Source organism: Poecilia mexicana, unplaced genomic scaffold (assembly GCF_051168715.1).
Source record: "Poecilia mexicana isolate PSO_F unplaced genomic scaffold, ASM5116871v1 scaffold_1, whole genome shotgun sequence".
Classification (NCBI taxonomy): Eukaryota; Metazoa; Chordata; class Actinopteri; order Cyprinodontiformes; family Poeciliidae; genus Poecilia; species Poecilia mexicana.
Window position 1 is genome coordinate 14425654 of NW_028263370.1, and position 116905 is coordinate 14542558.

General features: G+C 39.0%; 3 protein-coding genes across 7 annotated transcripts; 1 reads left to right on the forward strand and 2 right to left on the reverse strand.

Moving 5' to 3' along the window:
- Nucleotides 1-300: 300 nt before the first annotated feature.
- LOC106914941 (uncharacterized) lies at nt 301-5171 on the reverse strand. Its single transcript, XM_088005038.1, has 2 exons — nt 4550-5171; nt 301-3801 (listed from the first exon to the last, which is right to left on the reverse strand). The coding sequence occupies exons 1-2, from the start codon at nt 5151-5153 to the stop codon at nt 3797-3799; spliced, it is 609 nt and encodes a 202-aa protein (XP_087861164.1). The 5' UTR covers nt 5154-5171; the 3' UTR covers nt 301-3796.
- A 5251-nt stretch (nt 5172-10422) lies between these two features.
- Nucleotides 10423-47391, reverse strand: palm3 (paralemmin 3). Of its 3 annotated transcripts, none has more exons than XM_088005054.1 (8): nt 47282-47391; nt 22124-22176; nt 20976-21056; nt 17151-17278; nt 16187-16235; nt 15154-15184; nt 13814-13864; nt 10423-12391 (listed from the first exon to the last, which is right to left on the reverse strand). In XM_088005054.1, exons 2-8 carry the CDS (start codon nt 22166-22168, stop codon nt 11298-11300), a joined length of 1479 nt encoding a protein of 492 aa, XP_087861180.1. In that variant the 5' UTR covers nt 22169-22176; nt 47282-47391; the 3' UTR covers nt 10423-11297. The 3 variants fall into 3 exon arrangements, with proteins under 3 accessions (XP_087861180.1, XP_087861178.1, XP_014837561.2); XM_088005052.1 differs by lacking the exon at nt 47282-47391 and adding an exon at nt 47056-47275; XM_014982075.2 differs by lacking the exon at nt 47282-47391 and adding an exon at nt 46904-47275.
- plppr2b (phospholipid phosphatase related 2b) lies at nt 47116-105979 on the forward strand. Of its 3 annotated transcripts, XM_014982149.2 has the most exons (10): nt 47116-47201; nt 48684-48881; nt 54258-54711; nt 59763-59873; nt 74259-74447; nt 95631-95751; nt 96319-96569; nt 99433-99609; nt 101853-101986; nt 102183-105979. In XM_014982149.2, exons 4-10 carry the CDS (start codon nt 59763-59765, stop codon nt 102289-102291), a joined length of 1092 nt encoding a protein of 363 aa, XP_014837635.1. In that variant the 5' UTR covers nt 47116-47201; nt 48684-48881; nt 54258-54711; the 3' UTR covers nt 102292-105979. The 3 variants fall into 3 exon arrangements, with proteins under 3 accessions (XP_014837635.1, XP_014837608.2, XP_014837617.2); XM_014982122.2 differs by lacking the exons at nt 47116-47201; nt 48684-48881; nt 54258-54711; nt 59763-59873 and having other exon boundaries at nt 72988-74447; XM_014982131.2 differs by lacking the exons at nt 47116-47201; nt 48684-48881; nt 54258-54711; nt 59763-59873 and having other exon boundaries at nt 72989-74447; nt 101853-102002; nt 102183-102297.
- Nucleotides 105980-116905: the final 10926 nt, after the last annotated feature.

Consider the following 116905-nt stretch of genomic DNA (forward strand, 5'->3'; position numbering starts at 1 on the left):
CTCGGCCTGGGCTTTGAACTCCTCCATCTCATTCGCCTCCACCTCCCTCCTTCTGCTGAACAGATACAGACGCAGTGGCTGGCCAGGGCTTTTGTCTAACCGCAACACTATGCAGTCCTGACAGGAGCTTTGGATCAGAGTCATGCTGATGTTTAAGTGAGGATCGCTGAAGCCACTCCCGTCCAGGGTGACGTTCGTCTGCATGTACTGGCAGCTGTCACTGACGCTCGAGATGCGCGTGAAGGATATCTTCGTGCTGTCGGTGTAATTGGCAAAGACGCCGCTTCCGCTGTCTGCGAGTTTCATTTTTTCCAGGTATTTTGGAACAGCAGCACTGACCGAAATTAAAGCCCATCTGCCCTCCACATGATGGAAACTCAGGCTCTCCACAGGTCGAAGCAGGTTCTCACAGGGGGCCGGAGCTGAGTGGCTCACAGACGCCCAGCAGAAGAGTACAAAGACACACAGAGCATACATTTCCTTGAATTATAGAATACGCTCTCTGCTATGCAAGTCGGTGTTGTGTCAAAGTGAGACTGAGATTGGTGAAGCAGCCGAGCTGGTTTTTATAGATGTTTCAGAGATCTTCTGTTTCACAACACTGGCAGATCTGAAGAGCAGAGTCCTCTTTCTGTCTATTTAATCTTTGATTGTGAAACACAGAATGCTCTGCGACTGTTGGACATGAATAACACGGCCTGCCTCTCCCACTCCTGAGGGATAGCTGCTGATCCACTGCTGGATGGAAGGAAAAATCCAAGGCTGAGACAAACTCCAATCTTCTGACAATATAACCCCATATTCGCTGGGCTCTCTGTAATTTACACACACAGACAAAATGCATGAAAATGCGACGATAGCTATGAAGCCTTTAAATTTTCATTTTACCCAATCGTACTTCTTTAGTATTCCACTCTTTGGCAACTTTCACATATACGCATGAGTTACTTCAACCTAGGTAACTTCATCATGAGTTAGATGACTTAAGAGTTTTCTCAGTTTACTACCTTTGTGTTTGGTCATGCTCTGATTAGTTGTTGTTTCATGAAACCCTCTGTTTACTTTGTGCTCTGTCATTTCCACTCCTTTCATTGCATTGTTTCCCCACAGCTGTTCCACTTTCAGTTAATTAGACCCACCTGTGCCTCGTCTTAGTGATCAACATTTTTCTAATATGTTACTCTTTGTTTCATTTCTGGGGGCGGGGGGCTCTTGGGCTGCATTAAATTTCTGACTTTGCCACCCATGAGTTCAATCTAACTCTAATTATAGTGCTCTGTCAATAAGAGGTGCTTCTCGCATGAATAGTTCCTTGGGCAAGCTCTCCTGTCTTTCTTGTCCACATCCACTGCTGTTTTCTCCCTTTCATATTTGTTTCCATAAGCATCAACAAAAATGGCACCAGTTCGAGAAGGCATAATTTCCTCAAATTCCCTGGTTGAGCACAGCTAAAGGTGGCAACGTCCTCTCCAGCAAAGGGAAACATGACACAGAATAATTTGCACGTCACCCCACGTGGGCACTGTGTGACTGTGTGACGGACAGCAAACACTCTGGTGTCCCTATTTTCAGCTGCAATCCAGGAACATTTTCTCAATACATGGATTTAAAGAACAACCACAAAAGCAACAGAGAACATATTCAGGGCACAAATGACAACCAAATAAGTACTTTTGAGCTAGACCTTGTCCTCCCCCTTCTAATGCCACTAGGGGCTAACATCCGTATTGGACATACCAGAATGCATCACTTTGGGGAGGACAATCTGACCACAGTTGAGAGGTTTTTGTTGTGTTTTTCTTGAAGAAAATCTGAGTCTTGACCAGTTTCCAGCCATCTGAAGCAGCTGTCTGAAGGTTTTCCTTCTTGGTGTGATGTAGAAATAAAAGTGCTTGTTAAAATTCTTATTGTTTTCTGACCTAAGCTTGAAGTTCTGTAAGTGCAAGACACATTTTTCTTATTACTGGAGCACTATTGCTTCTAATCCACTTCTCTATGATCACAACAAAGCTAATTTTGTGCATCATGTTTTGTTTTTTTAGGGAAATTAGTCTTTACTCACTGCAAAGTGGAGCAGTGAGTAAGTTATCTGCTCCCTGAGTACAAACTCAGGATTCGCAGAAGTAGGTGATGTAAAAATTGTTTATTCAAAGTTGGATATGTTAGATAAATAAAAAAAAATGATAATACTGCCTCAGACCGGAATTTGTTTCATTTTACAGAGCTTCCAAATATGATGGGATGTGAAGACCAAACAGTTTCTGCCAAATCTGAAAGAGAATGTGTGGATGGGAATGTCACAGAATCATTGTTCATGAGTGTTAATGAACTCATAGATTACGGAATGGAATATCTCCAGTCACACAAAATTGTAGCAAAAGTAAAAATCAATATTGCATATCAATTTAGTCCAGTTTTTTTCTGCGTACAGAGTTGGTTAAACCTAATTGTATGTCATGTTTCTCTGGATTTTGTTAGATTCTTTCCCATTGGTAACTCTTGGGCTTTAATAAAACTCACGTCTGTCTGAATTCTATATAAATTCAGATGTTTTAATGTATTTCTCTTCACATCTCAACCAAACCCATAACACAACCCTGCCGTGTAAAATCAACCCAGGACTGGATCTGTCCCCTCGAGTGAGTCGATAAAACTTTAAAAACAGTGCAATGCCAAAAATATTTTTATGATGAAATTGAGCTGTCCTAACACGTGTGGAAAATGTCCCAAATGACAAATCAGACAGATGCCACCAAAGATCCTGCAGCAGGGTATTAATATAACAAAGCATGTTGCTTTCTCCTAAAATATTTAGAGATGAGGCATGCTGATGGTTTGGGGCTCCAAGCCATTTGATCATATTCCGGATGATAAAGTTTTCTCTAGCGTCTGCTGCCCCACTATAAGCAAACTGACTAGTAAAATTAATCACTTATCAGAGGCAAGAAGGACATTGATTTGGGACCTTTAAGGATTCATTGCAGCAGTTTTTTAGGGGAATAAAATGAAGCTACAACAAACTTCAACAAATCTTAGAAAGTTCAACTCGGTGCAAAAGTCTGAATTTACAGTAATATTCAATAAATTTGAATACACCCACATGAGTCTTTTTCGTCAGATTCAAACTAACTTTTGAAAAAACAAAACAAAAGGTAAGTTTTTTCAATTAAAAATTTCAGTTTTTAGCACTAGTTTTTTATTGATCTGATGTAATATTCTAATCTTATATATTGTGTCTTCATTAGTTCTTAGAAAATCATCATGATTAAGAGGAATAAAGATGTTAAAACATTAAACTTTAATGTGTGTTTCACTTGGTGATGGAGTTACTGGTAACCAATTTTTCATTAATATTCTGATTTATTGAATCAGTCTGTACACACACACACACACACACACACATATATATATATATATATATATATATATATATATATATATATATATATATATTTTTTTTTTTTTTTTTCTAATCCTCACAGGTTCAAAAATATATGAACAGGCTCAAATATGTCCATAAAAGCCAACTAATATGATTAAATGTCCCTAAGCAAGTTACAGCTTACCCACGCACTTTCTGCTGCCAACAAAAGCTTCTGGCTTGACGCCAGTTGGATGTTCGACTGCTCCTTCTGGCAGCAGAGATAGAGTTCATTTAGACTTATTGGTTTCATGGTACAGTCCCAGCTTTTAAGCATAGTTCACAACTTTTTAACAAAGTTGACATCAGGACCAATCCAAAAGCTTGATGTTTGCTGACTTTATACAACCCAGTGTTGATGTGCGCTTTGGATCATCATACTGCAAAAAACACAGATCAGAGATAAAAACTGGTTAAGGAAGAAAAAAATCAGGTTGACATTAAGATTGTTGAATGGTAGGTCCAAAGACGTGAACATAACCCTTTAAAAAAGTTCTCTGTATTGTGTTTAAAAGCCTGGTCTATGCAAGGAAACCAATCAATTTTCTCTATTTCTTTCAAAAACTGGAATCAAACACAATCAAAATTATGCCAGAAGCTTTTTGATCACCTCTACTAAATCACCTCTTCGAGGTGCAGTTTGCAAATATGTTTTTCCCTGTTTTTGGCAGATGTTTGAGGATTTTAATTGGGTATCTATTATTATTCTTGACAGGAGTTTTGCATTTGTATGGAACGTGCTGTTTCATAATAATGATGATAATCAAAAGAGAAGGTTCCATTACATAGAAGCTGTTTATTGTATTTTTTAATAAGAACCTCTACAGTTACTTCAGTGACATTCTTTGCACAAAACATAATCCCAGAAATAAAGGTGGGGAGTGAAAGAGCATCATAACATATTCTTAAATGAGTCAAATACAGTTACAAAGCAAATTCATAACCACTGATAAATGCATTTTCCTCACTGAAAGTACTCTTAACTTGGAAATTGTGAATCCATAAGTGAAACGGATCCATTCATGGTAAAACTCTTTTACAGACTCTTTGAATGCCAACAACTTTGCAAACAGATGCTTACTACACAACAAAATGTTTTCGGCAATTAAAGATACGTTACTCAATTACTTTTTGCTTCTGTTTTGTCCTCTTTGTGATCGGTGGTGTGCTGTTCGGGGCACACCTCCTTGGTGGGATCCATCACGACAGGTGGAGGTATGTTCAGACACTTCGCCTGATCTCTGAACTCTTCAATCTCCATCTCCTCCAACTGTCTCCTCTTGCTGAACAGATAGAAGTGTTGTCGCTTTCCTGACTCCACATCAAATTTCAGCAGGATGCAGTCGTGACAGGAGGTGTGGACAAAGGTCGTGGTGATATTGATGTCATCCTGGGTGAAGCTGCTGCCCTCCAAGGTGACGTTGTAGGACGCGTAGTAGCAGTTGCCATCTGAACGGCCGCTGCGTCTGAAGAAGAGGCTGCTCTCGTTGCCGTTGCTGGAAAACTCAGCGGTGGCGCTGTCTCTGCTTCTCAGTAGCTCCATGAAGGGCAGGTGGCTAATGCTGCCGGCAACCATCGTCCTTCTGCCCTCTAAACCACGAAGGTGAGGCTGACCTAAAGGCCGGAGCAGATCTTCACAGGCCAGGGGAACAGAACGGCTCACAGATACCAAACTGAGGAGAAGAACAGCGGGAGCTACTGCCAACATGACCGTGTTGGATAAATTCCTCATTTCCTCAAAGCTCAGGAACAGTTTCTGACCATGGTGACCTTTTCGATTTTATACCTCAGAAACTTGCTGTTTCACAATTCTAAAAATACCAGCAAACAGAAACGGTTTACCTGCTGTGCTTTCTGTGATTATGAAATGATGAACTTTTAGCTACACAGTTAATTGTTTACACTGGAAATTTACTGGCTGCTTTTCCTCTCTGTGAGGAGGGGTCAGTGGGTGAGAGGTACGCCCCACACAGGTCAACAGTCAATCATGAAGCAGCACAAAGACACCATAGACAATCATGAAAGCACATGGAGCTGACATAGCTGAAAACCGCAGGTTTCACCTCCTGGTGAAATTTCTAAGTGTACTATCAGAGCTCAAAGTCGAAAAGTCAAGTTATTAGTTATTAATTAAAGTGTGAAACTGGAAATGCACTTTTGAAGAACAAATAACTGAAATGGGTAAACCAACACTTCACCAAATGGGGAAAATGTTGGATTTAGGCTGGGGCTTTGATTAAGAAATTTTATCATTAATATACTTCGCTATAAATTACACCCTCACACCCTTCTAGCTGTGTGCTTAATGTTGCAGTCCTGCTGGTGAGGCTGTGTCCCAGTATCAAGTCAACTGCTGCCTTCTTCAGCATTGCCCTGTGTTTAACTCCGTCCTTCATTCCAGCTCTGATCAGTTTCCATGTTAATAAAACGGGTGCAGAAATTGATCCCAAGGCATGATGCTTCTTCCACCATGATTCAAAGTAATAATTTTTAGAAATAATATTCAGTGTTAGAGTTTGCTACTAATCAGATCTTTTGCATAAAGGTATATTTTGTTGTCACATCTGATCGGAAAACATGGCTTTTGATAAACTACTAAGAATAATTTGCATAATGGGCAGACCAAATACTATTAGTTGTTCTATCAACAGATTTGTCTGTTTGAGCTGTGGATCTCTGCAGCTCCTCCAGGTTAACCATAAAATTCTTGGCTATCATTTGAGGTGGGCTGCCAGGCAATGGATCGGACTTGATGTTTTTAGGGGTTTCAGAGTACGGTGGACGTCCACCTACTTGGTTCAAATAGGAAGTTATAACTTTAGAGGGTGTCAAAAGTTTTTCAGCCACTCACGCGAGGATACAGTACAAATATCTGACATCCACTTTAAAGGAGGCAAACCACAAATGCACACCATGCTAGCAGCTTAGATTTTTTATTTATTAGTGTTGCCTAATAAATAGCCTGTTGCTTTTTGTTTGTCCGTCTCAAGATATTCTAATAAAACACATTAAAGTTTGTGGTTGTTTAAAATGTTAAGGGGTTGTATAATAGCAACAAAGTATCATAGCTAAATTCCTACAGGGACACTGAGTACTTGAGTGTGCATGCTTTTTGTGCCGCTGAAGTAGTTGAAATACTATATTCAGAAATGATTTATCTTTTTCAAACAGGTTCCAGTCACATCCTTCACACACTGTTGAAGTGTAGTCTTGGTTAAGAATGACTAAGCCTCTTTAGTGAAGGTCAATTTATCCAAATACCGAGAGGGAGGCAGAAAACCACTCATGTCTTTTATTGCTTTTGTCCCATTTATAAATGAACCAGTGCTTCTCAGACTTCCATCATAAAAGTCAACATTTATTTAAAGTTCAACAACAGATGAAGAATCTGCACTACAGTATTACACAAGTGTCGGGTTTTCAACTTTAACTTTCAAGGATTAAATCAAGAACAAGAAATCAAGTGGTTTTGTGTGTTTGTTACAGGTTGTTTTGAGAGTTTCTTTAGTGTTTAATTTTTCCGAGATTCTGTTTTCCGGCATCATCATTGGTCTGGACACAGCTGCTTAGTGGGGTCCATCATAGCAGGCGGAGGCATATTCAGACACTCCACCTGAGCTCTGAACTCCTCCAGCTCCTCCTGGTCCAGCTGCCTCCTCCTGCTGAACAGGTAGAAGTGAACCCTCTTCCCCGACTCGGCATCCATGCGCATCAGCAGGCAGTCACGACAGGATGTGTGGACGTAAGCGGCGCTCAGGTTGCTTTTGTCTGTCCCATCGAAGGTGAAGCTGCTGCCCTCCAGGGTGATGTTGATGGAGCTGTACGTGCAGTTGCCGTGCAACCGGATGCTGCGGGTGTAGGAAATGCTGGTGTCACTAGTGGTGCTGGCGAAGTTTATGGAGGCGCTGTCTCTCTGCTTGAAGCGCTCCAGAAACGGGGGGTGGCTCAGGCTGCCCGCCACCAAAGCCCACTTCCCCTCCAGACGGCGAGTGTCCAGTCGATCTAAGGGCCGCACCGACTCTTCGCAGGTCAAAGGAGCTGAACGGCTCACGGGTAACAAACAGAGAACAGCGATGGCACACACGACAGGAATCATGATGTTCTGTCTATGCAGTCGCTTATAGAGCCAGTGAGGCAGACAGTGAAATACGGCTGTTTTTATAGTTGTTCCAGAGATGTGCGATTTCACAATGCAGCCATTTTTCACCTGGGGAATTTTGTGATTATGAAATCACCTCTCGGTCTGTGAACTGTCTGTGACCGATTGCGACATTTGTGATCTTTCTCTCATCGGTTGTAAAGGCACTGAATTCTTGCACACAGAACGAAGCTGAATTCATTTGGGGATTAAATCCAAAAAGAAAAAAAAAATATGCATAGATTAGTAGTGGGTGAACAGAATGAAAGAAGCAACAGCATATTTTATGAGTTTAGACTAAAATCATTCTAATTGAAGTAGGCATGTTCCGTTAATGAAATTATTTGTGTCGTTATCAGCATCATGATTCATAAACTTTTAATCAGTTTTCCCTGTTAGTGTTTTTTGATTTGGAGAAAGTGATTTCTGTTACACTGACATGCCTGAGGGAGTGCTGTAGGAAATGATTTGATTCAAGATTCACAGACAGTTCAACTCACAACTTTATATACACTCTTTACAGGCATGGATCTCATGTTTACCTATTTGAATAATCCAGTTCTCCACGGTGGAATGACTATATAACACAAACAACAACTGAGAGTTGATGGTGGATGTTTTCCAGTCCACACAGGATCATGTTCTTGAGAGCGTAGAGACCAAGGTCAGTGTTGGTAGGGGGCTTGTGTGGTGTCGCTGTTTTCTGAGTGTTCAGTCAGCTCCTTTGTTTTTATCATTGTGCATAATAAGTAAGCTGTTCACCAGAAACTACATTGTAAAGTACTTTATTTCCTTCCTACTTCTTTTTCATATATAGTTTAAGATTGTCACCAGCAAACATTTCACAATACTGTTGAAGTTTTGAGTGGCTTTACACAGCTGGTGATTTAGTGAGTTTACAGAAGGAGGCTTAGAAGACATTTTTGTGGAGCTCCACTTTTCAGGATGATAACCCCAGATGTGTATTTGTGTAATAATAATAACAATAATAATAGCAACAACAACAACAACAACAACAATAATAATAATAATAATAATAATGATAAAGATAAAAAAAGACGAGTTGCGTAAATGCACAACATAATCGATCAAAATCTTTCTTGAATACTTTGTGTTTTGGACATTTCAAAAACTGAAAATGTTTTTTTTTTTTATGCACTTGTATATTTGGAAACAGATGTAAAAACGACATCAATGGGTAATGACTAATGGATTGTTTGCTCTGATGTTGGTGATGTTCTGTAGTCAAGGTTCGTCACTTTATCAAATACAATTAAACAGACACAGAGACACAGCTGGGTTGTTTGGGTTTGAACATTCTGGATTTTTTTTCTGTTTGCGTTGTTTAAACTTCCAGTTTGACAACAGATAAGAGATAACTCTTTAAGCGAATGTAAGTTTGATTAAAGGTAGGGATTGTGACAACATAATTGCACAACAACTCTGAATTCAGTAAAAAGGAACCTGTTAATGCTGATATGACATTTGTAATGTTCTCATACAGCTGTCATGATAAAAGAAAGGGAAACAATGTCCAAAATGAATTGTATTCCCTTTCCTTGGTCCAAAATCTTGAAGGCCAGCTGGACTTTGGGTAGTACTTATCGAAATGAGCTACTTAGTCTTTAAGTTCAGGAAATGTCCAAGTTAAATGTTATGATTTGATATGTTTATGACTTAGTTGTGCCCCTGGTGATGGCCAGGGACCCAGAGTTTACACTGGGCAGAAAGGGATGTCATATTTTGGGACCTTGGGAAACCATTTGAACTGTTGTTTCTAGGGAGAATAATTATACAATATACACTTTCAATGACTTTCCAAAGGAGGGATTTGTGCACAAATTGTAGGTTTTCTCTTATCCAAGCAAGGATAAAATTCTATCTTTGGTCTTAGGAAATTGTACATGAATATTTGGGTAAATGTGGCCAGGAGTTGTACTTCTACCACACACTTTTTCAAGCCTTGTGTCAGTTCTTGCCCTGAATCAGAATTTACTCAATGGTCACTGAGCTGTAAGTGGACATAATTCAAATTAAGACTTCTGAGACACAAGGAAACACAAAATAAGACTTTTGTTTTGTAGTTAGTTACGCATAACAAAGGCTAGTAACACCGGTGCGTCCTTTTGATCATTTTCTCACTGTGAGACCACCATCAACCTTCTGTTTGATTAGAAGAGGGAGTGTCTCTTTCTGCAACCACACTTTGATATATCTCCTCTGTTGCAGGATGGGATGCAGACATCTGTGCTCAACAGGAGCCGGAAGAGAGCGTCCGACTTTCCCACAAGAAAGCCGATGTTAACCACGAGCCGGCAGAGAAAAGAAACTACTCGGGCAGATTCCTCAGACGTTTCAGTACTTGCTTAAGTGAAGAATATGAGACCAGCTGGAAGAAAAGTACAGCCTCTAATGAGGTTCTCGATACTGCTTTCTTTACAGGGCATATTTTCTCTTTAGAAGAAAAAATTGTGTTTTCAACTGTTTTTATTAACATAAATCTAAAAAAAAGAAAACACATCCTCTAGCAATTGTAGTTGGAGGCTTAATGGGATATATCGCCACCAGCTTTCCACATCTAGACTGAAAATTCTGTAAAAAGCTGAAGCTGAACCTCTGCCTCCAGGCTCAGGCGCACTGCGACCTCTTAGACCTTACAGGTCTGCCTTATATTTAGCTTCTTCCATCTTCTCATCAGTTTGGACCAGATTTCCCGTCAGTGGTGAAGAATGCTGTTTTTTTTTTATCTAACATTCTCTAATAAATAAATCTATACCGGGATTAAATTACACACAGATGGACTTTTTTTTTTTTTTTACTAATTAGCTTCACTTTTATGAAAGGGAAACCAAGTAAAGACACGTTTCAGTTTCCTTTTTTATTTTTAAGAACAACAAAAAAAATACTCATGCAATTATTTTTCATTCCGCTTCACAGTTTTGGTTCATCAGAGAAGATCCCAATAATTCCTGGCTGAAATTTGTCACACTGTCAGGGTTCATCTGAAAACGATTCGAATGCGCCAAGACGAAAGACAAATTCTAACCAGGAGCTCAGATCCTGCGTATAGACATCGAGACGTGACACAGAGTAGCACAAACGTCGGTTTAATCATGAACCCGTCCAACAGTCGCATCAAAGCTCCAGAGATCCACAAGCAGTTTTGTTTACAGTATGTACACCAATTCACAGAAATACTATATTCACACTTTCAGGTATTCAAAAATAATTCTATCTTTTAAAATCGTCTGAGGTTCCTAAAATGCTAACTGGTGGTCCCAGTTTATAAATAAAATCAATACTGTGTATGACACTATAACAATGTTCCAGATTAATTAAAATTTTTACTTGGAATGTTAGTGTTGCCCATAAAATGCCTAAATGGACAGAAGTGTTAGAAATCAAAGACAAAAACAAGTTTCACCAGATATGTTCAAATATTTATTACTGCAAATAGCATTTCGTTTTTACTTGACTGCAACTTAGTTGTGGAGGTGCTTGTAGTCTAACTAGTTTATGTCTAAAACAATGAAGGTTCTCTCAAACTCAACAAAGTCCTCCATGTTTTAGTTTTGTTTGTACAAAGAGAATTTAATAAGGTTGTTCCAGGTAATGAGCTAATGAGGCTAAAAATCCGTAATGTCAAGCTGTTTCAGGTTTGAGTAGTAGGAAAAAAAAAAATAAAAAATGCAGCAAAAATGGAATGGATGCATAAAACCAAGGTGACCGGAGGAACGATTACATGACAGAGCAGCACTGGCAGGTTTGTTTTTTGGGCGTCTCAGATTTCTCCCCCTGGCTCGCTTTGCTTGGGCTCCGTGTCTCTGAACAGGGAAGGCTGTTCGGTCCTGCGAGTTCTACGTTCAGGTCGGGGGATGGGATTTTCTGCAGAAGGGCCTCCTGCTCTCCAGGCTCTGCCTCTGTGTTCTGGTTGTCCTGGGAATCAGTCAGAAGCACCTCCTGGAACTGGCCGAGATTACAGGCACGTTCCTCCACTTTTACTGCTTCTTCAGTCACGTCGGGCGCCGCTGGTGGTTCAGCTTTGGCCTCAGCCTCCGTCTCCGAAATGAGAGCAGAGGGAGATGCTTCGGCATAGACGGGCACCAAAGAAACGGCACCAGAGTCCAGGGCTGTGGGTGGCTGTGGGCAGTCTGGCCCTTCCTGTTTTTCATCACGGCCTTCAACTTCTGTCCCTTCATCTGGCTGGCCGCTTGGTTCTGTATCGCCTTTAATGTCTCCTCTGTCTTCAGGTGTTAGCTGGTCTTTGACTGGGAGCTCAGCTGCTTCCCCATTCTCAGTCACAGGTGAAGTTTCTGGAGCTCCTCCTGCTTCTGGACCTCCTTCTGTTTCTGGAGCTCCTCCTGCTTCTGGACCTTCTGTTTCTGGACCTCCTCCTGTTTCTAGACCTCCTCCTGTTTCTAGACCTCCTCCTGTTTCTGCTACCTGCTCCACAACCTCTACAATCTCCTGGACTCCCTCTGGATTCTGCGTGAACTCCTGCTGGTCCTTCAGGGAAGAAAGGTCCCCAGAGACATCATCCCCTTCATCTGTGATGTACACACACTCTGCTCTCATCACCAGAGTCCCGTCTTCTTCTCCCTCCTCCTCATTCGCGTCAGCCTTTGGAACCTGACTGAGAGCAGTGGCAGTTGTGCTCATCTCTGACTCCATCTCAGCATTACTGGCATCCTTGGTGGTTCCGGCTGGTTCTATTGTGCTCGTCTCACTCTGCCCTGAGACGTCTTCGCCGCTGCCCCCGCCGTTGGTCAAAACGACTGCGGTTTCACCTTGTGGTGTATTTTGGTTCACTTTGATTTCATCACCAGCTGGTTCTGAAAAACACAGAATTACATGTAAAAATAAAATAAATAAATTATTAATAATACACAAATATCTTAACTCATAAAAATGAAGGGAACTATCTGTTCATATTTCTCAACAAGCATTGCAATAACTAGAAAAACAGTTAAAAGTCAAAGAATTAAGTGACTTCTTCGACTATGTTAACTGGAACGGTGTTAGAGTTATGTTATATATTACATATTTATTTATTTGTTTGCACAAGCATGTGTGTGGGCACAGGAGCAGGAATCTCGAAGTTATTTGGAGCAACAAGTATTAGAGGATTTCCATATAAAAAGTGGTCGGAAACCTTTGAAGTACTGTAGTGCGTGGTGTGTCGCGAGTGAAAGTTGAGAGTTAGCAGCGTTGGACAGCTGAGTCATCAACTTTGAATGACTTTAATATAAAAAGACGTGCAGATTTTGTTTCAAGTTCTCTCCTGTTTCAGCGGCATCCCAACCGACACATCTGTGCACCCGCTGCCCTTTAAAAATGCAAGATTTGCGCTTTAGTGCCCATTGAGGTGAATTCAGATTCATCACATTGTGTTACCGTTTTGTGAACTTTGGCTACTCTTCGCCCTCTTTCTTTAGGATGCAAATGTCTTGAGTTTAGTTGATGCAATGCATTCTGACAGTTAGGGCGATGAGGGATCCCATGGTGTTACACAGCTTGGCATAAGATAGTGATGGAATAAAATTAACATAAAAAAATGAACAGAGAAAGGACGTATTTTCATCGGAGTTCCCCCTTCATGCTACATGTTATGGCTGCGTATGTGACTAAGCAGGATCTGTCTGCTAATCTGCTAATCTCAAACATAACACAAATAAAAAATGACATTTCCAAACTACCAAATGCAGCAGGCATTCTTGAATAAGTAGTGTTTCTTCCTGTTGATGAAAGTAGAGAGACTTGGAGGATACTCTAACCAAATATGCATAAATCAATTCTTCCCATTAAAAATAATGTTTCGGAAATATAAAAATGCATCCATCATACCCAACTCAAACATCTGTCAATGGAAAAATTTGACATCCTTAATTAAATTTTTTGCTGTGAATGTTATTTTGACTGCAAGGACGGACATTGCTATTGAAAACGGGAGTTTGAAATAGTTGCATTTTTTTCAGATGACGTCAAAATGGTTGCTAAGATCTGTAGAAGCGTAAAACCACAGCAAAAGAAAAAAAAAATCATCTCTACACTTCCATAAATGCCAGCTTGTTAGACTCACAACTTGTGACTGAAGTTGAAATTAATCATGTCTTGCTCGGGGTGCAAAGACTATACCAACAACACGTAAGCTAAGTTTCGTAATGGAGTGATTTCCGATTGAAATCCGGTTGAAATAAAGAAACTTGTCAAAGCCACAGAACCTAAATCGATGCAGAGACATTCTTTCTACTCACCGTGTCTTAAAACTGTAGAATCTCCATTCTCCGAAACGTTGTAGATGTTTTCTGAGGGCAAAACAAATAGAGATGAACGGGTTATTTAATAAATACAACTGTGGATCCTCTGATGGCCTAATATTAAGGGTATTACAAGAAGGTGACCAAATCCTGACTAAACTAAGCCATGTTATTTGTTTAAATAGCATCCACTTTGATTTTATTTCCTGCAAATTAAAAAAAAAACTGAAAACGAGCAAGCAGAGCAATAGAAGCACAGCTGCTGTGGTGAGTGACAGCAAAGTGCACTTAGTAAAAGGTCAGATGATTGGACAGATGAACATGCAAGCATTAAAAAACAGGTGTCCAGATGGATGACGGCTATGCTTCGCTTTTCACTGTTACATAAATACTTGATGTCTGATTATACAGAGATATCAAGCTTGGTATCACATAGCAAGGAATCTTAAAGTATCACTTTTTTCTGATGTGAAAAAAAAAAAAATCCACTGAAATTCACTTTTCAAAATACACACTGCTAGGGCAGCTTTCATGTTTCCTCTGCTTTTTCTAATTGTCACACTTCAATACTTTAGAAGAGAAAGCAGCTCTCTCTTACAAAGATGGCCTGGGCAAATGTAACAGAGCTGTCTTCAAAATGATGTTTTCATTTTGTAAGAAAGAGACGGGAAAGAGGCGCTGTGGGAGAATTCCACAGCCTGTCAGACATCTGGCATAAAAAAACATTTTTGTGATCTCCAAAACCCTTGAGAAGACATCCTGTGGACTGACGAGACCTTGGTGGAGTTTTTTGGGAGGTTATGCCCAACGTTAAATTTGGTGTAAAAACTAGCGCAGCATTCCAGAAAAACATTGTGGTGGTGTCATGACGGTCTGAGGATGGTTTATTTTCAACAAAACCGATGGAACCACAACTTGTGACTTTTACAAACGAATAGCCCGCAGGACAGTGATCCGAAGCGCACCAGCAAGGCTGAATTTAATCAATTATGCAAAGAAGAGTGGTTCAAAGTTCCTCCACGGTGACGTGAAAGAATCATTGTCGGGTATCGCTGCGTGGCAGCTGTTGCCGCAAAACGGTGACCTTTGTTCCCTTCTTACTTGTTGTTTGCTCAGATAATAACAGGATGGATTTTTTTTTTTTACACTTTCAAATATGCCAGCTGCATGAGTGAAATGGATTCGTGGCTCATCTCTCAGCTAAAACCGAATCAACACTGTGGAAGCAGGAGGGTTGCTGCTTCATGAGTGTTTTACCACTTGGCTCTGAATTGAATGCATACTTTTTATGCCACTGCAGTTCTGATTCAGCTTTATGTTCATTTCGTTCCACTTACCTGCTTTGGTTTCTGCCTCTTTTAATGCCTCCTGTGAGGAAGAGGGAGAAGCAGAGAACTTAAATTAGAATCGCATGAAAAGGTGAATCTGTCATGTCTCATCAGAAACTGCCTTAAAAAAAAAAAAAAAAAAAAAAAAAGAAATACATTGTTGTAACACACTTTCTTTGGTGACATTCCGAATCTGTGTCTGACGCCTTAACCAGCTAAAACCATGGTGATGGTTTAATTTTGGATCTCTGGCATTTGAACCAAGCTGAAACGTCTGCCTCGTCACCAGAGGGAGCGATTGAGCTGGAAAGGCTTGGTGTAGAAGTGTGCAAAGCTTCAATTACGAAAAAGAGAAGTTTACTTATCCTTGGGCCCCCTTTAACAGAAATGTGACCCTTTTTACTGCACCTTGTAAGATCAGATTTAAAACAACAAAAATAAATTAACCTTATGCAACAAATGCACTCTCTATTTGTGAAGTTGTCCAAAACTTGCCCCAAAGTGAATTTTTAAACTTACTTGCTTGCATATTAGAAGAATTATGTAACAATGTCACTTTCATCTGACCTTGATGAAAATTAATAATATGCATTTGTATATTCAAACATTTAATTTAAAAAAAATTAACTGGAATGTTGATCTAAGGAAAAGAAACTGAATCACACAGTAGACCCAGAGAAGCTGCACAACGCAACGTACAACTTAATTGCTTTTTTTTTTTTAATTAGCAACAGATGTGCTAATAAAATACATAACTGGTGGCAAAACAATTATTTAAGAGTGGATCAAGCTCTGTACTTTTTTATGTTAAAGTGCTGCTCACATTCATAAAGTTCCTGCTTTTCAACAGGAGGTGCTACATCAAAGGTACACTGAGCGAGCAAATGCATTATGCATGGCAGAGAGCCACAGAGAGGCGATGTGGGAAATTTCCTGCCTAATAGAAGATGATGTAGCAAACATGTTCGACACATATTCCAGCCCCTCTTTTGTGTGCACAATGCAAGCGTATACGTGTGCCTTCCACGAGAGATTTGCTCACCATTTCGTGATCTTTCTGTGCAGTCACCTGCTGATCCTCCGACTGCAACCTGAGACGGACACACAAGCGTGTAAGTACGCACATGGATGAAAGAGGCGATGCATTCAAACTCTGTGTGGCTTTCACAGAGCAGTAGACATTGTACCGTGGTGAAAGATAATTCAATTCAGCACGAACAACACTTTACAGCTCCCAAGGGGAAATTAAGCAAATCAGAGGAGGAAAAACCGATCAACAGTGGCATTTGTCATTTTTTTTAAACTAATATTGATGTTGTGCGTTAACAGTGTGTGTAAAATGTTTTGTTGAAAAGAGGATTTTTTTTTAAAAAAGTGTACTTCAGATCTTGAAGTACACTATTGAAGACTATAAATATGACATGAAAAAAAAAGTAAAAATACCAACCATGGGTTTTGTGGCTGAGCCCTAACGACCAGTTTCGTAAAGCTCAGACCTGCAGGTATCGGTTTTACCCGACCCCCATTTCTCTTTAGGAGCTTTAAACACCAAATTACTTTCTTCACTGACTAAACAAAACATTTCCACCAAAATAACACTTTTGTTTTTCAAAAACAGACTAGAGCTTTCTCTGTTTCTTACTGCTATTTACCTGTTAGTATAACCCTTCTGACAATTTTCTTTGATTCTTAAGAAATTGTTAAAATATACATATTTTTTGAGTCTCTAATGGCAGTCATTTCTCAATTTCTTGACATATCTACAGAGAAAAAAAAAATCTGTCGATAAAAACGAGAACATAATGTGCCAAAGTTAAAATCTCATCAAAACAAACAGAACGGAAAAGGTTGCATCCATGAATTTAAATTACCTGCTATGTACCAGCTGTACACATACAAAAAAAAAAAAAAAAGAAATTATGCTGCCAGCCTCTCCACCTGTTTTAACAATCCCAAACTCTTCCTCTTTCTCTGACTGGCATCCACATACACAAAACAGACAGTACCTGTCAGCATGCTTTTCCATATCCTGCTCTTGTGTTCCCCACAGAGAGGAAACGGTGTTCTGGGTGTTTGGTGACAAGGGAGACAAAGGATTTCCTTCCATCAGCCACTGATCTCTTAAAGACTTCCTCTGGAATTTAAGCAAGAGGGTGAGAGGGAAAAAAAAAAAAAAAAAAAAAAAAAGATTAGTGTTAATCAAGTTTTGCCTGACCTGAAGGGCTATGCAGAGCAGCTCTGTGTGGTTCTGAAGATACAACCTTAGTCTGACACAGAAGAACGTTCCACTGTTGTGGAAAATATCTTGCTCTGTTCCAGCACCAAATAAATCCTCATTGATGATCCCACTGATATCCCACATCATGAAGACACTCCTTTTGGCCCACGCGAGTCAGTAAATAAGCACCTTTCAGGATGCCCTATTGCCATGGAGTGGGATTTAAGATATCCTCATACACCTGCTTCAACAAACCCAGTCATCTGGACAAAGTGCGCTGTGAGGATATGTTTTCTTGTTTCTCCAGTGCATTTAACATAAATCAGCTTGATTTCCTTTGTCAGACACAATACGACACAGGTGGAAGCCTCAACAATCGCCTGGATCAATGACTTCCTGACAAACAGACCACAGTCTGTGAGACTGAAGTGTTGTGTGGCTAACCAGGTGGTCAACACCACATGAGCACCACAAAGTTGTGTCCTGTCATCTGCAGAGCTACTCAGAGGAGCAGCGGAGCAAGAGGGGAGCAGACTGTGCTTTCAGTGTTTGGAGCAGTGCAATCTTCTCTGCCTCATCTATTGTCAAACGTGTTGGGGTGGTAGCATCAGAGCTAGTTACTTAAAAAGGTAAACAAACTGACTGCGGACTGCTTTTGAATCGCTAGAGATGATGAGATTTCTTCAGAAAACACAGATCATCATCAGCAATCCTCTTCATGACTGTAGAAGCCTCTTTGCTGTAATACTGACCACCACAAGAGGTTGTTCTTCATGCCCAGCCCATAGCCGTCATCATCTACAAATCTTCTTGAAAAAACTTAACTATGGTTTACAGCATTTATTTATAATCTAATTTTTTTTTTAACTGAACTGAAAACACCTCATATATTGTCCACTTCTCCAAGGTCTCTCAAAAATGTTAGCTGCAGCGTTAGCATCTTTGTTATGTGTGTCACTATACATATTTTAGATCTTAAAGGATGTTACAAATAAAAATGCTGGTTGGTTAGCTGTTATTTACATGATTTTAATACATTTTAAACACCACATTAAGTCTATAGAAAACAAACTAGGCTACCAAGATTTCATTAAGATTATTAAATTAGCATCAACTGGCAGTTAGCTACCTAACTGTCATAACTTAGCCTTCAGGAAAATATTAAGCAAACACACATTTAAAAACAGTAAATTAATAAAACAAAGACATGACAAATAGTGTACCTTCAGCTAATATACCAGTCAAGGTAAATGTTGTCTTGTTATTCACCCACTTTTTCCTCATTCACAAACAAGTTAGCCACTTGCAACTGTCTGTTATGGTCCTGTTATTATCCGGTTGCTACGGGAAACAGAATGTTCAAATGAAAATAACTGCCTGTCATGTATCCAAGCAACAGTGAAAATACCTTGTTTGTTAATCTTTGGACTTTTATTTTGAGACACTGTATAATTCAATTCACATTTAATTCAAAAGTAATTTATTAATTCCAAAGGGAAATTAAATGTTGTTGTAACTCATATTATCCAAGGTTCTTTAAAACCCCTCAAGTGTCATGAGGACAGTGATGTCCCCATGGACTTTTTGACTTGCATGTAACTGTTTTTGGGGTTGACAGAGTTAAGTAGCTGTAGATAGATGCTAATGTGGGCAGGGACAATCTCCTGAAGCAGTCTGTATTACAGCGACACATTTGAAGCCTGACTGAAGATACTTTGTTGTAAAGCAGTCTCATAAAGCGGATGCTCATGGTTGTCTGTAACTTTGTTAATTTTATTAAGAATTCTTCACTGCACCATCAACTCCAATGGTTCTACGATAGTCTCCAAACGGAACTGTTGTCCAGGTAAACATGAGGTTATTTGTATTCCTCACCTACCTCCACCTCTGTTTCACCATGATGGAAATAGTGTTTGACCTAGTTCTGTTTCTTCTGAAATCTACAATCACATCCTTTGTTTTGTTCAAATTTGAACATCATATGATATGATGATTGTCTCCACACCAGCCCACAAAGCGCTCCGCCAGATCTCTACTCAGCTTCTTGTCCATCTCTGCTGCACCCAACATAAAATTAACATAAAATCATAAACTCAGCAGAACCATATCTACTGAGGTTAGATAATGACCGTGAACGTGTCAACCAGCTTATTTCTTATATTTAGCCAGTTAGGCTATTGATTGCTGCATGGTACAACTTAAATATGGTCTTTTGTTGTGAGAAAAATGATTTACGTTTTTGCCCAAGCTTCTCAATTGGATTTATGTCTTTACTTTGACTGAGCCATTTCAATTATGGATACTCCTAGCCTACTCTAGGTCATTCCATTGTAGTTTGGCCACTAATTATTATCTAACAATCATGTGAGGCGTTCATAGAACAGATGGACTCATGCAGAGGATACATTTCACACAGGCACAACATTAACTTATTATGTGGCTTCTCAAAGCAGTTGATTGCATTGGATTTTATTTAGGTAAATTAGACAGGTAATTCATGCTAAGTGCACTAAACAGAAGATATACATTTTTTAAAAACAAATAAGAAGAATGTATTATTTTCCTTTCATTTCATAGTTATGCACTGCTTAAGGTTAGTCTGTCACATAAAATACCAATAAAATATATTCAAGCTTTTCAGTTGAAAAGCAATAATATATATAAAGTTTAATATTTCTGTGAGACTGTAAACCTAAACCTTTAATGTACGATTCCCATCCACCAGAAAGGCCCAGATTTCCAACCTTTGGTAACCGTTAACCTGCAGCTACCTACTTATAGTAACTGAAGGCGGCACAATACCACCTCTGTCTCCTTGTGAAGAGCAGAACAAGTCTGGCTCTGTTCCTTTTCCCTGTACAGGGCGCTGCCTTCTCTACAGTTTCCTGCAGGCAAGGAGCTGCATGCAAGTTGATGCTTTCACGTATCGCTTATTTATATTTGCACTGAGGTCAGCTTCAATGCCAAAGCAAATGGATTCACTAAAGGCTGCGATGATAACACCTCCCGTAAAAGGGCACATATCTGGATTGAAATTCAAGGTCAATATTTAAAATCTGTAGCAATTTCTCTTCTTTTTTTTTTATCCAAAAATTGCTGTTCACTGTTGAAGCACGGTGCACAAACTCACAGCTAGACTGCAGGGTCGACGCTTTCCTACATGTTTCATACACGTACCTTCATGGACCACAAAAAAGAAAAACGTGTCCTTCTACTGGACAAACTTTGCACAATTTGAGGAATGTGCCTAAGGGCGGCAAAAGACCGTGGAGTAGGAAGTGGAAACGGCAGTTTGGAAATTATGTGAAAACAATGGAGCAGCGCTGTGACTGGCAGAGTGTGTGTAAACAGTCACATAAAAATGATTTTGGCAGAGGAAGGGGCTGCCTCTAGGATTCCAGGGAACAGGCAGATCCAGGAAACGTGACAGGTTATACTTACAGGTCATCTATGCGAGTGTGTGGAGAGAGAACGTGTGAAGAAAGTTGACATACAAACAAGCTGGAGTAAATACACAGATGATGTTTGCTGAGCAAAATGAAGGCAGGATGTAAATGAGTGTGTGTGTGTGTGCATGCGTGTGTGTAAGGTTAGATCGTCATGCGTGTCAGACCTTGAGCTGTTGTTGTCTAAGCCGCTCATCCTCCTTTTCTCTTCTGACTTTGTCCTGCTCTTCCTGTAGCCGGCGCTTCTCCTGGATAAGAACAAGAGACACAGCAGAGAAAGAGACTTAAGGGTTGAGTATGCAGACAGCACAGGAAGAGTCAGAACCACAATGCTTTAATTGCCATTGTACCGAAGCACAACAAAATTCATTTCATTTCAGAAGTAGGATCACGTAAAGTGCAGGAACAAATCATCATAAACACAGTTAATCTAAAATAAAACATAAACTGAACCAAAAATAATTAATTAAAATAGATTACTAGAAAAGACTCAAAGCATTTAATTTGTTCTGTTGCACCTGGAATTGAAACAGATTTTGGTTGGGCTTTAAATTCAATTGGACCAACACATTCACTATTTTGATGTTGCACAATATTTTAAATAGTTAAGCGAGGAGCATATGAAAAAAAGAAAAGCTTTTTTTGGTGTATTTATGTTTGGCACACCTTAGCAGATGGATGGTAATCTTTTCATCAGAGGGGGACAAAAAAAAAATAATGTTCCAGCTCCTTTCAAGCAGGTTGGCTTCTGCTGCTACACAGTGTTTGTAAGAGCCAGCTGGAGATGGAGGTCTGGGCTTTCACCACATCATTCAAACACATGAATAGAGCTGCTCCAATAGCAGCCTGTTGCTGTGGACTCAAAATGTGTTTTCGTTTGTTTGTCTTTTACTGTTTCCCCCCCCCATTTTCCATCAAGCTATTTTTCTATAATTTTAAGATGTTTGTCTAATGATTATATTCCTTTTCTAATGATGAGTCACCATGGCAATGGGGGACATTTATAAGCAATAGCAAATCAATCAATCAATCAAATTTTATTCGTACAGCACATTTCAGGAACAAGACATTTCAAAGTACTGTACATCAGATTAGACTTCATTTTGAATTTTATGCATTTAATTTTTATTCTTTAATTATATTCTTCAATTTCTTTAATAATTTGCAAAATCACATTTATTTGCCATCCGCTGACTGTTTCAGTCAAACTCGCTCGTCACGTTCACATTCAGTGAAATATTTAAAATGTCCAGATAGCAAAAAGAGAGCTGCTGAATCTCTTTATGCTGTGTGTTTTTTACGCATATGTACTCACAGCAATGGCCTCCAGTCGCTGTTTGTATTTCTCGGCCTCATCCATCCTGGCACCTGTCAGACACCAGGACACGATCAAAGTTTAGAGCTCTGTGGTTAACAAACACACAAACACTCAACTGGATCCATTCACTCCACAAGTTTTTATCACGGTAGGGGGTTTGGAAAGAGCAACCCCCCTCTGTACTTTCAAAAAAAAATAAACAAAAATCCACGGAATTCCTCTGAAATCCAACAGAGCATTTTCTTCTGTTGGTGTGTCAATTTTCCCAGCTTTTGTGCTGTAATTTTTTGTTTTTTTTGTTTTTTTTGTTTTCATCTTTGTAAGTGTAAATGTTGGCTGTCATCTGAAGAGAAGAATCAAAGAGCATTTCTGCACAAGTCCCCAAACTCCTGCAGTCTCATTCCTGCAACATCAGAGACTGAGTAGGCAAGCTGATGAGTGGGAGCAAGATCAGAGGCAGAGGCTCAGGTTCAGCCTTCACAGTTGGCAAAGTGTGTAATTTGGCAAGCATAAGGCAACATGTGCCCTTAACGACAGAGCTCCTCTGACCCACAGTCCCAAATAAAAACCGCAAGAACGTCCCCCTTCTGATCAATCTTCAAGTTTTGTCGTGACACGTTCTGTCTGAGAAAAGGAGCAGAGGAAATATTAGGTTTTCCCTGCAGCTAACACTAAATTGGAAAATATTTGAGTTCTACAAAACCCAAAGGTACACAAGAGAGCTTAAAGGGGAGTCATACATAGCAACCAGCTCCTCAGCACTCCATCATTCTTGTGCTCTCACAAACTACGACGACAACAACAACAAAAAAAAAAACAGCTCAGACATCTCTGGTTTTATCAATTAAAAGGACAAAGAAAAACAAATCTTACGAAAGCCAGAAATTTTACCCAAACAGTTATTTGTCAAACCCAAACAGTTCTTTTTTCAGGGTTTGATGATTATACCACCTGGATTTTACAAAAAAAAAAAAAAAAAAAAAAAAAAGTGGTATTGTGAATACTTGCCAGATGCACTGCACTCACTTCCATTCATCCCACTGTTATTTTCATTTTCAGTACAGTTCAGTTCAGGACCTTCCCAACCGCTTAATATTAACCTGCTTTGTCTCATCCAAAATTAATTGTGATGGGTCCTTGGGGTCGTGATCCTCTCATTTTCAACCATCTGTCAATCAGAAACGGCTGAGACACGGCCAAAGCTCAAACCTGATATGAACTGGAAACTGCTGGATCATCAATATCACTTTCCACTCCTTCGTGCTTGACTAAAACTTGCAGGAAATAAAGTTTTAATTTACTGTGCCAACTATCAGTGTTAATGGCAACATAATGCTCTGGGGTTGGTTTGTTGCCATGGATAATAGTGTTTTGTACGTGAGGATGACCTTTTGTTTACTGAAGTTGAGCCAGGTGAAGATACAAACTTTGAGGAGTTCTGGGTAGAATGTATTCACACACAAAAAAAAAAGAAAAAAAAGAAAAGAATTTTTCATCTTCATCTTAAATGTAAATTGTGTATTTTGTAAACTAGCTTTACTGCTGATGATGATTTCAATAATCAATTCATCACAATTAATTATTTCAGTCCAAGTTGATTATCTTAAAAAGTAAATAATTTTATTCAAGAGGAGGGAATCACACTTGGACTGAAAGCTAGGATGCTAGAGCCTTGATGATGGTTACAAAAAGAGTTTGGTAAAGGTTGTAACATTTACCCAAATATTATCGGTATGTATGGAAATATCTGAGCTGTGGGTTACAGACAATTCATAAAGTTGTGCAATTATTACTTGATAGTTTTCCCCCCCCCCCCCCCCCAAGTGCTTTACAGAGTGTGCTTTGTCATCATCCCACTCTGAAAAAAAGAGAAATTCAAATAAACCATTCACATCCCCAAAATACATCATTCATGGCCATGATGAGTGTATGCAAATTTCTGGCTGCAACTGTAGATTTCTAGTTATAAAAAAAACAAAAAAAAAAAAAAAAAAAAAAACAATCCTGTGCTGTGTGTGCAGATGCTATGCTGCACACACTTATAAAGCTCACACACTCTACAAATGAGGTCTCTCCTTTCTTCCCAGAGGGGAGCTCTGCACAGCACAGGCTATTGTTGCTCCCTCAGAATGGAAGATCTTCCAGGGCCTTAGAGGGTGTTAGTTATCATAGACAGAAACCTCATCTTCTTGATGCCAGAGGGATTCCTCCTGGCGCCCTCCAGGTGTAAGCGGGTGGATGGGGGTGAGGGTGGGGGTCACAAAAGAGGTCCCTCATGAACGCTGGCAAACGCATCCTTGTGCTCGAAGAGAGACAGGAATAAAAGAAAAAGAGAGAGGGAGGAAAACAATGCAACTGTGGAAAAAAAAAAGTCTAACCTGCTTTTCATCATGCAACTCTAAAAAAAGATGCGCACAGACACAATTCAGAAACATCCCATCGATGCAGAGCAACAGAAGTAGAAAAAGACTACATTTTCCCGTGGAAGGCTTTTGAATGACTGAAGGTGCAGTGACAGCTTACAGTATAAGCCTCCGTAGGGAGTGGAGGCTTGTATCTCATCAGGGCTTGAGGAGAACGCCTAGAATAGCAGTCTGAGATAAACAAGCAAACACAAACCGAGGCTTTGATGAGGAGGTATTGAGCAGCTCCCTGCAGACACACACACTGACTTCAATAATTAAGCATGATACAGGAGCAGCGCAGAGATGGGAGGGCTGACAAAGTCAAAAAGTTAGGAGATGGTAAGAAGATGGAAAGAAAGAAAAAGACGGGAAGGAAATGAGGCGACGCGAGGTTGCGGCACCTGGTTAGCTGGTTCGGGCTTCAGCTCCGTTAACGTCGGCATGCAGGGAATGAGCTGTGACAGGAAGGTAAATGTAAACATGAAAGAAGGCATCAGGAGGTGTCAGAAGCTTCTGAGCACTGTGAACCAGAGTGGTTCACAACTCTCTCTCTCTCTCCAAGTCAAGTCTTTAATGACTCAAATAATGCTCTTTCATCAGATGCATGCATACTCGTCTGCCTATAACACAGATGTAGGTTATGAATTCAAATCATTCTAATGGACAATGCGTCTTTTAGAGCATCTTATTCCAAAAAAATATAAAAAATCTGCTGTGAAAACAGCAGCCCCACACAGCATAACCCCTCCACCCACCACACAACAAAAAACAACAGCAAACAGCAGCAATTTAAAATAATAATTAAAAGGAACAAAAAAAAAAACAGGTTATATCTGCTTTTTACACAGACGTGCCATGTTTGCTGCATAATGAAGCTGCAGTCAATGTATAATTTAACTTGTTAGACTGTCAGAAACCTTTTCCCTGAACCAGGGCAGTTCAGAGCTAGGATTTATCCTCCCTCGCCCCCACCCAAAGATTATGTTTCAGTAACACTTCTTAAATATAGTTTATTAAAGATCATTAAATTTTACACTTTTCCTATAAGAGATCTTAATGCTGTTTCACAAAGTAAAACATAGCCCTGATAATCCTCCCCTTCATCTCACTTTTACTACAAATGCAAGTGAATGTAGAAGTCTGCATCTGTGATCTTTTAATATTTGCCACAGTTATACAGAGACTGGGATCTTGTTTATCCAAGTTATGGACCAAAGCTGTTAAAGTTTCATTGCTTATAGTTTTATTATAGAAAACCCATGTTTTTTTATTTTAGAGAAGGAGCCCTTTTTATTTTCCATTTCTCTTTTACACACTTGGCAGCAGTGTGGAGAAGAGAGCCAGACAACCCTCTCAGCGTCAGCAGATGTAATTTACATATCACAAACACAGCGCAGCAGCCAAACACACACAACAAACGGCCCAGGGGACGTTAAGGGTTCAGGGCAGGTAAGTCCCGGGGCATAAAGGTTCAGGGTAACGTAATGGAGACGCGCCTAAAGATAAACCGATGAGTCAAATCAGGAAAACTGGAATCCAGAAGGTGGAATAGAAGATGTGAATAGAAGCAGGACAATACACTAACATGTTGTATAATTTGTGCAGTATTTAATGGACAGTGCTCACATTTTGAGAACAGTCAGAAGTTGTTGGTTTTTTTTTTTTCTTCATTTGAATTCTTTGATCTGACCACAGATCTTCACACCTTAACTGTGAATGTTCACACGACTCCCACAATCATCACGAAGAATCAAGAAGGAAGAGCAGTTTACAAATTTGGTGTGGGACTGAACCTGCACCTCTGTTCAGTCAGATTAAATCAAGCGTACCTCAAAGAAATAACGATTCCAGACTCAGAATACAGAACACTATGGTAACAATTTAAAAAAAAAAAAAAAAAAAAAAAAAAAAATTATATATATATATATATATATATATATATATATATATATATATATATATATATATATATATATATATATATTAGCAAACTTAATCGTCATGACAAAGTCGTCAGAAAAAAAAACACGAAAAGAATCAGAGATTAGTAGGAAAAACCCAGCAAGGATGATTCTCCTACAACACCTCATAAAAAAGAAGCTCAGATTATTTACATCAGACAAAGTTTAGCCTTTAAAATGTATCCACTCACAGGATGATGGGCTACGTCGCTAAGCAGCCCCCTGGCACTTGTTCATGCAATGAACTGAGGTAAAACCACAAAGAAATTAGGCAGTCTGCAGATGTAGTACAGAATCAACATGCCGCAGATTTGTGTCATTTATGAGCTTTTGAAATGCATGAGAGCATATTAGTGAAGTTGGAGGACACAGGCTTCCACTCCCTACTGAGCTCAGTGATGCGAGTGCATCGGTCGTCACCATGAAGCTTAAAATGCTTTAAATTAAGACAGGCCTCCAGTGAGCTGTTGGCTGCTTTCTTTGTAAAATGCGATGCACACAAGGAAGCAAATTACCATTGTCTGTATTGATCTAAAAAGTTTTATGATGTGGGGACCACAGCTGACAGCAATTACAAAAGCTAAGCTGTTAAAAGCCTCTTGGTATGCCAGAAAAAAATGTCTCCACAATCCAATGTCTGTTTTTATGTGCTATATAAATTAAATTTATGCTGACATTTTACTAAGACCTGATTCTTGTCAGCTTTTTTCAGAAATATGCATTTTCAGCAAACTCAAGAGAGTGGAAATCTTTGGGGTAACTCCAAAGATTACATAGAGTTTTGTCATTTTGTCAAGTTGAGAGCCATTGCCATTCTCTGTCTGTCGATTAAAATTTTCAGGGGTTTTTGCTGAATCACAGTACAGATGGATAATTTAATGTCCAAGATCACATCATTTACATTGGTATTCCTGCAGAACGGATGTCCTAATGTCACAATTGATTCATTTATATTTGGTTGTTCATCAAGAAATTGTTTATTTCCCCTAGCCGGAACCAGTTGTGGCCAAGAAAGAACTAGAATATCAGGCCCTTAACCAGAGCTGGTATTAAGCAGGACAACTCGTTTACTACAGGTTGGCAGAAAACCCACATACAAAGGAAAGAAACTTAGTTCAGGTTTGACCAGGTTAACCATTTTAGCTTTTGAGCTAGTGCTAATTAAATGCAGTTGAGGTTCCTTAAACGCAGAAGCTGAAATGATGATTATACAAATTACATTGCATTTAAAAGGTATTCATAACACCTTTTTCAATTTTTTAGTTTTATTTCAAAATAGATTAACTTCTACCTCTGCATATGATACTCCAGAATGACAAGACGTGATTTCTTACATTTGCGCAAATACCTTTAAAAGAGCAGAAAAAAAAAAAGAAAAAAAAAATCACATATGCAACCTTTCCTCATTATTTCATTGATGCACCTTTGGCAACAATTACACTATCAAATCTTCTTGAGTGTGATGGCACAAGCTTGGCACACCTGTTTTGGGGCATTTCCATCCGTTCTCAATCTCCAATGAAGCTGAATCAAATCAGTGGTTCACTACCAGGCCTCTGTGGAGCTGAATGACATGCTGATGAGGGAATTCAAGCATTCAATTCAGGTGTGTTGCTGACGGGCTGCATCTAAAAGTTGCAGGATAGCAGTCTCACTACAAGCTAATGCATTTTGATGATTCAATCAGCTGGATGTGACCTTGCATTTTACCAGCTTGATGTGGTTTAGGTCTATAGAAAAGAGGCACTTTTGAAACAAAGTTAAAAAAAAAATCTACTGGGATACTTAAAAAAGAAAATGGACATAAAATCTTAACCAAAAGGCAGCTGCTTTAAAATTATATTTGAACTTATTCAAATATATATTGCATTATAAAGCAGTCGTTGTTAATGCAGGCAGACTTAAATCCTGTCTCCACAGACGTCCAGCTGCCTCTCAAGTCTCTGCAAACTTTTCAGCAGACCTTCCTCCCACCCAATTGCAAAAGAATGCGGTGTATATTTGCCAAGCAATGCGTGTGTGCATGTTTATATAACAATGTATATTTGCTTTGCGAGGTGTTAGGAGAGCTGCACACAAAGCACGAGTTTAGTGACATCAGCTCTGTGGAAACAGATGGCAGAGCAGAAGGAGGTCTGGAATGCAAACTAGAAGAATCGCCAAGTATTAACAGCTCCCATTTTGTGACACCCAAGAAGCACGTGATCGGATCAATGATCGAGAAAGGAATGTCTTCAAAATCAAAGTTTAGAGACATTTCTACAGTATCTGGTGGGATTGTCTTTGGACTGTATGACTTGGGTTACATGTTTTGGGTTTCCTTCCACAAGCTTCTCACAGCGGTTTGCTGGAGTTCTGGCCCGTTCGCCCTGACAGAACCAGTACAACTCAGTAAGGTTTGCAGGCCACTTCGCTTGTACATGCCTTTTCAAATCTGGCTACAAACTCTCTACAAAGTGAGATCAGGTCTTTATGAAGGCCACACCAAAACATTCACGTTCTTTGTCTGTAAACCACTTTATAGCCAGTTTGGCTGTATGCTTAGTGTCACTACTGGTTAACGTATTTAAATGTTGTTTCACAAATTTCCACATAATGTTCTTTCCTCATGATGTATTTTATGAAGTCTATCATTTCTTCCTGCAGAAAAACAGCCCCACAACATGATACTGCCACTCCTGTGCATCACAGTTAGGATGTTAGAAGCATACTCATTTTTCTCCAAATGTAACAATAGTTATTATGGGCAAACATTTCCACCTTAGCTTCATCAGATTACAGGACACATCTCCAAAAATGAAGGTCTTTCTCCCTGTGTGCATTGGTAAACTGCAATCTGACTTTTTTAGGTTTATTTTGGTGTAATGGCTTCCATACATTTCAAGGTGAATGTTGATTTTGAACCAAAACACGTTCAACTCTGGGACTAACCTGTTTCCTTCGTGAGACACCTGATGGTTAGATATCCCCATACTGTCATCATAATTATACTTCTGAATAATTATTCGAACAGATTAATGTGGCACCTTAAAGCATCTTGAAATTGCTCCCAAGGATGAACCAGACTTACTCTTCTTGTTTGACCCATTATGTCAAACAAGAAAAGCAGTGCGATCCAGGTGTGGCCTTACAATACAACCGCAGGTGTGCCATCAATGTGTCAGTCAAAATGTCAGAGGTTTCCACTGCTATGACATCATCATCTGGTCTTTCATTCCTTGTTTAAAGAGACAGCAATCACTCTGTATTTATCCTTGTGTTTTTCAAGAAATCAATAAATCTCTGAAATATTCCCTTTCTCATTCTTGTGGCATTGAGCGGATAGAGATCATTTTTGTAATTTTAGCAAACTAAAACAAGAAAAGTTTGGTCTGATTGAACTTGAGACAATGAGGAAAACAATGTGCTTTTTTCATTCAGTGCATGCAAACTTCTGGTCCAACTGCACAACACGTGGGTCGGCTGGATTTTGCCATCTAAACAGGTAGGGCTGTTGTAAACGAATATTTTAGTAATCAAGTAATCTATCGATTATTCTTACGATTAATCGAGTAATCGGATAAAAAAAATTATAAAATGAAATATTGGTAAATCTGCCATAATACCGGTGTTACTATCAGATATCAATATCAGTCCAATTTTTCATATTTGAGCATCCCTAACAGTTGCTTTTTTGTAGTTTAGAAAACTAACCTGTAACAATAATAGCTCACTTTCTAAGTTAACCAGAAGAAAAGTTATAGAAAAATCTGAAATTATATTGAATTTAATAACAAAGAGGCAGGCTCACAAATATGCTTATAAAAAATGTCTACAATCCAGCTTTTAGTTTATGTATTCATCTTCAGTGAGTTTAATAGATTAATTAAACTCACCTTGCTACCTAACCTGTCACGCTTTGGGTTTGAAAATACGGGAAATGCCGCCTGGAGTGGGAGGAGAGGGCGAATGAACGAACGTAAGATGGATGGAGGGGAGGAAATAGACCAGCGGACTGACGAACCGTTAGACCGGGGGACGAACACGGGGGGAAGCAATACGGGATATTTACGACACCTTCACTGGTCACACTCAGAAACTCATCTACCAGCCATGTACGATGCGCTCCGCCACCCGTTTCTTCAGACCGGGATATGAAATTTATTGTGCGGTTCGTCGGTAAAGCTACATTTACACGGTAAGCATCAGCTACTCAGCCGCCCGCCCTGTTCAGTCTATCCGCTCACCTCAGCGCTCTTCCCGCCGTTCGCTTTCAACCAGCAGCCCCGGAGGAGAAATGCTGCCGTACTCCAGGCATTCCCCCAGTCATTTTAAGGATGCTTATTGGTTCCCCAAAAACGATAAAAAGTCGGGCATTATCATCAATCAATAAAATCCCCACGGGCCAGTCTTGAAGATTGGACTTTATGCCGCTGAGACTTAGCTTTTGTCAACAACTCAGAGGCGGAAGTGAGAGCTCCGCGCAACGCAAATTAAGTCCCGGCCGGAACACGGTGCTAACTAATAAAACATCAATTAACGAAGCTTCGAGGCAGGTAAATTTTCCTCGAGGAATTTTAGTAATCGAGGTACTCGAATCATTCGAGGAATCGTTTCAGCCCTATAAACAGGGTGAGCGGTGGCTTTTTAATCACAGTCGACACTCAAAGGGAAGGTCTTAATTGCTTTTGGGAAGTGAAAATTGCACAAAGTCTGAAACCAGACAAAATTGTTTTTTTCCAACAGAATGATGATGCACATCAAAGTTGGTTTTGAAATGGATGAAGCAGGCTAACAACAGGGAAAACCAAACAATTTACCAGGAAACCAATCAATTTAAAAGAGCTCTGCTATGTCTGAAATGAAGCTTGGTAAAATAATAGTTTGCGAATGGACAAAAAAAGAGGAGTGTGGTTTCTCTGCAACTTGCTTAGTGACATTTAGTGACCAAATATGATCGGGCTGTATGTACATGTTTGGCACTATACACATGACTTTAAGCTTGTATGGATGGCAGAAAATTCACACTAAATTTAAACGTGTGCGTCCGATTGTTAAAATTTACTGAAGTTGGATCATCATTCCACTCTGGAAACGTGTGCATAAACACATCATTGCAAGCCCAAAAAATAATATGAGATACCTGTTCATGATGAGTGCTTACTTATGAACTTTTGACTGTAACTGTAAGCATTTAAATTTTGAGGATCTGCATACAGAAGGCAAAGAAAACTCTAAAAAAGAAAAAAAAAAAAAAAGAAAAAGCTCCACGCACAAAACAAATAAATGGTTCTGAATATAGTAGAGATGGTGTGGGGGCAGAGAGCGTCATTAAAAGGCCACCGTGTGACTTTCCCTATTGTACGATAATTATGCTGCTGCCTGCCCTGCTTTACAGAAAGCTGAGGTTTCTGCAGTGTTTTTCTGAGACGTTGCTGAATGGAGGTGGGAGATTACTGTAAAAGCAAAAATTGTGCAGGAGGTAAAAGCCAGGATGGTTTAGAGAATCAAAATTCCTTTTCTGGATCAGAATATCCATGATTTTGTTTTTAAAAAGTCTTATTACACAGCACATAGCGAATATTGCAGGGGTCCATTTAAGTACCTATAAGCTTGGGATAACAGAAGACTCACAAAAACAAAGCCTGTGCCATTTCGAGTGAAGATAAAAATTCAACACGAGTCGTTTCGAATTTCCTGTGAAACAGACAGAAACCAGGTCAAGGCCATTGGAAATTGAAAATATCCTCCCACCCGTGTGTTTAGGAACAGGAAGAGCACAAACAATGTTGAACAGACGACTACAGACGGAACATGGAGTCGCACGATCCCTGAACCCGAGCATCCTCCGCTGTCGGCGCCGGCCATCGCTCAGGACGAACCCGACTCAAACGGGCAGCAAGCCGTAAAGCAAATTCTACGATGAATTTGAACTTCAATTGCAGGGGGGAGAAATGAAAGAGGCAATCACTCTGTGGCTTGAGAGATGGACGGAGTGAATTGTTGTAAAAGTGCTTTTTCATCAGTTATTGATTTTTAGTTCCTTTACAGACTCTGCAGCAGGAATCACATTATTAGAGATGGATATCCTGTGTCTTGAGATAGAAATAAATCTGTCACACAGTGGAAGGCTGTGGGTCTGTGTGTGCCGTACACATGTGGGTGGTATGGGTGGAATTTGTGGAGCCTGGATGGCACTGCTGAAACAGCACAAGGTTCTTCTGATTGACAGTGCAGGTCAGCGGAATGAAAACAGTACATTCCAGCTCTGCGCGCGTCTGTCTGCAAAGTTCTGGACAGCTACATGTCACAGCTAATGGACAAGAGCATTTTGGAGCATGCAAGGTCTAACTGCTGTCTGACATGTACACCTCTTGAATCTGTTCACGTTTTGGCCGCGTACATCCACAAACACGGTGCATTATTGTCAAGTGGGAGAAAATTGACTGATGGTTTGCTTTTTTTTTTATTCCAAATAAACAAAAATGTGAAAAAGTCTGCATTGCATTTATGTTCAGCCCCTCTGACTCAATACTTTTAACACCTTTGTGTCGCTATCGTACGTGCATGTCTCTCTTTGCACTGAATGTTTTTTTTGTCTACTGATCTTTGCAAAATAGCTGAAGCTATGGCTGGGTTGGATGAAGACCATCTGGAAACAGCTATTTTTTTTTTCTAGTTTTATCAAATATTCCCATTTTGATTTCAGCATGGCCTTTGACTGGGCCTTTCTAAAACATAAATATGCTTTGATCTGAACCTCTGACGGCTGCAGTTACAGCCATGCCAATGTAGTAAAGTTACACCAAAAAACACAATACAGAATTATACATCACACTAAGTCTTATGTCTAAAGAATTCAAGACATAAGTGTAATTTATGGAGTAATACACAATTTGTTTTGGTTTAGATTTCATTTATTTACACAATCACATAAGACTGCGTTCTAAAATAAGTGTGCACTATTTAGTTTACACTGTTTTGTGTCTGACTTGATTTAATCTTTTTGTTTTCTGAGTTACCCTCATGGTGCACTAAGATGTGAAAAAGGAGCTGATCAGGAGAGTCTGGGAAGGGGATTTGGTGATGTCAGTTTCAGATAGGTGTTTGTGCATTTTGTGGGCTGATGAGCTTTTATTTACGTTTCCCCTCTGTCTCATTTTAGAAGGTCGGCTTGTTTGACTTAGTGTTGTTTTTTTATCTGTACTTTGAGTATGGGCTTATTATCTTATCATCGTTTACTCTAGTGTGTTTTATTTGCTGGACAGTTGATTGACTCCTAATCAACTGTCCAGCAACCCCATCTCTGTAGGAGAAAAGAATCCCCACAGTATGATGCTGACGCCACAAAGTGGGGATACTTTCCTCAGGGTGATCGGCAGTGTTTTCACACACACGCACACACACACACGCACACACACACGCACACACACACAGAGTGTTTCCTCTTGGTAAACACATTCAATCTGGGTCTCATCTGACCGCAGCACCTTCCCCACAGTGCAGGAAACTGCCAACACAACTTCTTATGGCTTCCAATCAGCAGTAACTTTCTTCTTTTCACTCTCCAATACAGGCCAAATTTGTGAAGTGCATGATTGATAGTTGCCTGGCAACAGATTGTCACAGCCAGGCTGTGAGAATCCTCCAGAGTTACGATGGCCCTCATGGCTGCTTTCCTGATTAATCCTCTCCTTGCCCAACCTGTTAGTCCAGGTGAACGGACATATCTTGGTCGGTTTGCATTTGTGCCAAACTCCTCTTTGTTTGCTCAGCGAAACTGCGTAAGTATAACTTTTATAGAACTTAATCATTTTTAGCTCCTTGACAAATTTCTGACCTATCTGCTGTGTTCTTTTGTTCACTAATGCTCCCTAACAAACATCTGAGATCTGCGCTTAACGGACACATTTATACCGACATTAAATTCTGTACAAACTGACTCCAATTGCCTATTAAGTGATTTCTGAAGAGCTCTATTTTCACCAGATTTCATTTGGAGGAATTATAGTAAAGGGAGAAAATGATGTATGATGTACCTTGCTCTTCACAAAATGCATTCCTGTGTTACATTAAACCCCAATAAAGAACAGGAGTTTGTGGCTGTAGCGCGATGAAGTGTGAAAAGGCTGTGAGTGACAGCGAGGTCCATATAATGTGTACATCTCTGAACACACAGGAAGTTAATCTGCCTGTCACATAAATACCTGTGGGTTAACTTTTGAGATACATGCGGTAAGCCTGCTCAAATGATCACAAGGGAGAACGTAAGCTTCAGAGCTTCAAAGGCATGACTGCAAGGGAAAAATCAAACGAAATCTTCTAACAGGTCCCACTGTTCAGTGGTTAGGAAGTTTAATGCACTGACAATCTGACTAAACAGTGTTGAGAGAAGAGACGGTGATAAAAAAAAGTACAAAAAAAAATAGCCCTCAAAGAAGCAAACTCCCTTTGCAATTATAAGAGTGATTGAGGGGGATCAACGGTGAACCATCAGGCTTCACACAAGCCTGATGGTTGTGTGACTGACACACACCGACATACAAAAAGACACACACATAAGACTAGTGTGTGTGCAGTGCAGAGTCTCTGTTGAGCAGGAGGTGGATAGATCTTCGCCTTTGCCTGCTGCTGCCCACTGCAGAGACAATTGTACACAAAACACACACCCACCGCTCTCCGTCTAAACTCTGCTGTGACTGCTCAGGAATGCAATGCGACAGATGTTTCCAGGTTTCACTGCTAAATCGGTAATGATTTCCTTTGGTCTCCCTCATACTTTTGCTCAGATTAATGCAGTCATAACAGAGAGAAGAAAAATCATATTTAGTTGCATGCGTTTCATTTGCACACAATCAGTTTGGTAAATGAACCAAGAAACTGCACAAATAAGCTGTGGCTACACCAAGCATGTGACAATTGACATTGGTGTCAACTGAAAACAAAACCCGTGACATGTAATCTTAGAAAATATAGGCTAGTCAACCCACATCTAATTGTAACTTCTTCCCATCAGAGTCAGTGTACATAGTGCATAAAGCTTCCAGTGCTGTGTCAGCACAATGTCTTATTCTTTACTTGAATTGTTAAGCAGTATAATTCCAAGAGTCAATTTTCAAACTGAAGCAACTGATAAGAGTCTTGTCTTTAAACTATTTCCCTTCCTTCCACTTAAATCTGAATGAGTTTTCTAAAAAGGTATTGTTAGGGCTTTTTTTAAAGAACTAAAGAAACCTAACAGTACTTCCTTCTGAATCCCTATAAAACTGCTGCCAGCTACCATGCGATAAAAATTCTGATAATTTAAATGAAATCATCATTAAAACTTATTTTAGTACAGACTGCAAAAATAAAAATAAAAAAATTAACATAAAAACATACTACATCCAAATGTTTTGTTCACAATGTAAAATAAAGGAAGATTTGTTCTAATTTTTTATTATGCTCTCTGAGAAAACATTATGAAGTTTATCAAAATCAGTGGAATAATTGCAAATAAGATCAGAAGTTTGAGATTGTGGTCAACATCGTCCAAATGTTGATTCAGCAATCCATTTCCTAAACAAACTAGGGGATTTAAATAATTCATGCAGACTAAAGATAGCTAATTATTGGTAAATTGGTTCAAGCTTCTTCCTGTATTCTCACCATGCTAGACATGGTTACCACAAGAAACACAAGAAACGTCTCTAATAACTCCTATTTAGCGAGCCTCGCGACAAGGTCAAGCAAGTTTGTTTACTTCTTATGCCTCCTGCCAAAAATACAGATGGCTGAAGTAAATCTAATTAGCGAAAAAGGCTACACGAAAGCTCTTTGAGTGGCACAGTTTTTGGTGGGGTTTTCTGATAAGTAATCTAGGCCAAAATCACCATCTGCCAGCTGCATCTGCACATTTGAAAGAACAGATCTGGAAGGATGTAGGACCATGAAAATTCTGACCAAAGTAGCAACTATAAATGATCCACTAGTTCCATCAACAGAAAGGGCTACAGAGATTAGCAGGAATATCCAGAAAAAGAAGTCTAAAATATTATACTTTTTTTTTTCTTCCTGGGAAAGCTAAAGAAAAACAACACGAGCCCCTATTCTGAACAGGAGTCCACATCGTTTCCACCAAAAACCAGAGCATGCGGCAAAGCATAGCTCCCTGAAACTGCAAACTTCCCAGTTTTGCTCCATTTTCAAAAATACTGTTACAGAAGAAACTTCCCTGAGATCAGGGCTGAGATCAGGTTCATCCTGGTGCGCTTCAGTGGAACTCATCCAATCTGTTTTAATGGCAAAGACTGATAAGGATCAAGCAATGTACCACAGCACTCACATCCAGCCGCTCACACAGATCTTCCATCACTTCAACCCACAAAACCAAATTACCCTTTTATAAGTCAACAATTACAACTCTGAGCGCACCTCACTAGTCGGCTCATAATATGTCAACCTTGTAACCACAGAAAAAAAACTGCACAGAGATGAGGACTTTTAATTCTCATTTGAAATTGCTGGGTGAAAGGAGCATAATGAAGTTGTGTTTTTCATTAAAAAGTAACATTTTAAAGCTTGTAAGCATCATAATACTGTCCCAACTTAGAAAATTTGCAGTGGCAGCATTTTGTTGTGAAGTGTTTCGGTCCAGGTGGAGCGGTGCACCTCTTAAAACGGATGGCATCATGTGGAAAGAACCTAATGTGAAAATAATGACACAACATCTCAGTATATTAGTCATGAAAAATGACCTTCAGAAGATTACCGTCACACAGTCCTGATCTCAGTCCAGTAGAACATTTGTTGGCACAGCTGAAAATGTGTATGTGAGCAAGGCTGCCAACAAACCTGCCTAAGTTACAGCAGTTTTGTTGGGACAAATGGACCAAAACTCCAGAAACCTATTGTGGGAAGTTTGTGACAAGACATCTCACCCAAGTTTTTCATTTTAGAAGGCAATTCTACCAAATACAACGTAAACCTCTGAACTCAAAGAGACTCTGAAAAGCTCTCTCTTGATGATCTGACTTAAACCACTTAGAAATAATTTGGGTAAATGAGAGAAAATGTCATGGTTTAGGTCATCCAGTGTATCTAAATATTTGGTTTTAACTGGATGATAAATCTCCAATGGCTTAAACTGAGCTTTACAACAAACATATAATTTAGTCTGAAATAATTCACAAGCTGAGACAGAACTCTCCATTGCCCCAATTTAAAAAAGAAATAAATAAAAAAGTAGTCAGTTTGGGCTGGATTTAAGTTCAGTGCAAAACCATTTGTTCTCAACTCCTCTGAGTGATGACCTTGTTCAGAGCAGGAGACAGCGGTTTATCAACTGCCCCCTTCCCCGCCTCCCTTTGCAGTAAGACAGTTAATCAGTGTTCCTTTACTGTTTTGGGACACACAAACTCTGTCTCTCAACAGCTTTATCTTAGAGACCCTGTGCAAAGGCAGCTGAGGGACATATTAGAATACATGGTAAGAGGGAAAGCAGCATTTTAATCTTGATGTGGAATGAACTGTGTTTATGTTTAACTCTGCAGATGGGTGATTATAGTTGAAGGTGAAGTTTCCTCGAGGCACTAACAGAACAGTAGTGAACTATATCAATCAAAGCTCTTTATCCTGAACATCGCACAAGATAGTGTGCGGATGACTCAGCTCTAAGAAGAACCGAACAGACGGATGAATCCCGCACACACACAAGGAGGAGAAATGGAAAATCCTGCAGGCAACCAGAAAGGTTCAAATGTGCAACAGAACAAGAAGCTGAAGAAGTGATGAGAATAGGGGGAAATCAGGTTGCGAGGCACCTGTTCTGACAAGTCCTAACAAGCAACTAAGGCTGTGAATTCTCAAATATGTTCTTCATCAAGTTCTCCCTGACACGTTGTGCTGTGCCTGTTTCCAGCCCGTCAGTGTCTCAAGTGTAGTCTTACTCAAGACCTGGGGCTTTTTCCAGAGCCAGAGTGCGATACCTGTGCTTTTGCACACTGATGATTAAGCATAGAATGTTCATAATTATGAAGTTAAACCAAAGTTTTAGGCATTTTTAGCAAGGACAACAAGAACGTCTACCAAGAAGTGGAAATGTGCTCGGTGTGCGGGACAATCAGTGGGCAGAAATTAAGCTTGAAAGACACACCAACTTCCTACAACAAAATACGAGTATCTAAAAACTGTGCAGCACGACTGTCACTTTTGCCAAACTTTGTTCAGCCATGATAAAGGCTGGACAGTAGTTACGGTACTATCTTAACTAACATTACACCATGAAAATCCCATGGCAGTTCATTCCTGCTGTTATGCAACATCTGAATAAATTCACAAAAGTGGACAAGGTCATTGTAAGAAAACTACATCTTAATTGTATTTTTATGCACAACAAATTGAATGATCATGAAAACACCAAGTAAGATTCATAGTGAAGCTGGTGCAGTTGTAGTAGCATAAACAAGGTTTGTCTTGTCTGCTTTCGGCTTTTTGAGAAAAGAAAAAGTCTTTCAACTGTTGGTTTTGAGCAACTTTAGAATCTTTAGGGACAAATCCGCAGAGTATCTGAACATTTTTTATCCGGAGACAGATGGTTGCAATTTATCTGTTCAAGCTTTGCTGTGGTTTAATCGCTCACCAAGCAATTTTACAAAGGCCAAACTACAGGAATGAGAAGCATGTTTTGACAGGTGGTTGTCCTAAAGAGAAACAGAATAACATTAGGCAAACGCGCTGAAATGAAAACCATCTTGTTTGGTGGGAATACTAATGCAGATTTGCTTCAGGCTATTTACTCACAAGCTAAACATAGAAGAGAAATGAAGCATTACCTAAACCAGTGTGAACACAGCCCGCTCAAACTCATCTAAGATTTAAGCTTTTTATTTATTTTTTATTTTATGAGGATTTTTTCCCCCTCCAACACAAATGCAGACACTGCTGTAGTTTTCGGACTTTAAACGGAAATATATATGGCATGTTTTGGCGTGGTCCAGTCCTTTGTCTCTGTGCGCAGGATTAATGCGTCTGTGTTTGCATTTCAAACAGGTTTGGAAAGGAATGCACGACTGGTATAATCCAGTCTCAGTTAATTTTGCCTATTGTCAAAGAGTCAAAAGACTGCGAGGCTGCTGGGCCTCAGAGACCTGGCCACAACGACACACATTTTTCCAGATAACAAACTGCAGGTTGAATCTAATCTTATTCATTAGGATGAAACAAAACAACATTACAGAAACAACTTTCAACACTGATTTCATATAGTGCCACTTAAGCTCCAATTCCCTGTATCTAAAAAAAACAAAACAACAACTTCAAAGTAAAATTACTAGTTGAGTAACCAGCTCTCAAGTTGATTCACCTTCCCATAATTTCATAAGTGAAACAAACAAATTTCCTTCTAACTATTGAGTTTGAAGAGCAAAAGTACTTTAAACTTCAATAGCTTAAAGTACACTTTGACCTCTCTTACAAGACAAGAAAGACAACTGCAAGTCACTAAAGACTCTGAGGTTGTTGATGTGATTAAATAGCAGAAATAAGGTGAGAAACTGATGCTACTTGGTGGCACATGCATCTTGATGTTGGTACCACAGATTTAGCCTAGAAAATCTAAATCTTTTAAACGTAATCTAACTTGGTGTTTCTGGCACAGTCCAAAAATAGCTATTCTTTGGTGAAAAACAACTTCTCTATGTTCATCACTAGATCACCATTTCTCATGGCACAAGTTGTCGTCAACGTCTCAGTGTTTCTCCTCTAAGCTAAAGTTTACATCATAAAGCTTTAACCAGTTGGTGTCAACGTGTGAAAGTGCCTGGAGAAGTTATTCTAAGCTGTTATGAGTCCCGGATACAGAGAGGTTATGTAAAGCCTCTCACCTGTAATAAAAACATGTCATATCTCTGTGAGAAAAGTAAATAAATCGTCACCATGGTAAAAGCTTGCAAGCTAGTGACTGCGTAGACCGACTGTTTCAGTCCGCTTCATAAGTTGATTTTTTTGGATCAGGTGAGTCTACTGGGATGACTTTCAAACAACTATGACACCTGGAAAGCATGATTTCTGTTTCACAACTACCAGTGATGCAAAATTCAAAGGTTTTTGGACTGAGCAGTAGATTGGTCACGTTGGTGACCTGATGTAACTCTATTTGGAAACCGATTTTGGGGTGAACAAAACAGCACCAAACATAACAGTTGCTTCAGATTCTAGATCCTTAATAACCACCATCAGAGTTATATAGCTGCTAAGATCAGCTCAAACAGATGGTGCGAATACCCGCTAAGATTCACAACTCTGAGGAGGCATTTGCTTTATCTACAAACTCAAGGTGAGATCACATATTGTGGAATAGGTAAGGGGACTTTAAAGAAGTTCAACAAATACTAAACTAACAATTTAAGCTTGACAGCTTATAACAGACTTTTTTTTATTTTGAAGAAGTTGACCTGCTGTTGTGCCAGAGTCGACTAATAAAGACTTATCTTCTACAGAAAAGCATCACATTTTGGACTGCAGGTGCCTTCTGAATTTTATCTTTAATGTTTAAATGGACAAAATGATTTACGATGTGAATAAATCCAGCACTGATGGAGCTAGACTTGCAGAGCTCCAGCAAAGCAGGGAGAATGACTCATTTGTTTAACTGTATGCCCAGGTAGAACAATGTCTGACAGCTGCAAGAGAAATGAAATCAAATGAATTCCACCTCCTCTGATGTAAAATGTCCATATTGCACATGGAAAACACATTTCTAGCAGTTTGCAGAACAGAAGCTCAGCCACCAAAGAAGCTGACTCATTTCAGCGTGGGACTTAGATCTTCCTTTGGCACTCTGCACAATTCAGCAGCAGGTGAGCTTCCTCTAAATTAGTTGTAAACTGGCAGAGATATAAAGACATGATTTACCACATAATTGACCACATAAACCACATCACAGATTAGTTCCAGCTTTGGAAGGATGTGCAACAGTAGACAGCTTCCTGGCACCACTTAGTGCTTGCTATATATTAGTTTCTCTCATCACCAGGACACCAACCCTGCCAAAAAATATATATCAAATCCTGCATTAACTGGCATTTTGCTGTCTTTCAGTTAATCCATAGCATGAAATGAAGAAATTAAATAAATAAATAAAAAAAATCCTGAACTTGGTCAGCTAATGTTGACTGAAGAGAGAGGTGGATCTTAATTAGTGGCTGCTAAAGCGATAATCAGTCCTGCTTGGCAGTAATCTCTTCCCTCTTCCTTTTGCACTGAACTCGCAATTACATTTAATATAAAAGCAGCATATCATTTGCCATTTTGCATCCTGACAGATTTACATTATTTTATTGTTGATAACTGAAAGCATTTGCCAACCTGAAAATTAATGCAAAGGCCTTTCTGAACAGTCTATAAAATTTATAAGATGTACAGTTAAGCCAAAAATGATTTCATTGTTCTCATTAAATGAAGAGATTTGTTTTTGAATGGAAAAGACACATCCATTTTCCAAAAGATACAAGGATGATGCACAAAGGGCATCATTAAGGGGCAAAAGAAAATATACATTTTATTTACCTTTGAGTTGCATTTTTCAAAATTTGTATACCCCTTTTCATTGTAGGGGTCCTCAAGATCTGCTGCCCTGGTGATTCATGCTCCAACACAGCTGAATCAAATGACTGAATTACCTATTCAGCATGTTTGGCAAACACCTACACGCCAGTGTAGAACATCGTGTATTGTTTAATAATACTTGCTGCTGTGGATTCTCAAACTTGAAGGTATTCATATGTGGTCTTGTAGTGGAGTTGTGAACCGCCACAATGCACAGCCGCCATTCTTCGCTGAGCGCAGTTTTTTGATGGAAAAAAATGTTAAGCACTTTGAACAAATGTTTGACCAGATTAGAATGAAAAAGTCCTCAAGGCAAGGTTACACCTGAGTTTTGCCTCAATTCCATCTTCAACAATATTCCAGTGTGACATTTTCTTTGCGATATATAGGCTCTAGAAAGTAGTGTCAACAATAACAACCAGAAACCTGAAGATTCAGAACAAAACGTCCACATAAGACCCACCGTTTCCCAGCAGAACTGTTGAAAGCCCATCAGCTCTTCTCTTTCCCACAGTACATTTGGGTCACATGACTTCTCTTTACATGTCTTATGAACCATCCTACATCATTACATTTAAGTAAACAACAACATTTATTTGACCTGCTATGGTAATTTTGCTGTTTGCTCTGCTCTGAGAAGCACTAAATCTTTGTTTGCTACTTCTTTTGCCAATTCACATTGACCAACACAAATGTTGTCAATAATTATCAGGTTTTCTATCGTTGGATACCATTTAAGTTCAGCTGTGGAAATACTAGCAATGAGCAACATAATTCTTACAACATCTTACAACTCTGTAGGGATTTCTAAAGAACTCTGTAAAATTCCCCCACCTCCTAAAACAGAAATAAATAGCAAGAGTAAAATGAAAGAGAACTGCACTAAGGTTCAACATTTGAGTGACGAGGCATGGCGGGTATCTCAGACATGCTTGGACAGATAAGATGACATCATGCAGAAATGTGCTGCAAGTCAAGTGAGCTCTGTGGGAAGCAATTTAGTCTATATTAGCACAGCAGACACAGGTTTAAGAGTGACACCTATACTTTTAAACTGAATGAGTGGGTGTATCCAACATTTTAACAACAGGTTTTAGTTTCTCTTTTATCGTAGTGAAAATTTATAGTCTGAAAAAATGCTTAGGATCCTGACAGTCACTAACTTTGGGCAAACAAGAATCCTACAACAAAAATGCAAAAATGCTGCTATTCAGAGTCTTTCTTCAAAACCACATGCAATTAAAATGATTTTACAACAGAACCAATAGCAATTTAATGAAGCTCAGCTCATTTTGGTAGCTTCTCCCGTTTGCTTTAACAAAATCACATGCAGAAAATGAAGGAGTATTGACTCCTTCATTTTCTGCATGAAGGAGTCAATACTCCTTCATGTGCCCTTCACTGTGCCCTTCCTAATAAAGTATAAAGACATAAACTTGTTTTGATTTACATTCCCAGCTCCATACCTAGTCTGCTAGGTCTTAAAAATGTCATGGGACTGTGCCCCCTATGCTTGTTTTCTTGCTTCTTTTTAATATGCGGAAAATTAAATTAAAGTCCAATTAAAAAAGTGTGTACTGTTTTGTGTATGGCCTCTCTGTTTTTGTTCCATTATTCTATGTATACTCTGTCACCTGAGGCCACATTTCTGCTTGCCCGTAACAGCAACCCTGAAGGGAAGTTTGTTTGTGTGCTGTGCACCTTAAGACAAAGAACAGCATGTATTTGAAAAGAAAAAACTCTTTACTCCCAAAAAACAAACAAACCTCCCCCCCCACGACCATTTCGTAATTTAAAACAAGCTAGTAACACACATAAGTTTGCTTCTGCTTATAACCACAGTGCAGAGGGACATCTATAAATGTAACACGTCTTATGGTGAAACTGTACATGATTGAGACGTATGCCGGAGGTGATGGGACAGTAAGGAATTTTCCTCTTGCTTAAAATTCAGCCTTGATCATGTTGGCCAGCAAAGAGGTGGAGGATTTAATCACTGTCAGCCACTCTTTTGTCTCCCTTCCTTTATCTTTCAGGTTTTTTTAAAATCTATGTGAGCCTTGTCAGACTCTCATTCTCCTCCTGTTCTTTTCAATGCCATTTGAAAAGATAAGACACTTGCTGATTGGTGGTGCTGACAAACACAGTTTCATCTTGCCCTTTTATCTGCCTTTAATAACTATCCCACCCAGCGCACTGCACCCCCCCCCACTGTGCCCTTTTTTTGTGCATTAGAGAAGATTTTCCAAAGACAGATCAAAAACTAGACTTTGCAAATGATGGCCTCATTGATTGGCTAAACGGTCAATAGTTTTAAAAGAACAGTGGCAGACATCTTGAGTGTTATGCAGTGTTTGATTTGTGCTCAGAGTGTTAAAATTTCCAATTCATAAAAAAACACGTCAGGGTTGAAAATCCGAGGTTAAACACTAAGCACAAGATCAAAGATCAATATGACTTACTCATACATAAAAAATATTCATAGTTGAACTTATAAACTGTTAGGATCTGAATTCTGTGTCAGATTTCTGATATCTAGGAGCAGAGGATACCGTACCATGTTTATGAGAGAAGATTCAATCGGGTTTTACTACCGTTTAAAAAAAAACAAAAAAAAACGAAATTCTTTTCATTTCACATTGAAAGAATTGGTTAACACAGCTATTAAACATGTTCCATGAATCCATGATAGACAGAGCTGGAAACTCAAAAGTATAAAACTGAGTCTTTGCAACAAAAAAATATTCAACCTTCCCGTTACAGGTTGACCACCAGCACGACTCGATATGCAAGTGTATACAGTCTCCTTTTAAGTAGCTTCTTACACATCTCTGCTTCTTCCGACTTAATTTTAAACGTCTATCTGATGCTGAAGGTATGCATTCTTCAGTCTTCTTCACTCACTAACAGCGTTCACACTGAAGAGTGTTCATTACCTCTGTTAGCATTCAGATATGGGAGGAATTTCCTGATTGTGAAAAGAATACCAGCCCCTGGTCAAGCTAAAAATCAACAGATTCCCCGTCACCAGTGCATTAATCAGTGCAACTCTAAGCAAAGTAACCAAAATCTCACAGGTTTTCCGACTTTCAACTGGAACTAGATTAAGTCTGGCGTGATGTCATTTTGTGATGAGAGCTCCAGGCTAATCAGAAGACCCTATTAAAATAATGTTAGGTGTCTTAAGAAAACATAATGAACAGGAAGGTAAGGCAAAAGGGTGAAAATATTTCTTTTGAACATGCTATAGAGAAGTGCTGACCAGTACCACCAGCCTGCTTTGGTCCTTTGATATTTGTCCTTTCTTCGTATCCTTTCACTATAGCTCCTTAACGAGATTTTTTTTTTCTTTGACAATGGAGAAGTGCACTTGTAAACAAACCTTCAAGAGACTAACTACCATGTGAGAGCCAAATTAAGCCGGCAGGTGAGTAACACCTCATGGCTGGGGGCTTTAAGTACCTCAGTTCTTCAGTTTGACAGAAAGAGGAGCCACCTCAGCAGCCCCTGCTGGTATCTCTTGCCTGTGAAGATCAGTATGCACAGCTGCATGCTAAGCAGCTCTGGCTGCATAAAGTCAAACAGATCTGGTACGGCTGTGTCTAAAAGTAAAGAGGCAGCTTTGTATTTTTTACAGGATTTTGTTGGGAAAAAAAAAAGTTATGTGGTTAAACTGACTGGCCTTACTTGACATCTAAATTTGAATGGAATGGATTTATTCTGGGGGGTGTTGCAAGATGCAGCTGCAGCTGTGGCTCTTCAGCCAATAACAACAGAGCAAATATGTCAAAGTATTGCTTAATACAATCTAAACTCCATGCAGATTTTGACTTGATAGAAAACTGATTTAAACCAGAGTCCTTAGAGACAGGTATATATAGTGATAAGTAATTGTAAATATAAAGTAAATATGCCATCCAGCAGAAGTGCTGTTTAAGTCTTCTAATTGTTAGTTTAGGTGCTGTGCGAAACTAACAATTGATACAGTTTGCCAACTACTGAACAACGTGCCAACGTGGTCAGTTTCTCTGTTTTCCTTTGTTTTATAAAGGTAATTTACAAGTTTATGGTAACATCTTGCCCCTCAAAAATTAGCTTTCACACACATCTGCCTTTGATAACATCAAATAAGGCATAAATCATCTGGTCAGTAATAAAAGCAATATATATATATTTTTTTTCTTTTCAATTTCACATTACTCTTGAGTGCTCAGAAATCCCACAATTATAGAGGTATAGCACATTTTATGTGAGGCAAATAAGCACGGAAACAAATCCGATTGAAAAATCTAAGCAGGAACATACACAGAAAACAATCAATGTCACTTTAATTATTCACAGCATTTATCATCATGGGTAAGAGGCCAGTGAGAGTCAAACACTTTCTCACACACAAGGATGAACTCATTCATCTCAATCACGTCATAAGCTATCAAAAGTTGCATGTCCTCCATACAGTTTACTAATGCCAGCTGAACTGCTCGCGCCTCTTGTGATGTCATGAGCCCAAATACACACGCAGCAGAATTTGCCATTCTTAACCCATTTTAAAACTTTGTGCAGGCTAATGTTAAATCCTACAATCGATATCCATACTTCACGACCCACATGCTGATGTTTTCTTGACAGGGCACTTTTACTTTTAATAATGACAGAACATACAATAGTGAATGGTATCTTTAACTGAGGTCAGACAAGTCAACAGCTGCTGGGGCGGTGCAGACCTGGCTCGGCTCACTTCCACCATCTGGCCCAGACTCAAAAGGTGTCAGTCGAGCACGTACGTCGAACTTACCAAGACAAATTCATGCTAAAATGTTTCCAAAGCCGAGCCAAAGTGCACTCACCTGTTGAAAGCTTTGCGTCTTGGAAAAAAATACACCAAGTTTTAAAATAATAATAGTAATAATAAAAAAACCCGCCAATCGTTAAAAAGTAAAGGGGATAATTATCCTGCGTCCCGCTCCAAAAGGAAGAGCAAAAACACGAGTCAAAACACCTGAGAAGGCTCGGCTTTCTTCGCTCCGCTGCGCAGCCACGCGTTCGTCACATTGACAACAGCGGGACGAGGCGACGTCAGAGGTTCAAACTTTAAAGTCCTCCGAAGTTAGCCTGAGGCGGGGAGCCACAGCCTGAGTGGAAAAGGTAATAATGCCCTCGGTCCTGCAGCGTCTTTATAGTCCGTGTGTGAGGAGGAACGAGGTCGGTGTGAGCTGCACGGTTACCTGACTCCTCTCATTACGGGGAGGCCAGCCCTCCTCACACGGCAGCGGCAGCCTCATGTTTCCTGTTATTTTCCCTCTTATTTTCCCTCTGAATGGCAGCGGAGTAGACAGACTCACACGGACTGGGCTTCCCTCTAGGAACAGGTTGAGATGCATCACCTAACACGAACTTTCATCCTGAGACTTACAGCCTTTTTACATAGCAGTTTAAATTAACGTGATATTCCTGAGACTTACAGCCTTTTTACATAGCAGTTTAAATTAACGTGATATTTACTCTCACCTGCATCTCTCACTTGGTGTGAAAACAGTTTAGTTTATTATTACATTAGCGCAGTAAGACCATAACAATTATGACCCTAAGTTCTTAGAAGTACTGAATTTACTGAATTTATATTTAAAGACAAACGTGCATCTTCACATTTTTAGCTGGAGCATAAGCAGATTAAAGCGGACAGAGAAAAACCGGTGCACGTTGTCATATTCAGAATGTCAGAATATTTTAAGGGTGTCTTAATGACACCCTTAAAATATTCACTGGTCTGTGTAAAACATCAGTAAGGAAGCTGAAAATGCAGCACATCCAAAATGCAGCTGCAAGAGTCCTGGCCAACACTGACACAAATGGACATCACACCACTTTATAAATCATTGGTCTAGCACTGCTTAAGGCCCAAAGAAGGTTTCTTACCTAGGACCTAACTCAGTGTTTCCATGACCAGAAGTAAACAAGCTGAGGAAAGTTTCTAGAGGCTCTTCAGCTTTGGAGCACATTACCTGAAAACCAGAGATGTTGCAGAAACTGTTGGCTCCTTTAAATCAGGACTGAAAATATAGTTTTACTAATTAGCTGACTTCTGTTCCCTAATTGTTGCAGGTGTCTGTTACATTAAATCCCAATAAAATGCAATAAAGTTTGTGAGTACAGCAAGAGATAAAGATAAAGGGATATGAACATTTTGCAATGCATAGTAAGTTTGTCTTCCATTTGTTTCACTTGGATTGAATAATAGTGGCGCTGAAAACAGTGGAACAACTGCCAGAGACAGTAAAGTGAAAGAGCATGCAGTAGTAGGATGATTAAGTGCCGGTCTGTAATAAAACTTTAGATTGTTGTTATGATGATGTGTGCTATCAATGCATGTTTGGCTTATTATTTTATAAGATGAGATTAAGCAACAGACTTTGAATAACCCTCCAAGGAAACACTGCCGTATAAGTGATTTTACTTTTATGACTTCGTGAAGCAATGCATCTGTTTAATATACGTATTTAGAAAACTCTTAAACTCTTAATTGTATGAGAGATTTTGCAGCATGTCAAATATGAAAAGCTAAATTCTTCTGTTTATTATATATATATGTATATATATATATATATATTTTTGTTGTTTTGGCTGCAGGCAGAAAGACAGAGATTCAGGAAAAGTAGTGGACAGCTTTGTCTGGGCCTCTGCTCCAATTTTGCTTTGTCGGAGGTAATTCAGAGTGGGAAAACGTCTGCCGGAGATGTGCTTTTACGCCTGGAAATGCAAGACGGGGAGTGTGATGGAACGTCGGTAGATAATGACCAGAAGTCGAGTCGGGTCATGATGCAACAGGTTTGTTGTGGAAAAGCTGGCGCTCTCGGTGTGCTGTTTTCTTTACAGCGCAGTGAGCATAGCAGTTTACTGATGACTGTTATTCTGCTGATAAATACTATGTGTCTGAACAAGCACCATGCAGGTCAAAAGAAAAGCACAAGCAGCAGAATTCCCCTTCACGTTGACTCACAGTTGGAGAAGAAAGGCTGACGTACGCCTACTCACACATTGTTTTGCTAACTGAGAGCCATTTTAGGTACAGCCCTTAAATACTCTGGAGATAGTTCAGAGGTGATTGCAGATATTTCACCTCTATTGGTTAGAGACATGTATATTTTTATATTTTGTAAAAAGCTGTAGAAAAAGTTAGAACACAATTTTATTATTCAAATTTCTATTTGATATAAACGTATAAACATGTTCTGATGTGTTTGACACATCAGAACATGTGGAAAAATCCCAGGAAAGTCTTGTCACGTTCAATACCTTGAAAAAAAATATCTATTTCCCTTAACTTGTGACGGTAATTGGTTGGGCTGAATTTTGCTTAGAGGTAACATTTTTTAGATTTATTTGCAAGAAATGTACTTTTCTTAACATTAGTGTAGAAACCCACGGTAACTTGTACGAATTCAAGTTCCAGATCGTTCAGTTCCCTCTTATATACAAGCAAAGTTTCTTCATCCCAAACGGTTTATTTTAAGTTAATTGAAGCCTTTTTTCAAAACACCTACATATAATCTCCACATCCTCAGGTGATTACAGCCTATGTTTAAGATGGACTGCAATGTTTACTCAGACTGGTTGCAAAAGGATCATTTTTCTTTTGATTTAGCTTATTTATTGTTAAACCGGCTGTTAAGAAAATTGTTACTTTTTGTCGCATTACACCTAGGGCGACCATTAAGAGATTAGTAGGCTCTTCCTTTTGTCCATGAATCATAGGATGATGGGGAAAGAAGGGGGGGACTATGTGCCATGTCTCAATTAAAAAAAAAAAAAAACTGGGTCAATCAATTTTAATTTATCTTTTACCACAGCTTACTCATATTTCATTTATACTACACTATGCTTGAGCCTCATTTTGTCACCATGAACAGCTTTTTTTTTGTTTTGTTTTGTTTTGTTTTAATTTGGCCAGATGTAGAGCCGAGCATGAACCCTTAAAATACCAAAGAAAAAAAGTTCTTTAGAGATGCTCAGTATTTAAGGCACATGAAACACAGCTTAGCTGACCTGCGCTGTGTCTACTTCTGTAATCCCATTTAGCTGAAAATCTGATTAATTCTTTATGTCTGAAAGTCCCAAGCTTGGCAATTTGAAGCTAAAATGTCCCTGGCTGTGATCCACAGCGATAGTATCTGAAATGAGCACATCCAAAGACTCGGCCTACTTCTTATTCCCCAAGACAAGGAAGAGCCTATACATGAGCAGCCAGCCGGTGGGAGTACACAGGCACATATCTTACTGTATTATCCTTACAACATGGAAATAATCGAGTGTGTATGTGCGTGTGTGTGTGTTTACAAAGGGAGGCATTTGGTAGTATAAGCTTTCCCTTACAATGCGGTCTATGGGCTTTTGTACAGGAGTATTCATGTGTACAAGTACCAGCACCTTCTGAACACCGCTCTTTGTCTGCAGAGGTATGCACGTGCAGCGTGCCGTTAAGAGTCCCGTTTGTGTTCATGTGAATGCAGCACACACAGGAGGAGAGACTGGCTGGAGTGGGTTCAAGGGGCTTTTATTTAGAGACAATGTTATTTATGACATCACTGTTTCTTAACAGTGACAGGTTTAATGTTATATCGTGCTGTAAAAAAGTTTCTGCCCCTTCCCTCAAATGTTTCAGGACAGCTCATCAAACAAAGATAAGCTGAGTAAATTCAAAATGTAGATTTAAAATGTTTTACTTGTACATTGATTAGTTGGGGAGAGGAGTCATGTGCTAAAACATAACAGTTTTGACAAGTAGTCATTGCATCAGGTGGGGATTAAAAAATAAATAAATAAAAATTGCCCAGACAGTAATTATCCAGTAGGGTAGCACTTATTTGCTTAGGGCCACTTTCTTTCTTTTTGGCCAGGCAATGTACATTGAACAGCAATGTACATTGTAAAAATAATGCAAGCTGAATGTATTTGATTTGGACAATATCCTCTGTCGATGGCTTTGATGTTAAAAATGTAATACTCAGCAAAACTGAATGTGACTATTATACTTTTGTACGTCTGAAAATGGTAGGTCATTTATCAGATCCTTTGTTCAGGTTTTTTTTTTTTTTAATTATGCGTTTTTTGTGATTTGGGCTAACAAGAAAGCATCAAGTTATTGCTATTGGCAAAAAGGGGGAAGCTGTGTGGAAAACATTCCCAGGGGAGCACAGGTGTATTCCTTATGTGGATGTTTGTGAATCCAAACCCTCTGCTGCATTAGACTTGTTCTCAGTATTTGAAGTTTGCTTATGTGCACAGAGCCTCTCTATTATTTTGTCCTTATCTTTGACAATTCTTCTCTTTTTATTTCTTTTAACGAATAGAACCATCAAATGTACTTCGCCCTATGAGTAGTAAGACCAGAAATACATAATCAAAATTATTCGCTGCTCATTCTTAACTCATGCAAGGGGGAGAAAAGCTGCATACCTGCAGAGCTTGAGTTAAAGGAATGGTCTTAATAAAGCAAATGGGAGGCTGTAATAGACAGATATTAATGAAGCTAATTAACATCATGCAGTCATTTCTACGAGCTTGCAGCAACTTTCACATTTGTGGAAAGTTGTTTGTGTCATTTGTTAAGGACTGATTAGTAGACATTACTTATTATGTCTTCTTCTCCTTCTCCTTCCACTTCAGATAGCGGTGAAAGAGGATAATTAGATGAAGTTTTATTTTGACCCAGTTCTGCGTGCGTGCATGTGCGTTTCTCACCCAGGCTTCTGAACTCAGTGATTTGCCTGCAACGCCACTTATCACCAGCGCTTGTCTCATCTGCGTTGTCTGTGTGCTTTTAAATGTGTGGGTATTTCTGCATACGCGCGTCCCCCCATTTGATACTACTGTTCTTGAATGCAGCAGGTTTCCATGGGAACTGTGACATCAGTGACACCACGTGATTTTATCCATAATGCTCGGGTGGGAGAGAAAAGCCACTTTGCCATGAGTGGTCCACGGTCCCTCTCCAGCTGTGAGTGATTTGTTTGAGTGGAGAAGAAGGGTGGGCGGCTGGTTCCTTACATTGTAGGAAACTGTGACGGGTTTTGAAATTTAGTTTTATCGAGAACAATGCCAGACACGGTCCCATTTCTGAGCTTTTATCTCCCTCAACGATGTCGTCTGATAATAAGTTTCAAAGACACTGAACTGTCATAAATGTTGGGGAGGTAACGTTGGCTTCCCAAGAGTGACAAATTATTGACGCAGTGTAGTGCACAGTTGTGTAATGGAAGGGAAATAATTCGTGGTTTGTAATATTTATTCCATAATAAAAATAGAACAAATGTTACATAGCTGCAAGCCTTTTTGGGTATGTCTCTACTAGCTTTACACATCTTGATTTTAACATTTTTGCTCATTGTAAAATAAACCAAACTTAATCAGTTAGTCAGGATTAAGATCCTCTGGGAACATCAGTTTTCAGTATTGTCACAAATTCTCAGTTGAATTTAAGCCTGGACTTTGACTAGACCATTGTAATGCATGAATGTGGTTTGAGCTATGACATTTCATTGGAGTCGTTGCTGTGTTTTGGCGTTTTTGTCCTGCTGGAAGGTGATCCTCTAGTCTGAAATCCTTTGCAGTTTTTCTTCCAGGATTACTGAATTTAACTTTGTTTGTCTTCCAAGTTCGATAAGCTTCCCTACCCCAAGTGAAAAAAAAAACAACAAAAAAAAAAAACATTTGTAAAGTGTGACGCAGCCACCCCCTTACTTTACCACTTTACTATAGGCATGGTAATTAGGGGTGACAGTTTTAGTGCCACAACACATACACACACAGAGACTGCAGTGTTTTGCATGCATACATAAGATAAGTCAGTTCTTGTCTCATCTTAGTAGAGCACTCCTTCTATAACATGTTTGCTGTTTCCTACACGTCCTCTGGCTTTTTTTTAATTTATTTTCACATTGACTTTCTTCTTGTCTTTCTTCCCAGGATGGAAGAAAGACAAGATGAAGAAACTGTCCACAGTTTTTCCCAGGTGACCTTTGGCTCTATGCAGCTCCTCTAGGGTTACAATTGGTCTTTCGACTGATTCTTTACAATCTCTTTCATTAATGCTCCCCCTGCTTGGTCCGTCTTTCTAGATGGACGGATATGTCTTTGTAAGTTTACAGATATGCCACAATATTATGCTCTTGAAAGATTAATTAATGCTCTCTGAAATAGTCAATATTGTTTTGTAATCTAACTCTCATTTTAAATTGTTGATTTTATTCAAAAAATGAGTTATACAAGGGGATCCCACACTTTTCAGATTTTTATTTGAAAAAATCCACTGTTGGTCTGTTATATAAATTCCCAGTAGTATACATAGAAGTTTTTGAAATAAATTGCAAAATTTCAAGGGTTATGAAAATCTATGCAGAGCCACTATGTCAAAGTGGAACTCCTATTTTTTATTTTTTCTGTAAACAGGGTTGAAGTCCAAAGTGAATTTAGCCTTTGCCTCAGTGCCTTCAGTGGATGTCCCAGTCCCTTGCAGTGCACTGTGCATGCATGTTTAAACATTTACTAAAAGACTCACCCTCACAGAAACATGCATTTCTCATGAAAACTCTGACTGCCTTCAGTTTGCCACTGATTTAGGCGTAATTTATTTAATGCAACCCAAAATCATTAAGTAATGCACATACCTGCATGTGGAAAAAAAACCCACAAAAAAACAACAACAACCTCTAAATCCTCCTGGTGAGCTTGCGACCAGAAGGCCTGTGACCTACATAGGGACATGTGTGGGTTGCATCCCACTTTTCTGCTTGACAATGCATCATTAACCCACTTCAGGCTGTTCAGAATTGAGGTCCCAGATCACCTGAGCTCACTCTGTATAAGGCAAGGTGCTCAAAAGAAGCCGTAGAAGCACACAACACTGACTACCATTGGGTAATTCAGCTGCATTTCTCTCCTGGCTCTCCAGCCATAATCACACACATGCACACACACACAACCAGTACTTTTACGCTCAGAGTGTGTCTCCCTTTTTTTTGTCAAAGTGGTTTCCAGGGGTACTAAAGTGCATGATGTCTACCATTTTAGCCACAGTGTTGCTTCAGCCTCTGACTACCACACACACACATTCTCATTTTTGCTCCCATCTCTCTCTCTCCCTCTCTTTCTTAAATTCCCTCTTCCCACTGTTTTTTCCCTCCGCTCTTTCTTTCCCACACGCAGATGCAGATGCTCTCACACACACGTTCTCCTCCTCTCCCCGTATCCACCGGCAACTGCACTGAGCAGGCTCCCTCACTGAGCCCGTGGATCTCGTCACTTGACTAATTAGCCTGGAAGTGCTGTTGAAGATCATCATATTTAGCTTGCCGACCCAGCAGCAGAGAGCAGACAGATATAGACCAGTCTGGCTGCAGGCTGAGTGCCTGGCAGTGGGCAGGCTCTCTATCTCTCTCTATTCACACTTAGTGCCGAAAGGCTTATAAGTGGCGGAGCAGCGGAAGTGAGGGGCGGCTGTGCTTTGAAAGAGACGAAAAGAGGAGAAAGAGAGAGATCGTAGCTGAGACCACATCCAGACCACACGATGCGACTTCGCTGCAGAAGCAAAATCCCCTTAGACTTCTAGAGGCAGCGGCCACTGTTCAGCAGCACTGCTTCCAACACACAGAGACAGAAGGTGAGACTTTTTCGAACCACTTGCTAAACCTGGTTTGTTTGGAAAACTGCGTGTGTGCGTGTGTGTGTTTGAGCGAGCAGACGAGAAAGGTAAAGAGAGGAGTGGAAGACGTCCTCCTACAGATGGAATTCCTGCTGTGCCGCTCCTGAGGTTCAACAATGTGGGTCACAGGGATGCTCAGCTGCACACACACACACACACACGCACACACACTCACATACTCTAAAAAAAGTACCAACCGTGTGGCTGCTTGCTTTACTAATACCCAAATCGGCATGCAATGAGTCCCTGAATAATAGTCACTTTTTCAGTGTAAGAAGTAGGAGAAAACCTTAGCGTGAGCATAAATGTGTGTGCGTTTATGAATCACTGAGTGTGTGCCAGTGAGGTTTTTAGCCTTTTGTTGCCGTGGTACCAGTAAAGGGCTTAAAGATGCACATAATAGTGAACAGCATGGAGAATCAGTCATGCCAGCCTTTTGCCTTATTGCTTCTCACAGCTTTGGAAAAGCAGTACATAAAAGATCTTCCCAAACACTGTATGTACAGCACGCTGCCTGTGTGAGCGTGTGCATGTATGGATACAATTCTTTTATATTCATGACATAAATATTACAGTGTGCTCTCTGTGGATTGTGGAGCTTTGAATCCTGTTTCTCTTTGAAAACGGTTCGCACTTTACAACAAGAGCTTATATTTCAACCTACGTAATGTATATGCAGTGATGTTGCTGCAGTGTTCACTGAATATTCTTTTGGGTTTGAGCATTTTTAATGGTACAGAAGCACTGATCAGAGTGTTTTTTTGTTTTTTTTTAAATAACAATTTTAGCCTTTCTGGGGACTACAGCAACGTTAATTGAAAGTCTTTTGTCCTATTAGAAGTTTTATGGTATTAGAAATGTATGCTTCCCTTTAAATTAAAAACTAAATGATTACAGAATTAACATTTTCATCTGCTTTTGCCATTTTCTATTAACGACTAGAACAGTTATACCGACATGAAACAGAGATCTTGGTTTGTATTTTCTACAGAAGGCAAAGGCATTTCATAAAGCTGCAAAATGTCCAAATCCAGTCTGTTCCTTAATAACCACGTCAAGTTTACTTGTACAGCACATTTCAGCAACAAGGCAGTTCAAAATGCTTTACACCATTAAGCATTCGTAAACAACTACGAATAAATATTACATTTTATCAAATACCATCATCAAAATCACCGAGCAAATATACATTAAATATACTGATCAATACCCAAGCTTTTATGACTCATAGGCAACTCTAAAAGGATGGGTTGTTAGCCTTTATTTAAAGGAACTCAGTGTTTCAGCTTTTTTGCAGTTTTCTGGAAGTTTGTTCCAGATTAGTAGAGCACAACAACTGAATGCTGCGTCTCCATGTCTGGTTCTGGTTTTGGGAATGACTAATAGACTTGAATCAGAAGACGTGGCTGGAAGCTTGATACAACAACAGGTCTTTGACGTATCTTGTTGCTATACCACTGAGTGATTTATAAAATAACAAAATGTATTTGAAAGTCTACACTCTGAGCTACAGGGAGTAAGGGTAAGGACTTTAGAACTGGGGTGATGTGCTCTATTTCCTGGTTTCAGGGCTTCAAACAATGAAACCACAAAGCTGATGTGCAATGCTTAGCCTTCCTGTTATCTGTTGAAGTTGGCTTTTGGTTGGCAGACCATTGGCCAGTTTAACAAAACATCCCTAATTTGGATACTACTGGGTATCCTTTGGAAGGTGTCTCAATTTGGTATCTGCTAGAAAACGACAAAATGGTGGAGGGGTGAAATGACCATTACACATCCAAGTCTCATTCACCCTGAACAAAAAAATTATAATTTTCATTGTAAAATGATTCATTTTCTGGGCTTTGAGTTATGTACTAACAGTTTCCACAACTAAGAGTTCCAGCACTTAGGCAGTCCTGATGTTTCCCTGATGAGGAAAACATCAGATTTGAACGTTTCTTCGCCCTGTTGGCCATTCCTGCCACCGGCTGATTTCTCTCTGCCTCTCTTCTTCAACTGCATCTAAGAGACAATGTAACACTATTTCTCAGATGCATGTCCGGCTGTCTGCATTCCAAGCTTTGTTAACCCCAAATTACCAAGGAGACTTATTATATTAAAAGATACTTGAAGTACTAACACATTTATTGGCTTATTCATTTAATTAGTCCCAAATTTGTTAATATTGCAAGTTTAGGGACTGTTCAGATCTATATATGTATGCATAGATAGTGCTGAGCTTGCAAGATCAATGTGATATATTTCTCAGTGTAAAGTATAAATTAGTAATCTTTGAATCTCATTTTAGTTAAAAAAAAAAAAAAAGCCTGTTGAACTTTGATTAAAAAGAAAGCCTTGTTTTTGTGTCGATGGATTAAACGGCTTCAGATGTGAAGAGATCTTTGTGAAATGTTTGTTTTTTTTTCAGTCTGTTGCATTTTTAATTCTTGCTTTATTAATGCACAGATTATACATTTTATTAATATTTGATCATGTTTTACTGATTTGTGTGCTTGTACATTTATTATCATTTTCATAATGAATTCTCAGGGCCTGTTTGGACAGGACTGAAGGACTCGCCTTTTATCTATTATTCTTCATTATTCATTCAGGGCCGAAATACAAGCATGGATGCCGTCCAACCTTGTGAAGTGGAGCACTCTCCACTTCTGCTGTAACAACCGCTGATTGAGGAAAGGGCTGATGAGGCGCTATAAAGTTAGGGAGATAATTGTTGCCAAGGAGATGAGGGAATAAGCGTGATATCTGCAGAGAAAAACCAGCTGGTCCTAAAATGAATAAATTATATACAGAGGATTGGTGTTTTTTGTTTTCTCTTTATGAGCAATAACAGGCAGATTAGAAAGTTCCCAACTCCTAACAAAATGTTTTTGCCGCTTTAATCAAAGACGTATGATCTGAATGCCTTTTGAGATTTTCCGCATATAACGAGGCTGACATTATTTAGCACGAGTGCGATGATTTGCATGCCAGAAACCCCAAAGCTTCTCATGAGCTCTTACTCTAACGCTCTGCTCCTTCTCCTCTTTTCTCTCCTTTTGTCTTTGTCATCTGAGGCTTTATTCTTTTCTTTCTACCTGTTATCCAACTATCAGAATTATTTCCCATTGCTGAATTTGCTTGCTTTTTACCTCACCATCCACACTTCTGTCTCCAAACATCTGCACCATGACTTTGTCTCTTTTTTTTATCTCTTTCTGTCAGGCTTTTGTTTTTGATCATCACTCCTCTGTTTCCACTCTAGTTCTCCTCCTATCGGCCTCATTTCCTCCTCCTCCTCCATTCTTCCATTTCCTCCCTGTTTGGTTTGTGTGTTTGCGCCTGTATACCTGAGTGTTTTTTTTTTTTTTTTTTTTGATGTATCATGCAGGATGTGCCACTGTGTGCGTTTTTGCACATCTGCAAATGTGTGTGTAGCAAAAAGCGTAGGTGTGCGTTTGCATAAAAAATTGTTTTTTTCATACCTTTTACTCACGGTGGGTAGAGAAAGGATTCCCCGTTTATACTCAGAAAGGATTATATGCAGAAATGCGGGGCACGAAGGCTATCGGAAATCTAGATTTATGAGTGCATGGTTGCTACATTATTCTACGCTCAAATTGTCCTCAATATGCTAGTTAGATACATCCTGCTTCCTTTGTTCACTGTAAAGGCTTGATCCTCTGTAACTGGTGCCATTTCTGTATATCCTCAGAAAGACGTCCTTTATCTGGTAAAGTGCCTGCAATCGTAGTTTTTTTAAAATCATTTTAATTATCCACAGGATTTTACAAATGTTTCAATTATTTAAAGCAGAAAGAAAATCAAAGCATTACAAGAATGCTACAGTCTGAATCTCATGCTTCGAAGTTAAAAATACAGTTTTGATGAAATAAGCAGACATTTGAGAAAAGGCTAAACTGGCTTGAGTTCATATATTTTGCTAACACAATATATAATAGTGATCATTATTTTTCTTCATATCATGCATGATCAAAAGAACTGAGGTAGAATATGTTGCAGAAATTTAAAATAAAGCAGTTTCATAAAAATACTTAAGAAAATAGACAGAAAAACATATTAGATTAGACATAAATTGCAGTTATTTCCAGTAATCTGTAAAAGGCATCAAAATGTTTAAAGCTTGATCAATAGCATTATATTCACTGTAAGGAAAATATGACGACTCAAATTAAAATAAATCTAAAGTAATAACTTGCATGTAATTTTTCAGAGCATTTTGTTTATGTCTTAGCATCGTGTTTAACATCCCTAACTGTGTAGCTGAATTTTGTTGACATTCTGGTAATAAATGAAGGATTTGAATTCTACTGGTGGCTGTTTCACATGTTGAAGTGACGATTTTCATCACTTTTTATGAAGAGCAATAGATTGATATCCAATGAAAATGAAGTGAGCGCTAGAAGTAGTGAGGCATCGTCAGGAACCCAGTTTCCACATCCTCTGCCTCAACCAAAGCGTTTCTGACGCCTGTGGGTCAGCACAGCAGAGGAAGAGATCCCAGGCTGATGTGAAGACATCACAGATTAAGGAGCCAAGCAAATTGCCCAAAGCAACAAAACACCTGCCCTTGTACTTTTGAATTTGTCTCAATATTTGGGAGAATAAATAGCTCTGTTAAGCAAGGAATAAAACAAGAGGAATGTGACTCTGAGTCAATGTATTCATAAATTCATCCATCTGTTGTCAAAAATGGTTTTGTAGAGATATCACTTACCAGAAGAAAACACATTCCTTTTCCCAGTGCCAATATGCAACTGATACTAGGGGAACCCAAGACTTTTTCATGCCAGTGAGATATTACTGCAGAGAAGGTACCATTCTACCCATCTGCTCCATCCTGCCGTCACTCATGAAAAAGCTACTTGAAACTTCTGCATTTAAGGCAGAGACTGTGTTTAACTATGCTTTTATTGCATGGATATGAGTTATATTTTTTTTATTTTAAACAAAGATGAATACATGTGATAGACAAAAACGTTACAATGAACTTTTATCTCCTACAGATGATTGACAGTCAGCGACCATCGCAGAGGAGGCCCGTGATGAACCTTACCGCAGACAGAGGCCAGTTGAAAACCAGCACCTACATCGTGCCCTGTTTCCTCTTCGTGGAGGTGAGCTGGAAATAATATTTCCCCACAGTGATCTGGTTCAACAGACACAACATCCGTTAGGGTTGTGACAGAGAATCAAGTTAAAACTGCCGGGTTCTTTGGTATAGTTGTGGAAACATCCAGGAGGATGAAGTGCCATAAAGCACGCTAATGAGCATGAAAAAGAACATTTTCCATCATGCGAATGTTCTCTGCTTGCATCTCTATCACTCAGCCTTTGATGCTTTTCTCATGGCAGATTAACACGAATGACTGTCAGCTGCAGAAATCAGATGGCAGGCTCTGTTTTCAGTTCACTGACTCCAAAAAAGAGTGATTGATTTGGATGAATTAACACAAATGGGTAATTATCCTCAGCCCATGAATCACTTAGTGATAACGTTAAAAGGATGGTGAAGGGATCTATCGTGGAAGTCCTCTCCAAAGCTTTCTTCGCTCATCATTTCCTGCTCCTCTCCCTCCCTCTCTCTCCCCCTCTTCCTACGGCTCTTCATTTCTCTGTGTAATCCCTTAATGACCTGGCGCAGCCCTTGTGGCCTTTGCTAATATTTCCAAATTTATTGCTCTAATTAAGAAGGGAAACCCAATTTGGCCATCCCATGCTGCAAGTTGTGTGAACTGCAGCAATGATAGTAGGTAGCGTTGACTTAGCTTTTTGCTGCTGTTGTTTAAAGTCTACAACAGGCAATGCAATTACAGTGTTGCAGAAAGGTTAATGAGCATGCAAATGTGCAGAGCTAATGCTATCATCTCCCTTTTGTATTTTTTAACTCTTGCCACGTTACAAAATCAAACTTTATTGAATTTTATTTGGATATTTTTGTAGAAGATCAACACAAAATAGTGCATATCTGCAAAGTGGAAGGTGAATTATATTTAGGAAATAAAGCTCTTTATGGGTTTTGTCTCTACTGGCTTTACACTTCTTCTAAAAACTGAATTTTCTTGCCCATTCGCCTTTGTAAAACAGGTCAAACTCAGTTTGTCTGGAGATTTTTCAAGCTTTTCCACAGATTCTCCATTGCATTTTGATGTCTAGACTTTACACTCTATTTCATTTTACTATTCACATGGGTATGCTTTGATCTGAACTGCTCTTTTCTAGCTATGCATGTTCAGGGTTGTCCTGCTGAAAAGTGAACCTTTGCCCTCCTGCATCTAACTGCTTTTTTGGTCCTTTATTTATCTCCATCCATCTTCCCTTTAACTCTAACCAGTCTAACTTTCCCTGCCAAACAAAAGCATCCCCACTGCATGACGTTGCTACCGCCGTATCTCACATTGAGAATTGTGTGTTGAGGGTGATGTGCAGAGGTTTCTCCGACACACAGTTGCGTGCAGGCCAAAAACATTTTGGTTGGTTTATGACTGATAATTTTCCTCAATTATGGCAGCTTGAACATCACAATGTGAGATACTCAAATATTGGGATGTTGAATTTTAACTTAACTCTTACAACTTTACCACAGCTTTATCTTTGGGCTGTGTGGTGCACCTGAGTCCTTCACAGATATTATGTGGCTTCTGAAGGTTGTTAGCTGCACTGGATTTTATTTTGAGTTGTTAGAATAAATGTGACCGAGGCTTACACTGTCTCTTTATTTTCCATGGAAATAATTTTTAACAAACATTATGTGTAGTTTAACTGGCATTGATTAATTATGCACTACTTACTTAGTTGTTCTATCTCGTAAAATCTCCGGAAAATAAATCAAAGTTTGTGGCTGCACATGGGAAGTATGAATACTTTCTTAAAGCGCTATAATTGTGAAAAGCTTGGACTTTCATACTGAAGATAAAATAAAAAATAAAAAATCCTGCAGGCTAGGAAAAGCAAAAGATTGGTTGAGAAAACTTTTGAGATAAAAGCCCAAACTTCTGATGTTGTTGAAAATCTCGTCTCATTTCACGTTTGATCTTTTTTTTTTTTTTTTTTTTTTTTTTGTAACTGAGTTCAGCTTCAGCTGCAGCTGCAGCGACAGCCTCCTCTTGAAACAGATCTTTAGAAGAACCTCTTTCGGCCCTGTTGTTCTTTTGTCTGTTGGAGCTCATTCGGTCATACGGTTGCTTTTCAACGGTTCAGACAAACCACTACTGTTACACTCTTCCAACATAAAACCACTCGGCGCAGCGATTCAGGGGTTGCGGGGGGGTGGATTTTTATTGCACAAATTTACAATTACTCATAGCTTTGCATATATTTACCCCTCCCCTCCTACAGTATTCTCTTTGATGCTCTCCGGAGCCGTTCACAGGCGCTCTCCTCATGCAAGTTCTTGGCATCACTTTTCTTTAACACTCATTCACTTGAGTAATTACATCATTTGCACCAGATCTCTCCATTTTATCCCCCTTTTACATAAAATCTCATCACTTCCTCCGCCCACTCAAGCCCGTCTTCCATCATAACCTCTCCCTGCTCCTCAGTTCTTCTGTCCAGCTTCATGTTTTCTCTTGAGCCTCCTTCCTCCCCCTTTTTTTTTTTTTTCAGATGTTTCTTTTTAGCTCCGTCTTTGGATTTGTGTCTCATTAACGTAGATTTTGTCCTCAGCGGACCCCCGTTCGTGTGCTCACCTCACGCCACAGAAATTCAAACCCAGGATGGGAATTTCTTCCCATTTTCTCATCCTTCTTGGAGGCTTCTGCCTCTGTTTGCGTTAGCTCAGATGCAGCCAGAGGTGGGATGATGTGAATCTGGCTTGACTTTAATCACCTTGTAGTCGCACGCATTGTGGTGGTTTAATAAAGGGCATTTTTAAAATTAAATTCTCCCCTCTTCATCTGTTTTCATACAGAAGCCGCCTGCTGTTGCACAGCTCCCCCCGGAGGGCACTCTGTCCTTTGTTGCTACATTAGCATCTCATTATCTATTTCTTTTCTATTCAAATGCCCCGTGTGATTCCTGCTCCTCTCTTGCCATCTTGATGATGATTCCTTTTCTCGTTCCGTCTTTATCAATACAATCTGGTTCTCTACTGCTCACACTGCGTCCCTCGCCCTTTATCTTTGTATCTGCTTGATGATCATTTTCCTGTCCCTCAATCTGTCCTGAAGACATTTCATCACTCCGGTTATCTGAGCTCTTGTCTGCACTATCTGACTCTGATCGTCTCTGTTTCATGTCTTTATCTTCTGTCCCTGAGTGAACGCTTTATTTTTCCGATGAAAAATGTGATTATTTCTCATTTAGAAGTGCGTGCTTTTTGTTTAACATATAGAACAACAGTAAAAAGAAAACAATCTGGAAAGATGATGAATCCTCATCTCACCTCCCCTCTTGGTGTGGCCTCATGCGGGCACCGCTTCTGACGTTCCTCTTTAGAGAGTCATTTTGACACGACTGCCTCCTGACCGAGCCGGGTGGGAGGACGTTTGCTCAGAAGTTGATGTCGTCAGGGTCAGACAGACTGACTGTAAAAATCTGTTCTAAAGCTCACTCATACATACCCTGCAAAAGTATTCAGACCCTGGGAGTTTTTTCATATGATGTCACATGACAACCACAAAACCTCAGCATATTTTACCTTTACTTCATATCATACAATAAAACATGGAAAAAAGGGGGGAAAAAAGCAAAAAATAAACACTGTTTCATGAAATGAAAATCTAGAGCATATTTATAATATTTTAGGTTGTTAACCTATTGGAAAGTGACGCTCCACCTCAGCCTCAACTCTATACAGATGCATTCAACACTTTGTACATTTCTTTCCATTTCAAAATTACTAGCTACTTTGTGTTGGTTCCACGTTTGTGGTTTTAATGTGAAAAAAGTCAACAGGTATGGGTACTTTAGCAACAGATTGTCAGCTTTAAGACAAATTTGGTGTGAAGGGAGAGTTTTTCACTCTGCTGTTTTGACTCAACGTTTCCAGGGAGGTATCTGTAGTTTCAGTTGTAAGACACCGTATCAATCGCTCATTGATTGCATCATAACCCCCCCCGCCCCCCGGATCACAGCATGCAGGCTTCCCAGCTTCACTCCTGTCTGAACTGCTGGCTCAGACAAGTCGACTTTCCTCGCCGTCAATCCTTTCTCATGCCTCATTGGCTGCTTCCTCCCATGGCTTTGTGAGTTCTGTAAAATAAACAGACTGCTGCGCATCAGACCAAATCATATTTCAGCTTTACAGCCTATGCCATCTCTGTTGATTCTCGGCACATCTGTTATCCCTCAGCTCTTTTATAGTCAATTATAATCTCTCTCTTCTTTGTAATTTTACAATTTTAAGCACACATTTGATTTCCAGCTCTTTTCACGCACAACAAATTTGCATATTATCTGCACATTAGTTCTAAAAGAGAAACACATTCCTTGAATTTTCACCACATAATATGATTTATTGAGTTTTGCATTATGCCATTCTTAATGATTCACTGCATTATATTTAGCATTTATTTATGTTTAGGTGAGATGGATGATAACACACAAGAATGAGCTCAATGCGTTCATATACAGGGGATGGATTTGATCCTTCAAGTATTACACTTTGTCTCCAACCATCTTACCATCAAACCTGACCAGCTTCCCGGTCACTTCTAAAAAAATAAAAGCATCACCACAGCACATATCTCAAGAGATGGCTTGAAGTGGATTCAAAGATCAGGACTTCAACCTCAGCAATATGAGAGTTACTGTGATATGTTGTGGTGAAGAAGGAGCTGAGCCAAAGGACAAAGCGTTTGATTCTCTCATCCATTGATATTCCATCGCTCAGCTGTGATCAAGAGTAAATTTTGGCAGCAAAACGAAAGTCCCACATTCAATCTGTTTTGGAGTTTTCCTGGGCTCAGGAAAGCAGGGCATTTTAGGTCATAGTTCCCTGATAAACACAACAGCAAGGATGAGCAATCCTTGCTCTTGTGAATGACACCCCTAAGATGTTCCACCATCACATCATATTTCTGTGATTTCTTTCATTTCTTCTTCAACTGGCTGTGATCCTCATGCAGGATGTCCAGATGCATTAAGTGCTTCAAAACAAAGTTATTCTGTTGCAACCTCGAAATATATATCTCCTGAGGATAGTGAGGCTGCTTGGCATGAACACCAACTTCTACAGGTGTAGCGCAGAGAGTGTGCTGGAAAGCTGGACGACAGAGCGGTGTGGGAAAAGCTCCTGGCACAGCTGGAAGAGGGAAGCAGGAGGTACATCGCAGTCTGTCTCCCATCCAGGACGTTTACTGCAGCCAGTGTCTGTGAAAGGCACACAGCGTCATTTAGGACCACAGTCATCCAGCACACAGACTTCTATTGCCATCTGGCAGACAGTACAAGAGTCTGACTGCTAGCACCAAAGGACTAAAAGACGGCTTTTACCACCACGCTGTCAGGCTCCTTAAGTCAAAAGAAACAGTTTCAGAGCACTGCACAAAAATTCATACATTTTGCCCTATAAATGTTTACATTTTTATTTTATATTATATATATATATATATATATATATATATATATATATATATATATATATATATATATATATATATATATATGGATGTGCATGGATATTTTTGTTATTAAGCGTCTACATTGTCATGGTTACCATCTGTAGCGTATGAGATAGATGACACTGCTGTGTGTTTGCTTGTCCGTGTGTGTGGTGAATTGATTGGTTCTTCTTGTCAGCAGCATTTCCTTGCACGGTTGACTGTTTGTTAAGCTGCATGACAAATTGTAGTAATATATTATGATATATTACAACAATATATTTATTAGTATCTCAATCAGATTGTGTGGATCAGCATCTTTCTCATATAAGCTGGACACTGAAGGATCTTCTTCTGCCTCAGCTCTGCTTGCTCCAGCAGGCTGTGTGTTATATCTCTGCCTCACTCCTTCAGTCCTGGCAGGACAGTTTGCAGAGCTTACAAGTTTGTTTCTACCTATAGCTATGGATCTGAGACCTAATATTGGCAGGTCGACTTCAACCTTGTTGGATGAGTGGTATTTTTGATGTAAGAATTGCTTTCATTACTCCACAGTTGCCAACAATAAAGTGGGATTTTGCGCCATTTATCCATATTCCTTTCTTGGTTCAGCACCTCCTCAGTACATCTATTGCCTTCAGGCGATTTATTTCTTGTCTGTTTACACTCTTAGATCTTTGATCTGAACCACGTTGTCTGTGCCAAACCCACAAAACTCAGAAAATCTTGAAAATGTCAGTCATTTTCAAGCGATCTGTGAATCATGACCCGGTAAGTCATTTGAAAATGCACCTTCAGGTTTACGCGTGTCTCTTAAAGTTCGCTCTGATCAATTTGAGCACTATTAAAAGCTACTAACTGCACACAGGGAAGGTGACAAACCTTGTCAGGACGGTAATTCAGCTGTTTGGGATCATCCTAAATATAGTTATTACGCCGATACATTTCTCGGTGTAATAACTATCCTCATTTTCTTAACTAGAATTTCTTACATTGATCATTTTAAAATACCTCTTCCTCTTCAGCATCCGTACCGTCACAAAGAAACTTTACCAGTTCATTCTTACATTATTTCCTACTTTCAGCTCGTTACCTCTCAGACTCCATGAATAGCATCTGCCCGTTTCTCTGACACCTGTTAGTCAGGGCAGCTTCCAACCTGTTATCTTGTTTAAGAAAGAGAGACATAGGCAAGAGAAACCCATATATATCACAATATTCTACAATCTCCTTTCATGCGCAGGCATTAAAAGAACGTGCCTGCGCCTGAGGTGTAGTCGAAGTCAAATGATCTCTGCTGAAATAAAAAGATATGATCGACTCTGCAGCGAGTCTGTAAAATAAAATTGACTTGATGGTATGTAATCATCCCTCAGTGTTGCTGCTTCTTTCTAAGATTCATGCTAATACAAGATTCAGAACTACACATTGATTCTTTCTGCTGCCTGTGCTGCTTGTTACACAGAATATTGTGAACTTGCTAATGGAAAAAGATTATATCTCTGCCGCTGAAAGGTTTTCTTTGATAAACTAAAATCCTTTAGAAATGTGTGGTGTGTCAAGTAATTGTTTTTTTTTTTTCCTACATGAAATGGTTCAAAACCCTGATCCCTGTTTTGAAGGTGCTGATTTTCCATGTAAAGTGTTCTGTAAAACACCAGGATACACAGCATGATGGGAAGCAGCATTACAGCGGCTTAACATAAATAGCTTTTCACTGCTAAAACAATAAAGGCCAGTAAAAAACAAGAAATCAGAATGCTGTTTAACGCTTATGTTACGGTTCTTACGGAGAAATCTGTATCCAGAGATTAAAGCTTTACCCAAAAGAAAGATGGGACATTTGCCACAGAATTCAAATGGGTGCCTTTCTAATGGAGAATAAACTCTTCTGATACAAAAAAAATGAGTGAATGAGTTAAGGTGGTAAAGCAGATTCAGTAAACGGGGAGAAGAAGCTGGCAGAGGTGTGAAGGAGGAAGAGAGTTTGCGTTTGTGCCCATAAGACGGGTGACTCTTTGCTCATCCCCATTGCCATCGTCCCCTGCATTGTGTTGCTTGGCATATTGCTTTTCTCACCCTCTTTCTGTCTCTCATGTGCCCTTATTTGTTCCAGCCACTCTTGATGTTTTTCTTCACCCTCAGATTTATTTCCCAGTGGCACACTCAGCTTTGCTCTGCTGCTTATTGTGATCAGTTAATGTCTCTTTAACAGTTTTACCCATCTTTTATCTTCCTCCACCTCCCCTTTATTGCCTCCCAGTCATATATTTTGTACGCTACCTCTCCCTTTAGTTCGCTTCTTTCAGTCTCATCTGCTTTTCTTTTTCAGCTTGTTATGAATGCAATCCACTGCCACTAGGGGGCAGTAAAGCCTATGTATTGTAATCACCAGTGTTGATTTGATGAAGCTCAGTTTGTGTTGCCCTTGTTTTTCTCAGCAGTCTCATGTGGTTTCTTCTATTGAATATGGGGCAAATGTAATGACTTTGATGCTCAGCATTAGGCAGCTTTTCACTCAGATATCACAGCATGCAATTTAAAAAAAAAAAAACAAAAAAAAAAAAAACAACCATCACTGTCTAAGCCTGTTTGCTAAAAAATGTAGAATTAAGACCATAGCTGCTGTCAAATACTCACATGCTCTGTTCACACCAGCTAGTAATTATGTGAGCTCATCTGGAAACCAGATTTGAAAACTAGGGGGAGAGGTGCCGCCTCGTCTCAGGCTAATTTTGGGAAGATTTTTGTGACAAATACAAGAGGGGATGTAACGATAAAAACTTGTAAAACCAGCCTGACACTAGAGATAACACTTGATGCCAGCTTTTAGAAAGATTTGAGAAGATATTTAAACTTGCATTCAATTTTAGGCTCATTGTTATTGATCCCTACAAAGCCAGTCCCAGTAATTAATATGTAATTAATATGCATCATCTTAATGTTTATTTGGTCGGTCGCTATAAAAAGTTAAATCCGTGTTCATGGTTTAAACATTAGATTGACATACCGTTTTATTTTAATTAAATAAACACACCGGTTTTGTTTAGCAGGACAACAGAGCGGCCCGAGTCTGGCTCATCCTGACGTTCGTAATGCGCCAGCGGGGTGCTGTCAACTCAACACCAGCCACTGTCCACAAATTTCTCACCCTCCTTAAACATGTTTGACTTTATCAGTTGACTTCTCTGCCATCTGGCTGCTCCCCACAGCCCAAAGGTGGACATGCACCGTTTACTGCATGTGCAAACTCAGTTTGGCCCCAGGAGACATTAGTGATGCCCAGTCTATTTTCGCCTTGGTTTTTTTTCCCTACCCATAATGCTCTATTATTGTCACATTTTATTTTCTACGTCTTCAGTCCAAGGGCTTTCTGTGGATTTTCTCCACTTTCTGCGACATGATTTCTTCCTTTTGGTGCTTTTCAACTTCAGCGGTTTTAGCTTCAAGCTTTTATTAGGCTGCCTGATCATCTGAAATGGAAGACTTTTTATTAATCTTTCTCATTCTATATACTTATGTTCATTCCTATGGATGAATCTGTGCTGACTGTATAACCATCCATCCATCCATTTTCTTTACACCCTTGTCCCTTAGTGGGGTCGGGAGGGTTGCTGGTGCCTATCTCCAGTTAATGTTCCGGGCGAGAGGCAGGGTTCACCCTGGACAGGTCGCCAGTCTGTCGCAGGGCAACACAGAGACACACAGTACAAACAACCATGCACACACACACACTCACACCTAAGGACAAATTAGAGAGGCCAATTAACCTGACAGTCATGTTTTTGGATAGTGGGAGGAAACCGGAGTACCCGGAGAAAACCCACACATGCACAGGGAGAACGTGCAAACTCCATGCAGAAAGACCGGGGCCAGGAATCGAACCCAGAACCTTCTTGCTGCAAGGCAACAGCTCTACCAACTGACTCTGCCACTGACTGTATAACACAACCTTAAATTTAATTTCATCCATTTTCAACCAAACACCCGAGAACCTCAAGCAGGGAGAAGATGAAAAGAAATTTGTGCAACAGCTGAGCTGCAACATTTATGATTATCTGCATGTTTCTCAAAGCTTACATTGCTGAAAGGATTTAGGAAATTTGAAAGTCAGGTTTAACATAATTCTGCAAAGAAGAGAATTGACTCGGCCCCTGATCTGTTATTTCATTACACATTTACAACAATCACAGGCATTCCCCCCCAACAGTTCAGCAGAATTTATTAAACTGCTAATTACCAACTCGCAGGATAATAAATCCAATCAAGCAGCATGAGGCATGTGTAAATGTCTGCCAGACTTAATTAATATGTGTATAAACTGCTGGTAGGAGAAGAAATCAAAATGGGAGCCTTTATTAAATGTGGGTTGAGTTTTTGTGAGAACAATATGGCAGACAAAGTGGTGAGCTTATAGCTAAAATGGTGCCTGTAATTTCAAATTGACGGTGGTTAAAAAAAGAGAGGTAAACCTGGACGTATTAGTGTGTTTGGTTTCATTCTATGAGTATAAAAAATGTCCTTTTAAATGAAAAAATTTAGAACGTGGACAAAGTGAAAACGACAGATAAGATCTTCACACCAGGAATTGTGATTAAGGCAAAAAAAAGAAAGTTGGCACTGCTAAATACTTCTTTTCTGGTCTAACTATGTGCCCACCTGGATAAATACAGGGTTTGGAATGAATCAGATTAATTATCTGCTGTCATTTCACAACATTTTAATTAGTCACTAGGTTTTAGCCTCTGACCAAAGTGCTGCTTTTGTCAGATTCAAAAACTTAGCAAGCAACTTGGTCCAACTTCGACTGTTCTTGGAATTTTTGTCATACTGGCAAGATGTTTAGTTGGGAATTCAAGGAAGTCCTCGCAAACAAAGAACAAACGCATAATGGTGTTGATCCCCTTACCTTCTGTTTGCAGAAGGCCTCCATTTATGCAAATTAATATTCCAAGGAGACTGCAGCGTCGCCTTGATGCTAATTAGAAACCATCAACTTGAAGTTGCTTTGACCTTCAGGAGTATTTAGTAAAACCTTCAGTGTCTGCAGAGTGAGCTGCACAAAAACCTCAAATGACATTCAACTCAACACCATCTTTAATAAGGAAGCGTTGGAAAAATTTGTGCTAAATAGTGAGTACTTAAGGCTAACAATAACATGGTCATTATAATCAAAAGGTTGTTCTGGCTTTATTTCTGTTATTCACACCACGTTTGTGACTCAAAAACAAGTCAGTGTTACAGAACTCTGCAGTCAAATGGGATTCTAGTGTTATTTTAAAACTAAGTCAATATTATATCAGAGTTGGCATTGTCAACTGTTTTCTGCATCTTTATATAAGTGATTAGCACAATTGGAGCACCTAGCATTACTAAGAATATCACTGAATGTGTGCATTCATCGTCGTCTTAGAAGATCCTTTTGTTCGTTTTGAGATTTTTTAAAGGGTTATGAACATTTCCTCTTCCAGCATGCGAAAAGGATAAAGCAGAGCAGCTATGATGCTTCCTGTGATAAGCCCAACTTCCACTTCGGCTGTTTAGAGACTTACTAGACAGCCGTCATACCCGTAGAAAATCCGGTTTTCTAGGAGCTCTCAGACCTTTTGTGCTTCCTCTAACTCCATTTATAAACACCTCACTGGTAGTAAAAATAGCTAATTTTGAGTTTTCTTCCTCTCAACACCTTCCACGATGAGACGTGTTTTTGCATTAAGAGGCAACACTCTGGTCTGTCTGTCTGCTTCCAGTCATGCGTTGTGCTGCACATTCAGCTCATTGAGACGTTTTAACACCGGCGTATGGCAAAAACCTTACGTAAAAATGTAAAACAATAAATCTCTCAGGAGCGTTTCAGCAGTTGCCTTCAAATATTTAACTTCAATGGGTGATTGTAGATGTTCTATCTTTCTCGTCCTCCCACCTCTCCTCACTTCCCTCCCTCAAGCCTTCTGTAGCCTGGGCAGAACAGAGGACCGGATGATGGAGAGAAACATTCACCGTAGCTCGCCTGTGCCTGAGTTCCTCATGAGACATGGGAATGCACCCACATACCAACAGATATCCTCAAATTCGGTGCACATGGAAACACGCCCACACAATCAAATGCAAAACCACAAACAAAGTGCTATGAGATTAAAGAAAAACGAAACAAACAAAGCAATTTTGCTGCACGGAGGGTTGTGACTGGCCGTGCTGTGCTTGGAGCGTGAAGCTCGCTGTACTGTGGACCCCAGGTAAAAGGTAACTTGAATCCCAATTAGCTGCATTTGTCAGGTCGTTGTTTTAGTTTACAGTTCATTTGGAGTCACTCACTACATTTCAGCATCTCTAAAGAAAGCACACAGATAAGCAGTGAGACTGAGGTCATCTTATCCTTCCTTAACAAAGACAGTTAAAACAAAACTTGCTCCACATCACAGCTGCTCGAACCCTCTGAGGAGCCCTGAAGAGCGGCGCTAGCTGTAGTCCTGGACAGACATTGAGAGAGCAACATGGACGCTTGAAGCGCCTCTTGATCGAGTTCGGAGACAGGACGGATCCATGAAGGACAGCTATTTTCTCCTTCGTTTTTTGGTTGTGTCCACTTGGATATGAGTTTAGGAAAAGCTCAAATTTTAGTTCAAAATTTACATAATTTGCATACTGCGAATTATATCTGAGTGATTTTTCTCCAACAGTTTACTTTGAAGGTAATGAAGGCTGATTGCAGTCGCATCCCATAGACTGCATGCCGCTACATCAATGCAGTATTTAAAATATTGAGGACTTTAGCTGGAAACATGAAAACTGTGTGCTTTCCTGTTTAATATGTGGAGGACACATGAAAAAAAAAAAAAAAAAGTGGAGGACACATGAAAAAAAAAAAAGTTTCTGAAGTAGAAAACATTTTAGATTCCGGAGTGAGCAGAGGATTTTTCAAAATGATGACTGTTCTCGTGGTGCTACTGCAGGAATCTGGACTGTATGTGTGATTAAAATTACATCCCATAAACAGATTTAAAAGAAATATCAGTGCTCAGTGATGTCTCGTACATAAAACATGCATAACTATTATGTCGACTTTGTCCTCCAGCATGCCAAAATGTAGGAGGGCATTAAAGTGATAAACCACTAAAGCCATATCGGTGCAGAGGTTAAAAGAGGCGAGGGCGGCAGTGTCTCCTTGAAGAGGAAAAGGTTGAGTCTTGGATCGGCTGGAGGAGCTCTGCTGAACACGTCCCAGATGGTGTGTGGCATCCGTTTGTCCTGTCCGGTTCTGCACTATATTGTGCTGGACAGTCAGGTTTAATTTGAGGCTCTGTGACGTTATGAACTAATTTAGGTCTGAGAACTGTCAGGTCAACTTCTGACCTGGCAGTCTGACTGTCAACATATTTATGTTTGAGCAGTAAGATATAAAAAAAAAAGAAATCGACATCCATGTCTCAAATTCTGTGCCGTGTGGCTTATAAATTACAACTGTTTTCAGCCATCAGATATATCAGCACCTGCCTATTTGTACCCCAGGCTTCACAGCTTGCTCATGATTTCATGAATCATATGTGAAACATTGTTCTCTGATCACTACTGCACCCAGATCTACGTCAGGTTTTGATAAATAAAGCCTATTGTGTATTTGCCAATTCGTAGAAAAAGTCAAATTCTATTTTCTTTCTCCTTAACTTCTTTTACAACCACGTAGTTTTACATTATTCATGGCAGTACCTTTCATTTTATCCTAACTCTTGGATCCAGAGACACAGTATTTACTCGGTCACAGCAGAGATTATCCTCTCTTTTCAATTAGAAAGTACTGTTTACAGTTTTTAGTATTAGTTATTTTACATGTCATGTTTTTATGGCCACAGTGCATACATGTCTGCTCTTTTGGAGAAGGAATGGCTACGAACAGCCATCAAACAGCTGAAACAGCAAAGAGTTGTGTCCCTGCAGCTTTAATCCAGCTCAGCCTGCCCTCAGAAGCCCCCTCACGCTTTGCTCTCGACAAATTTGTCCTTCAAATTCGCAGCAAGCTCATCACGTAAATATCCAGGCTGCAGATGGAGGTCAAACTGATCAACAGCTGGCTTTGCTGTGCTTGTTTTCTTAATATATTTTGGTTTTAGGTTACTGTCAGGATGTTGCACAAACCACAGGTTTTCAGTCATAGAATGAGAGAGGCTTGGATTCTGATTGGATGTTCTTTTTTTTTTTTTTGTTGAACAGTAGCATGAGTACGCTGTTTAATTATTACCAGTGTATCTGTCTCATCTGTGCTGAAATGCATGCGTGCATATTTTTTTTTTGTGGTTTCTATATTTACCATTCCTCTTCCTCTCTCCTTTCACCCATGCACTCTGTTATGAATTGCTAATGAAAGATTGTGATTGAATTTTTAGCAGTTATGGAAGTCGCGTCGCATGTGTTTTTCATGCAGCTGAAGTATAAGAAATGTCAGAAGAGCCATAAATTCAGTTATGCAGAGATCCACACATGCATATGTTGCTCTTCTTGTGTTATTCTCTCTGTTCGTTGCCCCTCTTTTCTGTCGCTCACCCATCTGTTTCTCCCCCCTCATCCTTTTCTCATTCCCTTTTCTTGCTTCTGCATGAAGCTTTATTTCCTCTTTTCCCAAGCGAGCTCAGTTTGTTTCTCTCCCCTCCTACTCTGAACACTGACACTGCTGAAGGGATCTCTCACTCTCCCACTCTGCTTTCTTTTCTCCTCTCTTGCTTCCTCCTTATCCATCTTCCTCCGTCTCTATCTACTTCCCTCCCTCTCAACCTCTTTCCTCACTCTCTCTCTCTCTCCTCGCACAAATGGCTTACTTTACACATTAAGGAAGCATCCGTCATTTTGCTCTGTGAAGGAAAAAAAATCCTACTTTTCTTTCTTTTTTTTCTTTTTTTTTTTTTTTTCTGGCTGCCCTCTCTTTTCCCCAGTCCTGACGCTGCTACCAATATGTTTTATTTCCAGCTGGTGATCATGGCAGGGACCGTTCTGTTGGCGTATTACTTTGAGTACACGGACACGTTCCCCGTGCACATCCAGGGCTTCTTCTGTTTCGACAAAGCCTACTCAAAGCCATACCCAGGACCAGAGGACTACAGCAAGGCGCCGCCGGTCCTGGTCTACTCCCTCGTCACCGCCATCCCCACTGTGACGGTGAGTTGGTCGGCAACTTATTTAAGGGGAAAAAAAAAAAAGGAAGGCAGCAGTTTCTCCAAAAGCGCTCATCTTTCATCTAATGCAAACAGATGAAATCATTACCTGCTTCAGTACAATTAGTCATAAACAGGTTTCTGCTTATCTGCACGTGGTGAAAAGAGTGTCGTGAGGGCGTGGGGGGGGGGTGTGTAGGTGTGCGTCCTCGTGGTGCTCAAAGCTGTTTGTGGCAATGTGTTCTCTGGCATAACCATGGCAACGGGTACTATATTTGTCCTCCGTAGAGCAACCAGAGACAGCTACATTGTGCATAGACTCTGTTCCTGTTTCAAATAATGTCCTAAAGGAACCGAACTAGTCGTTAGTTTTAAAGGATTTCTGTGTTTGCTCACAAAATGCTCACTTGCACCATTTTTGCCGTCTTCACATGCGACAAATGCACAGGAAGTTTGTTTAATAATTAAACACTGATGCAGAATTTTAAAAAGTAGGTCATGGTGAACGTTTAACTCACTTGATTTTACCTGATTTAATTCTCCTTTTTTACCATCACTAAGCATTTACCAGCCACGGTAATTGGTGTTTCAAGCTAATAAATGGAATTTCATCACTTTCTCTCCTCTAACAGGAAATGATAAGTAATGAAACATAGCTCTGCATCACGTTCAGAGCGCCGCCTACATGAGTTAATTTGACCCCCAGGCCTCGGCTGTCTAGATGTCTTGCGTTTTTATTGGGCATTACGACATGACTGTCACCGAGCCTCACAATAAAGCAAAGAATCTAAGGTGTATTTGCTTTTCAACAATTTTATAAACATAATAAATAAAGTACAAGAGGATTAGCAAAAAATAAATAAATACATTTACAATACAGGATTTTGTAAAAATCTAAACTTTTCTTGTGAAAATAAAATCTTTGCATTGTAAACATCTAGGGCAGTGACATCACAGAGGGGTCATAAGGACTCATGGTGGGTCATGAGAGTATACGAGGCTATTGATTGACTTTAGTAAACACTATGTCTGAAGTGGATTTCAAAATGTTCATCCTGTCTGACAGTTTGTTTCCTGAGGATTATAAAATACGGCGTTTGAGCTGTAAGGGGTATGAGTCAGAATATGACTCTGTCAATCCACAAGCTATGATTGGGTGCCAAGTCTGAAGCAAACATTGACAAGGATACTCCTAATATTCAGAGCTTAAGCTATATAAATCTGTGTATTCATCCATCTATCAATTGCCTATTCCCTCTTGGCCTTGCAGGGTCACAGGGAGGGCTAGTGTCTATCTCCCACATTCATTGGGTGAGAGGCACAGGTCACCAGTCTATCCCAAAGCAACATAAAGATACATAGGACAAACATGCATGCACGCATTCGTGTTTAAAGGCAATTTAGAGAAACCAGTCAACCCAAGAGTCATGTTTTTGGACTGTGGGAGGAAGCTGGAGTATTTGAAGAGAACCCACGCATGCACAGGGAGAACCTGCGAACTCCAGTGGGTCCAGTTCCCTCCAGTTTTAGCTTGAATTATAGCTGTGAAGCAGCTGCAGTCATGATGGGGTTAACTAGTTGGACTGGACCCGCCTTAAGTCTATCTGCTTGGTAATCAGTCATTGTAGTGTTGGTGGATGATGCACTGGGTTTGCAATTCCCTCTCAGATAGATAGTTGGTACCTAAAGATTAGGTCTGGTCATTTCTATCCTCCCACATACATTTCATGAGTCTCTTTCATCCAATGCAGATGAAAAGGAAATGCATGTTAAGAACATTTGTCAACGAAAACACTTTGACCCGTTTTGTCTTACCAATGCTCTAGAACCCAATGTCTTGTTCTCTGTCTCAGAGAGACGTAGAAGGGATGAAAAGTTTGGTTTGCTGCAAAAGTTAATGTTAACTAGTCAACTAATGATTTACGAAGAAACAGCAAAACAAATTAATAAAAGCTGGCTTAATTTAGTCATTGGCCGATAAAGCAAATTCCATTAAGTTAAATCTACACATAAATGACATGCACAAACATTGCATAACTCCACTCAAGGTCATTTGCCCGAGCGGCTGTTCCAAAGTGATGCTAAAGGTTTATTGATCATGCCAAGAGTCATGATCACTGTCCAGGGTGGTGGATTGCTCATCCGAATAGCATAATGACAGAGGGACAACCTCCAGAGTTTTCAACTTCACTTCAAATCAACAGCTTTAGTTGGGTCTTAGATTTGACCGGATGTTCCAACAGAACACGCGGTCCAAAATCTCTTGAATACGGCAGGCTAATATTAAACTTCTGTAAAGATCAGATCTCAATTGTTTTGAAAATGCATGGACTACATCTACAAACCTGGCTCCAATTTAGACTCAAAATTGCACATCCAGTTATTGTTTTTAAAATATACCCTGTCCTTGATGATTGAATGTAAACTGACAGGGACTTTAGATGATGTCTTTCACAATTCAAACTATGAGAGGTGTGTATAAAACTGTATGGTTCTATAATACAGGCTCATGTTTGAAACCAAGTGAATCAGTATAAGGGTGAGGTTTCCAGGAGTCATGCTTCCCTTGAATTTATTTCATATAATTAAGTGTTGTAATAGTCTTTCATAATAAAAAAGAAAAAAAATGTTTTATTTTAAAAGTAAGCCATTAAATAATAAAACACAGGCGTTGTATACAAATATAGAAAGCTTCAGGACCTGATCTCACATACAGCTGGGAAGGCCTGGTTTATGACCTAATTAGAAATCATTAAATAGCTCACATCTGTGACTTTGCCCTTATTATCATAAGTTACAGATCATCTCCATAACTGATGACTAAACAGTGTCACACTGGTCAAAGTTCGTAAAAGTTGCAAAGAGATATTTGATATTTGTTAAGAGACGAGCTAATAAAACAGGCATACAGAAAAGCATTTGTAAAATATTTGCACATTCAGAAGTTTAGAAGAGTTTATTCAGTGAGTAAATTAGATTATTTTACACCAGGCTATGGCCAGTTACCAATATGTCATCATCCTACCAAGGTTTTAAAAGAGCGCACTAAAACTTAACGACAGGATGTGCAAACGATACCGAAGTGTGCCAAGCTTTATGCAGTTCATGGTAGAGCAGAGCCTCCTCTTTTCCTTCAACTAACCGGAGGAAAATGGAGAAATAATTACATTCTGTCCTTACCGACACAAAAGACAAATTTGGCTGTTTGTAAATTTTCCTGGTTGTAAAATCACAGCTAGTCATGGTGTGTGAATTTAAGTTCCACCCATCACTGTTTTGAAGATAGTGTTGTTTTAAAACTTCTGTTTGTAAGATCCTTGCAACATATCTGTAAAGCTAACTGCAGGCTAGCTACCATGATTAATAACCTAGTGATTTAACTGCTGTCATCTAATATCAGCTTGTTATCCTCCCAGTGTGCCAAAAGGTACTTTTATATGTGCAATAAACATATTGTCTTGGAAATGACAAATTTATAGTGTTTGTTCAATTTGCTTCCTTAAGTCTTAGTATCAAATTGATAGTAGTAATAAGAAAATGTTATGGAAACTTTTTAACACTAAACGTTGGTATGTTATAATACTTGTTTTTTTTGGTTCAAATAAAAATACATTAAATTATACATCTTTGCCTTCAAATTTTCAGGGGAACTTACAGCAATACCCTGAAACCATCGTAATTTTTGATATTGATTTTTTAAAATCAATATTTTAAAAAATTGGTTAAATGTTCATGCTTGAAATGAGCGTTTTATTTTATCGAATTTTTAAGTATGATATTTCCCCATATTAGTATCTAGGGCTGTGGTGGACACCACAATGTCATTTTTTCCCCTTTCCATCGTCTACCTCTCTCCTTGAGCATTCTCATCTTGGTGAGTATGATCAATATCAAGTTTTAAAATAAAAGAATGACACTCAAGTTTGCAAAAAAAAGAGAGCAATTTAAGACATGACACCTGAAATACTGAAGACTGCCAAATATTATTGCATTGAAGCCATCATTTACGATTGCAATATTGTGATATGTTAGACTGTGAAGCTCCATCACTGTCTCATTCTTTCTCTTCTCTTCACCAAGTTTGATCCTTGTCTTGTTTTATTCTAATCCAGGATCTTGTTGTCTGCCAGGCACATGTACTAATGTTACATGATTGAGTTTGATTCGTGTTAAGTGAAACTATAGCCCAGAACTCAAACTTGAAATTCTGTCGCTTTTGTGTAAGAGCAGAATTAGATCAGAGTTTATCCAATTAAGCGTGCATCTGTTCACCTTGAGTTAAATATGTGTAATTAGGGAAAAGAAAAAAAAAGTGGCTGCAGGCACATAAGGAGAAGCTTTTAATCCGGTGGAGTCAGAGATGTAAGTGATATCAGTGTGCTTTTTAAAACAGAGCAGAAAAAAACAACTCAGAAGGTTAATTCTTTAATGTGTTGTTAGGCCAGACTTGCTGAAATTAGTTTTTCCTATCCGTTATGGGGTTTTGGTGGAAAATAGAGTTGGAATCTAGTTAGTATAATACAGAAAGTTATACATGACAGACTTCCTTAATTATACTTCTTGAAATGATAAATGTTGACTTACATGGGCAGAGAGAACATCTACAGCAGGAACTTTCTTGTTCATTCATCTCATTTTGTATGAAACAAAGACTAATATATATATATATATATATATATATATATATATATATATATATATATATATATATATATATATATATATATATATATATATATATATATATATATATATATATATATATCATCTTCTAGAAATTGTAACCTGCTTTGCATCTGAAAGGCCTGATGCTATTTTATCTCATTGGAAGTTTGATTCCTGAAAGAGTGGAGTGTAGAAACAAAACTTTCCAAATCTGACCTATCAGTTATTGACCACATTTAGACTGATGAGCGCTGCTCTGCAAGATGTGTCTGCAGCGAGTGGCGAGACAGAAAATAAATGCTTTCCTTTCATGGGGGTTTCCTTGGCTAGTAATGAAGGAAAAACTGAAGCTCTTTCATAGCTGCCACTCTGGCACCTCTGGGTCATGTCACTTACTAAGGAACATTTCTTAGCAAAAAGGATTATTCAACAAGACCCCCGGAGTTTGTCAAAGAAAAACCTGCTGGTTGGGTACAGAGTCACTCGCCATGGTAAGTGTCTCGGTCACCATGGTTACCAGGACAACTGACTCAGATTTTAAGTTGGGTCTCTGAAAAGGGAGAACCTGGGATTTCTCCTCTGTAAACGGAGCATTTTGTGAAGCTGCTTTCCTTCATGCAGATTTAATCTCGATTCGGGTTTAGAAGTTTCAATAATTGCTTTTATTGCGTTTGTCCCCATTAATAAAATATTCATTACACTTTTATTTCTGCATCTTATTGAAGTTTATGCCTTCAGCACTTAATGAGATTTAAAGCCACTATGTTTACGCCATAAGCTGAACGGGAGAAACACTTTTATTCTACTACAATTACTCTGACTTTGCTGATCCTTCCTTGCTCTCTTTCATGACAAACTGAGCCTCGCAGATCTGAATAGCACACCTCTCCGCGCGCATGCACGTGTGAATTATTAGCCGAGTGCTAGATAGTGGGGAACGGAGAGGCTGAGTGGAACAGATGCACTCGTGTGGCACTTGGCGAAAATGCCGGAGGTTTCAGTGCATCAGTGAAGGTAACCATGTGGGTGGATGATGCCGCACATTCTCTCCTTCTCCGCTGCAGCAAACCGTTGCTGTGTGCACAGATGAGAGCTGGAATGTGAGCATCACAGCTCCGATATAAACAAGTCAAAGAACCTGCCGGCAATCCGTATCACTCTCTGCAGCAAAATGGTTTTCTCGCGCAGGCGGACGCGCGGCATCCAGCGTGCAGCCCCGTAGCACAGTCTGCGAACAATGCGTGCTCCAGATGCATTGAAGGTGACATTTCTGCTCTCGCTCCAATTATCGTCCTCTGGGCTGGCTGAAAGCACGGCCCTGCTCCAACTGTTTACTGATTATTTGCGTGCGTCTATTTGAGAGCACGTATTTTGCAAAGCTGACCTTCCGCTGATTGCACGCCCCGACCCACCTGTCAGGTGGCACAGTTTGGCCGCAGCCAATCAGAGGATCAAATGGTAATTGCAGGCTTTAGACGCGTGTGGCATAGTGCCTTAACAGCGCATGGAGACTCTCCCACTGAGCCAGACAAACATACACACTTGTAAACACAAGCAAGATGAAGGCAGAAAATGGGTTAAAGCCGGCAATGCTGGGTTTCATTTTAGTTTTCTTTTTAATGTGGGTCAGAAATAAAATGCTAAATGTTGCCCTTGAGATCTTGTTTCTTATGCTGTTAAATATAAGCTCTCAAACAGTGGGAGAGGAGAAGCGAAGGTGCTTTTTGAAATGAAACAAAAGGCACGTTCAAATTTGCTGTAAACACAACACAGAGATAAAGAAAAAGAGCAAGAAGCCATAAACGAGATGTGGGAAAAAAAAAATCAGAAGAAGAGAAGCCAAAGGATTTGGAACTGAAAAACTAGGAAATGAAATGCGTCTGACGTCTTCGAGAGGATGCTCACTTCTCCAAGTTTGTTCGCTGTTATCTGGTAAACGCTGGAACGAACCCTCATGCATAATGCATCTCCGTGTGACAGAAAGATGGGGATTGAGCAAAATCACAAAGGAGAGACCACATTATCCAGGCAGCCTGACTTTATCAATAGAGATCCAGCTGCACAAAGGACCTCATTGTAATGTTGTCATTTCTTCAAGAGATGGGAAGAAATGAACATGAATAGTTAGGAGTTGAAGAAAAATATGAGCTAAAATTAGAAATGAACTGATCAGGAATTTGTTGCCAATTTTGCTTGATGATTTTGTAAAGCTCTTACTTGCTGGTACCATTTTTAAATATGCAAAATATTTTGTTATGCTCTCTATCTCATCTTCAAGGTAACCTGTTAAAAATAAAATGTTTATTGTAAAAGAAAAAAAAAACTAAAGAAATAACATTTTTAGACAAAACCCTTTTTAGAGATAACATTATTTTTCTCCTACTAGCTCAACCGTCCGAGACATTTGTCAAAAAGCTTAATGATTTACAGTGTTGAACTGTCCATTACTTCATTTTAACTACACACTAACCTTTTTTTGTTGTGATTGATCATTATTATTATTAACAGAGGTGAAGGTACACAAAAGGAAAGATCAGTCATTGAAACATCTCTAAACTTACCCAGGAATTTCAAAATAAAACCAAGGTAATTAAGGTGGTAACATCTTATGTATGTTGTAGTCGATGGATATTTGATCACGTCACTCTAAATCTTACACAATGCGTAGTTGGTATCAGCATGTAGTGAAGTGGAAAGACTCCAAAATGATAGGTTTTTGCGTGCAGCAACTAACTGTATACTTAGCTACCTTCATGTGGTTAACAGTCATATCAGTAACACGGCCATCCCTCAGATTTCTTAAGCAAACTGTAACCCTTTCAAAAACCTTTCTTGCAAGAAGATGAAGTATTATTAAGGTGATTAAAAACAAGAGAATCAAAATGAATTAAACCTGTTGCTGGACTCTATTAGGAACAGCTTCTCAGATCTGTTCAGTCCTTTCTTGTCTCCATCTCGCTTTCTCCACAATCTCTTTCTGTTTGTTGACTCAGAGAAATGCTAATAAGCAATTTCTTGATGCAGACCTTGCAGTAATCAGACATAGATGTGGACTGAGACTTCACTTTTGTATTTTTCTGGGGGGCGGGGGGGTTCAGTTTCTCTTCTCAGATCACCTGCCTCCGTCCCACCCAGTCCATAGGGATGTATCTGATTAGTTATCAAAACAGTCTTAATACATCTATGTTCACAAATGCTTTAGGATGCCTGGCCCCTTTTCACAGTTCTTATACCTTTTGGTTCAGTGTCTGTTGTTGTCTCCTTTCACATTGCAAGAGCTGTTTTCTTTAGCGGTTCTTGTTTGTAAAAGTTTTTTTTTTTTTTTACACCCACTTCATTGTTTTTAGCACAATAGGAACCCAAGACTACCAGTGGGAATGAAATTACCCCAGTTTTAAGGAAATGTTCACATAAAACAAGACAGAAAAGTAAATTCAAAGCTTTTCGCATTGCTTTTTTTGTATTTAAAAATGACTTTTAAATTGTGCAGGCAAAAAAATACAAGTGAAGCAGAATTACAAATAGAACAACATCACAGTAATGATCGTGGAAAGAGCAATTAATGGTGGAGTTTATTGAAGTCAACCCTGCGGCAGGGGGCAATTTGTGAGTGTGACCGTTATTATTGTCCGTCCCTTTAAAGTAGGGCTTCAAAGAGTAGCTGCTGCACTGAAGTGTTTCTTTAGACATTCAGACTTTTTTTGTTTTCATATCTATTGATCATTTTTAATCCTTCGATAAAGTGGTTCCACACGATCACCTGCTTTGTATCTGGACTCAAACAGATTGTAAACAGCATTGTGAGCCGGTGCTGTGTTCAAAGGTTGCTTATGTGCCGAAATGAAGAACATATATAGTGTAACGCATGTTGTTTTTCGTATTTTATTTATGTTTTTTGTTCATGTGATAGAAAAGTATCCTAAATTTACAGACTGATATGTTACTTTAGCCCAGTTTTCTACCCATACTTGCGTGGGTTTTCACAAGATGCTTCTTCCCACATTTAACAAAAAAACAAAAGCATGTTAATTGGTCATACTAAATTTACCTTGTGAAGGTAGCACTCTGTCTACCGTACAATCCTCCCTTCAATGGCTGACAGTTGCAAATGAGCTCAGCAAAGCTCGACTCTGAACAAAGCAAAGCATGTTTGGAAAGTTAATATGTGACCTAATAAGCAGGTCAGTGCATTCATGTTTTAAAAGGAGCACTTTTTCTTGAGATGCTGTCTGGTGTTCCACTGCAGGTTTTACTCTCCCATTTATTCCATAAGTCCCTCAGAAAGAAATATCTTGAATTGTGCAGAGACGTTAGTAGCATTTCTCTGCTCATACACAGTTTGCCTACATTTAATGTAATCAGTATGCATGGCTTTATGGGAAATATTTATATCTAAATGTAAATTTGTATTATTCATTTCAGATGAAACCATCTCCATTTAAATGGAAGACACAGGAAATAAAACAGTTCCTTTTTTTACTCTGACAGTAAGCCTCAAAGTTTATAAGGCTTATTTAAAAGAAGCATCTGAAATATTTGTACAGTCTAATGCATATTTTTTTTTTTTTTTTTTTTTTACTTTTGCTGAAGTGTTAGAATGAATCATTAAAGGGATGAATCATTCCACGGTTATTCAGTCTAGTTACTCCTCCATGAAAAACATTTCTATGTTTTCCTTTTCTCTCCTTCACTTTTTGTGACCGCTGAGTTATTTTCATTGTGAAGCGAGAGCAATCACTCCTATCTGCTCAAAGTTGACCTGTTTGCAGTGGTGTTTATAAGGCATGTAAAAATTTATGGATAAAAAGGTGCATTTTTTTTTTGGCTGAAATCTAGAAGCATTGACTGTTAGAAGTTGTTTAAATCTGATCTGTTCATCTGAAAGATAAAAATTACATTTTTGTATGAAAATTTGAAAATATTTTTCTTCTGCACTTATTTTTTATCTCAGTAGCAATGCCACAACTGGTTACAGTGCTGACACTTCTGATTTGCCCCTAATTCTTCTGTCAATTTTTTTTGGATTATTGGTTATGCTATCACGTTAGCAGGGAGGCAGGTTTTTGCTTGCTGTGAATGCTAGGTTAAAATGTCTTCCCCATTCATGAGCATTTATAAAAACCCAGGTTTAAAAGGTTAACTTATCTTTTTGTGTTCTTAATAAAGAAAATAAATTCTGCAGAGTGATCAATGAAAACAAGGCTTATCTAGAGATGTGTTGAAAGGCAGATGTTTCATGTTACAGCTAGGCTCATTGCACCTACAACACAAGATCTTATTGTTCAAGAGACTAAAAGCAGACAAAGCCTCATTCCCTTGTGTTGTTATAATTTGCATAGTATCTGATTTAATTGGATTAAGCTGCAGTTCCATTTAACAAATTTGGGTGGGGTTGTCTTTATATGATCTATTATACTTTTGGAGCTGTACTGCAGTTTTGGACAGCTGTCTTTAAACTTTACTTCATAATAAACTTGATTTGACTTTACTGTAGTCGCCTGTTGAACTCGAGCACTGATGAATCAGTCATATTTGAGGAGTGAATCAAATTGGATCGAGTTGGTGTCTTTTGCTCATAATCTTTAATATTCTGCGAGCCACAGAAACACCAAACCCTGGTGTTCATCTGCTGCTATTTGCCTTGTGAACGAGACACTGAGAGGGAGCTTGACAGCAGGCAGAAAGAACGGGTGAAAATTAAAGCTAATACCTCCTGTTAGTGGATCAGGGCCAGAGTCTTTGTCAAAGGTTATTGCGGTGGGCAGTAATGACCTCCTTATAGTTTCCGGCACAGAGCTGATCCAACAGATGGCTGCGAAGACAATTGCACTCTGCACTGCTGTATGCAGAGCCATCTGAGGGTTTATGCAGATGATATGGCTCCATGCAAGTGTGAGGCGTACAGGGTTGGAGCACAGGCCCATGTGGCGCTCGCATGCTGCTGACCACCTGCTCAGACGTTCAGTCATTCAGCTGCTGGACAAACTACATTCTTTCTGTCATCCGGACAGTTGTGGAGGCATCCTTGAAGTGCAGTTTTTATTAAAAAAGAAACAATAAAACAAGCTGTACTTATTTAAAAGAAGCATTTCAATTAAACTGGTCGATTGAACCCTACCATGCAATTTTAATGTCTAGAAAAGAATTCTAAAACATCTCATGGAAGTAATAATACCACTTCAAGTTTTTCACAATTTTTCTTCTTTAATCTGTAGACTACAGTTGAAATTTTATTTACTGACAGTCAAGTGCAGAGTAAATGTAAAACCAAATCTCTTGTGCCACTGTTTAATCCGTCATTCAAAAATAGAAAACAACCGGAATCATACCAAGACTGGGCCGTCCTCAAAGTTACTATCAAATCATAGAGAGCAAGAAGGAAGCAGCTAAGAGGATCATGGGAAATATTCCCAGGGAAGAATCTGTTAATCAGACAACTGAAGGTTGTGCGCTCTGAATCCAGTCTTTATGGAGTGGCAAGAAAGAAAGACATTGTTGAATAAAAGCTTTAATGTTATGTTTAACATTTGCTATAATACATGAAATATACACAGCGGACATTTTTGAGAATTTTCTCTGGCCGAAGGAGACATGAGTGAAGATTTATGAGCCTTCATGCAGGGCATTTGGGAGACGGATGCAGTAACTATCAACACTATTTACCTGCTGTTGATTCAAAATCAAAACTATTAGACATACTCAAATAAAAGGGTCGAATAAAACATTATAACAGAGTACAAATTGGAAGATATCGTCTTTGAAACAATACAAGTGAGTAAAGACACAATGATAATCATCTGATTAAACAGTTTGATGAACTAAACGAGTAGAAATCAACGTTAACAACACAAAAGGCTTTACAAATAAAAGCAACTTGTCAACTTTTTTTTTTGCACAAAATAAATAATTATTCTTTTATTGAGCCCAGAGGCTTAATTAAGTTGTGAATAAAGTCTCTTGTAGGATCCCAATCTCCCTGATTGAACCTCTGGAATAATATGGAAATGTCAGCTCTGACGGGAGCCAGTAACACCATTTCCCTCTCAGTCATAAACACTTCAGGATGTGGAAATAGGTTTTTCTCTCTTGGAGTCTCGGTACAGGTACAGACTTGTGATTTTTTATTTCTTTTTCTGCTCAATTATGGGTGGCTGTAGCTGAGCTAAGCGAGAGCAAGGTTCCGGTGTCCCGAATCGGCTCTCATCATGCTCCCTGACAGCACAATTGTTATGGTAATCTTAACAAATTATGTTGTTCAGAAAATCCAGGCTTTCCCTGTTCTCATTTGCTGCCTTTCTTTGCTCTAAATTTACCCTCTTTTGTTAGTGTAATCAGAGTTGTCATCTTTGACAGGAAGCACAAAAGATATCTCGCACAGAAGAACCGCCGCTCACAAAAGTGCAATCACATGCCGAAGTTCTTTTTTTTTTTTTTTTTTGACATTTGAAAATGATTGCAATTATTCGGTTTATCTGATCAAAGCCGGTGGCAGAGGGCACAAAAACAAACGGAACCACAAACTCTTTCACGTGCACTCATTAAAATATACCCTATTGATAAATGAGCCAAAAGTTTGCATTTAGTTAAACCTCACAAGAATCATTCATGAATAATGGAGACAGACATAAAGAACTTAGCAAAGAATAAGAAAAGACATCACTCTGAAACTCATCTGTCGCTTTGCAAACAATGGATGGATTGTGAGGGCATCAGAAGTCTTTGTGATTATCTTTTGAGGAAGAAACCCCCCTCCAAAAAAAAGATTTTGGTGCTGATGCAAGCCCAATTGGATGTAAAACTTTAACAGCTCAGCATGTTACATTTAGCTTGCACAAATGTCCCTCGCATGTCTGACTCAGAGTTTTAAAAAAGAGCAGCATAAAATGCCCAAAAATGCTTCGGATCAGGTTTTCCTAGGAGTTGCTGCGAAGTGTTCTCACTGTGAGGAACTTTTGCACATATTGGTTGCCATTTTTGTGTCTCTTCATTGCTAATTTGATTGCTTGTTTGGTGTCTTGCTTTAGCTACTTCATATTTAATAATTTTAAATGAGCTTATGCTGATATCATGAAGCTCTAGTCTCTACCTGATTAATTCAGTTGCAAGTTGGATAATATTTTTTACTTTAAATTATTATTTTTTTATTTGTTTATTCGGGGGGTTTTCATGTCATGTTAAAAACAACCAGGTTTTTGTTTTGTTTTTTTGTTTTTTCACTTACTAGTCTTGGGTCAAGTGTGAACTAAGCCAGTCCTGGATTGATACTACAGACAGTAAGGAGCTGTCAGTGTGTGTACTTGAATTACTTTTGGAAAAGAACATTGAGTTGCAGCAACATTTTTGCTATAAATATCAACCTTTGTGATATAATATTTAAGATTGTGAAAACCACACCTTTGAGATTTTGCTATACACCAATATATATATATATATATATATATATATATATATATATATATATATATATATATATATATATATATATATATATATATATATATATATATATATATATATTTTTTTTTTTTTTTTACAAGCCAAATTCTGGAAAATTTGGTGTTCAAGTCAATGCTTTGACCTATAGCCACACAGCTGTAGGTCTTTTGGGGTATATCTCTAACAACTTCTCACATCTTGAAACAAAACCTTAAAATTCTTGCCAGGTGGACTTTGACTGGACAGTTTGAACACATTGATCATAATTTCAGGAAAACATAATACTAGGAAACCATAAGATTGTAATTACATTGTTGAATAACTATTAAAATGAGTTAAAGTTTTCTTCCTTTTGTATCTTCACAATGACTTCATCACTGTCCCTGAACGTTCTAGTCTTAGTCAGAAAGATATTTTTTCAGTTCAGCATACATGACTGTAAAAACCTTGCAAGAGGTCAAATGTATTGTTGCTTTATCGAGTTTTAATGCAAGGGCTTACCAATAGTGCAACAAAGTAATGTGGTAATGATTGTGGTCCAGCATGTTGTGCAGTTGTATGTTTCGGGCCTGGTAGAAGATGAACCTCTACACCAGACTGAAGCGTTTTGCAGTTTCTAGCAGATTTTATTTGGTTTAAGTTTAAATGGTACGAGCACTTTTACAAGGCTGCGAACATGATCGTATTTTTTTATTTATTTTTTTTTTTTTTACTTTGTTTACCTGGTTCTCTGTTTGTTCAAATCAATGACTATTTGAAAGTCGGAGACGGGGAGAGCACAGCAGACAGACGAGAATTCAGCAGTAGTAATGCTTATGAGATGGAGCATTGGGAAGAGGGGCAGGGATAATAAGAGATAATCTCAGCTTTACCCCATAGCTGCCAATCAGACTGCACGGAGGAATTAAAGATGAAGACGGCAGGGCACAGAGCCCCATGTTGCTACGCCGGTCCAGCGAGCTGTTCCCACCCTGATAGCCTGTAAGACGCATTCTAACCCATAGATGAGAACCCTAATCCGGCTGTACTCCTGGTGTATTGCGGAAGATTAGCTGGAAGGTCTCCTCCCACACCGATCAAGGATGCCTTCCTTTGTTCCAATGAGGAAAGAAACTTGACTTGTGTGGAGAAACATCGGATCCAGGGCAGAGGACCGATAACGTACAAATGGGACAAAGAAAGGGAGAGACTGAGGAAAGCACAGAGAGGAAACGACAAATAAAATGGGAAGAGATTGGGGTCATACCTCACACCGCAGAGAAAACATTTCTGAGTGTAACAGGATTTCAACCATGTGAAGGGACGGTGGATAGAACCACAGAGAGGCAAGTGAGGACACTTTCTATTTGTATAAAAAAGTGAAAAACAGACGAAAAATAGGAAATCCTTTTGGTAGCCCAGTTTCTCCTCCACAAAGATCAGGGAAAACTGCCCTACAAAGCTCTGAATAAAGGCAGGGTGAAACTGAGAGGAGGAGATGGATAGAGAGAGTGGGTGATGCTGAAGGAGCTACATTGTCATGGTTACCATCAGTAGCATATGAGGTGTGCGTGCGTGCATGCATGCGCGCGTGCGTGCGTGCGTAGCCTTGTCTTTTCTACATTGAAAGAGCTATTTTCCAACAAGTAGTATGCTGTCCTTATGGGACCCAAAGTCCTGTCCCATAGGAAGAGCTGCTGTTTCTGGGTTAGGGGTCAGGTTTAGGACTGAGGTGAGGTTATTTAGGTTAGGTTTAGGGATCAGTACAAAGGACAGGGTTAGGTTATAGAAATGAACAAAAAAATGTATGAAAGTCGATGCAAAGCTCACATGAAGACAAAAAAGGTACATTATCGCTGTGTGTGTCTGTGTGTGCAGCCAAAGTAGAGCACTGGGCTGCCAATGTCAACATGTGCCACGTGATTTGTGCAGAGGCTTCGTATAGATTCAGCATAATCCTCTGCAATCTTCTGTTTCTCTCCAGTTATTATTCATGATGCGTATCAATCCTGACGTCATTATCAGCGAGTGGATTATCGAGACACGCTGCATCAAAGTATATGAATATTGTAGAAATAGCTCCAGCAAACGTCTCCAACATCTGCAGCAATAAAAACTGCAGCTACACTCGCGTTTATTTTCTCACTCCCACATAGGCTTCCATGTTTTATCCCTCTTTTTTTTAACGTTCTGACGTCAAATCTGCTTTTAATGCTGCATCACTTGATGATGATTGCTGGAATTACTCACAGTGCCCGCTGTGTGTATATTATGCTCTTCTAAGACACAGTTGGAGATCTCTGTGTTCCTATCACTGTTTGTTTCTCACTTTATACGCCTTTGCATGCTTGCAGATTTGTCACTTATACAAAGTAATTCTTCACTGAACTTCCAGAATACAGCTGTTAAAAATCGATGCCTATAGAGGTTATTATCACTTACTTGTTGACTTCTCTATTGTCTCGCCAGATTTTTTTGAGGGTGTAAAAGGTTTCTAGCTTAGTTTGATGAGCTCCTGTTTTTTTTTTTTTTCTTTTTGTTTGAGTTTGTTCTTCAGCTTTGTCAGCATAAAATACCCGCAGTGTCTCCTCTCTCAAAGGCGGAGGCACATGCGAGATTGAACTGCCATCCTTTCACAAAAGTAGAAAATAAAAGGGAGCCAATTAGAGCCTCTGGTGCTACCTGTTTCCCTGAATGTCCTCTCAGCTTATATATATGTATATATACTTGCCAGACTTTAGAAGTTGCACTAAAAATGACTCCAGAGCTGCTCCCATTCTCTCCTGTGAAGACACACACACACACACACACATTTGTACCCAGTCTGGAAAGGCTTGTAAAATCAGGAATTAGATTCAAGTATTTTTCAGGTGTTGATGAGTATAGAAAAATAAACTATTTCCACTTCACAGTACAAACATGGCAACCGATTTTCTGAGAGATCAAAACATTGATATGTTGTGCCTGTGACCAGGAAAATCCTCCGAGCTTTTCCTATTGAAACTGTGGGAAAAGCAAGAGAGCAAACAAAACAGCTGAGAACCGACAAAGCATAAATGGGTCACCATCAGTCCGAACTTTGATCTGAAGATGATATACGTTATGTCAAGAAATCTGTTTAAATTCTGACACTTTGCATAAACTTTGAGTCTTTGAAATACGTTTAATATTGACTTTACTAGACTGAAAGAAGGTCAAACAATATTTCTGCCGAAGCGTTTGTGAAAGTAAAAATGTGTCTTTTCAAACCCTTAGGCCTTGACTTGACCCTGTCTCAAAAGCATTGATAGTTCCAAACCTTGAAACCAAACCCTGCATTTATTAAAACTCATTTCTGTTCAATTCAGTGATACATGATTGATTCCAAAGGGAAATTAAATGCTGACATAACTCAAACCATCCAAGTTATGTTTGCATCATTTAAGAGCACAGACTCGACTGGCGTAAAAGTCTACAGGTTTCTTCAGCGCCTATTTGCTACCACATAAAAGATTAATGTATTAAGAGTTTCATTACTGTCACCTTTACTGTTAATATAGTCACTGTTCATGTTTCAGCTGGTTACTATGTAATCACCAGACCGATGTCTCTTAATCCTGGTCCTTGTGTGAAAGGAGGGAAACACCTAAAACATGCAGGGCAGTGATCCCTTAGGGCCAGGACTGAGAAACACTCCACTAGACATGAATAAACACATGAGCACAGTTCTGTCGGTTCTCCTACACTTCACGTCTCTCTGACTTTGACTCCTTTATAAGACATTGGATCCAAGAAACTGTATCCTTACAGAGCTGTTTGAAAATAGATGCATGAAAATTGACAACACGTCAGAGCCTGGGATGGTTGGCGTTTACAATCTCAAAGCCAGGCTGGCAGAAAATTAACAGAAACATCAACACTTGAGCACTAACAGTTACCTAGAAATGTTAGAATACAGGTGCCAGATATTCTGTCGGAAAACGTTGCTTTAAATGAGCCCTTACAAACAAGCAAAAACAAAATCAGAGTTGGGTTTGGCCTCTTTGTGTACTTGCTTGCCACATTTTGTATTTGAATGTTTTCTGCACCTGTGTCTTGCACTCATGCTGGTTTTGCATCCTGGTGCCCTGCAGAGATCACTCTTCAGAAGCATTGTTCCAGCCTTATTTTTTTTTTCTTACAAAACAGAGACTTGGGGAAAACATCCGCCGGCTGATAATAACTAAAGTTGCTTTTGTTTGCTCTGCTTTGACAAAATCCTGAAACCAATTTAGAAAGTACACCATTAGCCTTAGACAACTTAGTGATGTTGTGATAGATTTTTTCCTTTCTAATGCTCAAGTCTGTTACGGTGTTATTTTAGGATTCTAAAAACTACATACAAGTCCAAATAATAAAAAGGAGACTGCTTTCTTTCCTGCACAACAAAGCTTTGCAGAAGCCTTTGTGCACATCTGACACTTTTCAGCTAACCTATAGAAAGTTCTTCCTTGTTTTGTTGTATTTTTTAGAAGAGCTCGTGGTCTTATATGTGTGCGTAGTACCGGTAAAATGTTTGTCATCTTGTAAAAGATGAGGGGGTATTTGTAGTTAACCTCATATCTCATTGAGACCTCATTTCTCCTACTCCTAAAAAGTGAATGGATATTATCATTAGTTAATGCATACTTTCATGTAATTTGTGAAATTAAATGATTTTCTGTTTATTTTACAATGAAATGCAAACTGTGCGAACATATATGCTATCCTGGGCCTTTCTACTGTCCACAGACATCATGACTTTTAGGTTAAATGGCTGCATGATGTTAGAAAACTGTGTGATTGTAATATTTTTGGTAACTACAACAACAGTGATATCAGTTGTGATAAATGCAAAGGTTTAGTGTTTTTGGAGGTTTTTTCTGTGTCAGGTGTGAGACTCCATTCAACAGGCTGAATCTTACATTGCCGTGCAAAGTGTGTGGTATTCGCTCATAAGACTTGGAATATATTAGCCGTGCAATAACACAGTCCTGTGTGATGTTAACATTACACACTCTGACAACGCAGTGATATTTTGCAGCCGCAGTATGGAGTCATTTTCCTTATATACAGACAGTAATAACACTGTGAAGTAGCTTGGAAGAGAATATTTGATCCAGCTGTTTTATCTCTGGCAACCACAAGTTCAGCCAAACTGCCCGCAGCATAATACCACACCACTTCCAGCTTCAAGGATAAGGATGTGAGGCTGAGTCAACCCCCCTGAGCTAATCTTCTTGTAGAAACAAATAAGTCAAATGTGGGAGAGGATAAAATTAAAGCGCTGTCATAACACTGGCTGCTTCCAGCTTATCATACATGGATTTTTCTGCTTAGGTGATGAAGTTTTGCTCTTCCTAGTATCAGTGTTTGCATGGATGCCAGTGTCGTGTGTCTATGTTGTCCTGTGATGTACTGGCAACCTGTCCAGCTCCACCTCTGACCCTGCAAGCTTAAAATGATTTTGACGATTGATGGATAGATGGAAAAATTATTGGATGGTTTAGAGCTACACAATACATTATTTCAAATCACAAAACTCACAAAACTTTCCACGTGTACAGTGTTGTGCGAAAAATATTCATCTAAAAGTCCTGCTAACTGTCCAAAATACACCTCGATCTGGGGGAGGAACACCTCTGCACCAAAATGATACAAAAATAGTTGGACGCCAAAATGATTTTAAGCTTCTTCCACCGCCTGCAGTTCAGCCTCAGACATCTGGTATCGATCTGTCCTTGTGAGTGGTGCATTGAGCTGGTCCAGGTTAAAGCAACACAGCAAGTGTCCACAAGGTTCCAAAGTCAATATCATGTTTTAATTCACATATTGACGTACTGGCGCTGCAAACCGAAGGGGTTCGCTATGATTTAATTTGTTTCTGGTTAAAGTTTTTAGAGGCTTGCTAATACATTGGAAGTCCAGAAGTGTTGGCTTTCTGTACATCCATGGCACATAAGGAAAACATTTAAAATATCTTATATTGTATCCTTCCTGTACGTAAAATATCAAATACAACAACTTCAAGTAGAAGGAACTGTTCATTGTTGAAAAATGCAATAATCCTGGACTGACAGGTCACTTTGATTTTAAATAAGGTGAGCGATTTTAACAAGAATTTATTGTAAATGACACAGCAAAATACAACAATCAACACTTCTAAGGTATGGGAAAATATTTCAATTTGGAGTTAAGCTGAAATAAAGATAGAAGGCTCGAGATAGTTGCTCTGTAGTGGCCCTGTGATCTATCAGTCCCCTACAACGCTGAACCACTGAGACAGATTAGCCTCCTCATTTATCTGAACCCCTGGTGAGAATTTGTAGATTCCAGTGCAGTTGCATGATGTCATTCTGTAAAACTATTATATTAAAAAAGAAACCTTTTTTTTATCAGAAGTACATTTATTTCCCATGTTAATGAGGTCATGCAGAGTGTGATAAAGGAATTGTATTATAATTAATATTAATAATGATACAACACTGATAGCATTCAAATTCTGTCAAGTAAAAAAAAATTGCAAATTCAACAGGTCTTGGTAATGTTTTTTTTTAAGTTTTTGAAATAATGAGGGACCTTGGATAAAAAGGTGAATTGTGCCAGAAAACAAAAACATAAGTAATCAGGCCCTTCAGCAAAATATTCAAAATCTTGGTTATTATACACATAATCAACCTTCCTTTACAGCCATCTTAGTCAAAAGGCGTAAACCCTAAAGAGCATTTATGTGGCGAGTTGAAGAGCAGAAGAGAAAATGAAAGATTGAACCTTGCAAACCTTGTCTAAGATTTATTAAGATGAGATAAGATCATTTATTAGTCTCCCATAGGAGAAATTTGCCTTGGAAGCAGGGACAAGACTGCGGCAATAAGAACAATACAATACAACAATAGACAATGGCCATAAATACATAAAAGTAAAAATACATAAAAGCCCAAATGTTAGGTCGGCAGTACATCCCTATAACCATCTCATTTCCATCTCATTTAATCTTGTGAAATGTTAAAAGAGAGGACTCTTGTGGTGTTCTTGTTCTTTCTGATAGAAACAATTTTGATGTCGCAACCGCAGTAATGCTTTCCAGTTTGCAAAGAAATTATAATGCAGCATTTTCAGGGAAAATGTTGAACTCTTGTGGGACAAGAATCACATTCAGACACATCAAAGTACTGTAAACATCATTAATTTCTCTAACATGCATAATTATCGCCTTACAGTGCTTCTTGTACCTTTAGGGTCACCTCTTAAATACTGAAGACGCCATAACTAACGCTGCGCACGCCCAATAAGCATCAATGAAACTTCCGCTGGCGGCTTTTAGTTCATAACATCGGGGCCAACGTAGCGTTCATCTGTCACACTGAGGGCAAGGAGCCTCGGTGCATTAGCATCATCCCACGCTCCTCGCGCAGAGCCATCCATATTGTATGAGCATGTAACCTACATCCATCCACGCCTCTGTCAGCCGATGTCCCCTGACGAGACAAAATCCATAAGCGTAATGGTGTTCGCGAATGTGTGGCTCGGTGTTTAGTCAGTTTATTCCCCTGTCAGAAGAAATCAAGGTCCTGCTGATTTAGCTTGAAACATTTCATGCTGCTTTTCAAACGGTTGCCAAACGCTATGGGGCGGATATTTAAATGGCTGCTCCGAATGTGTTCAGGCTCTATTAGTAAAACTGTGGCTATGTGGGTGAACTAAAACATTAAACACTTGGGATATTTTATCTGAATTATATAAGCAATGCCTGGTGTCAGTGGACACTGTTATTTGTCAGTGCTATACAATACAGGGAAACCATTGTTTAACGGAGCACCATCAAATTGTGCATTAAAAGTGAAATAAGTAACAGGTCTCCCACTGATTGCAGTGAACGGAAGGTGTTGATGTTGTTAATTCATAAAGGAACAGAAAAGCGGCCACATTGTGGGGGGAAATTTTTTTTTTTAATCACGGCACATCTGAGGGAGAAAAACTCATGAATAATTTTGCTGCGTAACATATTTATCAGGCAGAATATTCATAGAAGCTGATCAGCCCTCAACCATGCTGTCTTAGCTTCTTCTTGCTAAAAGTGTTTGACTCCACTTTGCTTGTTGCGTCCCAGATTCTGATCGGGGAAGTGACGAGCTTCTTTGTGAAGACGGAGGGATCTCAGGAGAAGACCATAGTGACCGCTGACTGCTGTTACTTCAACCCTCTCCTCCGAAGGATCGTACGCTTTCTAGGTCAGTCTCGGTCCCGCTGCTTATGCATTGCCTTCAGTGTGTTTTATTGGGATTTCCTGTAACAGTAACACATACAGTTAAGCCCCTAATTATCTGTTTCCTCGGTAGATTTAGCTTTAAATCTTTTAAGTCTTTTAATTTTGACTGAACGTAATAACATGTTGACGTGGTCCAGCAGAATTTTACATCATAGGAAGATGAAGCAAAAAAGCTGATCAGCAATTATAAGAAGGGTTTGATGTCAATACGGTTTTTACTAATCACTAGTCAATATTATTTAAATAAATATTTTGAAAACCATCCATTGTTTTCATTCATCTTTATAATTATGCACTACTTTGTATTAGTTTATTGCATAGATTCCAATAAAATATATGGACAGTTGCAGAAGTTATGTGACAAAATATGGAAAACGTTAAGCGGTATGAATATGTCTGTGTTGCATTGTATGTAGCACAAAGCAGCAATTTTTTATTATTTTTTTTTACTCTTCAAAGGCTTGTTTCTGATCCTTAGTCTTGCCACGTATCCTCTTATCTTTATTCATTTCCTCTCTTGTTTTCCCAGGTGTCTACTCCTTTGGTCTCTTTGCCACCACCATCTTTGCCAATGCCGGTCAAGTGGTGACAGGAAACCAGACGCCTCACTTCCTGTCCGCCTGCAGACCAAACTATACAGCTCTGGGCTGCCAGTCTCCTCTGCAGTACATCACAGAGAACCGAGCCTGCACAGGAAACCCTTTCCTGGTGGTCTCCGCTCGCAAATCCTTCCCGTCCAAAGATGCAGCGCTCAGCTTTTATTCAGCCATCTACACAGTGGTAAGAAATCAGATGTCAGGGAAATGGTGACGGGGTGTGGGGGGACTCGTAGGCTGGACCGATTTTGAAAATGAAGAATCTTCCTTGAATGTAACACCATAAAGAGGTTTCTTTTTTTATTATTATTCAGCCTTCGCTGTTGAGCAAGTTCATTCTTAACAAGAACTTGTTTTAGATTCAGCTCACAGGTTAAAACTGAATTTTTTCATGTTCACAGTTTACCACCTACAAGGACTGAATTCACATTCAAAATATGAACTAGTTCTTGTTCAATCTAAATATTTCATACGATGCAAAGTTTGAAGGAACATGCAGGTGATGAGATGATTAGTGTGGTTGAACATTCAATTTCATTGCTCTGCTCTCCTCTGCTGTGCTTCCAAACACACCTTGAGACTCCCTGACTACGGGGAGTAGGATCCACACAATAGCAATCAAACATGGGAACCGAAATAAAATATGCAAAATCTGTAGGTTTTTACAGTTAGCACATAAAATTGCACTTTATCCTGTGAAGTTCCTCTGGAGAGTTTTCCTTTAAGAAAGGATTTGGATTTTATATCGAGACTTTGACTAGGTCATTCCAAAATATATCTTTTTTTCTTTTTATATAAAAGACTTGTTGTACTTTTAGAAGCTTTTTCCCTTAATAAATGAAATTATCATTTGCCATGAAAGATTTGCTAGCTGATCTCAGGTATTAAAATGGGATAGAAATAAAGAAAAACAGAAGCAAACTGAAGGGGGCAAATGCCTTTTTTAGCACTCTAGCTAAATTTTCTCCCCAACAGTGTGCTTTGAATCTTTTGTTTATGCCTGAATAAAGAGCTCCTCAATGACAGCAGGGAGAAATGTGTTCAGCTTATGTTTGTAATGTAGAAAAATACAGTCATTCTAAAGTTCTCCAAAACTTCCTTTCAGTAAGTTGCAGCTGCATCACAGATGGATGATTTCTGAGTGGTAGTTCAGATGCGACTGTCAGACAGTTGTTTGTCTGTAAAGTAGATAATAGCCTGATTTTTTTTTTTTTATTGTACTGCATATATTACATGCCAAAGTTCTGAATGGTCCTATTGAATATAGAAAGATTTCCATCAAAGTTCTGCATGCGTTGTGTCATCCTTGGCAGTTAGAAGATGCTCTTCATTTTCCTGGGTAGTTTTACACATTTCCATGAGAATCCTTAGACATATTTTCTTGCCAGTGGGTTTTCAGTTTGCTTTCAGAGGCTGCCAACAGCTCCATAATTACAGAGCTGCACCTCGGCTTCCTCAAAGTCTCTGCCAATCAGAAGAGCTCTGGCTTTTAGGAATGTGATCCTTGTAGAAAAAGCTGGCATAAAATGACAGATTAGCAAAAACGAAAAAGGAGTTAATAAACAGAGGATCAGGAAAACCTTTTCTTTGCAAGTGTGAGTAATGCAGAGCTTCTCGAGTAAAGTCCCAGGTTAAGTTGGTTTTAAGTCTTATTATGCATAATTTTTCTGTTATCGTGTTGAATTTAATTCTGCTGAGGAAGAATACCAGAAAACACTGTTTTTGTCCTGATAAACTATATTTTTGAAGACGTTAAGTTTATCATCTGTTAGGTAAGCATTACTATAGTTTACTGAGTATACAGAATAAAAGGCTCGGTAATGATAATCAGTTATTCCTATAACCAATAAAATATATGTATATCCTTTGCATGTGGCCCGTCAGCAATACTTTATAAATACTAAATGCTCAGACATTAGCAATAACTGATTATTGAAAATACTAAAGAACATCTCAGTAATGTTTGTAACAATTTATATACATTTCCAGAAATTCTTACATTTGAATATTAAAGGTACAGCACAACAAAAGGAAACTCTAATCCAGATCTGTCAGGTGGATTGAAACAAGCACAGTTGATACATTTTTAGGGTAACCTCTGCTGTACAACTACTATGTCATTTATTATTTAACTGAAACTAAGTGTGTGAGAGCCCAGCTCTATTCCTTACTGTTCCCATAAAATTTTACAATGTTAGTAGCAGCCAGTTGCACTCCCTGACCTCATCATCAAGTCTGAATACCTCTATAAAAGCAGCGGTTATTACAACTTGCTGATTTAAGACTTGAAGGAGTGCTTAAAACAAAAAAATTACTGAAAATGTCAGTAATTTTTATTCCACTTTAACATGCCCTGGCCTTTTTCTTAAGGGAGCTCTACCATTCCCATGGCATGTTCTGGGCTTAATGCAGGTTTTTCAATAGGTATACATTTTTCAGTGTCTTCCTTCATGAGAACCAGATCTGTTAAAAAAAAAAAAAAAAAAAAAATCATCCAAAACTTCTGCCCCAGATGCCCAGGTTTTATTTCCCTTTGAGATTAATAAAGAACTGGATTAAATCAAATACGGTGTATATGTATTATCAGTAGTCATCGTAGCCTTATCTTAATGTAACAAACCGAACAGAGCTCATCATCAAAGATAAATCAAAAAACTAGTGGGAGTACGCAAAATGCTGCTCAGCAAATTATTATTGAGGAGGGGAGAGATATTGTAGAGCTTTTTTAAATAAGATATAAATTCTAAAACATGTGTTTTCCCCTTTTACATTGTTTTATTATTTTTTGAGAGAGGCTTGTCTTCTTTCCTATTTGGCAGAATGAAAATGATTTTATATCGGTTTGTGTGAAACCACTCAGCGGCTGTAAAATGACTGCAGATTGCGTCCTCTTGTGGCCGGATCAAGATGCACATCCTGCCGAGTCAGTAAGACTGCGGCACCGTCTGCATCGTCTCAGCCGGATGACTCAAGCACCTAAATCTAAATATAAAAATGTTTTTTTTTTTCTATTCTTACATATTCTTGTGACTACGTTTGTTATACAGATGTATGTGACGTTGATGTTTCGGACCAAAGGAACCCGTCTGATGAAGCCCACCCTGTGCCTGGTGCTGCTGTCTCTGGCGGTGCTGGTCGGCGTGGTGAGAGTGACGGAGCACAGGAACCACTGGAACGACGTCCTGGCCGGTTTTGTCACAGGAGGGGCCATCGCTGCATTCCTGGTGAGGGGGAGCAAAAAGAGAGACGGTTGCAAAAAAAAAGAAAAAGTGTAACATTTCTCCTTAAATTTGACAAGCAATTCAGCTAACCTGTGGATCTGGTTTTTAACACCTTCAAAAATATTAAGTTCTTACTTCAAATGTTGTTGTTGAGAAATTTTGACAGATCTCTTAGGATCCCGCAACAGTTTTCAATTAGGTTCAGGTCTGGGTTTGACTAGGCCATTGCAGCCTTCTTTATCAGACATTCTGTTGTATATTTTTTGATTCAGCCTACATCAAGCCATTCACTATGTCAGTGTTGGGAATGAATAGGAGATTGTTAAAGAGAAAGAGACAAATTTAAAGGTATCACATTGCAAAATCAAATTTCTTGGAAATGATGTTTGATATATAAAGCATTTTTATATCAACTGAAAGCTACTATAGTTAGTTGATTGTGCTTTAAAACTGCATTATGTGCAGTTTTAAAGCACAATTATTATTATTATTATTATTATTATTATTATTATTATTATTATTATTATTATTACTACTACTACCATATCATTGGATAATATTCTGATGCACTTCATATGCGCTACAGGTGGCCATACTCACCGTGGGGTTTTTACCACCGGTGTTGCACCATAAGTCACCCCATGGACAATTTAGTAGGCGTGTTTTTGTCATTGCAGATTTAATTAACACAGTTAAGCATAAATACAGCCACCTGTTGAATGGTTTTCTCCTGTTTTAAGTGTATCTACTTTAATACAGGCCTAATTGAAACTCTACAGTTTGTAGAGAGCAACTTGCTCCTTTGTTTCTTGGTAAAAAAAAAAAAAAAAGCATAACTTTACATAGTGGGTTTGAGGAATCTAATAATCTTGTATAAACAAAAAATATGCTGCACACTAGTTTCAGTTATTTATGTGGCTTAATTTGCACCATTGTTTGTCCAAACTTCTTTTTCAGTCAGGAATAAGAATTTAAAATATGGGAAAAATCAACCGATTTAAGGTGATTATCTTGGAGATGCACCAGTCAGATGTTTGTAATCAGTTTCTAATCAGGTGATATTTATCCTGCCAGTATCAAGTCATTCAAATTTCTCTTTAAGAACTATAAAATAGTTGTTGTTTTTTTCCATGAACTATCATGAATTATTTATATTAGTAGCAGAAGCAACATTAAGTTGTGTTTGAAAGAGAGCAAGCATACAAAACAGAGTGTGACTGACATTTTAAAATGAGAAAAACAAATGATTATAGAGTGTAGCATCTCATATTGGGGATTAATGCAGTTAGTGGAGCTGACATTACTGAAGCGGCAGTCTTTGTCTGACTTCCCTAGAGAATGTAGATCCTTATCCTAACTCCGGGATTTCTTGAAGGCTGTTGACCTTTAAAAATCCAGCATGTTTTGTGGCAGCCAGAGGTTGAAAGGATAAAACAGAACAACTTTTCTGTAATACATGCATCCTTCCTTCTCCTACAACCAAAAGGAACTGCAGACATGGACTGACGTGTTACTGAGAATACAGTTTCCTTTGGAATAGCTTCTTTCACCTTTTGTGTTTCATCATATTTCAGTCTGAAAAAGCATGTAGATACGGTGCATTCAAGATTTTTCAGTGGTATTCAAATTCAGTTAAAGTGAAAATTGTCCAATTCCAGTGGATCTTTTTGTGCATCTTAATGTCTTCCCTTGCAACTTCAAAGTACTTATTTGACTTTCTTAAATATCTGTTTTACCAAATAAAGTTAAAGTTTGATTCAAGAACATTCTTAAATGATTAGTATGGTGTCAGGAAACGTTGATATCTGAGATCTGCCTCTTTTTTTTTTTTTTAATCGATACAGACTTCCTGTTTTGCTTTGATGAGTGACCCACAAATTCTGTCTCTAAAAAGCTTAAGACACATAGTAGTCTTTAATCCAACATAAAATTACAATATTATGCTTTGCAAGATGTGTAACTTACCTGTATTTAATCATTTACTTTAAAGAAAAGTACATGATGCTGGTTGATACATTAATAATTTTGCTCATTTTCAGGTTCTCGGTTATTGATCTGTGGATCTTAGTTTAACATGTTTCAGAACAGAGGTAGTGTGAAGTTGTTCTGATTGATCCCAGCAGAAAGGAGGGATGGGGACATACTTGGAGCTAAACTTTGTCCATTAGAAAGCTGTTGTTGAAAAAGAGAGAATATATATATATATTTTTTAACTTTCTACTCATTTCTTGTCTCCTCTCCATCAGGTGTCCTGCGTGATCAACAATTTCAAACCAACTAAGCTAGCAGTGCCGACTCCGCCTCCCCCGCCACAGCGCCCTGAAGCCCCCATCAGCCTGCCTCTGATCAGCCTGCCCCGCGTGGAGAGTCCACTCGAAAAGTTAAGTGGCTTCCAGGTAAGGGGTGAGGTGTATTAAGAGTATTAAACTGGAATGACTTGAATTCTTGGTTGCCTCTTTGAATCTGATTCCTGAATGGTTTGGATTTTTTTAGCCTCATGTTGACGCTGTAAATTCCCAAATGTTTTAAAAGTTTTCCTAATTTATTTATTTTTTTTCCATCTTTCTCCTTCTTAGGCTCCAGGGCTACCATATTCTGAGATCACATGACCATCAGCCAACCCTGCCCCCCGCCCCGCCCGATGTGCTCCTCCCCTCAAGACGTTGCCTCACCAGCTCAGTCTAGACCTGCCCCGTGAAATCCCCCCGCCCTGCCCCGCCCACCCTGAAGGACGAAAACCTCTGAGGCGAGTCAAATCCACGCAGGTGTGAGGCTTCACTAATCACAGAGGACAAAGCCTGGAGCCAACGGGGAAACAAAGACCTGTCGTCCTCTCCCTGCGATGCTATGTTTTGTCCTTCAAGATGGCCGCCCTTTTCTCTTGGGTGTAAAAGATCCATGAAAAGACTCTTTAAGCCCAGAGCTGTTAAAGCAATACTGTGTCCTGTTTCCTTGCGGTTTTCCACAAAGATTCAACGGTGACTCTAAAGACTGTTGGCTGGCGATGACTTGATATTTCCAATCAAATAGAAACAAAAAACAAACAAAAAAAACTCAGCTGAGCTGAGGGTCACAAGTGGATTTTCCTCAAGATCATTTTTGTTATACTCAGGACAATTAGGGGAAACAGCTGAAAGAAGACCTTTATGTAATAATGCCGGTACCGTTGAGTGACATGGAACAGATTTTAGGTTCTGTACGCAAGGAGAGATGTTGTCGTCGAGCGAAGCACTTTTGTAAATTATAGCACAGATGAACCAGTTTAAAACTCAGTAAACAATGTTGTAACTTTCAGTTTTGATTTTAATTGTGCAACATGATAGAAGAGCGGTTTATACACACTAGGGCTTTGCTTTTGATACCGGTTTTTCTTTTGTTTGTTCGCTCCTGAATCGGATTGTCATCAACTTTTCAAAACTATAACATTAATGTTGCAGTGTGTTTCAGATGTATGTTAGTTTGATGTCCATGCTGTGCAAAATCTCCATGTGGAGTTTTTATTGTTCACTTGAAGTAAAAAGCATTACTCTTTTAGTACTTCCCATAATCGATTAACCAAATTTATGTCTCATGTTTTCTCTATTGATGCACATCTAAATACGTGGCAACAATATGGTACTTCTTACATCTAAAATCAGTTACATTTTTACAAATACATCAAACTGGATTTTAAAGAGAAAAGCTGGCTGCTGTTTGAATTAGGCATGGAGCAGAATAATATTTTCACATTATGATGACCCTGAGTAAAAGCCCCACGGTGTCACAGTATCAAGGTATTTAAATGAGTTTAAGAAACGTGCAATATGATCTAATTGCTTCTATTTAAACTATAGGGTTTCTGCAGGGTTTTTAAAATGTAAATTTAACCCATATTTTAAAAAAAAATACACTGACTTGAAATTAATATGATATGATATTAACAAAGACCATAAATTTTACTATTTGTACTGTCAGTACATACTTGGGCTTTTGGTTACATAAAACAAAACATGATACAACATTTAAAATACAAAATAAGTAGAGAAAAACAGAAGTTATTCAAGCCTGTCAGATGCAAGTCAGAAATAATCTTACTGACTTACACCTTCAAGAATCTGAATTAATGAGCTTCAACAACATTTAATTTCCTTTTGGGATTAATAAAGTATTTTTGAATTTGAAGGAAAGAAATCTGATAATTAAGCCTACATCAAGATTTTCCACTCGAGGCCTCACATTCCACTATTCACGTCTTAAATTTCTACATTTGTTCCTTCATTGCTTCATCTGTGAAATTTTTTTTTTTGTTATTTTGTTTGTTTTACTAATGTATTGGCAGCACTGATTTGTTCTGTTTGGTGGCTGAGGAATTTAGCGAAATGGAGGACAGCCAACAGCTCTGTAGGAATGAATTATCACCAAACCCTCCAACTAAATCAAATTTTGCTCTGTAATTTTCTACATTTTAATTTGCTTAGGCAACTAAAATTAAATAGTTCTAGCTGCCTTACCTACTGCCAGCTCCTCTGTCATGAATAGGTGTTTGCTTAACAAGGTTTGGCTTAAAAACTGTTTTTGATCGTTGGCCAAAGCCTGCCAGCTACCGTTGACAAAAAGCTTTCTGTGTACTGAGTAAGAAGGAATGATGAAGCGAAGTAACATACATGCCAAAGTAAAACAAGAATGAAAAAAACTCAAATTTAAGTTATTTTTCACTTGCATTGTAAGGTGAGCAGAATTCCTGTCATTATAAATAAGTGATTCAGATGGACCGACCTTGCATAATAATCCTTAGTAATCTTAAAAATGTTTTAAATAATGTTAAATTTGAGTGTCTGAAAATTGTTCGTAAATAGAAAACTAACGATTATACCTGCTGCTGCTAAAATGATAACACTGATATTATTTTGGCTAAGATATTTATTGCCTTTCTTGTTTCATTCAAGAGGTTTAATCCCTTACTACCTGAATTTACTTGTAATTATGTAAAAAGAAAATGATGTTTGTTTTATTTTTGATACAGGTGCTAAATAAATAACAGGTTTTTTTAATTGAATAAACCACATAGAGTAGATTCAAATGTAGCTATTTGATATCTAAATTATCAAAATTAAGCTCAACTGATTATAACTCTAGTCACTAGATGGCAGATGTGTCAGAGTAGAAGTAGTAGAAGAAGAAACAAAACGGCAAAGCTTCTTTTGAAGAAATACAGGGTGAATAAATCAGCAGTTTTCCCACTAAGGACATTTTGTCTCTCAAACACTATGTTGATATTCTGGCAAAACTCCATAACTGTCTGTATTTCATTCTACCAAAAATATTTCCAGCTAAATTTCTCTTTTATTCCTTGGAGAGTGAATGCAGCATGTTGTTAGGCGCAGTGCATCACTTCTGTGGCTCAGAATAATACATTTCTAGTCACTCAAGCACTTTATTTGGCATCTCATAAAAAATAAAAATAAAAAAAAAACCTTCAAGACATGAAAGAGCCATGACAGAAACATTTGACAATTTGAACATTTTTTTTTTAACCCTTGCAATACCTTGATACCTGTGAGCAGGCCATGCCTAATTTGACTGAATCTATCTGGTCCAGTCATTCAAAGGCTTCTCTCCAACATGTTTTCCACACACCGACTGAGTTTATTGGCGGCATTGAGACCTCTGACTTTGGTAGAGTATTGTACAGTGCTTAGGTTTCTTCAAAACATATGATGTTATCATCCAGTTTGTATGGTTTTGATAATGTGAAGCTACCTGAAACGTTCTTGCGGCATGGCGGACGGCTGTAAAGCAGGACTGTAGCTCAGTGGAGAAGAGTTTAAAATCAAGCCAGCCTGCAGTCGATGCGTAATATGGCTCACAGCTGGCTCAGCTCTGCTCAGTTTAAAAGGAAACTGCAGGTTCTTAAAGGAAGAAGAAAGTGTGTTATATACAAAATACGTCCTAATGGGTTTCTTATGTGTGTGTGTGTGTGTGCTTGCTGTGCGTGTGTGTGTGTTTGGACTTATTTAGATCTGCGTGTGTGTCTGTGTGTGTGCGTATTTATAATGAGCACATTGTAAGGCAGCACAACTGTTAATTTGGCAGCCTGTTTTTCTTAAGTTAAACTGTCAAAAGTAGCTGCTATAATTACACACTCACATTCGTTTGTAACTGCAGGCCTCTGAAGGACCCCTGCCAAGGCGTCCTATCAATGCCGGTTAAAGCAGAAGGTGCTCATTATAGCTTTGAGATTACCTACAGTATTGTAAGTCTGTTTTTATTTTCTTCTTCTTTTTTTTAAGAAAAAAAAAGTGACTACACCCCACCTCTGGCGAGATAACGTTATTTTCATGTTAAAGTCTCTGTTTTGTATTTATTTACCAAAATAAACTGCAATTACCACTTAGTGAAGTAAGATTCTTTTATACAGACGCAGATTTGACGTTTTACCACGTTTTACGGCTCCAGCAAGAGCCTTAAAACATTAAATGTAAATTCACAGTGCCTTGCAAGAGTATTTGCATTCTCTGACATCTTGGCTGCCGTTTATTGTGGTAAACCAACCCAAAGCGATATGCAATTGTGAATTCAAAGACAAATTATGTATGGTTTTAATTTTTTATTTTACAAATAAAAATCTGAAAAGTGCAGCATCCATTTGCACATGGCCCTACAGAGTCAATACTTTGTAGAGCCACATTATTCCTTCTGTCGAGGTGCAAATCATTTAGGGATATCTCTGCCAGATTTGCACATCTATAGGCTGACATTTTTGCTCCCCATATTATTTCTGGATACTGGATTGAACTGTTATTTTTTTTTTAGATGTTCAAAGCATGAGATGTTGTTTTAAAGCCTAACTATGTTTTGAACTTCTCAGCAATAGTCTGTTGTGTTCCTCAGTCTTCTCTTCGCGATGCTTCTTGTTCACTTATGTTCTCTAACAAACCTCTAAAGGCCGTCACAGCACACCTTTGTTTAACATGACATAAAATCGCAAACAGATGGACTCGGTCGACAAAGGCAGTTTGATTGCATCAGAGTTCACAAATGGACACCATACTTTTCAGATTCATAATTATGCACTACTTGCTGCCAATCTAAAATCCTACTAAAAGCTCTGGCTGTAATGTATTAAAATGTGCTATGGATATTTTTGCAAGGCGCTGTAAATGCATTTCTACTATTTATGCAGCTGTTGCTATTATAGATCACTTACCTTTTACAGACTCCTATGCATTGCTTTTTTCTGTTTTCACACTACTGCTGATGAAAGCATCGAGGTTACTGTGGCTTTCATTGCCTGGCCCAAGGAGAATAAGTAAACCAGAGAAGTGAGAGATCAAACCACGGAGCTTCCATTTGGCAGAGAAAACCCTCCTCATCTTGTGCCACAGCCACTCAAATCTCCATTTCCATGTGACATCAACAATAAGTCTGTGTTATTTAGGAGTCTCGGTAAGAACTAAAGTGGAAATATTTTTTGTTGTTGTTGTTGCATTGCATGTCACATGAAAATGTCGATGCTGCACTGCCCTAATTTCACACAGTTTAGCATAAACGCCACAATAAATATCATTTTTCATTTGACTTCTTGTTATTCCTCACGATTGTGCACACAAAGAATGTCCCACAGGACATTAGTCTTTCAACATCAGTCAAAAAAAGGGAGATTAGATTGCAATCCCTTTTAACTTCTCTAAACAAATACAATTTCACGCTGTTCTTGCCTCTGATTGTCTGAGCTTTGATTCGGGCTGCCATAAAAGAAAGATTTCCCCTCTCGTTGCTGTGATCTTGATCAAATGTTTCCTTACTCCGTGTTCTGAAAATAACACATGCGGGTTGGCAGCTTGCAGAAATGATAGAATACCAATACGGTTCAGGTCAGAAGTTTACATACAGCCGCTATTGGCATGAAGGTCAGATTGTATAATGATTTATTTAAACTGTTCTTATCCCAGTGTAGATGACAAACAACTTTGATGATTTTGTGGATTTTCCCTGATCAAGACATACATGCTCCACTGTATGCACACACCTCATCTAATTGGCATTATTAATTATTATTTGAACATAAATGCTCACACAATGATGGACAATTTTACATTCTGATAAAAAAAATCTGACCCTGAGATTGTCAAAATATATTATGTGTGATGGATCAAATATAATCAAATAGATTTACACTGAAAAGTTACTTTTTTGATCGCAAGAATAAATATGTTTTCAGAATCCTCTCATTCCTTAGAAGTGTGCAATTTAGGTTACATGACAAAGAGAATTTACCCCTCAGATATAAAGACTTTTTAAAGATTTAAAACTTTTTAAAAGACTATCTCATTGAATCAGACTGAATATTAATACATTAATATAAATAAGTACCTTATGAATTGGCGTAGTTAATAATACACCTTTGGTGAGGCCTCTCATTCCACTTCCATTTTTTTTAAATTGTTGGTTTCCTGCCACAGATCTCTCTTCTTAAATGCTCAATATCATTAAGGTCAGACCTTTATATTCCAATCACATTAAAACTGAAAATGTGTGCTCCTTAAATCTTCACTAAAACGCCTGCTCATAAATATCCTAATTGTTGCAGTAGGCCACCATGAGCACAGGGTGGTGCTGTTTAACTGTGCTTAATAATAAGAAGGCTTTCAGGGGAAAAAATAAAAAAATAAAAATAATCACTAGGTTGAAAGCTTCTCGTAATAAACAACAAATTAGGACGCTAAAATGTGAAGAATCCCAAATCTGTGTATCTATTCTCAGTGAGGCCTCTGGTGGACCATAACAGACATTAGTCATCAATCTAATGAAGCAATTTAATGGCAGACACAGAAAATTTCTCTCTTTGTCAGTCTGTCTCACAACTGCCCCGATCTTGTCCCGCCTCCTCTTTGTGTTCCTCTGAATTTGTGGTTGTCAGTCTTGTTAACGACAAGACATATGTACACACACACACAAACACACACGCTCAGACAAGAACTCTCTGGACTCTCGACAACATTATCTTTTCCGGAAATTGCTTCTCAAGCACAGCCAGAGCCCCATTAGAAAAGAAGAGCTCTATGCTGTAACCTTTTTAAAAAGCCATTAGTGATGCACCTGCCTCTCTCTCTGTCTCTCCGTTCCTGTTTGTGTGTCCTATTTGTCTCTCTTGTTAACACTGACACGCACACACACGCATACACACACATTTTCTTTTTTTCTATCCTGATTGCCAGCATCCTCATTCCCAATCCTATAAACTAACTGCTGAGCCTAATAAACACATTTCCACTCCAATTAGAGTATAAATCTTTCACATCTTTGGGTTCCACCTCAGAGTGCAAACCACTCAATTTAATTATTTGCGTGTGTTATTCTAATGCCTCGTGATTTTTAGGTCCCCTGTTTGGGACATAAATAATCCTCCGTCTCTAAGATTAAATCAACAAAATAATTCATAACTTGCCAAGTCACCAAAGTCAACGGGCAGCACTTCATCCTTAATGAAGAAGAAATTTAGTATGTATTTAATTGATGTAATAACATTTAATGTCAAGTGTCTTGGAAAACATGCTAAAGGCATATTGTTTCAAGAAAACAACGAAGGTGCTCCTTTGCTTACTAAGAGAAGGATCTTAAAGGTTGGTTCTTTATTTTTAATTGAGGTTCTGGGAAGTAATTGTCAGTAATTGTTTTGCTGTAGATGTCATATAGTTTGTGGAAAAGTCAGACAGAAACCCTCATTTAGGCTGATTTTAATAATGTACAACAATTCAAATTGAAAATGACATCTATAGATTTGCATTGTAGTGAATTACAATATTATTGAAAAGTTCATTTATTTCCTTCATCAAGTTCTGCAGAGGCCTGCTAACGAGCCATCATTTGATTCAGGTGTGTTGAACCAGAGAAGGAGCTAAGCCATGCAGGGCCTGCAGACTGAACACCCCTGCCTTATAGATTATTTACACCCAGACTGATTTTTTTTTAAAAGCGTTTAATTCTGTTAAATATTATGTTTTTAGACTTGCAGATTGCATCAAACCAAAATTAATTAATAATACAGAACTGAGGACTTATTCAGGACTTATTCAATACTTGAAAGGCTACACGCCGGGTGTGTCCGGCAGGATTCACCCTGGATTTATTCGTGATAACAGGATTTCCTCTGTTTGGAGCTTGCGGATACCTGGGTCATCGACAAATCTGTGACGGACTTGGCCGAACTGGCGAACACTCGGACTGTTGTTGTGGACAGAGACACAAGTTGGATGCGAGTCTTGCTGAGACTCGCAGCCCAGCTGAGGACTCTAAAACTCACTAATGGGATGGAATCGATTTTGGAGAAGTTGCTGGTTTCGGTTCAGTAGAACTACCAAACTAATCTGGATAATTGGGAACTGAGATGTATCGGAGAGACTTTAGGGAAGATTGAAATGTATAATCTACCTGACCCAAGACATTCTGTATCTGAATTGGCTTTCCTGTATTGCCTTGGAAAGGCTGCATATTTCCAATCTTCTTGAAGATATGTAAACATAACGCTCCTTCCTACCTCGCCCCTTCCTGTTATCCATGCAGCTGTGGAGCTGAGCGCTCCCAAGGACATTCCTCGATAACAACATCTTGTCGGACTTCTGCCGGGAGGCTGAGCAACGTGGTTTCAAGGCCCTGTGATGTCACCGCCTTCATTCATATCTTTGTTTTGCCCTTTGTTTTGTCTGTATGTTGCCATGTGCCCTAATGTGTCCTTTCCTCTTTTTTTATTTTATTTTGTTAGAAACTGTGGAGTACTCACTTTTAACTCAGAAGATTCTAGTTTATTAGTCACTCTTTAGCTTATTGTTTAGAAACTGTAGAGTACTCACTATTTAGATGCAGAGAGACTCCTATTATTGCAACCCACAAGAGGAATTAGAACAAACTTAGAATCCAGAAAAATTCTTCCAGAACAGGAACATTTAGTTTTTATTACTACTTAGTGAGCGTGGAGTACCCATTACTTTTACAAATTTAGAGCATACTTAGAAAGTCCAGAGAATACTTACTTAGACTTAACTAGCAACCCAGAACAGGGATTAGAACAAACTTGGAATCCAGAAAAACTACCTTAGGAACTGCGTTTTAGACTAATATTCTTCCAAACCAGAAAAGGAATTAGACCAGAGGATACTTACTTATAATTATCTACCAACTCAGAATATGAGTATCTAGTTGATCTATTTTATTTACTTTAGATCAACATTAGAGTATTTTTCTTCTTTTGCTCTTTCCTTTGGTTTGCTATTTTGTTTGTATTTCCTCTTAATTCCTGTAAAGCACTTTGTATTGCCTTGTTGCTGAAAATGTGCTACATAAATAAAATGACCTTTACCTTTACCTATTTTCTAATCTGACCATTTTAATTTTTAATTCACTGTAATGTACCTGTATAGGGCAGGATAATAAAAGTTTACACTTTAAACAATATTAGCTTTGTGACTATTATCTCAACTGAACTTTGTTCATGGCACTGCCCTGCAGTTTTGTTGGATTAGGTCACTCACTGCCTGTGACTCATCAGTCTGCTTAGATTGGCCTGAACTTTTGAATTTTTGTGTCAGGTTGTGGTTTGTGCCACCACATCAAAAGTGGTACGGTTCTGTGCTTTACCGGGTCCTCTAGTTTTTAACTTGAAAGACTGGCTGATGGCAGAGGTTGTTCTGGAATGAATTTACCAGTGGGAAGGTTTTTTGGGACCACTTAACAGATCTAGAAAATGTAAAATGTGATTCTGAATCTTTAATTCATTACTATTGAATTAAAGATTCAGAATCACGACAATTGACCTCTGTAGAACGGCTCCAGATCTGTTCTACAGGGGCTCTGAGCCCTGTTGCCCCCTCTTTAGAACCGCCCCTGGCTGGCAGGACTCATTACTCCGGCTGGTACAGCTTACAGCTTTCACCTGTGTAAGCTCCTGTGGAACCACTATTGTACTTTGGCTGAGAAAGCAGGAATTATCTCAGTGACAGTTCTTTGTGAACATGTAAATGATTAACATCCACTCATAGTGTCACGTCCTACAAATATGAAAATGCTTTAGTTAAAATTAGTTCAAATGGCAAAAACTGGCTCAAGCCCAGGTGTGACGTGCTTGCAGCTTCCTCCCCCATTTTGAGGATTTCCCTGCCATTTGCCAATCTTTCTTCTCCAAATACTAACAGTAACTTCACAGAACCTCAATGCAAAAAACGGAACCACGACCAAGGTATTTCCACTGGTGAAATTTGCATTTGGACACTGTTAATAAAATATTACTCACACATAGCTGTTTATGCTAAAGACTTGCAGCTGGTATGGAGGGTTCTCCTTCTAACAGAACCGCCACACTAAACAGCAGAGCTAAAATGGAAAAGTTTAGCTTAAAGTATTTTCAAATACACAAGCAGCCCAGTCAAACTCCTGACCTTAATCTATTTAAGAATCTGTGGAGAGACTGAAAAATGTTTGTCTTGATTTTATTTGTTGGAGGTTGAGCTATAGCATAACAAAAGCAGCACAAATCATTTTAGGCTCCCACAAAAACCTACCCCTGGATTTCTTTTTTTTTTTTTTTTTTTTTGTTCCTTAAACATCTCAGAAGCTAAACTTTGCTAAGATATTTTGGAAACTAAATTGCCTGAAGTATTGTGTTACTGGCCTTTTGGCAGATATGTAAATGCATTTATGTGAAATCCTTTCACCCTGTGTGGCTTCCCACAAGGCTAAAGGCTGAGTTTTTAGATAATTCTTCCAGAGGGTGTATATGTGAGACCAGACATTGATGAAGGTAGAGACGGCCTGTTTTGCATATTTTTCTTTTGTTGCACTAATTCATCCTGAAACTGTTCTGTCAGGTTGAGGTCAAGACTCTGTGCAGACCATATAAAACTCGCTTATCTGCATTTTTACCCACCCTTCTTTGTGGACACGAGCAAAGCCATGTTAAAACAGCAAGGGACCATTCTCAAACTAGGTGTGAAACAGTCCTAAATGTCTTGGTACACTGAAGCAGTGAGAGCTCATCTCCTGAAAAACAGCCCCACACCATAATCCAGTCTGCGCCACACATTACTCTTGACAAAATGCAGTCAGGTAAGTGCCGTTCTCATGGCAACTGCCAAACCCAGACTCATCCATTGAATTGCCAGACAGAAAGGCGTGATTTGTCATTCCAGAGAACACATCTCCAGCGACTCCACTGGCAGCTACACAACTACGATCAAAGCTTTGTGTTGCACTTGGTGGTGTAAGACTTGGATGCACCTGCTCATCCATGGAAAAAATTCACTGAATCTCTATATGCACTGTTCATGAGCAAGTCTGAAGGTCACGCTGCATGAACTATTGACACTGCAGAAAGTTGGTGACCTCAGTGAACTACGCTCCTGGGCAGCCACTGACCCCACTGTGTGCTTTTAAGTGTCCTGCCACCACTATGTGCCTTGGTTGCTTTTATTCCCAGTCTTTTCCCCTTTGTTATACCACTGACAATTGAGGGTGGAATATTTAATAGTTAGCAGATTTCTAAGCAATTTCTGAGAGCAATCCATGCTTTCAGTGTTTGCAAAAAGAGTCTGCAGGTCTAGATGCCAGGTTTTATGCACCTGTGGGATTGGAAGTGCCTGTAACACCTGATATCAATGACTCAAAGAGCTGAGCAAACATTTTTGATAATAAAATAACTGTGTGCTTTGGTTGGAACTAGAATAGGCTTCTCTATCCATTCATCCATTGATTAGACCAACTTATCCTTGCAGGGCTATTGGGAGGCTGTAACCTATCTCCAGCAGTCGCTGGGCAAGAGGCAGGATTCACCATGGACAGGTCACCAGTCCATCGCAGGGCAACACAGGACAAGCAATCATGCACACACACACTCACACCCATGGACAATTGATAGACAGCACTTAACTTAACAGACGTGCTTTTAACTGTGGGAGGAAGCTCTGCATTTGAGCATGCACACTCCATGCAGGGAGACCCCAGGTCAGGATTTGGACCCTAGACCTTTTTGCAGCAAAGCAACAGTGCTAGCAACTGAGCCAGCATGCAACCCCGAGAATAGGTTTGTCTTCCTGCAATATCTGTCTGTGTGCGTGTGCGTGTGTGTGTGTGTGTGTGTGTGTGTGGGGGGGTGTGTGTGCATGTGTGTGTGAGACCCACGCCTGATATTTCCAGTGATGAGTTGGACTTTACTCCCTGACTCAGTGTCTGTCGGTTTGACGTAATTCATCTGACCCGTGCGCCACACTGTCTGATGCAAAACAGAAAGAATAAAGGGAGAAAAGAAAGACAGAAAGAAGGGTAGATAGAAAGAGAGAAAAAGAAAAAAAGAAAGAGAGAAAAAGAAAGAGAGAAAAAGAGGAAGAGGAAAATTAAGAAAAAGAATGCGAGAGAAAGAGAGAAAGAAAAAGCTCAAATGAAAGCTCAAGAGAGAGTGGTTCATCGCATCCCAAAACAAAGCAGAGGCAGCTGGGTAATAAAAATGTACTGTCTGTCATAGTAAATTACTAATAGTGGTTTTTGCCTTTCTGCAGTCTCCTGATTATGCTCAGTGGTCTGCCTCCGACAATTATGAAGCCATTAACACTGTGTGCGCGTGTGTGTTTATGCGTATGTATGCGTGTGCGTGCGTATGCATATGTGTGCGGGTGTGTGTGTGTGTGTGTGTGTGTGTGTGTGTGTGTGTGTGTGTGTGTGTGTGTGTGTGTGTGTGACACAGTCAGAGAAGGCAAAAGACAGCAAGAGAATCTATGGTTGCTGATTTGAGGAAATGTTGTAATTTATTTTATGGCCCCACAGCTCCTGTGCTTGCATTAGCGCTGCAGGCTCTAAAACATCAAGCCTACATGTTTGCTCCCCGTCTGCTCGTCTGTGGCTGCAAAGGAGACGGTTTCTCTGCATGCACAAAGCTAGTTTGACACCTTTTGTGGGTTTTCGTCCAGCTTTCAGAACTCAAACACAAACAAGGTTTTCAGGGGTCGCTCCGTTACAGGCCACCGAATGAAGGGAGAAATATAAAAGGCATCAAGCAACTAGTCCTATGCGGCATGTCTGCTAAGGAGGACCATCAATCGAATGCACAGGCCCCATTAGATGTAGGAGCAGGAGAAGGAAAACACGTGTAAGCACACACACGCATGCACGCACGCATGCGCGCGCGCACACACACGCACACACACAGACATATATACCTCAGGGAATTTAACTGAGCAGGAAACATCCTTAAAGACATGGTCATTACGATTTCAGCACCATGTGTGTTAACATGCCATTAACACACAGAATGACTAAACCCTCTCTAACATGAATCTATATACAAAAATCTGAGTGAAAGAAAAAACCTTATATATATATATATATATATATATATATATATATATATATATATATATATATATATATATATATATAATGTCACGACACCCATACTGCATCACTCAGGTTGTTATGACAGTTTTATCGTAGATCACATGGAATACATTTTTTATGATCCTATATGTGGGTGTCTAGGTCACTAGCTGCCTAGGCTTCTTGAAGGTTTTTCAATATTATTTTTAAAATTTGGCTGCATTTTTATTCATTTCATCTCCAGTACAACACAGTGACAGCACATTGTGCAATATTGGCTTAGAAAGAAGTGTCAGGTGTCAAAAACTACAGCAGATGAACACTTTCATAAAGACATAGGTCTGTTTTTTTTTTTAATTATGTTTTCTTAAAAGTTTATAAGCCGTCAGTCCACCTGCTCTCGAAGTTCACATGTTCCATTCTCAGCACATTTCACACAGGACAATGCAAACATCATGATAAATTGACGATTCATAAAATAGCTTTGCATAAACTGCTATTGTTGAGACTGGACTTTTTATAGACGGTGGAAGTCTGCTACTGCATGGCAAGAGTTCAGTCGTTATCTTTCAACCAAGGAAACTCAAATATTGGGAATGTTGCCAAAATGTCAGCTGTTCACCTGTGTTGTCTTTCATGGATCGATTAGACATAACCAAAGATGATAGAAGAATATTTCTTTTTGCCATCTGTACAATGCAGTTTTCAAGCTTGTCTTTGGTGGTCTTGATGCAAAACTAGCTTTGCAAATTTAACAAATGTGTTCATTTTAGTTATTTCAGGCAAAAAAAAAAAATAAAATAAAGATTCTGATATTATCTAAGAATTTATGCTAAGTGTGTATCACCCAGTTCAGAGTTCAGACAGAGTTTTTATATTGTGAACTGGAGGATCAAATGCAATTCAGATGTCTGAAAAAAAAAAAACGGAATGTGCATGAAAACCTTTGAATAAATGCAGAATATAATCTTATAATCAGATGCAAACTTATGTGTCAGCAGCCATGTACTTTTAAGAGTATGCACACTTTCCATAACACATGGAGACCCAGCACTTACACACAATGGATACTTGTTCAGTGCAAACCTGACAGATAACTTTTGTTTTATTGCTTTGTTTTGTTCTAGGTGCTCAAGCTGTTCTCTGACTCGGTGGTTATATGCCTCTGCTATAAGAAAAGGCATATAATCTAAATTTAAAAAAATATATAACATCATCCCTTGAGCTTCAAAGTCTTTTATGTACGCATAATTCACACTCATAAGAACTCACCAATATCTGAAGTCTACACTGTAAAACTTGCTGGCTTTTATGTTTTATTCAAATGCGTGGTTTATACTTTTGTACCACAAGCTAGAGAGTTTGAGTCAAAATTGTGATGCAGGTTGTTGAGTGACAAAAGACACAAGAAGACTTTATCGTTCTTCACAGACCGCCATTTTGAATTAAACTGCGACCTGACGAGACCTCACTGAACCATTCCAGAAGATCATAATAAATTATAAGATGGTAAGATGTTGCTGTTTAAAGATGTTGATGCCACTGAGTCAGGCAAGAGAACAAGTTTGTCCACTAAAGATAACGTTAGCATTTGAGCTGCTAAATAGTAAATTCAAACTAGTGCAGCATCCTGACTCCAATAACAGATTATAAAGTCACTATGAACAGATGATATTCCAAACATTGTTGCCGAGTATGAATTTCCATCCATCCCTTTTCTATACTGAGCAACAGAGACACACAATACACACAAACACTGATACCTAGTAGCACTTTGGAGAGTCATGTTTTTGGATTGTGTGCAGAAGGAACCCTATTTACACAAGCTATGTTTGGATAGCTCTTACTTTTTGGTTGGGTTTATGTTAAAATGATTTGATAATCTGAAATGCTTCAGTGTGACAAACAGCAAACAAATTGGTAATGGTACAAATACTTTTTCACATCTCTGCATCCTTAACTT

What these genes read in the sequence shown, in the direction of transcription:
- plppr2b (XM_014982122.2), top strand. Translation starts at nt 73,776, where the DNA reads ATGCATATGTTGCTCTTCTTGTGTTATTCTCTCTGTTCGTTGCCCCTC. An exon ending in GGGCCATCGCTGCATTCCTG is followed by an intron (nt 99,610 to 101,852) that starts GTGAGGGGGAGC and finishes CCTCTCCATCAG; the next exon opens with GTGTCCTGCGTGATCAACAA. An exon ending in GTGGAGAGTCCACTCGAAAA is followed by an intron (nt 101,987 to 102,182) that starts GTTAAGTGGCTT and finishes TCTCCTTCTTAG; the next exon opens with GCTCCAGGGCTACCATATTC.
- LOC106914941 (XM_088005038.1), bottom strand. Translation starts at nt 5,153, where the DNA reads ATGAGGAATTTATCCAACACGGTCATGTTGGCAGTAGCTCCCGCTGTT.
- palm3 (XM_088005054.1), bottom strand. Translation starts at nt 22,168, where the DNA reads ATGGATGAGGCCGAGAAATACAAACAGCGACTGGAGGCCATTGCT. An exon ending in ATGGAAAAGCATGCTGACAG is followed by an intron (nt 16,236 to 17,150) that starts GTACTGTCTGTT and finishes TGTCCGTCTCAG; the next exon opens with GTTGCAGTCGGAGGATCAGC. An exon ending in AGAGGCAGAAACCAAAGCAG is followed by an intron (nt 13,865 to 15,153) that starts GTAAGTGGAACG and finishes TTTTGCCCTCAG; the next exon opens with AAAACATCTACAACGTTTCG.